Source organism: Tachypleus tridentatus, chromosome 6 (assembly GCF_004210375.1).
Source record: "Tachypleus tridentatus isolate NWPU-2018 chromosome 6, ASM421037v1, whole genome shotgun sequence".
Taxonomy (NCBI): Eukaryota; Metazoa; Arthropoda; class Merostomata; order Xiphosura; family Limulidae; genus Tachypleus; species Tachypleus tridentatus.
In genome coordinates this window covers 153832903-153975017 of record NC_134830.1, presented here as the reverse complement: position 1 = coordinate 153975017, position 142115 = coordinate 153832903, and the positions used below count along the sequence as shown (strand labels likewise).

The 142115-nt window shown below is 31.1% G+C and overlaps 3 protein-coding genes and 6 long non-coding RNA genes across 62 annotated transcripts; 5 read left to right on the top strand and 4 right to left on the bottom strand.

Annotated features, from left to right (window-relative positions):
- Nucleotides 1-21750: 21750 nt before the first annotated feature.
- On the bottom strand, nt 21751-71066 carry LOC143254158 (uncharacterized). Of its 4 annotated transcripts, none has more exons than XR_013030041.1 (5): nt 70818-71066; nt 55575-55732; nt 50015-50134; nt 40571-42459; nt 21751-21947 (listed from the first exon to the last, which is right to left on the bottom strand). It is a non-coding gene; the product is annotated as an uncharacterized LOC143254158 (long non-coding RNA). The 4 variants fall into 4 exon arrangements; XR_013030040.1 differs by lacking the exon at nt 70818-71066 and adding an exon at nt 69168-69306; XR_013030039.1 differs by lacking the exon at nt 70818-71066 and adding an exon at nt 66625-67074.
- On the top strand, nt 50676-51577 carry LOC143254155 (uncharacterized). Its single transcript, XR_013030027.1, has 2 exons — nt 50676-50785; nt 51278-51577. It is a non-coding gene; the product is annotated as an uncharacterized LOC143254155 (long non-coding RNA).
- On the top strand, nt 51882-53406 carry LOC143254173 (uncharacterized). Its single transcript, XR_013030059.1, has 2 exons — nt 51882-53018; nt 53212-53406. It is a non-coding gene; the product is annotated as an uncharacterized LOC143254173 (long non-coding RNA).
- On the top strand, nt 69478-80626 carry LOC143254150 (uncharacterized). Of its 50 annotated transcripts, none has more exons than XR_013029993.1 (4): nt 69499-69814; nt 74806-74896; nt 76144-76218; nt 76892-77305. XR_013029993.1 is itself a non-coding variant. In XM_076508952.1 (4 exons), the coding sequence occupies exons 1-4, from the start codon at nt 74102-74104 to the stop codon at nt 80533-80535; spliced, it is 279 nt and encodes a 92-aa protein (XP_076365067.1). In that variant the 5' UTR covers nt 71261-74101; the 3' UTR covers nt 80536-80626. The 50 variants fall into 50 exon arrangements, 2 of the variants coding, with proteins under 2 accessions (XP_076365067.1, XP_076365066.1); XR_013029991.1 differs by having other exon boundaries at nt 69516-69814; nt 74806-75212; XM_076508952.1 differs by lacking the exons at nt 69499-69814; nt 74806-74896; nt 76892-77305 and adding exons at nt 71261-74119; nt 77705-77846; nt 80488-80626 and having other exon boundaries at nt 76144-76214.
- Nucleotides 80627-81602: 976 nt separating this feature from the next.
- LOC143254162 (uncharacterized) lies at nt 81603-97528 on the bottom strand. The gene is made up of 3 exons (XR_013030044.1): nt 96855-97528; nt 85217-85350; nt 81603-83910 (listed from the first exon to the last, which is right to left on the bottom strand). It is a non-coding gene; the product is annotated as an uncharacterized LOC143254162 (long non-coding RNA).
- Nucleotides 86057-91545, bottom strand: LOC143254455 (uncharacterized). The gene is made up of 3 exons (XM_076509638.1): nt 91449-91545; nt 88028-89290; nt 86057-86085 (listed from the first exon to the last, which is right to left on the bottom strand). Exons 2-3 carry the CDS (start codon nt 88650-88652, stop codon nt 86057-86059), a joined length of 654 nt encoding a protein of 217 aa, XP_076365753.1. The 5' UTR covers nt 88653-89290; nt 91449-91545.
- LOC143254165 (uncharacterized) lies at nt 92077-93431 on the top strand. The gene is made up of 2 exons (XR_013030049.1): nt 92077-92230; nt 93292-93431. It is a non-coding gene; the product is annotated as an uncharacterized LOC143254165 (long non-coding RNA).
- A 30849-nt stretch (nt 97529-128377) lies between the features above and the next one.
- On the top strand, nt 128378-130701 carry LOC143254146 (uncharacterized). The gene is made up of 3 exons (XM_076508940.1): nt 128378-128533; nt 129220-129642; nt 130553-130701. Exons 1-2 carry the CDS (start codon nt 128516-128518, stop codon nt 129616-129618), a joined length of 417 nt encoding a protein of 138 aa, XP_076365055.1. The 5' UTR covers nt 128378-128515; the 3' UTR covers nt 129619-129642; nt 130553-130701.
- Nucleotides 130702-130986: 285 nt separating this feature from the next.
- Nucleotides 130987-132997, bottom strand: LOC143254167 (uncharacterized). Of its 2 annotated transcripts, XR_013030052.1 has the most exons (3): nt 132787-132997; nt 132193-132360; nt 130987-131455 (listed from the first exon to the last, which is right to left on the bottom strand). It is a non-coding gene; the product is annotated as an uncharacterized LOC143254167 (long non-coding RNA). The 2 variants fall into 2 exon arrangements; XR_013030051.1 differs by having other exon boundaries at nt 132193-132997.
- Nucleotides 132998-142115: the final 9118 nt, after the last annotated feature.

Genomic DNA, 142115 nt, shown 5'->3' with positions numbered 1-142115 from the left:
ACTCGGCTCATTAGTGAAGTAAAGTAAATATTCACATCGATTTTAGATTTTTTTACAGCTTTTATTGAAACACCAATGAAACTTATTTAATGAGAACATGAGTTGTTAATCACACATACTATACCAACTGTGAAACAATTGTTTTTATTATAGTGAAGTCACATCGGTCTCTCTGCTGATGTCTACGTGTATTCAGTTGTCTGCATTATGAAAATAGAACACAAAATCATTAAGAAATAATTATTGGACGCACCGTATAATTTAAATAAAATGTTAAATTTTTACCTAAATAGCCTTAAATAAACTTATTTAAAAAGTTTCAAATAACATAACGGTACTGTTCCTAACCTAAACTCGTTTGGAGTGTGACAAACAAATAAATAATAATAATGTATAACATTAAAAGAAACAAATTAAAGTTTTTAATAATTCAGATTGAAACGAATGGAAACAAATAACTGTATTTTACTTTTGGAAAAAAGTAATATAAACCCCATAAGGCTTATTCAACATGATACCGTACTTTGAAAGTACATCAGTGTCAGAAAGAAAACTGAAAACATTTCTATAAAGTTTGTCGCGTTGAGTTGTGACTTAAATTCGCTTGTCAATACATCTGGAGAAGAAGCCAATTATAAAGTATGACCTTTGTATAATTTGAAATCAGGAAATAGTAATCTGGGTTATAACAGTTTCGTAACTCAGAGCTGTGGCCTTCACAATGATTGTGTATTTACAATACGCTATAAAAGTTCGTAAATTTGAAGAACACTATTACATAACGAACTGACTTAGAGCCGATATCAAGGTCTTTTTGCTTATTGCACTGGAATAAAGATGAGGCTAGTGGTAAGTGTTTTACAGTTTATTCTGTAAGTTACTTATCGGTTAAACTCTAGCACAGCTCACCGGAGACAAATAGTTGTATTTGGTGCATTGTATTATTCCAGTATAAGAAGTGGCAAAATAATATGAGATAAATAGACCAAAATTAATTTCTGTTCATTAGAGACCTGATCTCATTACATTGTTAGTGAAATATAAATTGATAACATAATTCGTAGAAAGATATTCTATTTCAGTATAACAGAATTCCCAGTAAAATAATACTGTGACAAACGCTCTCATCATATAAAACAACAAACAAGAAAATTATGTTGAATTTACGATCAAGCTCCTCGCGCGGAATCTGTCACAACACCAGTAAAATAATCTTTATGTTGACTACATTCACTAAATTAATAAGTCATTTCTATTACAGTTATTAATACAAATTAGGCTAAACGATTTGGACTAAACATGAATAATGCCATTTATTTTATACATAGTCTGTTCTATGTTTGAACATTTCACAATAAAATATTAAAACTTTATGGGGAAAAGTTATAGGATAAGCTAATTTACATCGTACTAGTTTGTGTAACTGTTTCTCTCTGTGAAATAACTATGGGTCTACAGAATTTCCTCACAGAAGAAGCAAGTTGTTTGTTTTTTAATGGTCATAGTTTCACAAAAAATTACTTATTTTTTTACAGAATTTCATTCTACTTTTGGTGATTACGGTTTGCACTGTAGGAAGTTTCGCTGAAAACGGAAGTGACAAAATAACCCGAAACATCCACAATGGTTATAATTGTTACGGAGATATAGAGAGAAATAGTAGAGCTCTTGGCAGACGTGGGAATAAAAGTGGTTTTGATAAGAAAAAAGATTTCAGAATATATAATGGTAATGGAAGATACGAGAATAATATGTTTAGAAGAGACCCAGACGTAGGCTTGGTTTTTGACAGTGACACTAACTTAAGAGATAGGTTAAAAAGAGGAATACGAACAAGAAGACAAAGAGTAGGCCGAATAAGTTTGGATAGTGAGCTAAATTTGAATCACAGTCTACATTTGGACAGATAAAATCGTATTGGTGGAGGGAAATTGGTAACAACACACTTAATTTCATTGTTTGTGTTAGTATAAATAAGTAAGAATATCAACATTTAAATAAAGATATGTTTCAAAGTTTAACTTTTCAAATAATAAAGTTAATCCACTAGGCCATACCTCTCGACTCATATATCTGAAGATTGCTTATTGAAATCCTTATCGTATTAAACATACTTGTTCTCTCATGGGCAAAAGAGTAGTTTCAATATTCGTGACTTATTTTATGTCTTTTTTTATCAATGTGAACATTATCTTACATGATATAAGAATGTTTAGTCTGGTCTTTTAATAACAATCACACCACATCGTCACTGCTTTGTTAACTTTTGTAAGAAGCAGCATTGTTAACTTTACTGTTTTTAAAATTGTTGAATATTTAAAGAGTTTTCAATTTCTCAGAGTTAATATAAGTAATAAGTTTTTTAAGTAATGTGTAATGTCTGAGAGCTTAAATTTTATGCACATTAGAAAAACGTATTGGTATGAAATGAGAAATATTAGAGCACCAGTACACGTTGTTTATTTAATATAAAGCTACACAGTGGTGTATGTGAACTTTGTTTATCGCATAGAACCTACATCAGATATTAGCGATTTAAGTCACTAAAGTTATTGATAAGTCGTTGGGAGAAGAGAAAGGACGGTCATTGTTGTACATCATAAGTAATCTTTAGTTTTATTAAAGGGTAAGAATGGAACATTTTAACATGTACTTTACAATTAGCTGTAATAGGAAGTAGGAGGAGATTCATAAATAGCGTCTGTGATATATTATTTGTTACCCAAGATCCCACTGGTATATATATATACATTTATATCTTATAATAAAATAACTTACAACAACATCGACAGGTTTGTTCTTTTAATTCAAGTTATATTAAACTGGATATATGTTTTTCTTTTTACAGCTTCTTAGAATCTGAATTATCGCCGATAGAAATGATGTTGTGAAATCTTTCCTTTGTTCAATCAACAACCCGTAGGTTATATAATGAAAGACAAATATATTGAAATTACTGTAAACTGATTTTTGATATAAATAAATTTTGCATTGAAATTTAGTTTGATTTTTACGTAACAGAAAATAAAGAACAATAAAGTAAATAAAGTGTAATTTATAGTTAAAAGAAAACTTTTGTTAATCTGTTTGTCTGTGTGTTTCTTCTTTACCAGGAACACGTTTCGATACAGAATCAAATGCTTAGTTATACAGAATCAAATGCTAGTTTTAGTTTATTATTAGTATATTCTGACAAGATTATTTGAATAACGAAATTAATCAATGGGTTTATTAAAGAAAAACCTCACGTGTAGTTTTATAATATTTAGACTCGTTTATTGATTCCACAGCATTGTTAGTTTCAACTTATAAACTGAATAAAGTTTGATACATGTAAAGATAATCTTAAGTTTATGATGAACAGTGTTTACCAGAAATGTAATATTTTTGACATCTTTTATAGGAACTAACAGATATGTGGGAGAAAATGATATACACTTTTAAGTACCAGTGTGAAACTCATATTAAATATTTTTGTACCAATAGATGGCAGCATCATTTATAAATAAATGTTTTTATATTTTAGAATAACTTGTTCTTAATATTTATCAAAAACGTTTATAAACATTCTCCAAGAAATGTTACATCGATATTGACTTTACAGTGACAACCAAATTTCACCTTCGTCACTACAATTAATAAATCTCAGGATAAAACATTTGACCGTGTAACAAAAATATGTCTTCATGTCGACTTGAAGACGAAAGGCGAAAGACTTACGAAACGTCGTCCTCCGCACTTGTGTTTCCACAACAAGCAGTTGCCGTCCATTCTTCGAAGTTCATCATATTTTACAGCTTTCTTCCCATCCATATTTGTGTTAAATCAATATAATACAATTTCAAACACTGGGAGACATACACGGGTGATGAGAAAATATACATAAGAATTTTTTTTCGTGAAATACTAAGAAACGAAAGATCTTGTTTTTTTCAATCTTCTCATAATGTAATTCATTTAAAAATATGTGGATTAAATACTTCTTTAGAATAAACTTCCTAAAACAAAATAAATAATTTTTTTTAATGACCATGTTTATAATACAGAGGAGATATAGAGAAAATATAGACAACAAAACCCATTTAAGTTGTGTGATAACTATTCATACAACTAAACTAGTTATAGTTTCAGTTTACAGTTGAACAATAATAAGTTGGTAAACAACGATGTGTGAATATAATAATTTATCTATTTTGTAAACATGTAGTATGTCCAATCCCGGGGAAACAAAATCACTCCATTATATGTTTTCTGTAATCGTTCAAGTTCCTAAAACAAAGTTTTTCGTGATTCTTCGTATGTACAAAAAAATAAAATTAAGCGCACCTGGATCCTGAGACAAGACTATAAAAAGGTTCATGTTTCCAAGACAAGACGGTTGTAATAATTTGGGTTATTAAAAAAGAATCTAAACAATTAACCTTATTAACTAGGTTGTATTGAAATCTTACGAAGAGCGAGCGGTTCTTCATATTTACTGACGAAAGACACAAAAATTAAAACTTGCCACAACAGAAAAGTTGTTGCATGAAGTCGATAGTTCTCACTACACGTTGTTCCCGGCTGGTACAGCGGTATGTCTACGAACTAACCACGCTAAAATCGGGGATTCGATTCCACGCCAGAAGGGTATACATGGGATATGTCTTCCACTGGTATCGAAACGTTCATGATTCTGGAACATAGTTATATAAAATATAACTGGGGATTAGGGAGTGAGATGGGTGGTTCCTCTGAGAAAAGGCCTAACATGCTATACTTTGTATGTTTTCCTTTTGATAGGAAGTCGTTTTTAAATAATCATAAGAATATATGTCATAAAAATTTCAAACTCAACTTTTACAACGAAGTGTAAGAATTCTGAATATGATATATGTTTTGACGTCAAGTATCACAGATTTATTTATTTCGTACATTGCAGTAATTTTATTAGAATATGCAGATATTGTTACTAAACCAACTGGCAAGTCTAATAAATTGTGCCATTAATGTTTTGAAACGAACAATATGACAGTATCGTATAACATTCAGTGTTAGGCCTAACTAAGCCTGTTAAATTTGACTGAGCCTTCATATTTTACGAAATTAAAAGTAAAGGTTTTACACACATTGTTTTGAAGGAAATCAAAACTCAAGACAAGTTGTTTAGTTAGGTATCAGTTATCACACTAAGTCTTCTACTCAGCCCTTCGACCCTTAAATGCAAACGAGATGATGAAATATTCGTGTCTCAAGTTACATCAATAAAGAATGTTTTAAATGTATTTGAAATTGTTTTTCTCATGAATTCAAACAGAAATTGGATCCTATTAGCCTCGGAATGTCCTTTAGGCAATGTATCAAACTCATTTATACACGATTCTTTTGAATATGATATGCATCTTGAAGAGTATATGTTTTGGAACGAATGAAAAACTACTTCTTTTGCAACTGACGTTACAATTGACGTCGAAACACGAGATAAACAACATCCAATCATCTCATAGTTAAGTGGTTTTTATCAGCAAGTGTTCAATTTTTATACTGGTTTCTAACAACACTTAAACATAAATATCAATTAAATTGCTACATAATGATATAAACAACAAAGCTTAAAATTACTTAAAATCGTTGTCTGGTAATCGAAATCGCTAAAAGCACGTTTATCAAGATCGAACAAAATCCAATAGAATTACAACTAGTTTATAATTCCATTTGAGTATTTTAATATTTTTGTTTCTGAGAAACAAACTAAATGCACTAATAAAAAAGTGAAAAACAAGTAAAAAAATATGCCATAATTTACACATTGTTTACCACAAAACCCTAATGTCTTAAGTGTTCAGATTACGTTTTAATATGAAACATTTGTACGTACTGATTTGTGAGGAATATTTCTATGGTGGGAAAATTACATAAAGTTTTGTGAATGGAGAATTTAAGAAAGTTATTCAGAAGCAACAAGCGAGGGAGAAATGTAACTTATCTATAGATTTCCAATTTCTGAGACGTTTTTCAGATAAAAAGTTACTAAACCCGTAGTTCACTGATGTTTACCGAACCTCAACATTTTTCCACATAATATAACCAAAACTACTTGAAACATCTTATTAATGTAATTATAAATTTATTAAAATGTAATTTTCCTTTGCACGAACTGACGATATAACACAATAATGATTATTTGGCTTGATGTCGGTCTTTGAAAGTAAATCAGCCTCAAAAAGATAATTAACAAATATTTTCTAAAATGTTATAGGTTTGATTTATCTTCGTTTGATAGTCCATCTGGATAAAAGCCAAATATAAGTTACGTCTTTTGTTATTAATTAAAAGCCAATAAATATGAATTTGCGTCATAAATGTTTTGTTCATCACAGGTATGGCCTTAAAAATGATTGTGTCATATCATATCACTATAGAAATACGTACCCTGATATAATCAACTAACTAACAACCGATATCAACGTCTTTTACCTTATTGTTGTCTAATGAACATGAGGACAGTGGTAAGTGTTTTACAGTTTATACTATCAGTTCATTATTGACCAAACTGCAAAATAACTCACCGAAAACAAATAGTTGTATATGTTGCATGGTATCATTTCCTTATGAGAAGTGGCAGTCCTAAACGTAGAATAATGTGAGATAATTAAATTAAAATTAATTTCCTATGATAAGAGACATGATTTCATTATAGAATAACGTTAGTGAAATGTAAATTGATAACATAATTCTTAAAAAGGTATTCAAATTTAGTATAACAAAATTCCCAGTGAAACATAACTGTGACAAATGTTCTCATCTTATATGGTAATGAATAATTTTCTTTAATTTTAATTTAAACTAATCTATTTAAAAATAACTCTCAATCAAAGTTAAAAGCTTTAAGGGGAAAATGCTATGCGATAGATCAGTCAATATATTTGTGTGTTTGAGTATACGAATGTCTGTGTAAAAAAAACAACTTTGGACAAACAAACTTTCCACAATGAGAGAGTAGATTATTTAAATTTGTCATAATTCGTGAGAAAGTTAAATTTTGATATATATTTTATTACAGGTTTTCGTTTTGCTTTTGGTTACTCCTGTCTGCACTGTAGGAAGTTATGCTAAAAACGGAAATAACGATAGAAACCAGAACATCGAATATGGTTGCGGTTATCACGGAAACAAAATGGGAGATATGAGTAGTAATGACAGACATGGGTGTAACGGTGATCCAGGTTTTCATAAAGTAATTGAAATATGGGAAAGAATAAGAAAGGGTTAGGAAGAGACACAACTGGAGGTTGAGACTCTAACATTGGCGTGAGAGGTGGTAGACGTTACGACACTCGGTTGGAAAACGAAAGAGTATTGGATAGTGAAATAAGAAAGGTTGATGGTCAAAATGTCGGTGCAGGAAATCGTAATGTCAGAGAATAATTGATAACAGGTAATTTAGGTGACTATAAATTATTGAGCATTTTAAACTTTAAATACAAAAATTTTGTGAAGTTTCACTTTTCTCGAAAGAATGTTAAAAAATTTAACTTTCTGGTCGTGTTGATTGATTCGTAGCGTGAAGGTCGTGGCTTCAAATATCAGTCACACGAAACATGTCCTATTTTTTAGGTGTAGTGTAGTTATAATGGTAACGGTCAGTACTACTATTCGTTGGTAATATACTAGCCCAGAAGTTGTTTTTGATAAATTAGTAACGGAAAGCGCAGATAGCCATAATTTAACCCTATGTGAAATTAAAAAGAAGAAACAAACTAATTTAGGAATACAAAATTGAGAGGAGATAAAATGATTAAACAGTTTCTAATTTTTTATAGAAACTTACTGATTGACCTACATTTATCCCCAAGTGGCACAGCGGGAAGTCTGTGGACTCACACCACTGGAAATTGTGTTTTGATAATCGTTGTGGACAGGCAGAGACAGCCCTCTGAGTAGCTTTGTGACCAATTTCATATATTTAATGCCTGACATTTAGAATTAAACCTTCCTAAAGGATTATGGTTGCAAATGAGGCTGGAATATAACTTAATATATGTATCCAGGGAAGTAAAGTGTAAGTTCACAGATTTACAACAATATAATTTGGGATTTGACTCTTAGCAGCGGACAGACTGCAGTGTTTTCACATTTTCGTACATCAGTACGAAATATCTTACACGATGATACTTCATGTCACGTAATAACGTCTTTTTAAAATTCCTGACTCATAGAATATTTTATTGTTTGGTGTTTTTTTAATTTCGCACAAAGCTACTCGCGCGCTATCTGTGCAAGCCGTTCCTTATTTCCCAGTGTAAGACTGGAGGGAAGGCAGCTAGTTATCACCACCCACCGCCAAATCTTGGGCTACTCTTTCACCAACGAATAGAGGGATTAACCGTCAATTATAACGCCACCATGGCTGAACACCACAACATCTAATTATCTGAAACATAAGTAATTTTTATTCTTGGTTTCTAGCAACACTTAAACATAACCATCAAGTGAATTGCTACGTAACGAGAGAAACAACGAAGCTTAAAATTACTTAAAATCGTCGTCTGGTGATCGTAACCGTTAAAATCATGTTTATCAAAATCGAAAAAACCCAAGAGAATTTGAACTAGTTTAAAATTCCGTTTCACTATTTTAATAGTTTTATTTATAGGAAACAAACTGAATGTACTAATAAAAAAGTGAAAAACAAGAAAAAAATGCCATAATTTATACATTGTTTACCACATAACCCTGATGTTTTAAGTGTTCAGAATATGTTTTAACATAAAACATTTGTAATACTAATTCGTGAGTTACTTTAAAAAAAGTCAATATGAGGTCATGAGGGATGAAACTTTGGTGTCAAAGGTCAAGAATTCTGGTCACACTGAGGCAAAATAATGTAATATTTAAATGTTATATGAAAATTAAACATAGATTATTTTAAGTGTTTGGATATATATGTCTGTTTTATTCTTGTTACTTGTTCTAAAGATTATACTGAGGGATATTTTTGTCACTGGGAGATTATTCTGGGGTCAAAGAAATTATTCTTATTAATTTTATTATTGTAGAAGTTAAATATTGATTACCTTTTGCTAGCTAAAACAGAAGATTGTTTTTGTTTGTTTTTGAATTTCGCACAAAGCGACTAGAGGGCTATCTGTGCTAGCTGTCCCTAATTTAGCAGTGTAAGACCACCACCACCGGTAGTCATCACCACCCACCGCCAACTCTTGGGCTATTCTTTTACCAACGAATAGTGGGATTGACCGTCACATTATAACGCCCCCACGGCTGAAAGAGTAAGTATGTTTGGCGCGACGGGGATGTGAACCCGCGACTCTCAAATTACGAGTCGCACGTCTTAACACGCGTGGCCCGTATTTTATTTATTAATGTTAATATTATCTCACATGAATTAAGAATGTATAGTCTTGTCTTTCAACAACTATCACACCATATCGTCACTGATGAGTTAATTTTTGCAACAAACCGCTTTGTTCACTTTACTGTTTTTAAAATCGTTGAATATTTAAAGATTTCGCCGTTTTCTCATTGTTAATACAAGTAATTGGTTTTCTAGGTAATGCATAATGTGTGTGAGCTTAAAATTTATACACATTAATGAATGTGTTAAGTTTCAAATGAAAAACATAATGTCCTTAGGTCACGTTATTTTCTTAATACAAAGCTACACAGAGGGCTATCTTAACTTTCTTTATCGCATAGAACCTACACAATATATTAGCGATGAATGTCACTAAAGTCATCGATAACTATGTAGAGATTTATAAAGGAGACATTTTTGTACTTTTAATGAAAATTAATTTTTTTAAAGTAGAAAGGTTTTATATATATATATATGTACAGGGTTTTTTGAAACCAATTCCAAAATTAATTGTTTGATTTTGGAATTTCGCAAAAAGCTACTAGAGGGCTATTTGTGTTAACCGTCCTTAATTTAGGAGTGCAGGACTAAAATGAAGGCAACAAGTCATCACCACCCACCGCCAACTCTTGGGCTACTCTTTTACAAACGAATATTGGGATTGATCGTTACATTATAACGCCCCCACGGCTTAAAGGGTAACCATGTTTGGCGCGATGCGAACCCGCGACCCTCAGATTACGAAGCGCACGCTTTAACGCGATAGGCCATGCCAAGCCCCTACAAAATTAATAAAATACATGAATGAAATAGTTTATAGTTTTATTAAAAGATGAAATACCACAATCCCTTAATAATAATTAAAATTAATTAAATAATAACGTACTTACACCATCATGACACTTTATGTGATTTAATTCACTTTATATGAAACTTGATAAGTTTTTATAATTTTACACTTTCTTAGGATCCGGATTCTCGTCGGTAAAAATGATCTCCTGAAGTCTCACCCTCATTCAATTAAGAACCACAAAATTATGTAGTACGAGAACAAATTCTAATTGAAATTACTATACACTGAATTGGGAATTTAAAAAAAAAACAATTTGAATTATAACAAGTTTGATTTTTTAGAATAGAAAATGAAATGTAAATTATATTTAAAACAAATCTTTCATAAATTTGTTTGTCCATGTGTTTCTCCTGTACCAGTAACACGGTTCGATACAAAATCATATGGTTACATAGGGTAGTTTCTTTAGAATACATTTCCAGTCCTGACTCAGGAAAACTTGAGCGTTAATGTTATATTATAAAAATATTGAGATAAAAAAAAAGTGAAATGAATCACTAGTCCCATGAGCTGTAGCATAGTATAAACTATACAGATATGTTTCTGTAAATAATATAAACTATACAAGGGTGTTTCTGTAAATTATTTAAACTATACAAGGGGCTTTCTTTAATAAGTGCAAACTATACAAGGGTGTTTCAGTAAATAGTATAAACTATAGAACGGTGTTTCTGTAATTAATATAAACGATCCAAGTATCTTTCTTTAAATAGTGCAAACTATACAAATGTGTTTCTGCAAATAATATATACTATACAAATATGATCAGGATGAATTAAAGCAAGGGGGAATCTTCAATAGTTGCGGCACTTGAAATTATTTTAGGAAGGGTTAAAGTTAATTAATATATGAGACATTTCCTCTCATTTTTATTTACAAAAGTTTTGTGTGCTAGCATTACCATGTGTGGAACATGCTGACTGCCGATACCATTTGATTACCCATCACGACCTCTGCCAACCTACCCTCAATTCTTCCAGTCATGACAAAAGTAAATTAACCTGTAAGACTTGGGCGTGATCAAATAAAACATTTGAGGTGTTTGATTTCTTGAATTAGAAACTATAATTGAAACTCAAATTAGACAAGAGATGACGGAGTTGCGAGAAAACGTTTCGTATTTGAAAAGTTGGAGCAGTTTTATGAGCCGCTAAACCATAGCTAGAAAATATATGTTTATTGCATTGATTGAGTACAAACAGTTTATATGTTTCATTGACGTATAGCTAAATGTGTTCTGATAAATATTGTGAACAATACAATGCACAACCTAACATAAGGGATTCTCTACACACCCCTAGAAAATTATAACAACTAACAATAAGTACGTTAATATCTGTATATTACTAAATTGAAAGTTTACGGTCAGGTTTCCTCCAGACTTCTAGTAGTAAACAGTGTGATTTGATTCTCCGCTTTGGTCAAGTTTGAGATAGTCCAGGATGTAGCTTTGTATCAAAACAACAAAAACATCAATGAAACTGAATTTTGTAATTATATTTCACGTTCCATACTCTGGTATCTCATACATAATACAGTGAAGTTTCAAAAAGATAAATTTGTAAGCTGAATTTGTCTTCGTATCCATGACGTAACATTTTGTAAGTTACATCAAACAAGTTTGGTTTATTATTGTTAAATCTCTTGGTGTTGGTAAGTAGTTATATTAATATCAACAATGAATGAATTGATCAATTTATGATCTGATCATTTTTAAATTCTAAAAAATTATCTGACCATCATTTTTATTTAAGAAAGTCTTAGTTTCTCTCTTAAGAAGTTTAGTTTTTACAAACTTGCTTCGTTTCGTTATACTGATTGATATATTTGGAAAAAAAACTTCAATAACGAAATTCATTTATTAAAGAAAAACCACGTGTAGTTTTATGATATTTAGATTCATTTGTTGATGCCACGGTGAAATGGATTTCAGCTTCTAAACTGAACAAATTTTGGATAGATGTAAAGACAGTGTCTAGTTTATGATGAACAGTTTTACAAGAAACGTAATATGTTTGAAATCATTTATAAAAATTTATGGTATTATATGCTGAGAACATTTGTCACAGTGCTGTTTTACTGGGAATTATGTTACACTAAATTTGTATATTTTTCTGAACTCTTTGTTATCAATTTTAATTTCACTAAATATCTCCCATAATGATACTTGGTATCTTATTATCAGAAATTAATTTTAGTCTAATTATCTGGCATTACTCTACATGGAGGACTGCCACTTCTCTTACTGAAATGATACCATGCAACAAATATTTGTTTTAAGTGAGTTGTATTGCTGTTTAACCGATAATTAACTTGTAGAATAAACTGTAGAACCCTTACCACTGTCCTTATGTTCATTGGACTGCGATTTGGTAAAATACGTTGATATCAGCTGTTAGTTAGTTGGTTATGTTAAAAGTATTTTTCTACTATTCGTATTTAAATAATGTGGTGATATGACACAATCACACTTGAGGCCATAGCTGTGAGTTATATGAAACTTTCTACTCATTGGTTTTTAATCAAACAAACGTCGTACTCTATAATTAACTTTTTCTTCAGATGTATTGGCAAACGAATATAAATCAACGTCATAAATTTTAGAGAAATGTTTTTAATTTCTTTCTGATACTGATGTATTTTTAAAGTCCGACATCATGCCAAATAATCATAATGGTGTTTATACCGTCAGTTCATACTAAAATAAATTACAGAGTTTTTGTTTCTCTTCATCAATATCTGAATTATTTGTTTTCTATTATATCATTTTATTATTATTTATTGATCTGTCATACTGCAACGTTCCTTTTGAGTTTAAGTTAGGTACAGTTACGTTATGTTATGCGAAAGTTTCCTCCTTAGTTTAGGTTAAGCTACTTTAAGTGAAAAGTTTACAAATGAATATAACTAAATTTTCCGAACGCTTTATTGACAGGAACTTATTTTATAATATATTTTATTTAGTTGATATAGCATGTATAATTAACAACTAATGTTCTAATTAAATACGATTTTTATGCACGTTAAAGTTTCAATTAAGAACAGTTTTAAGATTATATAAACAGATCTGAAATCATTACAAATGTTTAATATAATTTACTCTCTTGTTTTCAATTCATTCATACGTGCTTCGTAAAGTATGCTCTGTTGTTCTTTTAAGGTTAGTTTCACTAATTTTACTGATTATAATGTCTTTAATATATTTATTTTATAATATAAATAATGTATGTTGTATCAAATGGCTTACGTAAATAGTATTCCACAAACTATGTTTATTGTATATAAACCGGTTTGAAAAGAAAAACGTAGTCAGCAATAGATATCACATATGTATTGTGTAGTGTTAATACTATTATCATAAATTATTCTGCTTATTGAAAATTTCTAAAGAACTAAATAAAAAATATAAAGGTGAAGAATGTAACAAATCTAACACAAATGTCTGTATGTGAAGTATAAATGTGTTATAATGTTCCTTAAATTTTAATTTTATTCACTTTTTATAAGTATTATCAGCCTTATATCTTAGTTTGAAATAACAAAGATCTTGTGTGATATTTTCAATATTACGGTTTGTAATAAGTATAAATTTTATTCTCAAATAGTTATATTAATTACTTTATTAATTATCAAATTCTGACCCCATTGGTAAAAAAATATCATATGTTGGAAATGGAATTTCCAAAAACGGAGAAATCTGTAAAGTTAAGTTATGTGTTTTAAAATTTTCTTAAACCATAATTTCATTTCGAAAAGGAAAGTTGTCCTCCAGGAATATATCGCCATCTATTGAAAATCACGGACTATAATAGAAGATAAAGAAATTTTTTTCGCTATGTACCTGTCCAGAAATGAGATTTTAATTTAAGATGATGATAAAATCCCATCTGATAATGATATCTGACTGTGGATGGCAGTAAAGCATTGATAATGACTTTTCATTCATCTTACGGCCAACGATTTGTTTGTTAAAATGAAAATAGGTGGGTAGATGTCTTAGTGGATAATAAAAAAAACTTTTTTATGAAATCGTGCTTTGACTGCAGCCAACCCTACTTTATAATCCATAAAGTAACTTTGAGGTTTTGATAATTAATTATTAAAATTGATCTGTTGATATCACGTGAGAATGTGGCCCAATAATATCACTGCACATGGAGTTTTGAATAATGTTTCAAAGAGTTTTTGCAATATTACATATGACATATATGACACTTAAATGAGATATAAGTTATCCTGGTTTTGAAAACAGATTTTCCATCATCAGTGATAACGAGAAAATTCACTTGTAGAGAAAAATATATTTTTTAAAACGGCTGGTTTGGGTAGAGACAACTTTTTATGTAGAGAAGCAAACAACATTTCGACCTTCTTTGGTCATCGTCAGATTCACAAAGAAAGAAAGAGGTAATTGACCGATAGCTGACCACATGTTTAAGGGGGGTTGTTTTACTGAGTGCAGAAATGTAGAAAGCGTGCTTAGATGTTTGAATACATATTTTTTGACAAACACCACACAAATATTATTTATAAAATACAATGTGACAACTCCACGACTTCTATATTGGAGAAAGAAGTAGAAAAATGAAAACCAGATTAAAAAAACACAAAAAGTCACCTTATCACGTTTTCGAACACTGAAAATCAAATAAACACAACATAACCGTAGAAAACACCTAAATACTAAATAATAAACAAACATAAACAAACGCAAAATCAAAGAATTCTTACTTATGCAACATCTCAAACACAAAATAAACCAATACAAAGGAACACATTTATACCTATATTCTTTGTGAACCTGACGATTACCGAAGAAGGTCGAAACGTTGTTTGCTCCCCTACATAAAAATTTTTCTCAACCCACCCTATCCGTTTTTAAGTAAAGATTTTCCATGATTCAGATACGCAGACTTCGAAATTAATTTTTATTTTTTCTATGACGTGGAAATTGTTTAAAAACAGGATGAAAACAAACTCTTACTTAGGTCCAATTATTATTTCGTTTATCACGATGAACACTTTTTATTATTATGTTTTTCAAGAGCAATGTAAAGAAACTGAAGAAACGAGAAGAAAATTGATGAGAAACGAATATGAATCATCATTCATCTTGATATCTTTATGTGAAATACTCGACTTTTATTCCTAAAACTACGTGTTGTGGTCTATCTTTTATTTATCAACCTAGTGTTAGGCTTAAATTGTGTGGTCATTGTTTCTTTATCCAATCTTTAATACGTACGTTGCTGCCCCATTCACAGATAAAGCATGAGAGCTGGTTAGGTTGGGCTACGTTTCATGCTTTGTTGTTTGACTATTTCAAAATATTTGAAATTCTGCATATTTCGAATGTCAACCTTGCAGGATACAAAAAACACTTTTAAATATCCATAAAGTAGCCAATGATGTTCTTTGTAATTGACCTTATTAAGAAGAAGTTGGAGATTTTCATATGAATAAAATGAGCAGTAGGAACAGATACATATATGTTACTATTGGGTAAACACCTTTCAGTTCTTTTGAGGAATCAGTGAACAATCACCATTCACTCTGTTCATATATTGAAGCTCCTAGTGTTGGTATTAATTGTGCAATATCAGTGTAATAAACCAGAGAACCACCATGCGAAAAAAGTATAAAATCTTTTCTATTATATCTGTACCAGTAATGTGATGTTCCTAGAGAAAGTAAGCTCTTAACCTAAAACCTATAACCGGTAGTCACTGGAGAATCTTTTAAAAGGTTCAAATCTATCACCAAATCAATAATTTCATCTTGTGTGAAAAGATATGGTTCACCAGATGTTTCAGGTTAAAAACACCCTATATTATCATTTCTAATGACATCAAATTCAGAATCAGATATTACTGTATCAACAGTGTCTTTTGAAATAAATACAGCTACATCAGGTCTTATAAGAAAATGAAGTTTAAATAAGAAATTTCCTTTTTATTCCGAGTATTGCAACCTTGCATGTTTTGAGAAATCTTGTAATTTTTTGTCATTGTTTCCTAACAACAAATTTACTACAAATGTATTACAATATATTTGGGTCATTTACACGACCTGTCGCTGCCATAACGACGAACAAATAAAACTGAAAATAAAAAAGTATCAAAGTGCAGCACAATCAGATACTATCCAGAAAGGACCCAGCATGGCCAGGTGGGTTAAGGTGCTCGACTCGTAACCTAAGGATCGCGGGTTTGAATCCCTGTCGCACCAAACATGCTCGCCATTTTAGGCGTGGGGCGTTAAATGTGACTGTCAATCTCACTATTCGTTGGTAAAGAAGAGCCCAAGAGTTGGCGGTAGGTAGTGATGACTAGCAGCCTTCTCTTTAGTCTTACACTGCTAAATTAGGGACGGTTAGCGCAGATATCTCTCGAGTAGCTTTGCACGAAATTTAAAATAAACAAACTCTTCAGAAATGACACATCAGGCGCCTGTTAACCGTTTATATACTAGCGGTGTGTTTCTCATGGGTACTATAATAATCGATGAGATTCTCGTTTGTAATTGGTCTAGAGAAATATACAGACTCTGGTTGTCAACATTTTATAAATAATAAAATGTGACTTGAATTCAAAGGAAATGTGTCACTTAGATGAAAGTACATATGACACTTTTCTAGAAATCTGCACTTGATGGAGAAAATGGTTATAATTTATTGGATTCAGTAGACAGGAATTACTGTATTACATAGGAACATTTTAATACAATAAAACCATTGCAGGTTTCTATTGTTCAGTAATACTTAAGTAATGAAACTTATTATACTGCTATAATAATAAGTTATGGGGAAAAATGCAGCATGAAAATATTTTGTTTCCTTGTAATTGAGCACAATACATGTTTACCCAATAAGTCAGTTCATTACATCATGTTGTTTATCAACTTCTTATTAGTCAGTAATAAACTGAAACTATAAACTAGTTTAGTTGAATTTGTAGTTATCACACAACTTTAATGTGTCGCTTTTACTTGTGTATTTATAACGAATCCTCAATATTATAAATATTGTTCTGATATGGTGGTAAAAACTTAAACATTTTATTTCAGAAAGTTTATTCTAAATGATTATTTAATTCACATATTTCCCAAATATGAATTACAATATGAAAACAACTCAATATAAAAAGTTGTTTATTCTTTTACTCTTATTTCATAAATAAAACCTTTTCATGTACATATTATCATCTCTCGTCCATGCTTGTGTTGACCAAACGTGTTAAGGCGTGCGACACGAAATCTGAGGGTCGCGGGTTCGCATCTCCGTCGTACCAATCATGCTCTCCCTTTCAGCCGTGGGGGCGATATAATGTGACGGTCAATCCCACTATTCATTGTAAAAGAGTAGCCCAAGAGTTGGCCTTGGGAGGTGATGACTAACTGCCTTCTCTCTACCACATTCTACTATTTCATGGAAAAACATACCCTGTCATCATTCGAAAGTTTTTCTTTAATGTAATAGGAATTTCTGTGTATTTTAATGTTATGGTCAAATATGCTTCACGATAAAACCAAAGAAATTGACAATTTGAAAAAGAAACGCTCTAGAAGAAATATTACTACATGGACAAATGTTTGACATGGAGATTTGTAATGACAATGGTAAAAAGTTGAGGGTGAATAAAGACGTAACATTTCTCGAAGAATATTTCTAAATGTTTTTTGATAAATTATGTAAACTAAAGATAACAACAAATATTTATATATTATACTGCCATCTGTTGAAACAAAATATTTTGTTTTAACAACAGTCCAAATATGATGCATATAAATCTCTTTACTATTTGTTGGTTTCACAGATTGTAAGTCCAAAGGTAATTTTCTTTCAAGTTCATCTAACACTTTTTCTAATTTACTTGTACGTATAAAGTACGAACTCAACATTCTGTCTGCAGTTACAAACAATTCTTGTACTAAATTTAGTTCCACTATTTCCAACTGTAAATGATAATTGTTGTTAGTTATTCTTATAGTTCTTAATCAATCCTTCCCGTAATATCCTTACTAAATATAAGATAGCTGCTCCCTGATTTGTCATATGAAATGACGTCATATTTTCTAAACCGTTGTCATCGAAACTAACACGACTACTTACGTCAAAAGATTTCTCGAACGATGTTAGTTCTTTTCGTAAAAACTATTAATCGAACATACTGTAAAAATGGTATATCTCCGAAAATTATCCATTTATCTCCTGATAATATAAAACTTCCTTCTTTAATAAAAGCCATACCCGTCTTATTTCTTTCTGGTATAATACTCATGTTCTGTGCCGCCATGTTTCCATTCATCCTATGGATAATTATCGTGGTAAACCATCAGATATGTGTACTACTGAAACATATAAAAACAAGTGTCTAATGATCACACACACATAAATATATAACACATACAAGAATGTTTATACATGTCCTATATTGTCAACTTACTTCTAATTACCACTACACATATGTAATTTTTCGGTCTCGGTACAGCTACTTGTGGATGGAATTTCACTCGTCTTTTTGTAGGAGTAACGATTAATTGTGGTTGAATTGGAAGAGGACCTCGTGATATAAGGTTATAATCAAGTGTAACAGTATCAGCTTACGTCGTTCTACACGTTCCTCGGGAAAAAGAGACGTTGACGTCACTAGACACGCTATACGTAGGTCATCTATGCCAACACTACGATCACCTAATATATGGTATTAAAGTCTTCATCATGATAAGATAAATCTTGTTTTTTGTACTCATCAGATTCGACTCCAATACTTCTTTTTAGTTTTCTGGTTTTCATCAGTCATATATTCGTACTGATATTGTTTCCTTTCCTTCAGTTTGTTTAATCTATTAACATCTACGAACAGTTTTCTTTTCTATGAAGATCTTGAATCTCAAAATTGATTAGACTTGTTTGTTTAAGGACATTAAAAGGGCCTTTCCATGGTTTTACTTGTTTATTTGTATCTCATTTCTTAACAATAGGCGTATATAATAATAGTTTATCTCGTAATTTCACAACATTGTTTTTTTATATGCTTGTTCCTCACTACGTTAAGCAGCTTTTGTTAAATGTTTGTCAGTCAACTCTGATATAAACTACATTCTTTCTTATCGTTTAGTGTTGTAATCATAATCTACTGCATGATTAAATATTTTAGGAGACATTATCTCTTGAATAGGCAGCAGTACATCTCTGCTATTTGAGAAAGGACTTTGCAGAGTAAACTCATTTTCAGCACTTAAGTAATAAATGAACCAGCGCATCCCAAGTTTTCTGATATTTCTCGTAGTATTGAGAGATCATATTCTACTGAATCCTTCTACTAATACGATAGCAAATGGATGAAAAGCAGTTGTTTCTGTTTTATGGGCAATTAACAACTGACAAATGTCTTTTATTAACTTGGAAACGAAGTTAATATCCCTATCCGTTACTAAGTACTGGGGTATATCGTGTCTAGCTACTATGTTATTTACAAATGTTAAGCAATCATTTCCGTTCTTTGATTAGACAAGCATACTGGCTCTGGACATCTACTTCACTTGTGTGCGGCTACTAACACATATTTATTTTCTGTGTATGAAGTAGGTAATGGACCTAAAATGTTCATTGCCACAATCTGAAATGGTACTGATAAACTTGGAACTTGTTGTAATGCAACGTTTGTAAAGTGTGGTCGTGTCTTTCGTTTTGATATTCCATGCCTGAATCACAATAATCTTTAATATCTTTGCGCATATTTAGTTAAAATAACCGTCTATTTATTCTCATGTATGTTTATGCAAAAGCTAAATGTGGTACAAAAGTTGTATAATGATATGTTTTCCTAACCTTCGTCTTTAGATTTTGTGGTACGACTATCTGTAAAACTTATCATTATCAGTTCTTTACATAAGATATATGAGTCTTACCCGTACTCTGTATCTTTTCCCTGTAAGTTGTTTATTTAATCATCTTTATTTTGTTCACTAATCACATTATATAAATCCCAAATTACTTACAATTTATTCTCACTTTTGGTTTAGTTTTCTACAGTTTTGTTAATAGAGTTTTCTGTTGTGTTTCTTCAGCAATCAAGACGTGTCCTCATTCGTCTTCATTTCACTATTAGTTCTCTCCTGGTCTTCTTTTTGAACTCATACAAGAAATTTCTTCAAGAAGAGGAACGTTGTAATCACTCGCGCACTTCACTGTTTTACACGCACTTCAATTTCTCATTTAACACTTCTCCCCTCACGTTTTATTCCACTTGAATAACATTATCGTAATGTGGGTTTTCTTTTATCTGTCATTGATTGTTTTTCGGGTAATATTTCAAAACTTTTTTTGTTATTGTCTCTGGCTAATTAATCTTGTTCTTCTATACCTGTTCTCCAACTTTTCATTCTTAGATTCTCAAACATATATATATATATATTAATTATTTCTATTAAAATGTTATCTGTATGTTTAACTTACGATTAGCTAACCTAACCAATTAATTACGAATTTAATAATAACGTGTAGCTATTAAAATCACTCTACATCAAAATCAGATGGGCTTTCGTCACATAATTCAACCACTTCAGTGCTCTTTGAGGAAGACAACCTTCTGTTGTTGCAAGGGCCTGATTTGGTGTTATTTTTGATTTAAACAGCTCATCTAACTTACAACATATCATTAAAGTCAGTCTTTCACGTTTTGTATATATCACACCTCTTACTAGTATTACTATGAAAAACATAATGTTTTCATTACTGAATCAGTCAACTTCCACTTTTCTCAGTTACTTCTTTCTGTTGTAGCTCTCACGACGTCTACATGTTGATGAAATTCCTTGATACTTTACCCACCTCTCGAAGAGGTGAAGTTTCAGATTTCATCTTGCATGTTTGACAGCTCAATGAAGTTTGACTCTACAATTATATTCTGAATTATCTGTAATTTGTTTGTAGACAATAGTTCTTGCCAGTCGGGTACTCTTATATTTATCGCACTTCCTGTATATTTAGTTTTACTTCTAAAACTATAGGATAATATAATTCATTGGCTGTGAGCAGAACAAGTTCTAGCCAATCCAAGATATCAACTATTCATCAATTTAATTACCTCAGTTCGGTAATCAAACCGATTTATATTTAATTTAATATCAATAAGTAGAGTTCATCTTTCACATATAAAATAACGAAGTTCCTGGTGTCTTAATTTTGTGAAAATAAAATTATTATATTTTTACACAATTCAGAGTCACATACTCTAATGAGACCTTCAATACATTTCAGCATATCTTCATCTATCATTTCCACAGTTATAGCCAGGAACAGTTTCAAAACATTTCCACCTGTCTATTAAAACACGTTTTTGTGGGTTCCGAAAGGAAATCAAAATTCTGTCTTTAATATCCCTAATTCTAATAAAAATCTTCTATCTTAACAAGATATCGTCTGAGGCCTCATAGTTCTTAGTTAATCCTTCCTGTAAGATCCTTACTAAACATTACATAGCTAATACCTGATTTGTCATATCAAATAACGTCATATTTTCCAAACCAGTCTCATCGAAATTAACACGACTACTTACCATAAAATATTTCCCAATGATATTAATTCTTCTCGTGATCAAACTATTAATCGAACATACTGTAAAAATCATACATCTTCGAAAAATATCCACTTATCTCCTTATAATAAAAATTTCCTTCTTCAATAAAAATCATACCCGTCATACTCTCGTTCTGTGCCGCTATGTTTCCAATCATCTATAGAAAAATGACAGAAGTGAAACTACAGATATGTTTACTACTAAAACATATAAAAACAAGTTTCTTATAACCAGACAAATATGTATGTATAACATATACAACAATGTATAGACACATCTTATATTGTATACTTATTTCTAATTTCAACTTCCATATGGCTTAACATATTGTTAAAAGGTCCTAGCACACCACGTGTTTCTTCACTAGAGCTAACATTAACTCTTTATCATTAGTTTTGCCTTTTTATTTGTTTGTTTCTCTCCATGTTCAGAAGGTTGTGTTAAATGTTTATTAGGTAACTGAAAGGCTATCTGCATTCTCTGTAATAGCTCTTGTAATCTTGATCTACCGCATGATAAAATACTTTTCGGGTTATTATTTCTTGTACTGAATAGGGATCAGTACATCTCTACCATGTAATGTAAAGAACGAACTTTCCAGAGTAGACTCATTTTCATCACTTATGTAATAAATGAACAAGCTCTTCCCCATTTTTGTGATCTTTCTCACAGTATTGAGAGATCATAACTAGCAAAGTTGTGTTGAATCTTTCTACTAATACAGTAGCAGCTGGATGAAAGCAGTTGTTTCAGTTTTCTGGACACCTAACAATTAATAAATGTCTTTTACTAACGTAGAAACGAAGTTACTATCTCTATCCGTCAGTAAGTACTGGGTTACACCGTATCCAGCTATTATGTTATTTACAAATCATTCAGCAATCGTTTCCGCTTTTTGATCAGACAAGCAAGTTATTTATTAACTCATCATTATTTTGTTCACTAACCTCATAATCTAAATCACAAATTATTGGGCCAAAACTCACATGACACTAACAGATCAATTTTAATATTTAATTGGCCAGTTCTCAGAGTGAGTTTGTAGCATATGGAAAAGGATTGGTGACAGTCGAAGCTTTCTTTGATAATACAGTTTATTATTAGATACCATAACATCTAGCCATCTATTTTTATTTTGAGAATTGAAAGCAGTGACGGTAAGACTAATTAAATTTACTCTTGGTGCTTTACTATCACTTACAGTCAGAAATCATTATTTCATGTAATTTTATGATAATCTTAAAATGATATCTCGGACACACACACAAAAAAAGTTTTATAAACTCTTTGAGTCACACTAGATGGCACTATATATCAGACAATGTTTGACAGGAAATATTCTTTTATCAAATGAAATAATGGTTTCAGAACATTTAAAAAAAAAAAAAAAACGTAAATTTATAGATTTCTCACTTTTAGAAATTCTAGTCCCAACATAAAATATTACTATTAACATATATTCGTCATTTCCTTTTCAATAATGAACTGAAACAGTGTGGTAGACCGAGCTCTTTGGCTTTTCTTTAAGTTCGCTCTTCAATATTTCCTTCATGGTTACAGTTTTACTGTGATATAGTAAAACAGTCTGACATGTTATAGTCCAGTTTAAAAAGATTCAATAAAACTGTTAACAGTCAAACTGTAATATTATATTCACCAATTTTTGATCTAATGAACCAATAGGGATCAGAATTTGATAAGAAATCTAGGGATTAAAATAGGTAATTGGGAAAAATATTTATACTTATTATAAGCTGTAATAAAGACAATATGTTAAAAGACCCATGTTATTTTTAAACAAGATATCAAGCTAATAATGTACAATAACCCTCATTAAAAAAGTTTATAAAATGAAAAACTGAAAAACATTATAAGACACATTTATACTTGACATTAGACAAAGGTGTTAAACCTATTACATTTTAACCTTTTCGTATTTTATATTGTTCCTTAGAGATTTTCAACAAATATAACAGAATCTAATAATAGTGTCACATACACATTATAAGCGTATAATATCTTTTGCTGACTACATTTTCTTTTAAAACTTGATTTTTTACGACAAACATAAATTGCGGAATACCATTTACAAAAGACTTTCGATACAACATACCTTGTAAACATTATAAATTAAATACATTACAGACATTATAATAAATGAAAAAGATAAAACTAACCTTATAAGAAAAATAGAACATACCATACGAAACACGTTTCAATGACTCAGAAACAAGTTAGTAAATTAAATATTTGATTAATTTTCAGATCTGTTTACAGATTCTTAAACAGTTGTTGATTGAAGAAAGAATGTGGATAGAGTAACATATCCAATGAGAACATGAGTTATTAATCATACATGCTATACCAACTGTGAAACAATTGTTACTAAATAAGTATCTGGCAATGAAAATTAGCGTTCGGAAAGTTTATTTATATACTGTTGTGTTTGTGTGTTTTATTATAGTAAAGCGACATCGGTCTCTCTGCTGAGTCTTCCATATATTCAGTTGTTTGTACTTTTAAACATAGAATAATAAGTCAATAAGAAGTAATTATTGGACACACCGTAGAACGTATAATTTAAATAAAATATTTAATTTTCACCTAAATAGCCTTAAATAAACTCAGTTATAAAGTTTGACATAACATAACGTAACTGTACTTGACCTAAACTCGTTTGGAATGTGACAAAGAAATAAATAATAATAATGTGTATATAACAAACATATTAAAGTTTTCACATACAATAATTCAGATTCTAGCAAAGGGAAACAAAGACAAACTAGCGATATAAACACCAAATGTTTATTCAACATGATATCGGACTTTGAATGAACATCAGTATCAAAAAGAAAACTAAAAACATTTGTATAAAGTTTACACCGTTGATTTGTGATTTAAATTATTTGATCAATACATCTGAAGAAGATAGCCAATCATAAAGTACGACTTTTGTATAATTTAAAATCAGTAAGTAGTAATCTGGGTTATAACAGTTTCGTAACTCAGAGCTATGGCATTCACTATGATTGCGTCATAACAAAATATTATATAAATTAGTCAATTTAAAGAACACTGTTAACATAACCAAATAACTTACAGCTGATATCAACGTCTTTTAGCTTATTGCATTGGAATGAAGATGATGTCAGTGGTAAGTGTTTTACAGCTTATTCTGTAAGTTACTTATTGGTTAAACTCTATTAGAGCTCACCGGAAACAAATAGTTGTATTTGATGCATGGTATTATTCCAGTGTGAAAAGTGGCAGAATAATGTGAGATAAATAAAGCAAAATTAATTTCTGAAGAGCGTGGTGAGAAATTGAACATAAAACTTCTTGTTTGTTGTTTCATTTGTCAAAGTGCTGGTTTACTGTTAATTCTTCTATACTATATAAGAGTTCCTTTATGAGAATTACTTCATCAATTTATATTTCACTAATAATAACCCGAAATGAGATCAGGTCTCTTATGAACAGTAATTAATTTTGGTTTAATTATCTCATATTATTCTGCGTAGAAAAGTGCCTCTTCTCACACTGAAATGATATCATTCAACAAATACAACTATTTGTCTCCGGTGAGTTGTGTTACAATTTCACCGAAAATTAACTTATATAATAAACTGTAGAAAATTTACCACTGTCCTCATCTTCATTAGACTGCGATAGGATAAAAGACGATGATAGAAGCTATAAGTTACAGATACGATAGAAAGTGTTCGTATTACTAAGTCGTGAATAGTTTTTCCTCATAACTTAAAAAAAGTGTCACGATTAGGATAATGAAAGTAAGGTATATTATAAATATTATATCATCACATATCTACATACATTTCTATGTAAATTGAACGATATATAAACTGTTTATAAACAAATAATGAAATGTAGGAGGTGCAGAAAGTGTTCGTGCGTCTACTTTAATGGTCAGTTGTGCAGCCCTTCAGGTGAATTACTTGGCACAATCTCTCCTCATAGCCCTCCATGATCGTTTGACAGTACTCGACTGGTATTTTCTTCCATTCTTCTTTACAGAAGGCCTCAAATTCATGCAAGGTTTTCGGATGACGTTGATTAACTCTTATCTTCAACTCATGCCAAACGTTTTCAATTGGGTGACTTCGTTGGCCACTCCAGAACGCTTATATGATTCCTCTGCAACCAGGATTGCACATATATCGATGTGTGATAAGCATCACTGTCGTGCTGGAAGATCCAACAATGTCCAAGCCGCAAGTTCCGAGCATAATTCTTGATATAAGTGCCTAATATATCAACGTACTCTTCTTTTTTCATGATTCCGTTGACGCGGTGAAGGCTGCCTACACCAGAAGAGCTGAAGAAGCCCCATAGCATGATCGAGCCACCTCCGTATTTCACAGTAGGGACGATGTTCCTTGGAAGATTTCGTTCCCCCTTCTTACGGAGATTATTGCAAACGATTTTGTCTTGTCTGACCAAAGAATGAGTATTCTTGCATACCTCAATCATACTTCTAAATGAACAGGCTTTAAATATGGATTTCTACGTGGACGGCATGTTTTGAACCCAGAAGAGAGTAACGTGTTCGTAACTGTAGAGGTGCTTACTTCAACCCCAGTTTCCCTTATCAGTTTCTGTATGTCAGTACGTGTTAAAAAGGGTTCTTACTAACTTTTCTGAGAACCTTCCTCTTGGTTCTTTCTGAAATTTTGGTGGGTCGTCCAGAACGAGGGAGGTTAGCAGTTGACTCTGAGAGCTTAAACTTGGCAATTATTGTTTGAACAATAGATTTCGGCACATTAAGTTGTGTAGTAACACCGGAAAGAGATACACGAGACTTGTATTTTACAATAATTCGGCTCTTTAAATCACTGGACAGTTTATTCCTGTTTGCCATAAAATAATTTATAGTTGTGTTAAAACATGCACTTCCTCAAATTAACCAAGAGAAAGTTTTCAACTCTTTGTCAACCTGAAGATGACCTGAGAAGGTGGAAATGTTGTTCTCAACTAATTCTCAGTAAATGTTTTAATACCAATACCAAACATCTTAAGATACATTTTTACTTGAAGTTGGTTTCTCGTCATCACGAATAAACTTCCCAAATCCTTTGAAAATAATTAAATTTAATTAAATAACTTACTTATTACAAGATCGAAAATTTCTGCTTTTTTTTTAATTTATATGAAACTTTATATACCTTTTTTTTTTAAAAGCTTGTGAGGATCCGGATTATCACCAATAGAAATGATGTTCTGAAACCTTGCCTTTATTGAATTAACAACCTCAAGGTTATAATAGTGCAATAAAAATATATTCTTGAATTCACTGTAAACATAATTTTGAAATAATAAAAATTTTTATAGAATAAACTGAATCAAGTGAGAAATAAAGTGTAATTTATAGCTAAAAGAAAACTTTCGTTTGTGTGTCTCTCTGTGTGTTTCTCCTGTTCAAGGACACGATTTTATACAGAATCAAATGCTGGCTTAGGTTAATTTCCGTAAAATATATTTCAAGTGTTTGCAATTCGAAAAAGTAATGTTCCAAAAGAAATATTACTACATGTTCAAATGTTTGATCCAGAGATTTTCCTTGTATCTGTTCTCAAATTCTTGTTATCGATATTTGATCAACAAGCCAGCTGTTTACAATTCAAGATGTTTTAAGTTTTCAGTAATCAATCCTTCGTAACTTTATTCCATCATGTAGTGATGTCAACCTGTCACTGTTTCTTTCTGGTTCCACTCATTAATACAGTGTCCATAGTTTCCATAACCCCTTGAGTCACCTTGATAACGTCAATTAATCACAGACTAAACGCAAAACGTGCAGCGGAAACTTTCTCAACATATTTTATAGAATAATTGTTCTTCTATAATTATCATTGTTTCATTCGCGTGTGTACTGAAACTTCTGTGTACCTGTAAGCTTTCAGGGGAGATATATTGTCTTTGTAAAAAAAAACAAAAAAAACTGAAGATATACAAGCTTTCCATGACGAGAATGTTGATTATTTAAATGGATATAATTTCATAAGAAAGTTGAAATTTAATATATATATTTTTTTATAGCAGGTTTTCGTTTTCCTTTTGGTTACTACGGTCTGCACTATAGGAAGTAAAGCTAAAAATGGAAATAACGATAGTGGGTAGATTCTTCAGAAAATATTTCCAGTCTGAGTCAGGGAAACTTTCGCGTTAATGTTATACCACAAAGACATTGAGAAAAAAAACAACAGTCAAACGAATCATCAATCCCATCGGCTGTAGAATAGTATAAATTGTACAAGAATGTTTCGGTGTTGGTAAATGCGTGTATTAACAGCAACAATGTTCGAATTGATCTACTAATCATCTGGTTACTTCCAGTTTCTCCAAAATTATCTGATGTTTTATAATTTTCAAAAGTCCAGATTTTAAAAACTTGCTTCATTTCCTTATACTGATTAAGATATTTTGTCTAAAGTATTTGGATAACGAAATAAATTCAATTGATTTATTAAAGAGAAACCCACGTGTAGTTTTATGATATTTAGGTTCATTTGTTGATACCACGGTGTACTAGATTTCAACTTCTTAACTGAACAAAAATGGATACGTTTAAACATGGTGATAAGTTAATAATGAACAGTTTTCACGAGTAACATAATGTTTGAAATAATTTATAAGAACTACCAGGAATGTTGGAAAAATGATATATTCGATTAGTTTAAATATGAATTACATAAAATTATTCATCCTTAGTATAAATTGTTCAGCTTAACTTGCATTGATAAATGTAATTACAAATCATTGATTAATTTAGTGAATATAGTCAATATAAACATTATTTGACTGGTGTTGTAACAAATATCATTGAAGGAGCTTGGCAGAAAATACAATGTAATTCTTCCTGTTTGTTGTTTTATACGACGAGAACATTTGTCACAGTGTTATTTTACTGGAAATTCTGTTATACTGAATTTGAATAAAAATTTATATTTCATTTATATTTATATTTCGATCCGAAATCAAAACGCTGTTTTAATATCCTGTAAACCTTATAACAAATCTTCTATCTCAACAAGATATCGTTCAGCCAGGGTCTTGTAGTTCTTAATTAATCCTTCATGTAAGATCTTTTCCGAATGTAAGATCGCTGTTCTCTGATTTGTAATATGAAATAACGCTACACTTCCCGAGCCATTTTCATCACACCAACAGGACTACTGACGTAAAAAGATTTCTCGAACAATATTAGTACTTCTCCAATTCAAACTATTCATCGAACATACTGTGGAAACGGTTTATTTTCAAGAATTATCCACTTATCTCCTGATAATACAAAAGCTTCGTGTTTAATACAAATCATATCATTTTTAATTTTTACCGGTTCAATTCTCACGTTCTCTGCCGCCATATTTCCTATCATCCATAGAATAATGATAGTATTAAAACTGCAGAATGTCTACTACTAAAACATATAAAGATAAGTGTCTTATAATCACACACACATATATATAACATATACAACAATGTTTATACACAGCCTATATTGTCTAGTTAATTCTAATTTCGACTTCGCTTTTAGCTTAACATATTGTGAAAAGCTTTTCTTCACTGGACCTAATATTAACTCTACAGAAATCATTTTTCGGTCCACGTACAACTACTTGTTGATGAAAATTTCACTCGTCTTTTTGTAGGGGTAAGGATTACTTCTGCTTATGGTGGTACAGGACCGCGAGATGTAATGTTATATTCATGTATAAAAGTATCAGCCAGCGTTGTTCAAGATGTTTTTACACGCTGTCCTTGTGTATAGGGAAATTGATGTCACTAGATACACTACACGAAGGGTCATCTATTTCAACACTTCCATCACCTAATATGGTATTAACGTCATTTAACTTTTACCTTTCTATCTCGGCTTCACTTATCTCTTCATCATCATAATATAAATCTAGATAGTCCAATCATAAGATTCGACTTTAATATTTTCTTTTTTGTTAGTCACATGGTTTTCATTAGTCATACATTCGTACTGATAGGGTTTCCTTTTCTTCAGATTCTTTAATCCATTAACACGTACCAACTGTTTTCTTCTCACATTATCATCATTTTCCTGATAAATGAATCAGCTCCTGCCAAGTTTTCTGAACTTCATCACATGTTTCAGAGATCATATCCAACAAATTACTGTTGAATATTTCTTCTAACAGAGTAACAGTTGGATGAAAAGCAGTTGTTTTAATATGTGTGATTAAATGTATCTCATTGGGAGTCATTGGAAAAATGACTGTTTCCAAGTCATTCATACCTGTTTCAATACCATTTTTCTTATTCACCTAAGAACTGAAAAAATGTAATTTTTTAACTTGTAAAAGAAGTTATTATTTCTATCTGTCAGTAAGTACTGAAGTACACCCTGTCTACCCAATTCTTTATTTACAAATGCCTTAGACATCGTTTCCGGTTTTTTGATGAGGCATTTTATCTGGATATCTAATAATAAAATATTTATTGTCTGAGTAGGAAGCAGATAATGGACCTAAAATATTCATAGCTACTATCTGTAATGGTGTAGTTTATAAAAATTTATATTTCACTAAAAATATCTCATAGTAATATTTGGTATCTTCTCATCAAAAATAAATTTTAGTTTAATTATCCGTCATTATTCTACGTGGAGAACTGCAACTTCCCATGAGAGAATGATACCATGCAACAAATACAACTATTTATCTTCGGTGAGTTATGTTGCAGTTTAACAGATAATTAAGTTATAGCATAAACTGTAGAACACTTCCCACTGTCCTCATGTTCATATGATTGCGATAAGTCGTTGATATCAGCTGTATGTTAGTTGGCTATGTTTAAAGTATTCTTGAAGTTTACGTATTTAGATAAAGGAGTGATATGACGCAATGATACTTAAGGCCATAGCTATGAGTAACGAAAATGGGATGTAACTTCCTATCATTGGTTTTAATAAAAGAAATGTTGTGCTCTATATTTAGCTTTTTTATCAGATGTATTTGCAAGTCCGACATCATAAATATAATGTTGATGGTGTTTATATCGTCAGTTCGTCCAAAAGTAAATTAAAGAGTCATATGTTTCTCTTCAATGCAATCTGAATTATTTTATGTGGAAAATTTAATTTGTTTTATTTTATCAATTTATTATTATTTATTTTTCTATCATAATAAAACTTTCCTTTCGTGTTTAGGTTAGATACAGTTACGTTATGTTATGTGAGTTTAGTTTAGGCTACTTTTCATTGACAGGAACTTATTTTATAACAACGTTTTTCCTGTTGGTATATCATGTGTGATTGACAACTCGAGTTCTCATAAAACAATAATTTTTATGCACGTTATAGTTTCAATTAACAGCTGTTTCAGGTAATATAAACATACCTGGAATCATTGCAAATGTTTAATACACCTTACAATCTTGTTTCCAAGTCATTCATACCTGTTTCATAAAGTTTGTTCTGTTGTTCTTTAAAGATTAGTTTCACTAACTTATTGATTATAATGTCTGTAATATATGTAATTTATAATATTTATAATGTATGTTGTATCAAATGGTTTACGATAATAGTATTCCGCAATCTGTGTTTATCGTATATGAACCGGTCTGAAAAGAAACCGTTGTCAACAATTGATATTTCTTGTTTACAGTGTGGTGTAAATGCTATTATTATAAACTCTTCTACCTATTGAAAATATCGAAGAAACTATATGAAAAAATATAAAGGTTAACAAAGTAACAAGTTTAACACTAATGTCTCATGTAATTAATGAATGTGTGTTATAATGTTTATCAATTTTTCATTTTGTACAAGAATTATTAGCTTGATATCTTGGTTTGGAAATTACAAAGATATTATGTGATATTTTTTGGGCCCGGCATGGCCAGGTGGTTAAGTAACTCGACTCGCAATCACACACGCTCGTGTATATAATGTACACGAGAACCTTTCATTTTACATTGTGCACAGGACCGGCATAACCAGGTGGGTTAAGGCTTTCGACTCGTAATCCGAGGGTCGCGGGTAAGAATCCCTGTCACACTATAACATGTTCGCCTTTACAGCCGTGGGGCGTCATAAAAGAGTGGCCCAAGAGTTGGATGTGGTTGTTGATAACTTGCTGCCTTCCACTATTCTTACATTGCGATATTAAATAGCCCTCGAGTTGTTTCCGCAAAATTCAAAACAAACAAACATATTTCCTCGTTTTTCTCTATGTTCAGCAGCTGTTGTTAAATGTGTAACAGTTAACTCAAAAGCCATGGGCATTCTTTGTTATATTTCAGTCTTGTAATCATAATCCACTGCATGATTAAATATTTTACACTATAATTAACATAGGCAGCATTACATCTCTACCATGTAGTTGAAAAAACGGACTTTCCAAAGTAGATTCATTTTGAGCACTTTGTAATAAATGAACCAGCTCTTCCCAAGTTTTATTATCTTTCTCACAGCATTGAAACTTCGTATCCAACAAAGTTCTTTTGAATATTTCTACTAATACGGTCGGAGCTGAACGAAAAGCAGTTGTTTTAGTTTTGTTTTTGTTTTTTTGGTATATAACAACTGTGAAATTTCTTTTATTATCTTTCTATATCTAACAGTACATTCTGGAGTACAACGTGTCTAGCTACAATGTTCTGTACATATGCTTTAGCAATCGTTTTGACGTTTTTATCAGGAACACAAGTTATTTATTAACTCATCTTTATTTTGTTTAGTAATCACATGTTTTAATCCAAAATTACTTCTAATTCATTCTCATTTTCAGTTTTATTTTCTATTACTTTTTAATAGATTATTCTTTTCAGTTTCAGTGTCTCTTACTTTTATGTTATATGGAGTACTCACATTTGAATATTTTCTACCTGTTATATGAATTATTTCAAAATCATAATCTTGGAGTAAGAATGACCAACATGGCTAACATAGAGGAAAAGTTCATTAATGTCATTTGTAATCTTAATGGTACATGACATGTGATGATAGGAAATTTCCTACCATACAGATAACAACAAAAAGTTTTCATTCAATACATTACGGCTAAACATACTTGTTCTGAGACCGTGTAATTTCCTTCAGCTTTTCATGACTGTCTACTGTAATAAGTTAAAGGATGTTCTTTTTTGTTTTCATTTAATTATGGCAACACTGCGTTTATAGAATAACCTGAAATATCTATGTTTAAGATAATTTATTTACTAATGTCTGAGTAACTTAAAATGATAGATTTTAATACAGCGTCTCCTAATTTCACGAAAGATTTTTGTCTTTTATCTGTCCAAATAACATCTGTTAAATTCTTAATTAGCTCAGTTAGAGGTTTGTCAACAACTAAAAATCTGGTATAAACTTACGATAAAATCCTAGAAATGCACGAATATCTAATTTTTTAGTGTTAGATTTTACACCGTCTGAAGTTACTAAATGATCTAGATATTCTATTTCTTGTATCAACAAGTGACATGTGATTGGTTTCATCGTTGAAGTTCCTTCTCGTAACCTATCAAATACACATTTTAATATTCGTATATGTTCTTCTGTTGTCGCAGCGAACGCTATAACATCATTTAAGTAACAGAAATTTCTGAATGTTGTAGATGTAGTAATACAACATACATTAATATCTTGAATGTTGAAGAAACATTACATGAACCAAAGTACATTTTGTTTAAGTGATATTTACCTCAAGGTAATACAAAAGCAGTTTTAGCTTTATCTTTTATTTATACTTGCCAGTATCCTCATTACATTCAACAGATGAAATGTATTTACTATTACAGAACCTATGTGAAGAATCCTGTATATTACGTAAGAGATAAATGTCTTCAACTGTAAAAACAATCTCCTTTTTTAAATTCTACTAAGAACTTTAATTTTCCGTCCTTTTTAGGACCTTATGCAACCAAGGATACATAATGACTGATACTGTCCTTTATTACTGCTTATTCAAACATATGTTTCACATTTGTTTATTTCTGGCATTTTATGAGGATTTTGTAATATAGGTTTATTTTCAGTTAACACTATTATCTGATTAATTTTATTTCTAACGAACCAGGTTCACTTTTTCTACAAATATATTCTAGTAATCTTATCACACTTTCTCTATGTTTTTTTTCATATTTCCCAAAAAATAAATCATAATTTTTTTCACTCTGTCGTGTTTGGTGTTTGCTATTCCTCACACGATGCTGTACTACTGCAGCTAATGTTTCTCTATTAGTGACCTTGTCTACTACTACGTGGTTAGGAAAAACTGTTTTTTTTTTCGTATAAACATTCACTGGTTTATTACAACAATATTACTATATTAATTAATACCAATGCTTTAGGCTACAATCTATGAACATGGTGAGTGGGAGTTGTACATTGGTTTTTCCATATGAAGTCTAAAAGGTGTTTTACATAAATTTAACATATTTTTCTGGTCCTACTGCGTATTCGATACTTTTGAAAATATCGTAGAGTTGTCATTCAAATTATAAAAAGTTTTCATGTTTTTGTGTGAAGAGGATGGCAAATCTCGTGATCAACACTGGATGAAGAAACAAGGGCTACAAACAGTTAGCCTGATTCCAAGTTCATACATGAAAGTCGAACTGCAAAATGTTTTTTGAAAATAAAAGTCGCGTTTTATTTCCAAAATGTCTAGATCAGTGATAATATATATTCATTAGTTATTAATTTTCGTCTCTTTCCTTCTGTTTCTTTATATTTTTTGAAGGAACATAATAATTAAAAATGTGAATTTGATGAGAGAAATAATAAATTATTCTAACTAAGAGTTTGTTTTCTTCCTAAGTTGTAAACAATTTCAACACGATAGAAAAAAAAATCATAATTGAAGTCTTCGTATATGAATTATAGAAAATTTCATTTTCAAACTAAAATAACTTGTATGTAACTAAAGTAATCAGATTTATGTCGTATTGCAAAATATCTTACGAACAAAAAGTATTCAAAATTGCATATGCAGTGATATTATTGGGCCGCCCACTCATGTGACATTAACAGATTAATTTTAATACTAAAATAGCCAATCCTCACAATACGTTTATGGGATATGATGTATGATTGGCGACTGAAGAAGCTTTCTTTCATAATACAATTTTTTACTATATACTGTGACATCTAACGACCTATTTTCATTTTAAGAAATGAAAGCAATGACCACGAGATTAATTAAGTTTTGCTATTAATCTTTACTACCATCTACAGTCAGAAATCATTATTAGATGTGATGTTATTATGATCTTAAATTAAAATCTTCTCAGTCAACAGGCACTTACACAAAACAATCTTTTTTCTTTCCTTTTATACTGTTTCAGTAAAACTAGCTAACGTTATATTCAAGAACATTTTTTTTTTAATAAGAAACTTCCATTTTTCAAATGAAATCATGGTTTCAGAACATTAAAAAAAGTAAACCTTAAATTTATAGATTTCTCCATGTTTGGAAATTTCAGTCCCAACATACCAGATTTTTTTACCTATTTTAATCGTTTCCTTTTTCATAAGTAACTAAAACATTGTGGAAGAAGCAGGACATTGGCTTTACTTTACGTTAACACTTCCATATTTCCTGCATGGTTACAGTTTTACTGTGATACAGGAAAACAGTATGACATTTTATTGTTTATTTTAATAACATTCATCGAAACTCTTAAAAGCACAAACGGTTTTACTATATTCACTAACTTCTGATCTAATGAACCAAAGGTGATCAAAATTAGATAATAAATCCAGAGATTAATAAAGCTAATTAAGAATAACATTTCTAGTTCTTAACAGCCATAATCTCGACAATATTTCATGAGATCTTGGTTATTTCTAAACAACATATCAAGCTAATAATGTTGTTTAATAAAAAAGTGAATAAAATAAAACCTGATAAACCTTATAACATACATTTACACTTAACATGAGACATCAGTGTTAGACCTATTACATTGTTAACCGTTGCATTTTCTGTTTAGTTTCGCAGAGATAATCAACAGGTTGAAGAATTTGTATCAAGATAGTATTGCAACCACACTATATATGTGTAATATCTATTGCTCAATGCGTGTTTCTTTACAGACCGGGTTGTAAACGGCAAACATAGTTTTCGGAATACTATTTAAGTTAGCCATTTGATACATTATAACTTATAGACATTATAAATTAAATATATTACAGACATTATGATTAAAAAAGTTAGTGAAATTAACCTAAAAAAAGTGGAACATACCATACGAAGCACATATCAATGACTCGGAAACATGATGGTAAAGTATATCAAACATTTGCATTGATTTCAAAACTATTTAGACATTCTTAAATAGCTTTCAATTGAAACTATAATATGGATAAAGAACTTATTTAACGAGAACATGATAGGTTACTCTTACATTATATACTAACTGGGAAGAATCTGTAATGATATCAGTACCTCTCAATAGAAAATATCGATCGGTAAATTTATTTATATTCAGTTGTATGTGTTCTTTTATTATAGCAAAGCCACATCAGGCTATCTGTTTGAGTCTTCCATATATTCAGTTGTCTCTACTGTGAAACATAGAACATTAAGTAAACAAGAAATAATTATTTGAACCACCGTAGAACGTACAATTTAAGTAAAATGAGAACTTTACACATAATGCAGTCATAAAAAAACTCAGTGTGAAAGTTTCACAAAACATAACGAATGTTTATCTATTCTAAACTTAACAGGAGTATGAAAAACACATAAATAATAATAAAATGTAAAATAGAAAAGAAATTAATTTTTTTTCATAAAATAATTCAGATATTAATAAAGACAAACAAATAATTCTGTAATTTACTTTTCGACAAAGTGAAGATGTAAACACCATAATATTTATGTAAGAACGGATCGTTTGGGTTAAGATATTTTTTACGTTGAGGAGTGAATAACATTTTGTGAACCTGACGATAACCGGAGAAGGTCAAAACGTTGTTCACTCCTCTGCGTAAAAAAAAATTTCTCAACCCAAACCATCCGTTTTTACATACATATTTCTCTACAAGTGGGTTTTCTCGACATCACTAAACACCATAATGCTTATTCAACATGATTTCGGACTTTGAAAGGATATCAGTACAAAAAAGAAATTAAAGCATTTTCATAACATTTACAGCGTTCATTTGTTATTTAACTTCGTTTCACAATATATCTGACGAAATAGCCGATTATGAAATATGACTTTCGCATAATTTGGCATATAACATATAAATGTAACTCACAGCTTCAGTATGATTTCGTCATATCACCACATTACGTAAATACGAATAAACTTCCTCTTTTCTTTAAAAATCATTAAAGTTAATAAAATAACTCACTTTTATAACAACATCGACAATTCTGTGGTTCTAATTCAATTGAAATGAAAGTTCATATACGTTTTCTTTTTTCACTGCTTTTTAGGATCCGGATTATCGCTGATAGAAATGATATTTTGAAGTCTTACCTTTGTTCAAATAACACCAGAAGGTTATATAGTGCAAGAAAAATATATTCTTGAACTTATTGTAAACTGAATATTGAAATAAAAAATTGCATTCAAATTTAGTTTGTTTATTTTTGGGTTTCAGAAAACAGAAAAGAATAAACTGAATCAAGTGAGAAATAAAGTGTAATTTATATTTAAAAGAAAACTTTCGTTAATCTGTCTTTCTGGGTTTTCTCCTGTTCCAGGAACAATTTTCGATACAGATTGAAATGCTTGCTTAGGTTAGTTTATATAGAATATATTTTGAGTGTTGACCATTCGAAGAAGAAACGTTCTTGAAGAAATATTACTGCATGGTGAAAAGTTTGCCCCTAAGGTTTATCTTTTATCTGTACTCACATTCTTGTTATCGATATTTACTTGATAAGCCAGCTGTTTACATTTCAGGAAATTTTAAAGTTGTTAGTAATCAATCCTTTGTACCTTTATCTCAAACTGCAGAGGTGTCAAGCTGTCACAGTTTCTTCTTGATTCATCTCATAATTTCCAAAACCACTTTACTGACTTTGATAGCATCAATTACTTACAGACTAAACTAAACGCTAAACGAGCAGCGGAAACTTTCTCAATGTTTTATAAAATCATTGTTGTTATATAATCATCATTGTTTTATACACGTGTGTACTGATACTTTACTGAAACATGTATCACACTTCTTATTATTAAGGAAAATATTACGAGGCTTCTAAAATATTTAAAAAAAAATTAATGTTTCTCTATTAGTGGCCTTGTCTACTACTAGGTTGTTAGGAAGTATTATTTTGTTTCACGTTTTCTTTCATATAAACATTCACTAGTTTGTTGCAATTATATTCCTAAATGAACTAATAGCACAGCTAGGAACAAAGTCTACGAACGATATGAATGCAATTATACATTAATTGTTCCAAAAGAAGTATGAAAGGTGTTCTACACAATTATAACATATGTATCTGGTACAACTGGTTATTCGGTTCCTTCGAAATTCTCGTAGAGTTGACAATCAAGTTACACAAAGTTTTCATGTTTTTGTTTGAACAGGCCGGCAAAGCACGTAATAAACACGGGATAAAGAAACAATGGCTTCATGGAGTCAACTGATAAAAAGCTGATACATTAACAAAAAAGAAAGACGACAACATGTAGTTTTGAAAATAAGAGACGAGTATTTCCAAAAAAATTCTAGATGAATAACGATATATATTCATTTGTTATCAATGATATTCTCTTTTCATCAGTTTAAATTTTCTTCAGAAACATAATACGAAAAACTATTCAGTGTGATAAAGGAAATAATAAATTGAACAAAGTAAGAGTTTGTTTTGTTACCGATTTGTAAACAATTTCTACGTGATCGAAAAAAATGAATATTAATTTCGAAGTCTGCTTCTGTTATGGAAAATCTATTTGTAAAAGCAAAATAACATGTACGGAATTTAAGTTATTAGGCCAATGTAATATTGCAAAAGATTTTTTATCAGATACTGTGTCATCTAACAACCTATTTTTATTTTAACAAATGAAGCAGCGGTCGTCAATCTGATAAAGTTCACAACTGATGCTTTTCGTCTACACTCAGAAACCATTATTAGATGTGATTTTATCACAATTTTAATTTAAAATCTCATTAACCGTCAGGCATATACTGTTTGAGTAAAACTAGATGACGCTATTTTCCAGAACATATTTGATAGGAAACTTGCATTTATCAAATGAAATCATGGTTTTAGATCATTTAAGAAAGACTACACTTAAGTTTACATATTTCTCCATTTTTGTCAATTCCAGTTGCAACATGAAATATTTTTATTAATCTATTTTCGTCTTTTCCATTTCAATAGTTATTTGAAACAGTATGGAGGAACAAACTCACTGACTTTACTTTACGTAATATTTCCAGGTTTTCTGCATTTCAACAGTTTTATTGTGATATAGGAAAACAATATGACACTTTATTGTCGAGTTGAATAATATTCATCAAAACTGTTAAAAGTAAAGCAGTTTGTTATATTCAGTAGCTTCTGATCTTATCAACAAATGGGGATCAGAATTTGATAATTAATTGAGTGATTAATATAGGTGATTGAGAATAAGATTTACACTTATTATCAGTCATAATGTTGACAATTTTCCATATAATTTAGGTTGTTTTTAAACAAGATATCAAACTAATAATGTTGAATAATCATAATAAAAAGTGAATAAAACGAAAAACTGATAAACATAATAACATAGATTTACACTTCACATGAGACATTAGTGTTAGATCTATTACATTGTAAACCGTTACATATTCTAAATAGTTCTTTAAAGATTTTGAACAAGTAGAAGAGTTCATCATAATAGTATTACAACCACATTCTATGCATGTTTCTATATAGACAGTCTTATATACGTCAAACATAGTTTACGGAATGCTATTAAATTTAACTATAAAATACAACATACATTATACATATAATAAATTAAATATATTACAGACATTATAATCATGACTTGTTAAGCATACATGGAGTGCCAACTGAGAAAACATTGTTATGATACAAGTACCTGTTTGTAGAAAATAGCGTTCGGAATGTTTATTTATATTCAGTTGTATGTGAGTTTTCACGATGGCAAAGCCACATCGAGCTATCTGTTGAGTCCACCGTTGGTTCAGTTGTCTTTATTGTGAAACATAGAATATTAAGTAAATAAGAAATAGTTATTGGACGCACCGTAGGGCTTGTTTTGTCTGCAAGACTAACTAACATGTGTTCAATTTACATTTCTTATATTATAGTACAGTATCTCTGAACTTTCTGTACTGGGATAAAATATATCTGAACATTCCGTACTGGTACAAAATTGAATCGTTTCTGTACCTTAGTGTACGGTATCTATGCGTACTATAACGGCATATAATATGACTGGACTTTAATTTCCATACTGGGATAAAATGTATCGGAAATTGTATTTAATGATACAGTCTCTCTAAACCTTTTTTAGTGCGAAAAGATTAATTTATCGTTCTAAACTGTAACACAAAACGCTATAATTCTAAGATAGTTCCTCTTCTTGAAGGGCAAGCAAAGAGCAACAATATTTAATTAAAACATTTATAACATAAAACCGTACTTGTAATAAACGTGACATAATTTTCTAAAACACTTGTGATGTAACAAAGCATTTGCAATTAACATATGGTAATTTACTAAAACACTTTTAAAATAAACATGTTTTGCTTTTATATCTGATGAAACAAATTAATGTTTGTCATTGTTATTAAATACTTGCCTTGATTTTGGAAAATTCTTCGCAATTATGATTTTCTGTCTTATTCCTACTACACTTCTTTCTTGACGTATCGTTTAAATTCCAGGCATTTTGCCAATACCGCATGTAAGCACTAATTATTTACTTAGGCTGTATTTTCATAACTTTTTCCTCAGTTCAGATTTTAAGTAAATTTGTTTGTTTTAGAATTTCGCGCAAAGCTACATGAGAGCTATCTGCACTAGTTGTCCCTAATTTTGCAGTGTAAGACTGGAGGGAAGGTAGCTAGTCATCACCACCCACCGCCAACTCTTGGGCGACTCTTTTACCAACGAATAATGGGGTTGACACTGCACACTATAGCGCCCCCACGGCAGAGAGGACAAGCATGTTTGTGCGACCAGAATTCGAACCCGCGAACCTCAGATTACGAGACGAACGATTCAATTCACCTGGCATTGCCGAGCCTCACAAGAACGTATTTTATCACAAGCCAGTGTGAAGAAATTTCTGCACAGTGCGTTTTAACAAGTGAAATAAGGTCAATACGTTTCCAGTCAATGATGTCACAACTAAACCAGAGAACCTGTTCTAAATGTAGATAAAATCTCGAATAGACCTCACTGCACGTGTATTCTATACAATTTATTGAAGACAGCTAGAGTTGGATGTGTTATTATTGATATGATTTGATATTCCAGTTGTTTACAGAAGTATTACGAATCTCCAGTTGAAATACACATATAACGTAGTTTATTTGTTCTAATACTATTCTTTAATGTGCATCTTTCACAAGACTACATGAAAAACAAAGTGACAAGTTTATTTTAAAATATGTATATCATATGTTTTTTTCAGCTGCAGCACAGCGGCTTATAAAACGGCTGAAAGTTATTATTATTTTATTAATATTTTAAGTACAAACTTCTAACTCATATCTTCATCACCTCTTGATCGATTTGAGAGCTAATATCGATCGATATTCTCGATCGTACCAAAAGTGTCACAGATTAATTCAGTATAATCCTGCCTAAAATAATTTTAATTGAAGGTAGGTTGGTAGGAATCCTGATGAATAATAAAATTGTATGAAATGTACCCACGCCCCAAACCTTGTATTAGTAATGTAAGAAAATATAGCCAGTAAAGAGGACAGAAAAAAAATGTCTCGTAGATTAATTTACTCAAATTCTGTTTAACATATTTTGAAGTGCCTTTGGTTATTTAGGTTTTCGTCTTGTTTTATCAAATAATGCTTTTGATAGTAAAAGATGTGTTTTTAGTTATGTCTTGCTGGAACTATCATCTCAACTGCTTGTTTTGTTTTTGTTTTTGAATTTCGCGCACAACTAATCGAGGGCAATCTGCACCTACCCGTCCCTAATTTAGCAGTGTAAGACAAGAGGGAAGGCAGCTAGTCATCACTACGCTCCGCCAACTCTTGGGTTACTCTTTTACCAACGGATAGTGGGATTGACTGTGGTATTGACCGTTACATAATAAAGCTCCCACGGCTGAAAGGGCGAGTATGTTTGGTGCGACCAGGATTCGAACCCGCGGCATTAAGTTTACGAGTCGAACGCCGGGGACTTTTGGCGAGTGTGAGCTGAGAGATAGGCGAGTTTTCTGCAAACTCTTGAGTTTATATGAATAGTGTAGGAAAACTTATAACACTTTCCCTGCGACAACCACCTTCACTTATCTGAACAAAGATAAATTACTATACTCACTTGGATAAAAATAATTACCCATATTGTAAGAAACAGCACCAGTTGAATGAGAAGGAAAAAGAGACAGATCCAACTAGGTCGAAGAAAGCGCGGGTCGCCAAGGAAAAAGCGATGCCGACCACTGCAGCGTGAAATACAACCATGAGTCCGGAAAACCAAGAAACATCCACAACGGGTGGCCTGAAAAACAAACAAAGAAGTCTACTTCTCTTGGTGGCCAAAAACAAGAATTAATTTAGAATTTAGAAAAACAACTCCCCGTTACTGGCACTTTGTAATGTTGCAAAAACAAAATTAACATCTCTGTAATGTGATAAAGAAACAATAAAAAGAATATAAGAGAAAAACGAAAACCAGAAAGAAAAATAGTTAAGTAATTCAAGTGAAAATTCTGAAAACGAAGATGAAGGTGAAGAAACTTCTCATACTGAGGTAGAGATAGTTCCTTCCTCCACCAAAAATAATACGAATGATGTTACTAACTTAAACAAAGCTTTGGATGTTGATAACGCAAAAACTAATGAAGAAGAAAAATCTAGAACAAAGCGATGAACAAACAAATGAAAACCAAGAGTTTACTCTAGTAGTGTCTCAAATAAAAAGTAGAAATTCATTACAAAATGAAACTACAAACCAAAAAACACACCACTTAAAACAAAACACCCAAATATTCTATTCTTATTGAGGCGTGCCTAGCATATATAATCAACCGCAACTAGCAGCGTAAATTAGCAGATGTAAACCACGTGTTGAAACAGCTAGCGTCAAGCGTTTACCTACGGGCGGTGTCCTTGTCCGAGGTCAAGGAGCTGCTGACGTAAATAAACTATTTAAAGAATGGCCCAAGGACGCCCTCGCACCTGGGAACATGAATATATATTTACCAGGAATTAAACCAGAGCCTAAGGCAATAGTAATCAGTAGGGTGCACCACTCCATAAAAAAATAGGATATTGAGCAAGCATTACATAAACTAAATATACCATACACTAAAGTGGAAAGAATTATTTCCAAGGTCACTAAGAAACCAACAAATTTAGTAAGAGTTGACATGGAACAACATTAAAACATCTTGTAACTGATAAACAATGGTATCATTTTGTGGTACCAAAAATTCCAAGTTGAACAGCTAAAAACACCAGCATTAGAAATTACACAGTGTTATAATTGCCAACGATATGAACACGTTTCGGCGGCATGTCTAGCAACACCGAGGTGTTGCGGATGTGGACGTGAACACCACATATCTGCACGTGAAAAAGATCAAGCTGAACCAAACTGCTGTAACTCTGGGGAAACACAAACATAAATTATAAAGGACCCGACAAATAAAAAGATAAATCAACGCATTTGTGATATAAAAACAATAAAACCAACACAAGATAACACACCTAACACAACAAACACACACAACTACAGCTCCATTTACATATGCACAAATGTTGAAAGAAAACATTACACAAACAAAACCACCAATAAAGAAACAACAAACTTCAACCAAAACAGTGAGCAATTTACAATAACTTAACAAAATCACAGATACAACAACCAATAAGAAAATAACAAACAATGAAACAAATCTAACAGTAAACCCAATTAAAAACATTGTTACAGAGTTTATTAGAGAATTTACAAAACCGACCCAATCGAAATATAGAATAGACCTATTCATAGACACAGCTAAAAAACACAAAAAATCACATATACCTCAACTAATCACAACAATCATAGGATACATGCTAAAATTTTAATTACACAGTTCTAATTATCAACATCCAAGGTGCACTTGCTTCCAAGAAACACGAGATCGAAGACTTAATAAAAGATATTATTCCTGATATTCTTATAATAAGTGTAACACTAATTTATCCTAAGAATAGATTCAAAATATGTAACTATACATCAATAAGAAGAGATAGAAGAAATAATCAAGACACCAACAGAATAATTATGTTATCATATAAAGAACACCTTTCCATTACTGAAATCCAAATGAACAGCTGAAAGGAAAATATAATGGTTGATATCCTCTTAGAAAACCACTCGATAATAACAGTAGCAGGAATATATTGTTCTCTAACAAAGTGTATAGACATAAATCTTATCTACAACATCTTTTATCATAACTAAAATACACTTGTAATAGGTGAAGTGGGTTTCTCGTCATCCCGCATAAACTGCCCCAATCCTTTAAAAAATATTTATGTTAATTAAATAACTTATTAATAGCAACATATACAATTTTGTGCTTTTAACTCCACTTATATGAAACTTTATATATGTTTATAATTTTACAGCTTGTTAGAATCCGGATTATCTCCAGTAAAAGTGATATTTTGAAATCTCACCTTTATTCAAAAAACAACCCGAAGGTTATACAGTGCAAGAAAAATGTACACTTGACATTACTGTAAACTTAATTAGGAAATAAAAATTCTGCTTAAAACTTAGTTTGATTTTTTTTCGCCATAGAAAACATAAAACAATAAACTGAATAAATTAAGAAATAAAGTACAATTTATTGTTAAAGAAAACTTTCGTTAATCTGTCTGTCTGTGTGTGTCTCCTGTTCAAGGAACACGATTTGATACAGAATCAAATGATTGCTTATGGTTAATTTCTGTAGAATATATATCGAGTGTTGACAGTTCGGAAAAAAACGCTGTAAAAGAAATATTACTACATGGTCAAATGTTTGACCCGGATATTTATTTTGTATCTATACTGACATTCTTGTTATCGATATTTAATCAATAAGACAGCTGTTTACCTTTCAGGAAGTTTTAAGCTTGTTGGTATTCAATCTTTTGTAACTTGTTCTCACACTGTAGTGATGTCATTCTATCATAGTTTCTTCTTGGTTGAACTCATTAGTTGATAGTTTCAACTAATTACAGACAAAACGCTAAACGAGCAGCAGACACTTTTTCAACATGTTTTATTCAAGCATTGTTGTTCTTGGATCATCATTGTTTTATAAACGTGTGTACTGATACTTCACTGTATTCTGTATCACAATTCTCATTATTAACCAATATAATACGAGACTTTAAAAATATTTAGCGAGGCCTCACTCTTACTTGCTTAATAAAAATCTCTGATAAATATTTACTCGTAAAAGCTTACTTTTTCGATCCTTACATCGTACATCCATCACCATTTACAATTTAATATTAATAATGTAAATAAATGTATGTATATAAACATATATACCATACATTCATTATAAACTTGTTCATAGATATAATGATATGTAGTAAACACACTCAATGATTGTACATAATCAGATAATATTCATTAGCTATATAACATTTAACAATATAATATTTATCGTAAAAGAAACTACAAATTAAGAACAAAGTGATTAATGTGGTATACATTCTCTTATGTCTTCTCATAAGAGAACGTTGTTACAACTCTCTTACTTAATTGTTTTACACGCACTTCGATGTATCACTTAACACTTCTTCGCTCAAGTTGTCTTCTTCTGGAATAACACTATCGTAATGTGGGTTTTATTTTATATATCATTGATTAACTGTGTTGCGGTAATATTTTATAGCTTCTTTTGTTATGGGAAAATAATCTTGTTATTGTACGCCTGTTTTCGAACATTTCATTTTTGGTTTCTCAAACATATATATATATATTAATTGATTCTATTAATTTTCATCTGTATATTAAACTTTTGATTAGGTAACTTCTCGCCAATTATTTACAAATTCAATATTAATGTATAGCTATCATAAATCACTCGACATCAAAATCAGATGGGATATCACTTCAGTGGCCTGTGAGTAAGAAAATCTTTTGTAATTCTCTAGGCCTGATTTGGTTATATTTTTGAATTTACAGCTCATCTAACTTACAATATGTCATTAAAGCCAATTTTTCACGTACTGTGTACAACACCATACTTACCAGTATTACTACCAAATATACTGTTATCATTACTGAATAAGTCAACTTCCACTTATCTAATCTACTTCCTTCCGTTGTAACTCTCCTGTGACGTACATGTTGTTAAAATTCCTTGATACTTTACCCAGCTCTCCAACAGGGCAAGTTTCGGATGTCATCCTATAAGATTGATAGTCGTTTAAAATTTAAATCTAGTTTTATTTTATGAATTAACTGTAACATTTTATAGGCAATAGCTTTTGCTAGTAGGGTACTCTTATATTCAACGGAGTTTATGTATATTTAGCTTTACTTCTAAGACAAGAGGACAACGTAATTCCTTGGGTAGGAGCTGAACTTGTTCTGACCAATCTGAGATATCAACTATTCTTTAATTTAATTACATCAGTTCCATAAAGAAACCGATTTATATTTCATTTAGGGCATAGAATCGAATAGGTAATTTCATCTTTTACACATAAAATAACCAAGTTACTGGTGTTTTAATTTTCTAACAATAGAATAATGTAATTATAATTATTCTATTTTTAAAATGTTCAGGGTTACCTACTCTAAGGGGTCATATATCCCATTTTGGGATGTCTTTCTCTTTTATATCCACACTTAGAGCTAACAAACAGTTAAAGGTTGAAGTCAAGTATACAGTCTTATACAATTTGAACATTCTATTCGTTGCTTTCAAACGCATCTCTATAACACCCTAAGTGTATCCTTTGCTGCAGCTGTCTTTACATAAGTTGATTTGTAATACATATAAATCTATTCACTATTTGTAGGTTTCATATATTGTATGTACGAAAGTAACTTCCTACCAATTTCATCTACTATTTGTTTTCATGTATATTTGGACGTACAAAGTATGAACTAACTTTCTGTCTTCAGCTACATATATAATACTTGTTCTAACTTAGATAACTCAGTCTTACAATTTCCAACTGTAAATAATAATTTTAATAGTTATTTTGAATTCTGGAATTAAAAACTAACATTTCAGTTCCTACTTAATGAAGTTCAGACTGTCTGATTCTGGTATGTATCAAAATTTTGAAATGTTTTCTAAGACTTAGGACACTTTCCTAAATTTGTGGTCAATTAATTGAAGAGTCTGGGTTAATTAGTTCATTATAGTGATATGTTAAGTTAACCATTTCCATCTATACCTGTCTTTGCTGTTCGATTTTTTTGTTTAATTGACGTAAATCGTTCGTTTTTGCTTATGCGAAGAAAAATTTAAAAACATTTCCACCTGCGTCTATTAAACCACATTTTTGTGGAATCCGATCGGAAATCGAGACGCTATCTTTAATATAATTTAAGTCTAATAACAAAACTTCTATCTTGATAAGATATCGTCTAACTAAGGTGTTATAGTTTTTAGTTCCTTCCTGTATGATCTTTACTGAACATTAGACTGCTATTACTTGAATTGTTATATGTAATGACGTCATATTTTCCGAACCACCGTCATAAAAACCAACACGACTACTTACGACAAAAGATTTTGCTAACAATATTACATCTTCTCGTAATCAAATTATTAATCGTAAATACTGTAAAAATGGTTTATCTTCGAAAATAATTCACTTATCTCATGATAATATAAAATTTTCTTCTTCAATAAAAAGCATACGCGTCTTATTTCTTACTGCTAAAATACGTTATTTGCCGCCATGTTTCCACTCACCAAAAGGAAAATGATCGTAGTAAAGATATTTCTACAACTGTAACATATAAAGAGAAATGTCCGATAACCCCACAGGCACAAAGATATATATATATAACATATTCAATAATGTTTATACACATCCTATATTGTCAACTTAAGTCTAATTACAGCTACGACTACGGCTTAACATATTGTTAAAAGCTACTAGCATACCAAGTGTTTCTTCTACTTAGCTAACAATAACTCTATTAGTGTCGTTTGTGGGGCTATGTAGAACTACTTGGGGATAAACTTTCACTCGTCTTTTAGTAGGGGTAAGGATTACTTCTTGTTGAGTTGGTAAACGACCACATGATCTAAGTTTATAATCATGGGTAAAAGTATCATCTTAAGTGGGTATAGATGTTCTTGATACACGGTCCAATGGTACAGGGGTATACTAGAGAGGGTATACGTAGGGTTATCTATGTCAACACTTCTATCACCTAATGTAGTATCAACGTCCTATAAATTTTAAGTTTTTTTATCCTGGCTTCACAATTTCTTCATTATCATAAGATAAATCTAGCTTATTCAAATCATGAGATTCCCCTTTTACATTTTCTTTTTTGTCAGTTGTCTGGTTTTCATATATTCGTAATAATAGGGTTTTTTTTTCTTCAGTGTCTCTAATTATTAACATGCACCAACTGTTTTCTTTTTCCACACATTTGTTTATTCTCAAAATTAATTAAACTTGTTTCTTTAAGGACACTGAAAGTGTCTTTCCACAGTTTTACTTGTTTCTTGTTGTTTTCCCTCTTGAAAATCATAACCTTCTGCATGATAAAATATTTTTATGGTCAAATCTCTTGCCTCGGCAGCAGTACATCTCTACCGTGTAATAGGAAAAAAACGAACTTTTCAAAGTAGACTCAATTTCAGCACTTTTGTAATAAATGAACCAGATCGTCCCAGGTTTTATTATCTTTCTTACAGTATTGAGAGATCATATCTAGGAAAGTTCTGTTTCGCTTTTTGATCAGGTAAGCAAGTTATTTATTAACTCATGATTATTTTGTTCAGTAATCACATAATCTAAATCACAAATTATGGGGCCACACACTCACGTAAAATTAATAGATCAATTTTAATATTTAATTAGCTAATCTTCAAAGTGAGTTTACGGGATATGAATTGGATTGGTGACAGTCGAAGCTTTCTTTGATAATACAGTTTTTTAGAAGATACCATGACATCTGGCTATCTATTTTTATTTTAAGAAATGAAAGAAATAGCGGTAAGACTAATTATATTCACTCTTGGTGCTTTACTATCAACTACAGTCAGAAATCTTTATTAGATGCGATTTTATCATAATCTTAAATCAAAATCTCCTTAGTTCACGGGTACATGAACAAAAATAAACTTTTTTTTTTCCTTTTATACTATTTGAGTCACACTAGACAGCACTGTATTCCAGGAAATCTGTGAAAAGAAATATTTATTTATCAAATGAAATCATGGTTTCAGAATATTTAAAAAAAAAACAACTTAAGTTTATATATTTCTCCATTTTTGTCAATTCCAGTCCAAACATAAAACTCTTCTATTAACATATTTTCATCGTTTCTTTTTCAATAATCAACTGAAACAGTGTTTTAGAACAGTGTCTTTGGCTTTACTCGACGGTAACACTTCCATATTTTCTGCATGGTTGCAGTTTTTATGCGATTTAGGAAAACAGTGTGACATGTTGTTGTCCAATTTAATGAGATCCATCAAAACTGTTAAATGTCAAACAGTATTATTAAATTCGCCAGCTTCGGATCTAATGAACCAATAAGGATCAGAATTTGATAAGAAATCTAGCGATATATTCGAGACGACATAACTTGTAGACATTATAAATTAATTATATATCAGATATTACAATCAATAAAGATGGTGTAACTATCCTTAAAAGAAGAATAGAACATTCCATACGAAGCACGTACCAATTACTCGGTAACAAGATAGTAAAGTAAAGTAAATATTCTCATCGATTTCAGATCTGTTTACAGCTTTTGATTGAAACAATAATAAAGACAGAGAAACTTATTTAATGAGAACATGAATTGTTAATCATACATACTATACCAACGAAAAAAATTGTTATTAAATAAGTACCTGAGAGTAAAAATTAGCGTTTGGAAGGTTTATTTATATTAGGTTGTGTTTGTGTGTTTTTATTATAGCAAAGCCACATCGGTCTTTCTGCTGAGTCTTCGGTATATTCAGTTGTCTCTACTGTAAAACATAGAACAATAAATCATTAAGAAGTAATTATTGAACGTACCGTGTAACGTATAATTTAAGTAAAATTGTAAATTTTATCTAAATAGCCTTAATTTACTTATTCAGAAAGTTTGACATAACGTAACGGTACAAAACCAAACTCGTTTGGAATGTGACACACAAATAAATAATAATAATGTGCAAAATAAAAACATACAAATTAGAGTTTTTGCATAAAATAATTGAGATTGTAACATAGGGAAATAAATAACTCTGTATTTTACTTTTGGACGAAGTTATATAAACCACATAAAGCCTATTCAACACGATATCGTCCTTTGAAAGTACATTAGTATCAGAAAGAAAACTAAAACACTTCTATAAAGTTTGTTGCGTTGATTTGTGATTTAAATTTGTTTGTCAATATATCTGGAAAAGAATCTAATTATAAAGTACGACCTTTGTATAATTTAAAATCAGTAAATAGTAATCTAGGTCATAAAAGTTTTGTAACTCAGAGCTATGGCCTTCACTGTGATGGCGTCATCACGACACATTATATAAATTCGTAACTTTGAAGAATACTATTAACATAACCAACTAACTTGCAACTGATATCAACGTCTTTTACCTTATTGCAGTATAATGAAGATAAAGTCAGTGGTAAGGTATTCTATTTCAGTATAACAAAATTCCCAGTAAAATAATACTGTGATAAACGCTCTCATTATATAAAACAACAAACAAGAAAATTATGTTGAATTTACGAGCAAGCTCCTCGCGCGGAATCTGTCACAACACCAGTAAAATAATCTTTATGTTGACTAGATTCACTAAATTAATCAGTCATTTCTATTACCGTTATTAATATAAATTTTGGTTTAACGGTTTGAACTAAACATGAATAATGCCATTTATTTTTACTTAATCTTTAATCTATTCTATGAATGCACATTTTGAAATGAAATATAAAAGGTTTATGGGAAAAAAGTTATAGGATAAGCTAATTTACATCGTACTAGTTTGTGTAATTGTATGTTTTTGTGAAATAACTTTGGATCTACAGAATTTCCTCTCGGAAGAAGCAAATAGCTAGGTTTTTTAATGGTCCTAGTTTGATAAAAAAAATAAAATTTGATATTTATATTTTTACAGAATTTCATTCTACTTTTGGTGATTACGGTCTACTATGCAGAAAGTTATGCAGAAAACGGAGTTAACAGAATAACCCGAAACATCCACAATGGTTATAGAGGTCACGGATATATAGGGGGGGAAGTAGTAGAGCTCTTAACAGACTCAAGAATAAAAGTGGTTTTGATAAGAAACAAGATTTCGGTATATGTAACAGAAATGGAAGATACAAGAAATATATGTTTAGAAGAATCACAGACGTGTGCTTGGTTTTTGACAGTGACCCTAACTTAATAGATGGGTTAAGAAGAGAAACACGAACAGTAAGACATTTACATTCCGGTGGTGGAAGAAGAAGTGAAACAAGATTAGATAGTGAGCTAAGAATGAATGACAGTCTACATTTGGGAGCATAAAATCGTATTGGCGGAGGGTAATTTGTAACAACACACTTAATTTCGATGTTCAAGTTAGTATAAATAAGTAAGAATATCAACATTTAAAAACGGAAGAGTTTCAAAGTTTCAATTTTGAAATAATAAAGTTAATCAATTTAACCACCAGGCCATACCTCTCGACTCGTGAATCTGAGATTGCTGGTTGAAATCTTGATGATTGGTCAAAGTTTACCCCAACATTTTCAAAATTCGTGACTTATGTTATGTCTTTTTTTATTAATATGAACATTATCTCACAGGATAAAAAAATGCATACTCTGTTCTTTTAATAACTATAACCCCATATTGTCATTGGTATTTTCAGTTTTTGGAAGAACCTGGTTTGATAACTTTATTGTTTTTAAAATTTTTGAATATTTAAAAAACTTGCCGAATTCTAATGGTAAATATAAATCGTTGTTTTTTTAGATAATGTCTAAGAGTTTAAAATTTATACACATTAAAAAACCGTATTGGTTTGAAATGAGAAACATAAGGAAATCAGTACATGTTGTTTATTTAATATAAAGCTACACAGTGGTGTATGTGAACTTTGTTTATCGCATAGAACCTACATCAGATATTAGCGATTTAAGTCACTAAAGTTATGGATAAGTCGTTGGGAGAAGAGAAAGGACTGTTATTGTTGTACATCATAAGTAATCTTCATTTTTATTAAAGGGTAAGAATGGAACATTTTAACATCTGCTTTACAATTAGCTGTAAGGAAAGAGGAGGAGATTCATAAATGGATTAGAGTCTGTGTTATATTATTTGTTACACAAGATTCCAGTGGTATATATATATATATATATATATATTTGTTATAAAAAACATTTAAAGAAAATTATGGTTATATTAATAAAAATATTATCTGTGTATATGTATAGATAAAAGTATAGTGCATATTGAAACGAACTAAAACAGTAATCAAATAATTTATAGTGTCCTTAAAACATAAACTTCTTTAGATTAGCAAAGAGAAAGTTTCCAACTCTTTGTTAAACTGAAGATAACCTGAGAAGGTGGAAACTTTGAGCCCAACTTTATCTTAATAAACGTTTTAATACCATATCAGCCATCTAGGGATATATTTTTATTTCAAATAAGTTTCTCTTTATCACAAATAAACTTATCCATGCCTTTAAAAGTCATTATAGTTAATTAAATAACTTACTTATAACAACACCGACAATTTTGTGCTCTTAACTCAACTTATATGAAAGTTCATATATGCTTTTATTTTTAAAGTTTCTTAGGAACCGGATTACCGCCGAAAGAAATGATATTCCGAAATTTTACCTCAATTTAAATAACACCCAAAGGTAATATAGTGCAAGAAAAATATATTATAGAAAATACTGTAAAAAGAATATTGAAATTAAAATTTTGCATTGAAACTCGGTTTTAGTATCTTTGGTAATAGAAAACAGAGAAAAATAAAGTAAGAAATAAAGTGTAATTTATATTTAAAAGAAAACCGTTAATTTGTCTGTCTGTGTGTTTCTCTTGTTCCAGGAACACGTTTCGTTACAGAATCAAATACTTGCCTACGTTAGTTTCCATAGAATATATTTCGTGTATTGACAATTCGAAAAAGAAATGTTCTAGAAGAAATGTTACAACATGATCGAATGTTTGACCCTGAGTTTTATCTTCACCCACATTCTTGTTATCGATATTTGATCAATAAAACAGCTGTTTACATTTCAGGATACTTGTTAGTAATCAATCCTTCATAACTTTATATTCAGGATACTTGTTAGTAATCAATCCTTCATAACTTTATATTCAGGATACTTGTTAGTAATCAATCCTTCATAACTTTATATTCAGGATACTTGTTAGTAATCAATCCTTCATAACTTTATATTCAGGATACTTGTTAGTAATCAATCCTTCATAACTTTATATTCAGGATACTTGTTAGTAATCAATCCTTCATAACTTTATATTCAGGATACTTGTTAGTAATCAATCCTTCATAACTTTATATTCAGGATACTTGTTAGTAATCAATCCTTCATAACTTTATATTCAGGATACTTGTTAGTAATCAATCCTTCATAACTTTATATTCAGGATACTTGTTAGTAATCAATCCTTCATAACTTTATATTCAGGATACTTGTTAGTAATCAATCCTTCATAACTTTATATTCAGGATACTTGTTAGTAATCAATCCTTCATAACTTTATATTCAGGATACTTGTTAGTAATCAATCCTTCATAACTTTATACTGTAGTGATGTCCAGCTGTCACAGTTTATTTTTTAGATCCATTTCTAATAAAGTGTCGATAGTTTCCACAACCCCTTTATAAACCTTGATAGCGTCAACTAATTACAGACTAAACGGTAAAGGAGGAGTGGAAACTTTCTCAACATGTTTTATAGAATCATTTTTGTTCGATAATAATAAATCTTTTATATACGTTTGTACTGATACTTCACTGTATCCAGTATCACTTTTCTCATTATTAAACGAAATATTACGAGACTTCTAAAATATTTAGCGATGCCTCACTCCTCATTGTTTGAAAAGAAAAATTATATCTGATAAATATTTACTCGTGAAACCTCAATTTTTCCATCCTTACATCTTATATCCATCAACATTTACAATCTTCTGTTTAAAACGTATGTATATATATAAAAATATATACCATGTATTTATTATAAAGTTCTTCATAGATATAGTAACAGTTAATAAACGCTTTCAATGACACTTAATTATGCACATAATATTTATTAGTTTTGTTACACTAACCTATATAATACTTCATAATAAAAAGACAGTGATTAATGTCGGTATACTCTATATTGTATTAAATTAATTAATACATCAAATTGTAGGCCATCTGTAACAATCGAGAGACGTCTTCATTCTTCTTACTTCCACTGTCAGTTCTTTCCTGGTCTTCTCTAACAATCAAGAGACGCCTTCATTCTTCTTACTTCCACTGGTTCTTGGTCTTCTGTAACAATCAAGAGACGTCTTCATTCTTCTTACTTCCACTGTCAGTTCTCTGGTCTTGGTCTTCATTCTTCTTACTTCCACTGTCAGTTCTCTCCTGGTCTTCTGTAACAATCAAGAGACGTCTTCATTCTTCTTACTTCCACTGTCAGTTCTCTCTTGGTCTTCTGTAACAATCAAGAGACGTCTTCATTCTTCTTACTTCCACTGTCAGTTCTCTTACTTCCATTCTTCTTACTTCCACTGTCAGTTCTCTCCTGGTCTTCTGTAACAATCAAGAGACGTCATCATTCTTCTTACTTCCACTGTCAGTTCTCCCCTGGTCTTCTCTTTGAACTCATACTGGAAAGGTCTTCAAGGAGTGGAATGTTGTAATAACTTGCACACTGCACTGTTTTACACGCATTTCAATTTATCAATTAACACTTTTCCTCTCACGTTTCCTTCTACTTGAATAACATTATCGTAATGTGGGTTTTATTTTATCTGTCATTCATTAACTGTTTTGCAGTAATATTTCACAAATTATTTTGTTATCGTTTGTGGAAAATTAATCTTGTCCTTTTACATCGGTTTTCGAACATTTCGTTTTTGGATTCTAAAACACATGTATATATTAGTTCATTCTATTAATTTTGATCTGTATGTTTAACTTATGATTAACTAACCTCGCCAATTAGTTACGAAATTAATATTAACATAAAGCTATTATAAATCACTCTACAACAAAATCAGATGGGCTATCGTCACATAATTCAACCACTTCAGTGGCCTGAGTGTAAGACAACCTTCTGTTGTTGACTGAGCCTGATTTCGTTTTATTCTTGAATTTACACAGCTTATCTAACTTACAATATGTCATAAAAGCCAACCTTTCACGTACTGTGTATAACATCATACTTACTAGTTTTACTACCAAACATAATGATATTATTACTGAATCAATCATCTTCTACTTATATCAGCTTCTTCCTTCTGCTGTAGCTCTCTCGTGATGTACATTTGTTGAAATTCCTTGACACTTTATCCAGCTGTCGAACAGTGGAAGTTTCGGATTTCATCCTGTAAGTTTGAGAGTCCTTTAAGATTTAAATCTACATTTATATTCTGAATTATCTCTAACTCTTTTATAGTCAATAGCTCTTGCCAGTAGGGTTCTCTTATATTCAACGGACTTCCTATATATTTAGTTTTCCTTATAAAATTGAGAATATTATAATCTTTTGGCTGTGAGAAGATTATTTTCTTTTTCTTTTGAATTAAACACAAAACTACACAATGGACTATCTATGCTCTGCCCACCACGGGTTTCGAAATTTGGGTTTTTGCGTAGTATGTCCGGGGACTTACCGCTGAATCACTTAAGAGCCCGTGAAAAAAATAATTTTTGGTTAACCTAAGATATCAACTATTCTTTAATTTAATTACCTCAGTTCGATTTTTACCTGAATTTTATATGAACGAAAATTTTAAAAATTAAACAAATCTTGTTATTTAGCTACAGCGGGCGTTTTGTGCAGACTGTTAATATTCGATTAAAACTAGTTGTGGGACAGTCAGTGAACCTAATTCTTGAAAGAGTGATTGTCCGACGTTGAACTCTGATTGGAAGGATTTAAAGTCGTTTCTTCATCTCAAAGTTCATCACGACAACGTCAGTCAAGTAAACAACTTACAATAATTGAAAGAAGTGCTCTCTGTCGACATATCTAATACACTACATTTAATACATACAGAACCCGAACTGTATAAATTTGATAAAGAACACAGAGGTCACAATGAATTATTGGTCGGTTATTTCGTTTTTCACAATAACAGAACTGTACTAAGTTTTTTTCCTTTCGCTTCGCTGTCGGACATTAAGAGCCGTTGATCTCTGAAAGTATGTAAAACATTTTGGTGTTTTTGTTCAGCTACAAAGCTACTCGCGAGTTCTCTACACTAGCTATCCCGAATTTTGAAATGATAGAATAGGCCTAGAGTAAAGGCAGCTAGACAACATCCACAGTCAATTCTTGAACTACCCTTGTCAGATCAAATTTTGGAATTTGACTGCCACTCTCATAACGCACCTAAACTTCAAAGTTCCTTTTAAATAAAAACAATACTCTATCAAATGTTGGTTACTTCGTCCTTCAAGATGTAAAAAATTAGTAACGTGGTAACAGGCCTAACTAAGTGCGACAACTAATGACTCTATTAAAATTACGCAAATAAAACTAACACGACGACTTAAAGTTAATGAAGACGCACTATAACGTAATCAAATAACTGATTCTTGACCCACAATAAAAAATATACAACGTTTACAATTATTTACATTTCTTTTATTGCATCACAATAAAATATAAATATATATTATTCGGATTTTGATGAATGCGTTTGCAACTTAAAACAATAGAAACACAGCATAATAAAATGTAAGGCATTAGGTTAAAATCATTCCAAGGGAAAGAGTTACACAAGATCCACGTTTTGAGAAACTTTGGTTGAAAGACGAAGACGGTTTTACGTAATGTTAGCCATATATCATTCATCCTTTTAACATTTACCTTAAAGTAGTGGCTCGAGTAATGACATATGACATCGAAACTTTCATTACATAATGAATGCTATCAGAAACGAACACACACTATACCAACGTTATATCCAGTATTAAGATTTAATACGTAAGTAGTAACATTCATACACTAGAGAGAAAGATGCAACACACATTTCGTACTAATAACACGTATGAGCCACACTTGCGTCTTGAAATGACTAATGGACCGTCTTAATACTTTCTGTTCTTGAAATTCGCGCAAAGCTACTCTAGGGCTATCTCCACTTGCCGTCCCTAGTTTAGCATTGTAAGACTATAGAGAAGGTAGTTGGTCATCACCGCCAACTCCTGGGCTACTCTTTTACCAACGAATAATGGGATTGACAGTCACATTATAACGCCCCATAGCTGAAAGGGCGAGCATGTTTTCTGTAACGAGGATTCGAACCTGCGACCCTCAGATTGCGAGTCGAGCGCCTTAACAACCTGGACATTCTGGTCCATCTTAATACTTGGAAGGATTAAGAAAGGCTTCATTTTTTCCTTAGTGATTTCATGTAAAAAACAGGAAGAGAAAACAGTTTTATAACGTACTTCGGTGAGGAAAACAAACTGTAATACTGGAAGGAACGAAACTCGATTATAATTATTAAGCAATAGCAGTTTTTATCACTAAATAAGTTACGTTGCAAAATTGCTTTCTCTGTATTCAGGAACTTGTGATTTAATCAGAACCACATAAAATCATTACATCAGTTTACCTTAGTCCTAACAAGCGAATTTTTAAAGCTAGTTTCGTTATTCAACATGGCTGCGATACATAATTCACCATACAACTTGTCTCTTCGTTATCCAACGCAGCAGTAATGCATAATTCACTGTATGACTTATAACTTGACTTATAGAAAAAACTCAGCTTACTTCTGCTTTCCTTGTAGCTCATGATAAATAAAGTAGATAACCTTTTACAAACTCTTAAAAACCACGGGTTACAACAACAGATATTCATTTTTAAGATGAAGGAATGCTCCGCACGAAAAACCGGGTTCTCAAAAGTCTAGGTGGCCGATACTGCAATTTAACTCGTAACGAAAGAAACACGAGAGTTCATTTAAGGAATTAGATGCTGTCTCAGAATATTTCAAATCATTATAAAACATTTAAAGATTTCAAGAATAACAACACCAGTGGTCAACCTCCAAACAATTATGAGATAATATTCTAAGTATAAGACAATTATTGGAATGAGTTCGTGTATCGGCTACCTTTCTCAAATCAACTGGAATGGAGAATACAAGAGTTCCTATGGTTATGACACAATATAATCAAATATACGGAAACAAGATGTCCTGCACAAAGATACCGGCTCCGTAGTGTTGCGAAATAGATATAAAAGACCGGAGTTAAACAAGGAAGAAGAAAGGAAAACAACACAAATGTAAAAGTCAATCAAACAAAGAGACGCAGGGAAGGGAATAATACGTTGCCAGTAAAAAATTAAAAGCTTATTTCTAAACCCACGTGTTATTGATTACCTACAGTAATTTGTTATGTTTACAGTAGTGCGAGTCGAATGTCTTATAATATGTAAAACAAGAATTATGCTGATGTCAAATAGAATGTATAACGAAGAGTTTAATAAAAGTAATTCTACCGAAGACCAACGTAAAAATATTCAGAACGCAAAATTTTATTCGGTCATATTGACGTCGTTGATAAAGTTTGTTTAGATTAAACAATTTTTCTCGTAGGCTCAGCGATAAATTTTAGTCTTTAAAATTACCCGATTCTTTCTTTAAATATTACTTGCCACAAAAGAAAGAAATGATAAAAAAACTAATAGTGTATCGAACTTGACATCTTGTAAGATCTCCAGTTATTATTCGTTGGAAGAGAAGTTGCATTTTTAACATTTTCAAAGTATTTTTTTCGGGTTAAGAACATCGTCAACTCTGACTGCTCCCCCCACAGGTGCCAAAGTAAGTCGATTGTCATTTGCTTTCATCAGTGAAACGCTTTCAAACGCATCTCTATAAACACCGTAAGTCTGTCATTTACTATGGCTATCTTTATTTCAGTCCATGTATAATGCATATAAATCTCTCACCATTTGTAGGTTTCCCAGATTGCAAGTACGACGGTAATTTCCTTTCAGTTTCATCTGACACTTTTCTAATATACTTGGAAGTATAAATTATGAACTCTACGTTCTGTCTGCAGGTATATACAATGCTTGTACTAACTTGGACAACTCAGTCCCACTATTTCCAACTGTAAATGATAATTGTTGTTAGTTATTCTGAATTTTAAATTTTAAAACTAGCATTTCAGTTCTTGCTTTTTGAAGCTCAGACGGTCTTATTTTGGTATGTATCAAAGTGTTAGTAATGGTTACTAGTGTTTAAGGACATTTTTTCATTTCCTGTTCATGTAATTCAAATGTCTGGTTTAATTAATTTATTTTAGTCACCTGTAAAATTAACCATTTTTGTCAATACTTGTCTTCGTTGTTCTACTTTTTTGTTTAATTTACATAAATCGTCTCTGTTTACTTTTTTGAATAAAAATTTCAAAAGATTTCCACCTTCGTCTATTAGACCACTTTTTTGTGGAGTCGAATCGAATATCGAAAAGCTATCTTTAATATCCTTTAATTTTATCTTAACAAGATATCATCTCACTTCGGTGTTATAGTTTTTAATTAATCCTCCCTGTAAGATACTTGCTAAACATAAGATAGCTGTTTCCTCATTTGTCACATGAATTACGTCTTATTTTCGGAACCACTGTCATCAAAACTAGCTTGACTACTTCAACCAAAAGATTTCTCGAACGATATTAGTTCTTTTCGCGATCAAACTTTTAATCATACAATGTAAACGGAATATATTCAAAAATTATCCACCTGATAATTTTTTTTTTCTGAAGAAATCATACCTGTTTTAATTTTTACTTGTATAATACTTATGTTCTGTGCCGCCATGTTTACAATCATCGAAAGAATAATGATCGTATAAACCTGCAGAAGACGTACAAAGAGAATTGTCTAATAATGAAACACACATATACATAAGATATAGAACAATGATTATACAAATCCTATATTGTCAATTTAATTCTATTTACAACAACGCATATGGCTAAACATATTGTTAAAGCTTTTAGCATACAAAGTGTTTCTTTACTAGAGCTTACATTTAATTTACTGTAATAATGTTATTTTTGGTTCTATGTACAACTACTTGTGAATGGAATTTCACTCGTCTCCTTTTAGGGGTAAGGATTACTTCTTGTTTAGTTGGTGCATGACCTCATAATCTAAGGTTATAATCATGGGTAACAGTAGTTTACATTTATTAGATTTTATTTGCTTTTTCTCTATGGTCAGCAATTTTGTTAAATGTTTATCAGTTAACTCAGCAGATGCTCATTGCATTCTCTGTAATAGCTCGGTCTTGTAACCATAATTTACTGCATGATTAAATATTTTAGGGGTCATTATCTCTTGCATTGGCAGGATTACATCTCTACCATGTAGTTGAAAAAACAGACTTTTGAGAGTAGACTCATTTTCAACACTTTGTAATAAATGAACAAGCTCTTCCCAAGATTTCTGATCATTCTCACAGTATTGAGAGATCGTATCTAGCAAAGTTCTGTTGAATATTTCTACTAATACTGTAGCAGCTCGATGACAAACAGTTGTTTTATTTTTCTGAACAATTAACAACAGACAAATGTCTTTTATTAACTTGGAAACGAAGATAGTGTATCTCTCCGTCAGTAAGAACGTATAATTTAAGTAAAATGTAAATTTTTCATCTGAATAACCTTAGATCAACTCAGTTAGAAAACTCACATAACATAACGTAAAAGTACCTAACCTAAACTCAGTAGAAGTGTGAGAAAAAAAAACAATTAATAATAAAATGATAAAATAAAAAAACAGATTAAAGTTTTCACACAAAGAAACCCGGATTGTAACGAAAAGAAACAAATAACTCTGTAATTTACTTTTGGACGAACTAGCAATATTATCACCATCATGATTATTTGTCATGGTGTCGGACTTTGAAAATATATCAGTATCAATAAAGAAAACTATAAACGTTTCTATAGAATTTAAAGCGTTGATTTGAGATTTATATTCGTCTGTCGATACATCTGCCTCGATTCACTAAACTAATCAATTGTTTTTAATATCTACTACAATTATTAATGCAAGTTGGTCTAAACGATTAACACTAAAGATGAATAATGCCATTTATTTTATGCTTAATATGATCTATGTATGAACATTTCACGATAAAGTGTTAAATCTTTAAAACGATAGACTACTTTCCATCGTACTGTGTTTTTGTATCCGGGTGTCTCTGTAAAATAACTTTGGATCTACATAATTTCTTCCCAGTCGAATCAAGTAGCTTATTTTTTGTTTAATAGTCATAGTTTTATAAAAAATTGAATTTTCATATTTGTTTTTATCACAGGTTTTCATCCTGCTTTTCATTACTCTGGTCTACACTATAGCAAGTTACTCTAAAAACAGAAATAACGAAATAACTCGAAACATCAATAATGGTTATGGTGGTCATGGAGATATAGGAAGCGACAGTAGCACTGTTGATAGACATAGGAATAAAAGTGGTTTTTCCAACCAACCAGGCTTTGGAATAGGTAACGAAAATGGAAAGTACAAGAAGAATATGTTTAGAAGAGACACAAGCTTAGGCTTCAGTTTTCACATTAACCTTAACTTAAGTGGTGGTTTGGGGAGACGAACACGAACAGTAAGAGCAACAAAATGAGAAGAGGAAGAGGAACACGATAGAAGAGTTAGCTACGAATGATTATCAATCAACATTTGGACGCAGAACATTGTACTGTAGGAGGATAACAGTAACAGCTCACTTAATTTCAAATTGAAGTTACTCTCAATAAGTGAAGAAATCAAAATGTAAATACGAAAACGTTTCAAAGTTTTACTTTTCTAATAATAAAGTTAATGAATTTAACCACCAGGTCATACCTATCGGCTCGTGTCACTGACGCCATCGATAAGTCGTTGGGGAAAGAGAGAGAACAGTTGTGTTTGTGCAGCATAAGTAATTCTCAATTTTATTAAAGAGTAAGAAAGGAACATTTTAACTTCTACTTCACAATTAGCTGAAAGGAAATAAGAGGAGATTTATAAATAGAATAGCGTCTGTGATATATTATTTGTTGCACAACATCCCCCTGGTGTATGTATATATATATATATATATATATCTGTTATAAAAACACTTAATAGAAATTGAACTGATATAAATAGAAAAATTATCTATATATATGTATAGATAAAAGTATAGTGCATATTGAAATCCAATTGCAACAGTAATCAAATAATTTATAGTTGTCTTCAAACATCAACTTCCTCAGGATAACAAAAAAAAAGTTTGCAGCCCTTTGTTATCCTGAATGTGACCTACATTGCTGGAAACGATGTTGACAATTGATTTTAATAAAAGTTTTAATACCCATGCCAAACGTCTTGAGATAATTTTTGCTTCAAGTTTGTTTCTCGTTATCATGAATAAACTTCCCAAATACTTTGAAAATTATGAAAGATAATTAAATAACTTACTTATAACAACATCGAAAATTTTGTCCTTTTAATTCAAGTTATATTAAACTGGATATATGTTTTTTTTTCCCACAGCTTCTTAGAATCTGGATTATTGCCGATAGAAATAATGTTGTGAAATCTTTCCTTTGTTCGAACAACAACCCGTAGGTTATATAATGAAAGAAAAATATATTAAAATTACTGTAAACTGAATTTTGATATTAATAAATTTTACTTTGAAATTTAATTTGATTTTTAGGTAACATGAAACAAAGAACAATAAACTAAATAAAGTAAGAAATAAAGTCTAATTTACAGTGAAAAGAAACCTTTCGTTAATCTGTCTGTCTCTGTTTCTCCTTTACCAGGAACATGTTTCGATACAGAATCAAATGCTTAGTTAGGCTAGTTTATTACTAGAATATTTTGACAAAATTATTTGAATAACGAAATGAATCGATTTTTTACTGAAGAAAAACGTCACGTGTGGTTTTATAATATTTAAACTCATTTATTAATTCCACAGCGGAGTTAGTTTCAACTTGTAAACTGAATAAAGTTTGACACACGTAAACATAGTGTTTAGTTTATGATGAACAGTGTTTACCAGAAATGTAATATTTTTGACATCCGTTATCGGATCTAATAGAAATTTCGGGAGAAAATGAAATACACTTTTTAAGTACCAAAGTGAAACGCATCTTTAATATTTTTCTATCAATAGATGGCAGCATCATACATAAATATTTGTTTTTACATTTAGATACAGGGGTGTGCAACAGGCGGCCCGCGGGCCACAACACGGCCCCCCAAGCCATTTAGTGTGGCCCTAGTTGTTGTAATCTAACCACGTGGCCTGATCTGTAATCCAACGCAAATGGGATATTTTTAAAAGCATCGATCCTACGGGATTCCCAGGCTTCGACTCGACAAACTTCTAAAATTATCTTTGCTAGAGAGGAGCAGGCTGAATTCGATTGGTCGGCCTCCTTAGGGCATGAATAGGTGACGTGCACTAGCACTATTGTCTACGGAACAAAGTCTATGAACGATATGAGTGCAATTATACATTAATTGTTCCAAAAGAATTATGAAAGGTGTTCTACACATTTATAACATATGTATCTGGTACAACTGGTTATTCGATTCCTTCGAAATTTTCGTAGAGTTGACAATCAAGTCATACAAAGTTTTCATGTTTTTGTTTGAACAGGTCGGCAAAGCACGTAATAAACACTGGATAAAAAAACAATGGCTTCATAGAGTCAACAGATATCAAGATGATACATTTAGAAAAGGAAAGACGACAACATGTAGATTTGAAAATAAGAGACGAGTATTTCCAAAAAAATTCTAGATGAATAAAGATATATATTCATTTGTTATCAATGTTATTCTCTTTCATCAGTTTATAATTTTTCTTCAAAAACATAATAATGAAAAATTATTCATTGTGATAAAGGAAATAATAAATTGAACTGAGTAAGAGTTTGTTTTGTTACCGATTTGTAAACAATTTTTACGTGACAGAAAAAAAAATGAATATTAATTTGGAAGCCTCCGTATCTTATGGAAAATCTATTTGTAAAAGCAAAATAACTTATATGTAATTTAAGTTATTAGGTCAAGGTAATATTGCAAAAATCTTTGGAACAGAATTCAAAACTCCTTAAGCAATGATATTATGGGGTCACACTATCATGTGACACTAACATATGAATTTTGATAAGTAATTAACCAATTCTACAAGTACTTTTATGGGATATGAAGTAAGATTAGCTACAGTAAAAGCTTTCTTTCATAATACAGTTTTTTTATTAGATGCTATGTTATCTAACAACCTAGATTTATTTTAACAAATGAAAGCAGCGGTTGTCAGTCTAATAAAGTTCACAATGGATGCTTTACCACATATACAGTCAGAAACCATTATTAGATGCGATTTTATCATAATTTTAATTTAAAATCTCATTAATCGATAGGCATATACTGTTTTAGTAAAACTAGATGACGCTATATTCCAGTAAATGTTTGATAGGAAACTTGCATTTAACAAATGAAATCATGAATTCAGATCATTTAAGAAAGACTACACTTAAGTTTACATATTTCTCCATTTTTGTCAATTCCAGTTGCAACATGAAATATTTTTTATTGATCTATTTTCGTCTTTTCCATTTTAATAGTTATTTGAAACAGTATGGAGGAACAAATTCACTGACTTCACTTTACGTAATATTTCCAGGTTTTCTGCATTTTTACAGTTTTATTGTGATATAGGAAAACAATATGACACTTTATTGTCGAGTTGAATAAAATTCATCAAAACTCTTAAAAGTAAAGCAGTTTGTTATATTCAGTAGCTTCTGATCTTATCAACCAATGGGGATCAGAATTTGATAATTAATTGAGTGATTAATATAGGTAATTGAGAATAAGATTTACACTTATTATCAGTCATAATGTTGACAATTTCCCATATAATTTAGGTTGTTTCTGAAGAAGATATCAAACTAATAGTGTTGAATAATCATAATGAAAAAATGAATAAAACGAAAAACTGATAAACATAATAACATAGATTTACACTTCACATGAGACATTAGTGTTAGATCTATTACATTGTAAACGGTTACATATTCTAAATAGTTCTTTAAAGATTTTGAACAAGTTGAAGTGTTCATCATAATAGTATTACAACCACACTCTATGCATGTTTCTATATAGACAGTCTAAAAAACGACAAACATAGTTTACGGAATGCTGTTTAACTAGCCATTGAATACAACATACATTATACATATTATAAATTAGATATATTACAGACATTATAATCAATAAGGTTACTGAAGGTAACCTTAAAAAAAATTGAAACATATATTAGAAGCACGCGCCTATGCTCAGTAACATGATGGTAAAGTATATCAAACACTTGAATTGATTTGAGATCTATTTATACATTCTTCAAGAGCTGTTAATTGAAAAGAATAAAGTTGGTAAAGGAACTTATTTAATGAGAACATGAGTTGTTAAGCATACATGAAGTGCCAACTGAGAAAACATTGTTACGATACAAGTACCTGTCTGTAGAAAATAGCGTTCGGAATGTTTATTTATATTCAGTTGTAAGTGAGTTTTCACGATGGCAAAGCCACATCGAACTATCTGTTGAGTCCACCGTTGGTTCAGTTGTCTTTATTGTGAAACATAGAACATTAAGTAAATAAGAAATAATTATTGTCGCACCGTAGAGCTTGTTTTGTCTGCAAGACTAACTAACGTGTGTCTTAATTTACGTTTCTTATATAGTCGTACAATATCTCTGAACTTTCTGTACTGGGATAAAATGTATTTGAATATTTTTACTGGTGCAAAATTCTACCGTTTCTGTACTGCGTTGTACGGTATCTATGCGGACTATAACGGTATATAATATGACTGGACTTTAATTTCCATACTGGGATAAAATGTATCGGAAATTGTATTTAATGATACAGTCTCTCTGAACGTTTTTTAGTGCAAAAAATTAATTTATCGTTCTAAACTGTAACACAAAACGCTATAATTCTAAGATAGATTTACTTCTTAAAGGGCAAGCAAAGAGCAACAATATTTAACTGAAACATTTATGACATAAAACCGTACTTGTAACAAACGTGAGATAATTTTCTAAAACACTTGTGATGTAACATAACATTTGCAATTAACATATGGTAATTTACTAAGACTCTTTTGAAATAAACATTATTTGCTTTTATATCTGATGAAACAAATTAATGTTTGTCATTGTTATTAAATACTTGCCTTGATTTTGGAAAATTCTTCGTAATTATGATTTTCTGTCTAATTTCTGCTACACTTCCTGGCCCGCCATGACCAAGCACGTTAAGGTGTGTGACTCGCAATCTGATGGTCGCAGGTTCGCATCCGCGTCGCGCCAAACATGCTCGCCCTTCCGAGCCTTCTTAGTACGTTTATTATCACAAGCCAGCGTGTACAGATTTCTGCACCACGTGTTTTAACAAGTGAATGTGAATAGATTAACAACAACAGTTTACATTATGTCACCATTAATTGAAAACAAAAGGTCAATACGTTTCCAATAAAAATGTCACACCTAAACCAAAAAACCTGCTCTAAAAGTAGATAAAATCTCGAATAGACCCCACTGCACGTGTATTCTACACAAATTGTTGAAGACAGCTGGAGTTGGATGTGTTATTATCGACGTGATTTAATATTCCAGTTGTTTAGAGAAGTATTACGAATTTACAATTGAAATGCACATATAACGTAGTTTATTTGTTCTAATACTATTCTTTACTGTGCATCTTTTACAAAACTACATAAAAAGAAAGTGGGATATTTATTTTATAATATGTATATGATATGTTTTTTCAGCTGCAGCACAGAGGCTTAAATGTCACTATATTCCACAACTTTAAAAAGAATAAAACTTAAATTTATAGATTTCTCCATATTTTACAATTCAAGTCGCAATATAAATTAAATTTATTTATTTTTTTTGGTCGTTTCTTTTACAACAATTAACAAAAACAGAGTAGAAGAAGGAGCACATTGGCTTTAGTTTACGTTAACACTTTCATAATTCCTGCATGGTTACAGTTTTACTGTGATATGGAAATACTTTGACAATTTATTGGGAATTTGATAAGATTGATCATGACGGTTAAAACTGAAACGGTTTTACTGTATTCACGAAGTTCTGATTTAATGAACCAATGGTGATCAGAGTATGATTATATATCTAGTGAATAATATTTATACATATTGTTAGCCGTAATATAGGGAATATGTCATAAGATTAATTTTATAAGATTAAGATGGGTTAGTGATAACCATTCTATTTTTACATCGTTTGGGGTCACGTACTCTAAGTGGACATTCTACACATTTCAACATATCTTCCTCTGACAATTCCACAGTTAGAGATAACGAATTGTTTAAGGTTAACGGTAAGGACATAATCCTGTATTTTTTATTAATGTCAATATTATCTCACATGATATAAGAATGCATAGTGTGGTATTTTAATAACTATCACGTCATATCGTCACTGGTTTGTTATTTTTTGGAAGGAGCTGCTGTGTTATCTTTAATTTTCTAAAAGATAATTTTCTAAATATTTAAAGAATTTGCGGCTTCTGATGGTTAATTCAATTTCTAAGTAATGTGTAATATTTAAAAGCTAAAATTTATAACCATTAAAAACGTATTGGGATAAAAATGAAAGCATAAGGGCCTTATGTCACCTTGTTTATTTAATGGAAAGCAACAGGGCTATCTGAATTTAATTTATTGGAAATAACCTACCCTTGATATTAGCGATTTAAGTCACAAAAGTCATCGAGAAGTCGCTAGGAGGAAAGAGAGGATAACTGTGTTTGTGCAGTACAAGTAATCTTCAGTTTTATTAAAGGGTAAGAATAAAACATTTTAACTTCTACTTTACAAGTAGCTGTAAGAAGAGGAGATTCATAAGTGTAATGGAGTGTGCGATATATTACTTGTTACATTAGATTACAGTGATATATATATATACGTGGTTTATACGAATATGTAACGACGAATTATATAAATAAACAAATTAAACATATAGATTAATTTGTAGTGCATATTGAAACCAATTACAACAGTAATCAAATAATTAATAGATGTCTTAAAACATAAACGTCCTCAGATTAACAAAGAGAAAGTTTCTTACTCTTTATAAACATGAAGATGACCTAATAAGGTGGAAACGTTGTTCTCTTTTTTATCTTAATAAAAGTTTCAATATCCAAACCAAACGTCTTTAGATACATTTCCACTTCCCCAATCCTTTAAAAGTCATTAACGTTGATAAAATAACTTACTTTTAACAACATCCACAATATGAGGTTTTATCTCAACTTAAATAACACTTTATATATGTTTTTATTTTCACAACGTCTTAGGATCTGAATTATCGCCGATAGAAATGGTGTTCTGAAATGTGAACTTTATTCAATTAACAAACTTTAGGTTTTATAGTGAATGAACAATACATACTTGAAATTACTATAAACTTAATGTTAAATAAAAAACTTTGTTTTGAAATTTAGTTTGATTTTTTCGGTAATAGAAAACAGAGAACAATAAACTGAATAAAGTAGTAAATATCTCTCTATCTGTTTTTTATTGGTGTTCCATGAACCCGTTTCGATACAGAACTAAATGCTTGTTGAGGTTAGTTTCTATAGAATATATTTCGAATATTAACAATTCAAAAAAAAAAATATTCTAGAAGAAATATTAATACATGGCCAAATATTTGACCCTAAGATTTTTCTTGTATCTGTACTCACATTCTTGTTATCGATATTTAATCAATAAGCCAGCTGTTTATATTTGAGGTTGTTTTAAGTTTCTCAGTAACCAATCCTCCGTAACTTTATTCCATACTGTATTGGTGTCAAGATGTTACAGTTTCTTCCTAGTTCCACTCATTAATACAGTGTCCATAGTTTCCATAATCCCTTCACAAACCTCGATAACGTCAACTAATTACAGACTAAACGCTAAACGAGCAGCGGAAACTTTCTCAACATGTTTCATAGCATTATTGTTGTTCTGTAATCATCATTGGTTTAGCTTTCACGTGGTCTACATGTTGTTGAAATTAGTTGAAGCTTTACCCAGCTATCGAACGGGGCAAGTTTCGGATTTCATCTTATATGTTTCACAGGCCTTTAAGATGTGAATCAATATTTATATTGTGAATTAGCGGTAACTCTTTCATAGTCAATAGTTCCTTTCCGTAGGGGAATTCTTATATTTAACAGATTTCCTGTATATTTAGTTTTATTTGTTAAACTATAGAATAATGTAATTCATTAGATTTTAGTAGAACAAGTTCTAGACAATCTGAGATATCCACTATTCTTTAATTTAATTACGTCAGTTCGATAACCGAAACCGATTTATATTTCATTTAGGGCATACTATTGAAAAGGTAAGTTCATTTTTTACAGATAAAATAATCAAGTTCCTGGTGTCTTAATTTTGCAAATATAAAATTATTCTATTTTTGCATAGTTCAGGATCACATACACTATGCAACCTTGTGTATATTTCAGCATAACTTTCTCTGTCATTTCCACAGTTAGAGCTAACGAATGGTTTAAGTATACAATCCTTAATAATTTGAATATTCTATCTGTTGCTTTCAAAGGTATCTTTATGAACACTCATTGTGAATCCTTTACTGCGGCTGTCTTTAGTTCACTTTATGTACAATAATTTCATCTGACAGTTTATGTAATCCACTTGTACGAATAAACCATGAACTCACCTTTCTGTCTCCAGGTACCTACAATACTTGTGCTAACGTAGATAACTCAGTCACACTATTTTCAACTTTAAATGATAATTGTTGATAATTATTCTGAATTCCGGCCCGGCATGGCCGAGCGTTTAAGACGTGCGACTCGTAATTCGAGGGTCGCGGGTTCGCATCCCAGTTGCGCTAAACATGCTCGCCCTTTCAGCCGTGGGGGGCATTATAATGTTGCGAGTAATCGCACTATTCGTTGTTAAAAAAGTAGCTCAAGAGTTGACAGTGGTGGTGATAACTATCTGTCTTCTTACATTGCTAAATTATGGACGGCTAGCGTATATCGCCCTCGTTTAGCTTTTCGCGAAATTCAAAAACAAACTAACTTATAACTATTCGTTATTTAATCAACTTCATTAATTAATTCATAGCATACATTGTTTTACTTTTATTAATGGATTGTACTCATGTGTGGATTGAGATAAAGCTTGCTTTGAACCTCTACGTTGTTATTTTTTAGAATATTTTCGTTAGTTTTTTATTAACGACAAAACCGTAGGTAAAACAAAAATATCTTCATAAAGTTGTTCTTTCGTCTCATTATTGTATGTTATCTTTCAAGTTCCTGAAACAAAGATTTTCGTGATTCTTCGTATGTACACAAAAATATGATTAGGCTCACCTGGATCCTGAGATAAGAGTATAAGAAGCTTCCTGTTTGTAAGACGAGACGATTATAATAATTTGGGTTGTTCAAAGAAAATTCGTTACCATTAACTTGGTTCTATAGCACTCGTCTGAAGAACGAGCGGTTCTTCCTCATATTTACTGACGCTATACTCGCTTTACTTTGACCTTCGCTGGTAAAGCGGTAAGTCTACGGAGTTACAACGCTAAAATCGGAGGTTCGATTCCCCTTGGTGGACTCAGCAAATAGCCCGATGTGTCTTTGCTATAAAAAAGCACAAACACACACACTACCCGTTATAAACCTAGTGACGTCATTAAACAGGGACAGTAAACGAAACATAAATAAGTAAGTCAACATATATTCATTCACAGAAATGTTTTGTTCCTGTTGACATGAATCCTAACTGGATAGTGTTGCTCTACTGTTCAGGACAGTTCAGTTGGTTGTTTCAAGTTATGTACACAAATTCAGAAGGGTCTACTTGGGATATTTGTTCAACAGGTTTCGAAATGTTCAGTATCATGGAACATTATATAAATTTTAATTGGTAATTAGGGGTGGGATGTGTGATTCCTCTGAGAAAAGGCTTAATATTCTATACTTTGTATGTTCTCCGTTTGATAGGATGTCGTTTTTGTATTATCATAAGAAGATATCTCTCAAAAAAATCAAACTCAACTTTTACAACGAAGTGTAAGAAACCTAAGTGTGATATATGTTCTGACGTCAAGTTTTAAGTATGACAGATTTAGTTTTTTCGGACATTGCAATAATTTCATTAGAATATGCAGATACTATTACTAAACCAACAGGCCATTCTAATAACATGTGGCAGGGATGTTTTGAAATGAGCCATATGAGAGTATCGTATAATGAACGATATTACTTTAAAGTCACACCTACAACTTTGCGTGTTAGGCTTAACTAATTCTGTTAAATATGACTGAGTCTTCACATTTCACGAAATTAAAAGTAAAGGTTTCACTCAGTGTCAACATGTTATTTTGAACGAAATCGAAATTCAAAACAAGTTGTTTAGTTAGATATCAGTTATCACACTGAGACTTCTACTCAGAACTTCCTAGTACACTGCGCCCTTGACATTTTTCTAAACGTCTGAAAGTATTTGACCCTTAAACGCAAACAAGATGCTGAAAACTTCATGTCTAACGTAACATCAATAAAGATTGTTTTTAAATGTTTCTAGCAACACTTAAACATAAGCATCAAGTGAATTGCTACATAATGAGAGAAAAACCGAAATGTAAAATTACTAAAATTGTTGTCTGGTAATTGAAATCGTTAAAATCATGTTTAAAAATATCGAACAAACCAAAGAAAATTTGAACTTGTTTATAATTCCATTTGAGTATTTCAATATTTTTATTTCCGGGAAACAAAGTGAATGCAGTAATAAAATAGTGAAAATGTTTGTTTGTTTGTTTTCGGAACTTCTGTGCTAGCTGTTCCTAATTTAGCAGTGTAAGACTAGAGGGAAGGCAGCTGGTCAACACCACCCATAATCAACTCTAGGGCTATTCTTTTACCAAACAATAGCGCAATTGACCATAATGTTATAACGCTCACACGTGCTGAAAAGGTGAACATGTTCGATAGCCGTGTTTGGGATCCGAGACAAGCACATTATATAATAGTCGAACGCTACCTTTCTATCAGGTCACGCCATGTCTACGTGTTTAAGAAAATATTTACTGTTTGTACTTCATGTTTTTTTTTTTAATAATTTAAATAAAAGTAGATCAGCCTGGCATGGCCCCGTGGTTAGGTCGCTCAACTTGTAATCTGAGAGTCTAGGGTTTGAATCCCCGTCACACCAAACATACTCTCTCTTTCGAACCTAGGGTCGTTATAACTTGATGGTCAATCCCACTATGCGTTGGTATAAGAGTAGCCCAAGTGGTGATGACTAGCTGCCTTCCCTCTTGTCTTATACTGCTAAATTAGAAACGGCTAGCGCAGATAGCCCTTGTGTAGCTGTGCGCGAAATTCAAAACAAACCAAACTTTACACATTACTAACATAGATATGTTGATATAAATACTGCTATATAATTCCTCACAAGTTTTATTATATACATGTTTTATGAACTTGACAACCTTAACTTTAATTAAACCACGTTAAGCGTCTTTCATATCAACCACAGGTCGCATTAAGTATATTATATATATATGAAGTAAGGTAATTTTTTTACATTCTTTTAGCAATAGTTTTTAACTGAAACATATCTTCATACCATACTTCAGACGAAGAAAATTGTCTAAGCAATACAAGTTGAAGAGAGTTTTATTATAAAGGTCAAGAAACTTGTGAATGTTAGGCATACAAAACTATCTAGTACCGTGAATGTCAAATAACAAGGATTGGTTTGATTTGGTTTGAATTTTCGCGCAAAGCAAGTCGAGAGTTATCTGAGGTAGAAAGTTCTCAATTTCGTAGTGTAAAATAGGCAGAAAACAGCTAGTCATCACCACTCACCGCCAACTCTTGGGCTACTCTTTTAACAACGAATAGTGGGATTGACCGTCAAATTGTAACGGCTCCACGGCTGAGAGGACGAGCATTTTGGTTTCACGGGGACACCAACCCGCGATCCTCAGGTTACAAGTCGAGATATAACAAGGGAATATTAATTGTTAGAGACGTTTTTTTACCTATATCCTGTTACATTTTCTTTCATGTATAACATGAATTTTGTCACATATGTTGAGACTGAGAGCCTTTTGTCACTCTGATAATTTTGTTATTGAGCTTCTCTTGGACTATTGTTTTTTCTGTTTTGTTGATATTTCATCAATTAACTATTTTTTTAAATTTTATAATAGTCATAATCGTGGATAATTTCCTAATTTATCCTAATTTCCTTATTTTGTTGCCTGTTTGTTAGAAGTAAGTTTCAACTTAAAATGGTAAAATTCGGAGCTCAGTTCAGTTTCCAGATACCATACTTTGAAAGTACATCAGTGTCAGAAAGAAAACTGAAAACATTTCTATAAAGTTTGTCGCGTTGATTTGTGATTTAAATTCACTTGTCAATACATCTGGAGAAGAAGCCAATTATGAAGTATGACCTTTGTATAATTTGAAATCAGGAAATAGTAATCTGGGTCATAACAGTTTCGTAACTCAGAGCTGTGGCCTTCACTATGATTGCGTTATAACAATACGCTATAAAAGTTCGTAAATTTGAAGAACACTATTAACATAACGAACTTACTTAGAGCCGATATCAAGGTCTTTTTGTTTATTACACTGGAATGAAGATGAGGCTAGTGGTAAGTGTTTTACAGCTTATTCTGTAAGTTACTTATCGGTTAAAGTCTATTACAGCTCACCGGAGACAAATAGTTGTATTTGGTGCATGGTATCATTCCAGTATGAGAAGTGGCAGAATAATTTGAGATTAATAGACCAAAATTAATTTCTGTTCATTAGAGACCTGATCTCATTACATTGTTAGTGAAATATAAATTGATAATATAATTCTTAGAAAGATATTCAATTTCATTATAACAGAATTCCCAGTAAAATAATACTGTGACAAACGCTCTCATCATATAAAACAATAAACAAGAAAATTATGTTGAATTTCTCAGCAGCTCCTCAAGCGGAAAATTTCACAACACCAGTAAAATAATCTTTATGTTGACTACATTCACTAAATTAATAAGTCATTTCCATTACAGTTATTAATACAAATTAAGCTAAACGATTTGGACTAAACATGAATAATGCCATTTATTTTATACTTAGTCTGTTCTGTGTTTGAACATTTCGCAATAAAATATTAAAACTTTATGGAGAAAAAGTTATAGGATAAGCTAATTTACATCGTACTAGTTTGTGTAACTGTATGTTTCTGTGAAATAACTTTGGGTCTACAGAATTTCCTCACAGAAGAAGTAAGTAGTTTGTTTTTTATTGGTCATAGTTTCACAAAAAAATATTTATTTTTTTACAGAATTTCATTCTACTTTTGGTGATTACGGTCAACACTGTAGGAAATTACGCTGAAAACGGAAGTAACAAAATAACCCGAAACATCCACAATGGTAATAGTGGATACGAATATATAGGGGAAAATAGCAGAGCTCTTAACAGATGTAGAAATAAAAGTAGTTTTGATAAGAAAGCAAATTTCGGAATATGTAACGAAAATAGAAGATACAAGAAGAATATGTTTAGAAGAGACCCAGACGTAGGCTTGGTTTTTGACAGTGACCCTAACTTAAGAGATGGATTAACAAGAGGAAAACGAACAGCAAGACAAAGAATTTACGGTGGAATAAGAAGTGATATAAGATTGGATAGTGAGCAAAGAATAAATGACAGTCTACATTTGGACGCATAAAATCGTATTGGTGGAGGGTAATTAGTGACAACTCACTTAATTTCTATGTTCATGTTAGTATAAATAAGTAATAATATCAACATGTAAATGCGGAAGTGTTTCATAGTTTCACTTTTCTAATAATAATGTTAATCAATTTAACCACCAGGCCATACCTCTCGGCTCGTGTATCTGAGGATTGCTGATTGAAATCCTTGTCCTATGAAACATACTTGTTCTCTCATTAGCAAGAGAGTGGTCCAAAATTTTCATAATTCGTGACTTAGTTTATGTCTTTTTTATTAATGTGAACATTATCTCACATGACATAAGAATACATTCTCTGGTCTTTTAATAACAATAACACCATATCATCACTGCTTTGTTAACTTTTGTAAGAAGCTGCATTGTTAACTTTACTGTTTTTAAAATTGTTGAATATTTAAAGAGTTTTCAATTTCTCAGTGTTAATATAAGTAATAAGTTTTCTAAGTAATGTGTAATGTCTAAGAGCTTAAATTTTATACACATTAGAAAAACGTATTGGTATGAAATGAGAAATATTAGAGCATCAACTCACGTTGTTTATATAATACAAACTACACAGTGGTGTATGTGAGCTTTGTTTATCGCATAGAACCTACATCAGATATTAGCGATTTAAGCCACAAAAGTTATTGCTAAGTCGTTGGGAGAAGAGAAAGGACTGTTATTCTTGTACATGATAAATAATCTACAGTTTTATTAAAGGGTAAGAATGGAACATTTCAAGATTTACTTTACAATTAGCTGTAATAGGAAATAAGAGGAGATTCATAAATAGCGTCTGTGATATATTATTTGTTGCACAAGATCCCACTGGTATTTTTATATATATATGTTATAATAAAATAACTTACAACAACATCGACAGCTTTGTCCTTTTAATTCAACTTATATTAAACTGGATATATGTTTTTCTTTTTACAGCTTCTTAGAATCTGGATTACCGCCGATAGAAATGATGTTTTGAAATCTTTCCTTTGTTCAACCAACAACCCGTAGGTAATATAATGAAAGACAAATATATTGAAATTACTGTAAACTGATTTTTAATATAAATAAATTTTGCATTGAAATTCAGTTTGATTTTAACGTAAGAGAAAATAAAGAAGAATATAGTAAATAAAGTAAGAAATAAAGTGAAATTTATAGTTAAAAGAAAACTTTTTTTAATCTGTCTGTCTGTGTGTTTCTTCTTTACCAGGTACACGTTTCGATACAGAATCAAATGCTTAGTTAGGCTAGTTTATTATTAGTATATTTTGAGAAGATTTTTGAATAACGAAATTAATCAATGGGATTATTAAAGAAAAACCTCACGTGTAGTTTTATAATATTTAGACTCATTTATTGATTCCACAGCGTTGTTAGTTTCAACTTATAAACTGAATAAAGTTTGATACATGTAAACATAATGTTAAGTTTATGATGAACAGTGTTTACCAGAAATGTAATATTTTTGACATCCTTTATGGGAACTAACAGATATGTGGGAGAAAATGATATACACTTTTAAGTACCAGTGTGAAACACATATTAAATATTTTTGTACCAATAGATGGCACTATCATTTATAAACAAATGTTTTTATATTTTAGAATAACTTATTCCTAAGGTATTAAAAAACTTTTATAAACATTCTTCAAGAAATGTTACATCGATATTGACTTTACAGTGACAACCAAATTTCACCTTCGTCACTACAATTAATAAATCTCAGGATGAAACATTTGACCGTGTAGCAAAATAAATATTTTTTCATGTCGAATAGAAGACGAAAGGTGGAAGACTTTTGAAACGTCGTCCTCCGCACTTGTGTTTCCACAACAGGCAGTTGCCGTCCATTCTGCGAAGTTCATCACATTTTATAGTTTTCTTCCCGTCCATAGTTGTGTTAAATTAATCTAATACCAGTACAAACACTGGGAGAAATACACGGGTGATGAGAATATGTAGACAAGAAATTTTATTTTCGTGAAATACTAAGAAACGTATAATCTTGTTTTTTGTAATCTTGTCATAATGTAATTCATTTAAAAATATGTGGATGAAATACTTATTTAGAATAAACTTTCTGAAATGAAATAAATAAGTTTTATAATGGCCATGTTTATAATACAGAGAAGTTATAGAAGAAATATAGAAAACAAAACACATTTATGTTGTGTGGTAACTATTCATATAGCTAAACTAGTTATAGTTTCAGTTTACAGTTGAACAATAATAAGTTGGTAAACAACGATGTGTGAATATAAGGAATTCATCTATTGGGTAAACATGTATTATGTCCCATCCCGGGGAAACAAAATCACTTCATTATATGTTTTCTGTAATCGTTCAAGTTCTTAAAACAAAGTTTTTCGTGATTCTTCGCATGTACGGAAAAATAGATTTAGACAAGACTATAAGAAGGTTCATGTTTCTAAGACGAGACGATTGTAACAATTTAATTCAAAGAAAATTTGTAACTATTAACCCTATTAACTAGGTTGTATCGCAATCACACGAAGAGTGAGCGGTTCTTCATATTTACTGAGAAGAGACACAAAAAATTAAAACTTGCCACAACAGAAAACTTGTTGCACGAAGTCGATTGCTCTCACTATACGTTGTGCCCCGCTGGAACAGAGGTACGTCTACGAACTAACCACGCTAAAATCGGGGGTTCGATTCCACCCCAGAAGGGTATACATGGGATATGTCTTCCACTGGTATCGAAACGTTTAGCATTCTGGAACATTATATAAAATATAACTGGGGATTAGGGGGTGGGATGGGTGGTTCCTCTGAGAAAAGACCTAATATGCTATACTTCGTATGTTTTACTTTTGATAGGAAGTTGTTTTTTGTATCATCGTAAGAAGATATGTCACAAAAATTTCAAACTCAACTTTTACAACAAAGTGTAAGATTTCTAAGTGTGATTTATCTTTTGACGTCAAGTTTTAAGTATGACAGATTTCGCTTTTTTGGACATTGCAGTAATTTTATTAGAATATGCAGATATTGTTACTAAATCAACAGGCAAGTCTAATAAATTGTGGCATTAATGCTTTGAAATGAACAATGTGACAGTATCGTATAACATTCCGTGTTAGGCATCAGTAAGCCTCTTAAATTTGACTGAGCCTTCACACTTCACGAAATTAAAAGTAAAGGTTCTACAAAGTACCAACATGTTGTTTTAAACGAAATCGAAACTCAAGACATGTTGTTTAGTTAAATATCAATTATCACACTAAGTCTTCTACTCAGCTCTTCGATTCCCTTAAATGCAAACGAGATGATGAAAACTTCGTGTCTCGAGTTACATCAATAAAGAATGTTTTAAATGTATTTGAAATTGTTTCTCTCATGAATTCAAACAGGAATTGGATCCCATCAACCTCGGAAAGGCCTTTAGACAATGTTTCAGACTCATTTATACACGATTCTTTTGAATATGATATGCATCTTGAAGAGTATATGTTTTGGAACGAATGAAAAAGTACTTCTTTTGCAACTGACGTTACAATTGACGTCAAAACATGAGAAAAAAACAACATTCAATCATCTCAAAGAAAAGTAATTTTTATTAACAAATTTGGTAATCAAAATCGTTAAAATCACTTTTATCAAGATCGAACAAAATCCAAGAGAATTACAACTAGTTTATAATTCCATTTGAGTATTTTAATATTTTTGTTTCTGGGAAACAAACTGAATGCACTAATAGAAAAGTGAAAAACAATTAACAAAATATGCCATAATTTATACATTGTTTACCACAAAACCATAATGTCTTAAGTGTTCATATTACGTTTTAATATGAAACATTTGTACGTACTTATTTGTGAGGAATATTTCTATGGTGGAAAAATACATAAAGTTTTGTAAATGGAAAATTTAAGAAAGTTATTAAGAGAAAACAAGCGAGAGAGAAATGTAACTTATCTTTAGATTTCCAGTTTTTTGATTCAAAACAACCATTACTTTTCTAGACGTTGTTTCAGATAAAAAAGTTGCTAAACCGGTAGTTAACTGATGTTTACCGAACCTCAACATTTTTCCACTTAATATAAGCAACACTACCCGAAATATGTTATTAATGCATTTATAAACTTAATAAATATAATTTACATTTGCACGAACTGACGATATAACACCACAATGATTATTTGGCATGATGTCGGTTTTTGAAAGTACATCAGCCTCAGAAAGAAAATTAACATTCTGATAGAACATACCAAATGTTTCGACAGAACATTAGTCTGACTTGTTCAGACACATTAATATCCCGTTGAACGTTATTTACGACAGTTCCTGCAGTAACGATCTGAGAATTAATATATACAAAATATTTTTCTATTCTTGACGTTTAGGAAAATTTATGACATTTGTATAATTTAAAGCAATAAGTAACAATTTGTGTTAAAACTGTCTCGTAATTCAGAGCTATGGCTTTCAGTATGATTGCGTCACAATTACACATGATATAAATTTGTAAATTTGAAGAATATTGTTAACATGATCAACTAACATTCAGCTGATGTCAACGTATTATCCCTTATTGCAGTCTAATGAATATGAGGACAGTGGGAAGTGTTCTATAGTTTATTCTATAAGTTAACTATCGGTTAAACTGTAAAACCACAGAAAAACAGTTGTATTTGTTGCATGGTATCATTCAAATATGAGAAGTGGCACTTTTCTGGGCAGAATAATATGAGATAATTAGACCAATATTAATTTCTAACGATAAGAGACCTGATGTTATTATGGGACATTGTTAGTGAAATATAAATATTTAACATAATTCTTAGAAAGGTGAAATTTTAGTATCAAACAATTCCCAGTAAAACAGCGGTGTAAGAAATGTTCGCATCACATAAACAACAAATAGGAAGAATTATGTTGAATTTCCCACCAAGATCCTCGAGAGGTATCTGTCACAACATCAGTAAAATGACGTTTATGTTGACTAGATTCACTAAATTAATTAATCATTTGTTATTTCCATTACAATTTTAATGAAAATTAGGCTAAACGATTTAGACTAACATGAATAATGTCATTATTTTATACTTAATCTGTTCTATGTAAGAAAATTTCAAAATAAATTATTAAAGCTTTATGGAGAAAATGTTGTCATCGTACTAGTTTGTGTGTATTTGTATATTATACAACTTTGGATCTATATAGTTTCTTCATGGACCAAAAGAGTAGCTTGTTTGTGTTTTAATGGTCATTGTTTCATAAAAAAACTGAATTTTGATATTTATTTTATTACAGGTTTTCATTCTGCGTTTGGTTATTACGGTCTACACTGCAGGAACTTAGGTAAAACAAAATACCCCGAAACATCCACAATGGTTATGGTCGTCATGTAGATATAGGGAAAGATTGAAATAAAAGTGGTTTTGACAACAAAGCAGGCCTGTCCTCTAGTTGCTGAAAGAGTATTCCCAGAGTTTCATAATCCGTGATTTATGTAATATTTGTTTCAACAACGAGAATATTATCTCACATGACATAAGAATATATAATCTGGTCTTCTAGTAACTATTACACCGTATCTTCACTAGTTTGTCAATTTTTTGGAAGAAGCTGCTTTGTTAAGTGTAATGTTTTTAAAATTTTTGAACATTTTAAGAAGTTGCTGCTTTCTGATAGTTAATACAAATAACACTATGTAACACAATGTTTTTCCTGGATAGTATGTGTTATTTCTTAATTGCTTATGTTGTGAAAGTACAGAAAATGGCAATTATTCCCTTCAAACTTGGATTTTGAGACCTGGATAACGAAATTTGGAAATTAACCTATTTTTGACGTGAAAACGGGCAAATTTGCACATTTTCATGTACATGAGGTCTGAATAAAACAAAACATGAATCAAAATGTACACGTGTTTATATTAAAGTTATAGACAAATGAACAAAAATGTTTAGAAGTAAGTAGCTTTTCGAAAATTGCGATTGTAATGTAAATGACTTTCACCTATCAACCTCCATCATGTTTTCGTTATAAACTCCTTGGTAGCAGCGTTCAAAGTCTAGTATATCTTGGTGGAATCACTCGCTTTGCTCCTCTGAGTATGCTCCCATGTTCTCCTTAAATTTGTCAAGATGATAGTCAAGGATATGTATTTTCAGGAACATCCAGCGGCCCGTTTTGCCGTAGTTCTTCACCAGATCCTCAAACAGTTCCACATCATTTTAGGCCATGTGAGTACCGAAGAAGCCTAAAACCACTGCGAGAAAGCTGCCCAAACTTTTTTCCCTTTCCAACGTTTGGTAGGATCCACCATACAAAAGTAGCAATTGCTTAAGTAGTCAGCTGGTTCACGCCAAATTCTTGGAATAGCGAACTTTATGACTCCCTTTTCCCCTCTCAAACATCTCGCAAAAGAGGAAAATAAAGTTATTATGAAAAATAAATTTATTTCATCTATAACTAATGTGTAAGAGGTTCATGCAAAATATTTTATATGTGATATTTTTCTATACAATCGTAAATTAAAAAAATATAAGTCAGAAACATTTAAATTTTAAAAGGTCTAAAATTTGTATAATATAAAATCTTACTATTCAACCAAACAAAAAGTGTCCGCCTTACTTTCTAGAGTATTTTTACAGTGTTCGCAGGTAAAATGATTTCCCTAGGATTTGTCTTGATCCCCGACAGGAATGACGAACTATACATAGTAGGCCTTAAACATTTTAGCAGATGCTGTCACAGAATCCTTTTTCACTCTTGTTTTGATAAATTGGCCACATACATAACAGAATGCGTCTGAAGAATGCTTGCAGCTTCTTGATGCCATCTCTGACAAAATCAGATTGGTCTGTGGGTTCACTTAGGTAGCTAGAACTAAATTGAAGTGTGAGTGGTGAACTCCTGTGTATATATTACTATAGAAAGCTCTTGAAAATTCTAAAAGGCTCTTCAAGATTCTAGTAAATTCTACAACTTTCGAGAAAATGCTTGTTAGTTCTACAACATTCTAAAATGTTCTTGAAAATTCTTGTAAATTCGAGAAAATTTTCTATCAGCTACTCAGCATTGAATATACCTGGAATGTTCTGGAAAAATTGGTAGATTTAAAAATTTCGTACCCAAATCACAAGAGCAAAGTTTAAAGAAAAATCTAAACCTCTTCCATTTACTTTAGGCATAAGCAATTGGGAAAGAACAGTACTGCCCAGAGGCAAGAAAAAGTAAACATTTTCTTACATAGTATAATTGTTTTTCTAAATAATGTGTAATATCTAAGAGCATAAAATTTATACGCATTATTATACATATTAGGTATGTAATGAGAAACATAAGGGCCATCGCTCATACTGTTTTCTTAATGCAAAGCTACACAATGGGGTATCTGAAGTTTAATTATCACAGAGTACCTAAACCAGATATTAGCGATTAAAGTCACTAAGGTCATCGATATCTCATTGAGAAAAGAGAGTGGATTGTTGTATTTGTGCAGAATAAGTAGTCTTCAGTTTTATTAAAGAGTAAGAATAGAACATTTTCACTGCTACTTTTCAATCACGTTTAAGGAAATAGGAGGAGATTCATAAGTGGAATAGTTGTTCAAAAAATATACATATTTTGTGCATATTGAAACCAATTACAACAGTAATCACATAATTTGTAGTTGTCTTCAATCAAAAACTTCCGCAATCTAACAAAGAGAAAGTTTCGAACTCTTTGTTAACCTCAAGATGTCCTAAGAAAGTTGAAACGTTGTTCTCTACTTTTATCTTAATAACAGTTTTAATACTCATACCAAACCTCCTGAGATACAATTTTACTTGAAGTGGATTTCTCGTCATCACGAATAAACATCCCCAATCCGATAAAAATCGTAAAGTTAGTCAAATAACATATTTATAACAACATCGACAACTTTGTACTTTTAACTCAACTTATATGAAACTTTTTATATGTTTTTATTTTTACAGCTTATTAGGATCCGGATTCTCGGCGATAGAAATGAGGTTCTGAAATCTTACCTCCATTCAATTAACAAACCGTAGGTTATATTGTGCAAGAAAAATATATACTTGAAATTACTGCAAACTAAATTTTAAATAAAAAAACCTTGCTTTAATTTTAGTGTGATTTTTTTTCGTAATAGAAAGCAGAAAACAATAAACTGAATAATGTAAGAAACAAAGTGTAATTTATAGTTAAAACAAAACTTTCGATAATCCGTTCTAGAATAAATAGTTTTCGTAGGATTTATATCGAGTGTTGATAATTCGAAAAAGAAATGTTCTAGAAAAAATATTAGTACTGGTCAAATATTTGACCCTGAGATTGATCTTGTATCAGTACTCACATTCTTATTATCGATATATGATCAATAAGCCAGCTGTTTACATTTGAGGAAGTTTTAAAGTTGTAAGTAAACAATCTTTGTAACTTTATCTTACACTGTAGTTGTGTCAAACTGTCAGTTTCTTCTTTGTTCCACTCATTAATGGAGGATCCATTGTTTCCATAACCCTTTACTGACCTTGCAAAGAGTCGAGTAATTACAGACTAAACGCTAAAGGAGCAGCGGAAACTTTCTCAGCATGTTTTATAAAATCATTGTTGTCCTCCAATCATCATTGTTCTATGCACGTGTGTACTCACACTTCACTGTATCCTGTATCACACATCTTATTATTAACCAACATAATACGAGGCTTCTAAAATTTCGACCTGTTTAAAAAAAAAAAATTATATTTCTGATAAAGATCTCATCGTGAAAGCTCTTTCTTTCTTTCCTTACATCTTGCATTCATCACAATTAACAATCTTCTGTTAATAATGAATATTTATATACATATACCATGTATTCATTATAAAGTTGTTCACATATATAGTAATGGTTAGTAAACACATTGAATGATACTAAATTTTACACATAATATTCTTTACCAATGTAATACTTCATAATAAAAGGAACTCCAAATGAAGTTTGTTTGTTTGTGTTGAATTTCGCGCAAAGCTATTCAAGGACTATCTGCGCTAACCGTCCATGATTTACCAGTGAAAGATTAGAGGGAAGGCAGTTAGTCTTGACCACCCATCGCCAACTCTTGTTATACTCTTTTACCAACGAATAATGGGATTGAACGTAACATTATAACGTCCACACGGTTGAAAGTGCAAGCATATTTGATGCCACTGGGATTCGAACCTACGACCCACAGATTACGAGACTAACGTCTTAACCCACCGCGCCATGCAGGGCCCCAAATTAAGAAGAAAGAGTTTAATATACGTGTACTTTATGTTGTATTACGTTTGATTAATATATCAAATTGTACACATTCTGTAACAATCAAGATACGTCTTCTCCTAGTTATTCTCTGGTCTTCTCTTAGAACTCATACCGGAAATGTCTTCTCGGACTAGAACGTTGTAACTACTCGCGCTCTTCACTGTATTACACGCACTTCGATATATGAGTTAAAACTTCTTTGCTCACAGTTTTTTCTGCTTGAAAACATTATCGTAATGTAGGTATTCTTTTATCTGTCACTGATTAACTGTATTGTGGAAATAATTGATAACTTCTTTTGTTATCGTCTGTGGCAAATTAATATTGTCCTTATATACCGGTTATCGAAATTTTCATTTTTGTATGATAAAACATATATATATATATATATATATTAATGTTATTAATTTTGATCTATATATTTATTTTATGATTAACTAACCTCGCCAGTTAGTTACTAATTTAATATTTACCTGAATTACTCCCATAAATCACTCTACATCAAAATCAGATGGGCTATCGTCAAATAATTCAATTACTTCGGTAACCTGTGAGTAAGACAACCTTCTGTTGTTAACTGGCCCTATTCTGGTATTATTTTTGTATTTACACAGCCCATCTAACTTTCAAAATATCAGTAAAGCAAATCTTTCACGTACTGTGTACAGCACCGTACTTAATAGTATTACTACAAAAAAAAACATAATGTTATCATTACTGAATCAGTCAACTTTCACTTACCTAAGTTTCTTCCTTCTGCTGTAATCTCACGTGGTGTACATGCTGTTGAAATTCGTTGATACTTTACCCAGCTCTCGAACAGGACGAGTTTCAGATTTCATCTTATTTGTTTGACAGTCCTTTCAGATTTGAATCTACATTTATATTTTGAATTAACTGTAACTCTTTTACAGTAAATAGTTCTTGCCTGTCGGGTACTCTTATATTTAACAGATTTCTTGTATATTTAGGTTTACTTCTAAAACTATAGGATAATGTAATTCATAGGATATGAGTAGAAAAAGTTCTAACCAATCTGAGATATCCACTATTCTTTAATGTGATTACTTCTGTTCGATAATGAAACCGATTTATATTTTATTTAGGGCATAGTATCGACAAGGCAAGCTCTTATTTTACGTTTAATATAACCAAGTTCATGGTGTCTTAATATTGTAAAAAAAAAATTGTTTAGTGATAATTATTCTATTTTTACATAGCTCAGGGTCACATACTGTAAGTGGACCTTCAACATATTTCAGCATATATTCCTCTGTCATTTCCACAGTTAGAGCTAACGAATGGTTTAAGGTAAAGTGTAAGGGTAAGGACATAATCCTATATAATTTGAAACTTCTATCTGTTGCTATAAAGGTATCTCTATGAACACTCGCAGTGTATCCTTTACTGCGGCTGTCTTTACTTCAGTTTATAAATAATGCACATAAATCTCTTCTCTATTTATAGGCTTCACAGATTCTAAGTATTTTCAAATTCATACAATATTTCTTTCTATGTATTTGGACGTATAAAGTATAAACTCAACTTTCTGTCTACACCTACATACAATGCTTGTACTAACTAAGATAACTCAGTCCCACTACTTCCAACTGTAAATGATAGTTGTTTTCAGTTATTCTAAATACTATAGTTGAAACTAACATTTCAGATCCTGCTTTTTGAAGCTCAGACGGACTTATTTTGGTTTGTATCAAAGTGATAGTAATGTTTACCGGGGCTTGGGACACTTTTTTAATTTCGTGGTCATGTAATTCAAGTGCCTGATTTAATGAGTTCATTTTTGTGGCCCTTTAAATTAACCATTTCTATAGATACTTGTGTTTGATGTTCTATTTTCTGTTTAATTCACATAGATCGTCCATGGTTACTTTTCGAAACAAAAATTTCAAAACATTTCCCCCAGCGTCTAGTAAACAACGTTTTTCTGGAATGCGATCAGAAGTCGGAAAGTTATCGTTAATATCCTTTAAATCTAATAAAAAATCTTCTCTCTTAATGAGATATCGTCGACCTTAGGTCTAACAGATCTTAAATAATCCTTCCTGTAAGATCTTTTCTAAATATACAATCGCTGTTCCGTAATTTGTCACACAACATTACGCCGTATTTTCCGAACCGCCACCCGGTAGCACAGCGGTATGTCTATGGATTTACAACACTAAAATCAGGGGTTCGATTCCCCTCCGTGAGCTCAGCAGATAGCCCGGCGTGGTTTTGCTATAAGAATCAAACTATTAATCGAAAGTACTGTGGAAACGGTATATTTTCAACAATTATCCACTTATCTCTTGATAATATAAAAACCTTCTCAAATAAAAATCATGCCCGTCTTACTTTTTAGTGATACAATACTCACATTCTGTGCCGCTCTCTTAATACTTATCCATAGAATAATCACCGAATTAAACCTACTCATATGTCAACTACTAAAACATACAAAGACAAGTGTCTTATAACCACACACACATATTTATATAAATATATAGCAGTGTTCATACACATCCTTTATTGTCTACGTAGTTCTAATTACAGCTACGCATATGGCATAACATATTGTTAAAAGCTTGTAGCAAAGCAAAAGTTTCGTAACTAGAGCTAGCTTTAATTCTATTAATGTCATTTTTTATTCAAGGTACAGCGACTTGTCAATAGCACTTCACTCGTCTTCTTGTAGGGGTAAGGATTACTTCTGGTTGAGTTGATCAGGACCATGTGGTCTTACGCTATAATCATCAGTAACAGTATCAGCTTACACCGTTATAGATGTTCTCGACATACCGTCCTTGGGTACAGGGACCATGACGTCACTAGACACGCTGTGCCAACACTTCCATCATCTAATATGGTATTAACGTATTCTAAATTTTAATTTTCTGTCTCGGTTTCACTTGTCCCTTCGTCATCATAAGATAAATCTACTTTATTTGAGTAATCAGATTCGACCTCAATATTTTCCTTTTGTTTAATATTTAATATATAAAGTTCCTTCTCGTAATCTATCAAATACAAGTTTAATATTTCTAAGTGTTCTTCCATAACCGCAGCGAACACTATAACGTCATCTAAGTAACAGAAACATCCTGAATGTTTCAGATCCGATAATACAACATTCATTAATCTATTGAATGTTGAAGCAGCATTACATAAAAGAGTTCATTCTGTTGAACTAATATTTTTCTGAAAGTAACACAAAAGCAGTTCTACCCATCTCTTTCTCTTTTATGTATACCATTATCCACTTTGAAATGAATAGACGAAAAGTGTTCTCTATTATTCAAGCTTTCTAAAGTTTCCTGTGCATTACGTAACAGATAAATGTCTTCAATTGTTACAACAATCACTTTTTCAAATTCTACCCAAAACCTTAATTTTCAGTCCTTCTGAGGAACAAATACAACCCAGGATGCAGACTCATACCATCCTCTATTACTTCTTGTTCAAGTAACAAATACAACCCAGAATGCAGACTCATACCATCCTCTGTTACTTCTTGTTCAAGTAACAAATACAACCCAGGATGCAGACTCATACCATCCTCTATTACTTCTTGTTCAAGTAACAAATACAACCCAGGATGCAGACTCATACCATCCTCTATTACTTCTTGTTCAAGTAACAAATACAACCCAGGATGCAGACTCATACCATCCTCTGTTACTTCTTGTTCAAGTAACAAATACAACCCAGGATGCAGACTCATACCATCCTCTGTTACTTCTTGTTCAAGTAACAAATACAACCCAGGATGCAGATTGATACCATCCTCTGTTACTTCTTGTTCAAGTAACAAATACAACCCAGGATGCAGACTCATACCATCCTCTGTTACTTCTTGTTCAAGTAACAAATACAACCCAGGATGCAGATTGATACCATCCTCTGTTACTTCTTGTTCAAGTAACAAATACAACCCAGGATGCAGACTCATACCATCCTCTGTTACTTCTTGTTCAAGTAACAAATACAACCCAGGTTGCAGACTCATACCATCCTCTGTTACTCCTTGTACAAGTAACAAATACAACCCAGGATGCAGACTCATACCATCCTCTGTTACTCCTTGTTCAAGTAACAAATACAACCCAGGATGCAGACTCATACCATCCTCTGTTACTCCTTGTTCAAGTAACAAATACAACCCAGGATGTAGACTCATACCATCCTCTGTTACTTCTTGTTCAAGCACATCTTTTACACACTGTTTTTACTCAAACTTGTGTTTCTCTAAAACTCTATGAGGTCTGTGTGCTTTAGGTTTATTGTCATTTAACCCTATTATGTATTTAACGTTTTTTGTACGACCAAGTTCATTTCTCCTGCAAATATATCTCTATATTTTTCTGGAATGTTATGACGATTTCATAATTTTTTCTTTCATATTTCCTAAGAAATGTATCCAAAATTTATTTTACTATTTTGTGTCTGGTGTTTATTATTCATTATATTATGCTGTACCACAGCAGCTAATGTTTCTCTATTAGTAGCCTTGCCTACTTCTAGGATGTTAGGAAATATAATTTTTTTCTTTTTACATTTTATTTTATATAAACGTTCACTAGTTTATTCCAATAATATTACTAAATGAATTAACACCAGTGCAAGAAACACAGTCTGTGAACACAATGAGTGAATTGTACATTGGTTCCAAAAGAAATCCAAAAGGTGTTTTTTCCAATTACAACATATGTCCCACAGCTTATTCGGTACTTTTCCAAATTCCGTAGAGTTGACTATCATGTTATACAAAGTTTTCATGTTTTTGTGTGAACGAGCTGGCAAAGCACGTAATCAACACTTGATAAAGAAAAATAGCTTTAGAGAGTCAGACTGATACATAAGTTGATATATAAAAGACAAACTGCAATATATGTTTTAAATAGAAAAGACGAATATTTCAACAAAACATCTGGATGAATCATAATATATATTCACTTGTTACCAATGTTATTCTATTTTCTTCAGTTTATTTATATTTTTTTTCTTCAGGAAGATAATAATAAAAAATGTCATTATGATGAGGGAAATAATAAATATATCTAACTAAGAGTTTGTTTTCTCCCTAATTTGTAAACAATTTCTACAATTAAAAAAGAATATCATTATTGAAGTCTTCGTATATGAATTATAGAAAATTTCTTTTTGAAACTAAAATAACTTGTATGTAATTTAAACGACGATATTAATGTAGTATTGCAAAATATTTTATGAACAGTATTCAAAACTGCTTATGCAGTGATATCATTGGGCCGCCCACTCGTGTGACATTAACAGATTGATTTTAATACTTAAATAGCCAATCCTCAAAATACGTTTATGGGATATGATGTATGACTGGCGACTGAAGAAGCTTTCTTTCATAATACAATTTTTTTACGAAATACTGTGACATCTAACGACCTATTTTCATTTTAACAAATGAAAGCAATGACCGCCTGATTCATTAAAGTTTGCTATTAATCTTTACTACCATCTACAGACAGGAATCATTATTAGATGTGAGTTTATTATGATCTCAAATTAAAATATTTTTTCTCAACAGGCACATACACAAATCAATCTTTTTCTTTCCTTTCATACTGTTTGAGTAAAACTAGATGGCGCTATATTCAATAACTTTTTTTTAAAGGAAACTTCCATTTATCAAATCAAAAAATGGTTTCAGAAGATTTAAAAGAAATAAAACAAAAATTTATATATTTCTCCATGTATGGCAGTTCTAGTCACTACATATAATATTTTTCTAGACCTATTTAAATCGTTTCCTTTTCAATACGTAACTAAAACAGTGTGGAAGAAGGAGGACATTGACCTTACTTTACGTTAACACTTCCATATTTCCTGCATGGTTACAGTTTTACTGTGATACAGGAAAACAGTATGACATTTTATTGTTCATTTTAATAACATTCATCAAAACTCTTAAAAGCACAAACGGTTTTATTATATTCACTAACTTCTGATCTAATGAACCAAGGTGATCAGAATTAGATAATAAATCTAGGGATTAATACAACTAATACAGAATAAGATTTCTAGTTTTTAACAGCCCAAATATAAACAATTTCCCATAAGATCTAGGTTACGCCGAAACAAGATATCAAGCTAATAATGTAGAATAATCATAAAAAAGAGAATAAAATGAAAACTAATAAACATTATAACATACATTTACACTTAACATGAGACGTTAGTGTTAGACCTATTACATTGTTAACCGCTTCTGTTTAGTTTCCCAGAGATTTTCAAGATGTTGAAGAGTTTATCATAATATTATTACAACCAGACTATATATGTGTAATATCTATTGCCGAATGCGTGTTCCTTTGCCGACCGTCTTGTATGAGGCAAACATAGTTTGCGGAATACTATTTGAATAATCCATTTTATACAATATAAATTATAGACATTATAAATTAAATATATTACAGACATTATAATTAAAAACGTCAGTAAAACTAACCTTAAAAAAGAATGGAACATACCACACAAAGCAAATATCAATGATTCGGAAATCTGAGAGTAAAGTACACCAAACATTTGCATTGATTTCAAAACTATTTAGACATTCTTAAATAGCTTTTAATTGAAAATATAATATGTATAAAGGAACTTATTTAACGAGAACATGATAGGTTACTCTTACATTCTATACCAACTGGGAAGAATCTGTAATGATATAAGTTCCTGTCAATAGAAAATAGCGATCGGTAGATTTATTTATATTCAGTTGTTTGTGTGCTTTTATTATAGCAAAGCCACATCAAGCTATCTGTTTGAGTCTTCCATATATTCAGTTCTCTCTCTACTGTGAAACATAGAATATTAAGTAAATAAGAAATAATAATTGGAACCACCGTGGAACGTATAACTTAAGTAATATGAGAACTTTATACATAATATAGTCATAAATAAACTCAGAGTAAAAGTTTCACAAAACATAACATAAACATACCAATCCTAATCTCAACAGAAGTATGAAAATCAGTGATGTCGAGAAACCCACTTGTTGAGAAATTTATATGCAAAAACGGCTCGTTTGGGTTGAGAAAATATTTTACATAAAAGGTCGAAACGTTGTTCGCTCTTCTATGTAAAATATTTTCTCAACCCAAACGAGCCGTTTTTGCATATAAAGAAGTATGAAAAACAAATGAATAATAATAAAATGTAAAATAGAAAACAAATTAAATATTTTACATCAAATAATTTAGATTGTAAGAAAGAAAAAGAAATAATTATGTAATTTACTTTTCGACGAAGTAAAGATGTAAACACCATAATGTTTATTAGTCATGATTTCGGACATTGAAAGGATATTAATATAAAAAAAAGAAATTAAAAACATTTCCATAAAATGTATAGCGTTCATTTGTTATTCAAATTCGTTTCGCAATATACCTGACGAAATAGCGAAATTATGAAACATGACCTTCGCATAATTTAGCATATAACATACCAGAGTTTCGTAACTCACAGCTATGGCCTTCAGTATGATTGCTTCATATCCCCACATTATGTAAATACGAAAATGTATAATATCACACTGCTGGATGGTAATTGGTAAGAGCTCCATTAATTTCGATGTTGAAGTTAATATAAATAAGTGAGTATATCAAAATTTAAATACGAAAGCGTTTAAAATCAATTTAACTACTTACCATTAAACTCGACTTGTGACTCTGTAGATCGCGTGTTCAAATTCCTATCGCATCAAACGTGCTTGCCCTCTCATTGGTAAGAGTGTAGCCCAAAAGTATCAAAATTCTTCACTTATGCAACATTTCTTTTATTAATGTGAATATTGTTTCACATGATATAAGAATGCATAGTATGCTCTTTTAATAACTATCATACAATGTCGTCAGTGGTTAATTTTTGGAAGAACCTGCTTTATTAACTTTATTGTTTTTAAAAGTTCTGAATATTTAAAAAAAAGCTTATCTCTGAAGGTTAAGAAAAGTGATTTGTTTTCTAAGTAATGTGTAATGTCTAATAGCTTAATATGTTTACACATTAAAAATTATTATTCTGAAATGAGAAAAATAAGGGCCTTAGGTCAAGTTGTTTTCTTAAAGTAAAGCTACACAGTGGGCTATGAGAAATTTGTAATTGCACAGATCCGACTCCAGATATTAGTGATTAAATTCACTCAAGTCATTGCTAACTCGTTGGGAAATGAGAGAGAATTGTTGTATTTGTACAGAATGGAAATTTTCAGGTTTATTAAAGGTTAATTTGGAACATTTTAACTTCTACTTTACATGTAACTGTGAAGAAAGAGTTGGAGATTCATAAGTGGAATATCCTGTGTGATACGTTATATCTCACACAAGATCACAGATATTTATATATAAGTCTGTTATATTAACATTTTATGTAAATTAAACATACATAAATTGAAAAATTACGTATATATATAAAGAAATATATTTGTATAGTTCATATGAAACCAAATACAACTGTAACAAAATAATTTGTGGTATTTTTAAAACACAAACATCCTGAGATTAACAAAGACAGTTTGCAGCTCTTTGTTAACCTGAAGTTGACCTAAGAAGGTGAAAAACATTGTTCCCAACTTTATCTGAATAAAGGTATTAATACCCATACCAAACGTTTCAGATTAATTTTTACTTTAATTAGGTTTCTCGTCATTTCGAATAAATTTCCCCCTATCCTTTAAAAATCATTAAAGTTAATAAAATAACTTACTTATAATAACATTGACAATTCTGTGATTTTAATTCAATTGATTTGAAAGTTCATATACGTTTTCTTTTATCACTGTTTTTTAGGATCCGGATTATCGCTTATAGAAATGATATTCTGAAATCTTACCTTTATTGAAATAACACCAGAAGGTTGTATAGTACAAGAAAAATATATTCTTGAACTTATGGTAAACTGAATATTGAAATAAAAAATTGCATTGAAATTTAGTTTGATTATTTTGTGGTTATAGAAACACAAAAGAATAAACTGAATCAAGTAAGAAATAAACTGTAATTTATATTTAAAAGAAAACTTTCATTAATCTGTCTCTCTGTGTGTTTCTCCTGTTTCAGAACATTTTTCGATACATATATTGAAATGCTTGCTTAGGTTAATTTATGTAGAACATATTTCGAGTGTTGACAATTCGAAGAAGAAATGTTCTAGAAGAAATATTACCACGTGGTGAAATGTTTGATCCTGAAATTTATCTTTTATCTGTACTCATATTCTTGTTATCGATATTTGATCCATAAGCCAGCTGACAGCATCAACTAATTACAGACTAAACTAAACGCTAAACGATCAGTGAAAACTTTCTCAACAAGTTTTCTAAAATTATTGTTGTTCTATAATCATCATTGTTTTATGCAAGTGTGTACTGATACTTCACTGTAACCTGTATCACACTTCTTATTATTAAGCAAAATATTACAAGGCTTCTGAAACATTTGTTTAAAATATTAATGTTTCTCAATTAGAAGCCTTGTCTACTACTAGGTTGTCAGGAAGTATTATTTTTGTTTCACGTTTTCTTTCATATAAACATTCACTAGTTTGTTGCAATAATATTGCTAAATGAACTAATAGCACAGCTAGGAACAAAGTCTATGAACGATATGAGTGCAATTATACATTAATTGTTCCAAAAGAAGTATGAAAGGTGTTCTACACAATTATAACATATGTATCTGGTACAACTGGTTATTCGGTACCTTCGAAATTATCGTAGAGTTGACAATCAAATTATACAAAGTTTTCATGTTTTTGTTTGAACAGGCCGGCAAAGCACGTAACAAACACTGGATAAAGAAACAATGGCTTCATAGAGTCAACAGATATCAAGATGATACATTTAAAAAAACGTAAGACGATATATAGTTTTGAAAATAAGAGACGAGTATTTCCAAAAAAAATTCTAGATGAATAAAGATATATATTCATTTGTTATCAATGTTATTCTCTTGCATCAGTTTATATTTTTCTTCAAAAACATAATAATGAAAAATTATTCATTGTGATAAAGGAAATAATAAATTGAACTGAGTAAGTGTTTGTTTTGTTACCGATTTGAAACAATTTTTTACGTGATAGAAAAAAAAAGAATATTAATTTAGAAGTCTCCGTATCTTATGGAAAATCTATTTGTAAAAGCAAAATAACTTGTATGTAATTTAAGTTACTAGGTCAAGGTAATATTGCAAAAGATCTTTGGAACAGAATTCAAAACTCCTTATGCAATAATATTATTGGGTCACACTATCATGTGACACTAACAGATCAATTTTGATAAGTAATTCACCAATTCTCCAAGTACGTTTGTGGGATATGAAGTAAGATTAGCTACAGTAAAAGCTCTCTTTCATAATACAGTTTTTTTATTAGATGCTATGTTATCTAACAACCTAGTTTTATTTTAACAAATGAAAGCAGCGGTTGTCAGTCTAATAAAGATCACAATGGATGCTTTACCACATATACAGTCAGAAACCATTATTAGATGTGATTTTATCATAATTTCAAATTAAAATCTCATTAATCGATAGGCATATACTGTTTGAGTAAAACTAGATGACGCTAATTTCCACAAAATTTTTGATAGGAAACTTGTATTTATCAAATGAAATCATGGTTTCAGATCATTTAAGAAATTCTACACTAAAGTGTACATGTTTCTCCATTTTTGTCAATTCTAGTTGCAACATGAAATATTTTTATTGATCTATTTTCGTCTTTTCCATTTCAATAGTTATTTGAAACAGTATGGAGGAACGAACTCACTGGCTTTACTTTGCGTAATATTTCCAGGTTTTCTGCATTTTTACAGTTTTATTGTAATATAGGAAAACAATTTGACACTTATCGAGATGAATAAGATTCATCAAAACTGTTAAAAGTAAAGCAGTTTGTTATATTCAGTAGCTTCTGATCTTATCAACCAATGGGGATCAGAATTTGATAATTAATTGGTGATTAATATAGGTGATTCAGAATAAGATTTAGACTTATTATCAGTCATAATGTTGACAATTTCCCATATAATTTAGGTTGTTTTTAAACAAGATATCAAACTAATAATGTTGAATAATCATAATGAAAAAATGAATAAAACGAAAAACTGATAAACATAATAACATAGATTTACACATCACATGAGACATTAGTGTTAGATCTATTACATTGTAAACGGTTACATATTCTAAATAGTTCTTTAAAGATTTTGAACAAGTAGAAGTGTTCATCATAATATTATTACAACCACACTCTATGCATGTTTCTATATAGACAGTCTAATATACGGCAAACATAGTTTTCGGAATGCTATTTAAGTTAGCCATTTAATACAATATACATTATACATATTATAAATTAAATATATTACAGACATTATAATCAATAACGTTACTGAAAGTAACCTTAAAAAAAATTGAAACATATATTAGTAGCACGCACCTATGTTCAGAAACATGATAGTAAAGTATATCAAACACTTGAATTGATTTGAGATCTATTTATACATTCTTCAACAGCTGTTAATTGAAAAAATAAAGTTGGTAAAGGAACTTATTTAATGAGAACATGAGTTGTTAAGCATACATGGAGTGCCAACTGAGAAAACATTGTTACGATACAAGTACCTGTCTACAGAAAATAGCGTTCGGAATGTTTATTTATATTCAGTTGTATGTGAGTTTTCACGATGGCAAAGCCACATCGAGCTATCTGTTGAGTCCACCGTTGGTTCAGTTGTCTTTATTGTGAAACATAGAACATTAAGTAAATAAGAAATAATTATTGGACGCACCGTAGAGCTTGTTTTGTTTGCAAGACTAACTAACGTGTGTCTTAATTTACGTTTCTTTTTATAGTCGTACAATATCTCTGAACTTTCTGTACTGGGATAAAATGTATCTGAATATTCTTTACTGGTGCAAAATTCAACAGTTTCTGTACTGCGTTGTACGGTATCTATGCGGACTATAACGGCTTATAATATGACTGAACTTTAATTTCCATACTGGGATAAAATGTATCGGAAATTACATTTAATGATACAGTCTCTCTGAACCTTTTTTAGTGCAAAAAGATTAATTTATCGTTCTAAACTGTAACACAAAACGCTGTAATTCTAAGATAGTTTTATTTCTTAAAGGGCAAGCAAAGAGCATCAATATTTAACTCAAACATTTATGACATAAAACTGTACTTGTGACAAACGTGAGATAATTTTCTAAAACACTTGTGATGTAACAAAACATTTGCAATTAACATATGGTAATTTACTAAAACACTTTTGAAATAAACATTATCTACTTTTATATCTGATGAAACAAATTAATGTTTGTCATTGTTATTAAATACTTGCCTTGATTTTGGAAAATTCTTCGTAATTATGATTTTCTGTCTTATTTCTGCTACACTTCCTGGCCCGCCATGGCCAAGCGCGTTAAGGTGTGTGACTCGTTATCTGATGGTCGCGGGTTCGCATCCGCGTCGCGCCAAACATGCTCGCCCTCCCAGCCGTGTGGGCGTTATAATGTGACGGTCAATCCCACTATTCGTTGGTAAAGAGTAGCCCAAGAGTTGGCGATGAGTGGTGATGACTAGCTGCCTTCCCTCTTTTAGCTGCCACTGCTAAATTAGGGACGGCTAGCACAGGTAGCCCTCGAGTAGCTTTGTGCGAAATTCCAAAACAAACAAGCTACACTTCCTTCTTGGCTTATCGTTTGAATTCCAGGCATTCTGCCAATACCGCATGTAAGCACTGGTTGTTTACTTCGACTTTAATTTCATAACATTTTCCTCGGTTCAAGTTCAAAGCATATTTGTTTGTTTTCGAATTTCGCTAAAAGCTAGATGAGATCTATCTGCGCTAGCTGTCCCTAAATTTGCAGCGTAAGACTGGAGGGAAGGCCTCTAGTCATCATTACCCACTGCCTACTCTGTGACGACTATTTTACCAACGAATAATGGGGTTGATCCATTATAACGCCACCAATGCCGAAAGTGCGAGCATGTTTGGTGCGACCATAATTCAACCTGCGACCTTGAGATTACAAGTCGAACGCTTCAACCTACCTATTCATGCCAAGCCTTCTTAATACGTATATTATCACAAGCCAGCGTGTAGAGATTTCTGCATCACGTGTTTTAACAGGTGAATGTGAACAGATTAACAACAACAGGTTACACAATTTGTCGCCATTACTTAAAACAAAAAGTCAATTCGCGTCCAAGCAAAAATGTCACAACTAAACCAGAAAACCTGTTCTAAATGTAGATAAAATCTCGAATAGACCCCACTACACGTGTATTCTATACAAATTGTTCAAGACAGCTAGAGTTGGATGTGTTATTATCGACGTGATTTGATATTCCAGTTGTTTAGAGAAGTTTTACGAATTTACAATTGAAATATACATATAACGTAGTTCATTTGTTCTAATACTATTCTTTAATGTGTACTTTAAACAAAACCACATGAAAAACAAAGTGGCAAGTTAATTTTATAATATGCATATCATATTTTTTTCAGCTGCAACACAGAGGGTTATAAAACGGCTCAAAGTTATTATTATTTTATTAATATTTTAAGTACAAACTACTAACTCTTCATCACCTCTTGATCGATTTGAGAGCTAATTACGATTGGTATACTTGATCGTACCAAAAGTATCATAGATTAATTCATTGTAATCCTGTCTAGAATAATTTTAATTGAAGGTAGGTTGATAGGAATCCTGAATAATAATAAAATTCTATCAAAGATATACTCACTTCCTACCGCTGGTATAAGTAGTGTAAGAAAATATAGGTAGTAAAAAGACACAAAAATTGTCTCGTAAATTAATTTACTCAAATTCTGTTTAACATATTTTGAAGTGCCCTTGGTTATTTAGGTTTTCGTCTTGTTTTATCAAATAATGCTTTTGATAGTAAAAGATGTGTTTTTAGTTATGTCTTACTGGAACTATCAGAGTTAACATCTCAACTGCTTGTTTTGTTTTTGTTTTTGAATTTCGCGCATAGCTAATCGAGGGCTATCTGAGCCTACCCGTCCCTAATATAGCAGTGTAAGACAAGAGGGAAGGCAGCTAGTCATCACTACGCTCCGCCAACTCTTGGGTTACTCTTTTACCAACGAATAGTGGGATTGACCTTTACATTATAACGCTCCCACGGATAAAAGAGCGAGTATGTTTGGTGCGACCACGATTCGAACCCGCAGCACTAACTTTACGAGTCGAACGCCGAGAACTTTTGGCGAGTGTGAGCTGAGAGATAGGAGAGTTTTCTGCCAACTTTTGAGTTTATATGAATAGTGTAGGAAAAATTTATAAACCTTTTCTGCGACAACCACCATCACTTATCTGGGCAAAGATAAATTACTATACTCACTTGGACAAAAATAATTACCCATACTGTAAGAAACAGCACCAGTTGAATGAGAAGAAAAAAAGAGAGAGATCCAACTAGGTCGAAGAAAGTGCGGGTCGCCAAGGAAAAAGCGATGCCGACCACTGGAGCGTGAAATGCAACCATGACTCTGGAAAACCAAGAAACATCCACAACGAGTGATCTGAAAAACAAACAAAGAAGTCTACTTCGCTTGGTGGCCAAAAACTAGAATTAATTTAGAATTTACAAAAAAACTCCCCGTTACTGGCACTTTGTAATGTTACAAAAGCAAAATTAACATCTCTGTAATGTGATAAAGAAAACAATAAAAAGAATATAAGAGAAAAACGAAAACCAGAAAGAAAAATAGTTAAGTAATTCAAGTGAAAATTCTGAAAACGAAAATGAAGGAGAAGAAACTTCTCATACTGAGGTAGAGATAGTTCCTTCCTGAAGGAGAAGAAACTTCTCATACTGAGGTAGAGATAGTTCCTTCCTGAAGGAGAAGAAACTTCTCATACTGAGGTAGAGATAGTTCCTTCCTGAAGGAGAAGAAACTTCTCATACTGAGGTAGAGATAGTTCCTTCCTGAAGGAGAAGAAACTTCTCATACTGAGGTAGAGATAGTTCCTTCCTGAAGGAGAAGAAACTTCTCATACTGAGGTAGAGATAGTTCCTTCCTACACTAAAAATAATACGAATGATGTTACGAACTTAAACAAAGCTTTGGATGTTGATAACGGAGAAACTAATGAAGAAGAAAAATCTAGAACAAAGCGATGAACAAACAAATGAAAACCAAGAGTTTACTCTAGTAGTGTCGAAAATAAAAAGTAGAAATTCATTACAAAGTGAAACTACAAACCAAAAAAACACACCACTTAAAACAAAACACCCAACCTTTTAACTATCATTGAAGACGTGCCTGGCACATATAATCAACTGCAACTAGCAGCGGAAATTAGCAGATGTAAACCACGTGTTGAAACAGCTAACGTAAAGCCTTTATCTTGGGGCGGTGTCCTTGTCCGAGGTCAAGGAGCTACTGACGTAAATCATATAATTAAATCAACTCAAGAACGCCTTTGCACTTGGGAACATGAATATATATCGACCAGGAACTAATCCACAGCCTAAGGCAATAGTAATCCGTAGGGTGCACCACTCCATAACAAAACAGGATATTGAGCAATATTACATAAACTAAATATACCATACACTAAAGCAGAAAGAATTATCTCCAAGGTCACTAAAAAACCAACAAATTTAGAAAGAGTTTACATGGAACAACATTAAAACATCTTGTAACTGATAAACAATGGTATCATTTTGTGGTACCAAATATTCCAAGTTGAACAGCTAAAAACACCAGCATAAGAAATTACACAGTGTTATAATTGCCAACGATATGAACACGTTTCGGAGGCATGTCTAGCAACACCGAGGTGTTGCGGATGTAACCGTGAACACCATATATCTCCATGTAAAAAAGATCAAGCGAACCAAACTGCTATAACTCTGGGGAAACACAAACAGTAAATTATAAAGGATGTGACAAATAAAAAGATAAAACAACGCATTTATGATATAAAAACAATAAAACCAACACAAGATAACACACCTAAAACCACAAACACACACAAGTACAGGTCCATTTACATATGCAAAAATGTTGAAAGAAAACACTACACAAACAAAACCACCAATAAAGAAACAACAAACTTCAACCAAAACAGTGAGCAATTTACAAGAATTTAACAAAATCACAGATACAACAAGCAATAAGAAAATTACAATCTTACAGTGAAGAAAACACAAACGATGAAACAAATCTAATGGTAAACATAATTAAAAACATTGTTACAGAGATCATTACAAAATTTACAAAACCGACCTAATCAAAATATAGCATAGACCTATTCATAGACATCGTTAAAAAATACATAACATCACATATACCGAGTGAAAGACTTAATAACAGATATTAACCCTGATATTCTTATAATAAGTGTAACACAAACTTATCCTCAGAATAGATTCAAAATATGTAACTATACATCAATAAGAAGAGATAGAAGGAACAATCAAGACACCAACAGAAGAATTATGTTATAATATAAAAAACATCTTAACGATATTACACTTATCCTTTCTACCATAATATAATAAAATTATATATAATTAATTTTTTTAACCAGTAATTACGAAACTATGTTGATCTAAATATAAGTTACATATGTCAAGTTAATTCAATAAAAGCGCTTAAACTTGACGAAAATGTTTTACATACCTACGTAAAACGTCACGTTAGATATCGGTCTTACATATTTAATATACAGCTTCACCTACGAATAGAAGTGGACCGTTATTAGCTTTTCTTTCTTAGGATTAATGACAGCTGATTTAGAACAAGAAACCCATATGATACAAAAATATCTGTTAGGCCAAGCGAACAAGATTAGCTGTTTCTAGATCAAGTTTTCAAAATAATGACAGGAGTGGACGGGGTTGTTAATGATTATTCATAATGAACTGAAACAGTGTTGTAGAACAGTGTTTTTGGCTTTAATTTACGGTAACACTTCCATATTTCCTGCATGGTTACAGTTTTAATGCGATTTAGGAAAACAGTGTGACATGTTGTTGTTCAATTTAATGAGATTCATCAAAACTGTTAAAAGTCAAACAGTATTATTAAATTCGCTAGCTTTTGATCTAATGAACCAAGAAGGATCATAATTTGATAAGAAATCTAGCGATATATTCGAGACAACATAACTTGTAGACATTATAAATTAATTATATTACAGATATTATAATCAATAAATATAGTGTAACTATCCTTAAAAGAAGAATAGAACATTCCGTACGATGCACATACCAATTACTCGGAGACAAACTGATAAAGGAAAGTCAATATTCACATCGATTTCAGATCTGTTTACAGCTTTTGATTGAAACAATAATAAAGACAGAGAAACTTATTTAATGAGAACATGAATTGTTAATCATACATACTATACCAATGAAAAAAAAATGTTATTTAATAAGTACCTGACAATAAAAATTCTCGTTAAGAAAGTATATTTATATTCAGTTGTGTTTGTGTGTTTACATAATAGCAAAGCCACATCGGTCTTTCTGCTGAGTCTTCCGTATATTCAGTTGTCTCTACTGTAAAACATAAAACAATAAATCATTAAGAAGTAATTATTGAACGTACCGTGTAACGTATAATTTTAGTAAAATTATAAATTTTTATCTAAATAGACTTAAGATAACTCATTTAAAAAGTTTGACATTACTTAACGTCACGATAACAAACCTAAACTCGTTTGGAGTGTAACAAACAAATAAATAATAATAATGTGTAAAATAAAAACAAACAAGTTAACGTTTTTGCATAAAATAATTGAGATTATAACACAGGGAAACAAATAACTGTATATTTTATTTTTGGACGAAATTACATAAACCCCATAAGGCTTATTCAACACGATATCCAAGTTTGAAACTACATCAGTGTCAGAAAGAAAACTAAAAACATTTCTATAAAGTTTGTAGCGTTGATTTACGATTTAAATTTGTTTATCAATATATCTCAAAAAGAATCTGGTTACAAAGTACGACTATCGTATGATGTAAAATCAGTAAATAGTAATCTGGATCATAAAAGTTTCGTAACTCAGAGCTGTGGCCTTCACTGTGATGGCGTCATTACATCACATTACGTAAATTCGTAAATTTGAAGAATATTTTTAACATAACCAACTCACTTGCAGGTGATATCAACGTATTTCAACTTATTGCATTATAATGAAGATGAAGTCAGTGGTAAGTGTTTAACAGTTTATTCTGTAAGTGATTTATTGGTTGAACTTTTGCACAGCTCACCGGAAGCGAATAGTTTTATTTATAGCATGGTATCATTCCAGTATGATAAGTGGCAAAATAATATTAGATAAATAGACCAAAATTAATAAATAATCTTTACGTTGAGTAGATTCACTAAATTAATCAGTCATTTCTATTGCAGTTATTAATAAAAATTAGGCTATACAATTTAGACAAAACATGAATAATGCCATTTATTTTATACTTAATTTGATGTATGTATGAACATTTCGCAATAAAATATTAAAACTTTATGGAGAAAAAGTTATAGAATAAGCTAATTTACATCGTACTAGTTTGTGCAGCTGTATGTTTCTGTGAAATAACTTTGGAATTCCTCGCGGAAGAAGCAAATTGTTTGGTTGTTTAATGGTCCTAGCTTCATAAAAAATGAAATTTATTATTTATTTTTTTACAGAATTTTTTTCTACTTTTGGTGAATACGGTCTACACTGTAGGAAGTTACGCTGAAAACGGAAGTAACAAAATAACCCGAAACTTCCACAATAGTAATTGTGGTTACGGATATATAGGGGGAAATAGCTCTTAACAGACGTTGTAAGAAAAATGGTTTTAATAAGAAACCAGATTTCGGAATATGTAACGGAAATGAAAGATACAAGAAGAATATGTTTAGAAGAGACCCAGACGTAGGCTTGGTTTTGACAGTGACCTAACTTAATAGATGGGTTAACAAGAGAAACACGAAAAGCAAGACAAATACATTTCGGTGGAGGAAGAAGAAGTGATATAAGATTGGATAGTGAGCTAAGAATGAATGACAGTCTACATTTGGGAGCATAAAATCGTATTGGTGGAGGATAATTGGTAACAACTCACTTAATTTCGATGTTCAAGTTAGTATAAATAAGAAAGAATATCAACATTTAAAAACGGAAGAGTTTCAAAGTTTCCCTTTTTAAATAATAAAGTTAATCAATTTAACCACCAGGCCATACCTCTCGGCTCGTGAATCATAGGTCAAAATTTACTCCAACATTTTCAAAATTCGTGACTTATGTAATGCATTTTTTATTAATAAGAACATTATCTCACAGGATAAAAGAATGTCATTGGTATGTTAAGTTTTTGGAAGAACCTGGTTTCATAACTTTATTGTTTTTAGAATATTTGAATATTTAAAAAAAATTGCCACCTTCTAATGGTAAATATAAGTCGTTGGTTTTCCAGGTAATGTGTAATGCCTAAGAGTTTAAAATTTATACACATTAAAAAACGTATCAGGTATGAAATGAAAAACATAAGGGCCTTATGTCACTTTGTTTATTTAATGCAAAGCAACAAAGTGGGCAATGTGATATTTGTTTGTCGCATAGAACCAATACCAGATATTAGCGATTTAAGTTACTAAAGTCATTGATAAGTCGTTGGGAGAAGAAAGAGAACAGTTGTGTTTGTGCAGCATAAGTAATGTTCGATTTTATTAAAGGGTAGGAATGGAACATTTTAACTTCTACTTCACAATTAGCTGAAAGGAAATAAGAGGAGATTCATAAATAGAATAGCGTCTGTGAGTTATTATTTGTTGCAAAAAATCTAACTGGTGTATATATATATTTATATGTCGGTTATAATAACGTTTAATGGAAATTGAACTTATATGAACAGAAAATTATCTATATATATGTATGAATAAAAGTATAGTGCATATTGAAACCAATTACAACTGAAATAAAATAATTTATAGTTGTCTTCAAACATCAACTTCCTCAGGATAACAAAGAGAAAGTTTGCAGCTTTTTGTTATCCTGAATATCACGTACATAGGTAGAAACGTTGTTGTCTACTTCGTTTTAATAAAAGTTTTAATACCCATACCAAACGTCTTGAGATAATTTTTGCTTCAAGTGGGTTTCTCGTTATCATGATTAAACTTCCCAAATCCTTTGAAAATTATTAAAGTTAATTAAATAACTTACTTAAAACAACATCGACAATTTTATGCTTTTAATTCAACTGATATTAAACTTTATAGATGTTTTTTCTTCCTTTTTACAGCTTCTTAGAATCTGGATTATTGCCGGTAGAAGTGATGTTGTGAAATCTTTCCTTTGTTCAATCAACAACCCGTAGGTAATATAGTGAAAGAAAAATATATTGAAATTACTGTAAACTGAATTTTGATATAAATAAATTTTGCATTGGAATTTAGTTTAATTTTTGTGTAACAGAAAACAAAGAACATTTTGTTTGTTTGTTTTTGAATTTCGCACAAAGCTACTCGAGGGTTATCTGTGCTAGCAGTCCCTAATTTAGCAGTGTAAGACCAGAGGGAAGGCAACTAGTATACCTCTTGGTATACTCTTTTACCAACGAATAGTGAGATTGACCGTCACATTATAACACCTTTAAGGCTGCAAGAACGTAATTAAATAGAGGTAGCAAACTAAACATAAATATGTGAGTCATCATATATTCATTCACAAAAATGTTTTGTTCCCGTTTACATGAACCGTAACTGAGTAGTGGTGCTGGACTGTACAAGACAGTTTAGTTGTTTATTTACATTTATGTACAAAACTGCAGAAGGGCCTTCTTGGGATATGTCTTACACGGGTATCGAAACGTTCAGCATCCTGGAACATTATATAAAATATAAGTGGTGATTAGGGGTGGGATAACTGGTTCCTCGGCGAAAAGTCCTAATATGCTATACTTTGTATGTTCTTATTTTGATAGGAAGTCGTTTTTTGTGTCATCATAAGAAGATATGTTACAAAAATGTTAAACACAAATTTTACAACGAAGTGTAAGAATTCTAATCAGTGATGTCGAGAAAACCCGCTTTTAGAGAAATATATATGCAAGAATTCTAAGTGTTGATTCTGTTATTGAAAATATATGTCGTTTGTAATGAAGTAACATTTTGACTTGTTGTCATTCAATGATTTTAGGACCACATTATTTGAATTACATATTAATAATGTGAAATATGTTTCACTCAAGATTGAGTAAACATCACGAAAGAATTTTCCCCGTGTTTGTTGACTAATATTTGCCAATTATCGAATCATTGGTAATCTTAGCCAAGTAAATACAATGTTAAGTTCTCTTTTGGTTTGTTTCGAATTTTGCGGTCAGCAACACGAGAACAATCTGAGCTAGCCATCCCTAATTTTGCGCTAAGACTAGAGGAAAGACAATTAGCAATCACTACCCAACGCCTACACTTGGGCTACACTTTTACTTAAAAATAGTGGGATTGGCCGTCACATTGTAACGTTCCCAAGTTGAAAAGGCGAACATGTTTGGTGTGACGGGAATGTTCAGTTACTGACGTATGGCAATATAAAAAACAAAGTAAACGAATTACATAATATATATAAAAACATGGTTAAGTTTTGTTTGTGTCGATTGTTTTTTATAACAAGAAAGATCAAACTTTATATTAAAAATTGTTATGCATTTCCATAATAAAAATATTCGTTAATTGATTCATAACCCGAGGGTCACGAGTTCGGATCTCCATCACACCAAACCTGCTTGCCCTTTCAACTGTAGGGGTGTTATAATGTGCGGCCAGTTCCACTATTCGTTGGTAAAAGAGTAGCCTAAAAATCGCGGTGGGTTGTGATGACTAATTTCATTCCCTTCAGTCTTACACGGCAAAATTAGGGACGAGTAGTGCAGATGGTCCTCGTGTAACTTTGGGCGAAATTCAAAACAAACAAACAATCATTAATTCATACTTACTTACTTCTAACGGACAGTGTTATCAGTATGTTTCTACCTGACCATCGCAATAGTTGATGTTTCTGAAAATCTAAGATATCAGTGAGAGTTTCAGCGAAACGAAAGAAAAATTTATTTTGTTAATCGGTGTCTTAAATTAAAACAGTCGTGTTTTTAGAATAATATCGTTTTGTGTTACAATTTGGAAAGATAAATTAAATTTATCGTGCTAAAGAAGATTCAGAGAGATTGTATCATAGAATACAATCTCTGATACGTTTATCTATCCCAGTATAGAAATTAAAATCCAGTCATATTGTATGCCGTTGAAGTACGCCTAGATACAGAAAACCGCTGTATATAAACAGTTGAATTCTTTACCAGTAAATAATGTTAATAATTTGATATAAATACAAGCCACATATGCCAAGTTATTTTGCTCAAAGCGCTTTAACGTGACAAAAATGTCTGCATATGCCTGCGTGAAACGTCAAGTGAGTTATCGGACTTTCATTTTTAATATTCAGCTCACCTACGATTAAAAGTGGACCGTTTTTGGTTTATCGTCATTAGGATGAATGACGGCTGATTTGAAGCAACAAACCCATATGATAAAAGGACGTACAGATACAAAAGTATTTGTTACGTCAAGCAAACTAGATTAGCTGTTTCTATCTCAAGTTTTCAAAGGCATTACAGCAGTGGACGGTTGTTAATAATTATTCTCGGTCAACTTTTCTGTACAATTATACTATATTTTAAAAAATTATGCTAATCAAGGAACGATTAGCATCAGGAGATGTTATATTATGCATTTAGCTAAAATGATGATGCTTGATAAAGTTATGTCGTTTCATAGAAATAATGACAAGAGTCTGTTTGTCTACATTCCATGGCGTTAATATAAATAAGCTATTAACACTGTTTAGAGAAGAAAACGTATCTGTAAAGCTCTGTTTCGAATAATATATTGTGATGTAAAAAATTCTTTATTTCATGTGATTTGTTAAAGTGTATTCATAAAAAGTTTAATCAGAGAAAGGTTAGATGTGTAAGTGACGTGTCTATTGTCACATAATTCAACCACTTCAGTGGCCTATGAGTAAGACAAACTTCTGTTGTTGACTGGCCATGTTCAGGTATTATTTTTGAACTTACACATTCCATGTAACTTCTAAAATGTGATTGAAACAAATCTTTCACGTGTTGTGTGTAACACACTACTTACTAATATTACCACAAGAAACATGATATTATCATTACTCAATCAGTCGACTTCCACGTATCTACGCTACTTCTTTCTGTGTGGTTCTCACGTGGTTTACATGTTAAAATTCCTTGATACTTTACCCAGCTTTCAAACAGGACAAGTTTCAGATTTCATCTTTTATGTTCAAGAGTTTTTTTTTTCAGACTTGAATCTACATTTATATTCTCAATTAACTGCAACTTTTTTATGGTCAATAGTTCTTGCCCGGGTATTCTGATATCTTGCCAATTTGAGATATCAACTATTTTTTAATTTAATTACCTCAGTTCGATAATAAAACCGATTTATATTTAATTTAGGGCATAGTATAAATAAGGTAAGTTCATCTTTTACATATAAGATACTGATGTTCCTGGTGTATTAATTTTGTAAAAATAAAATTATTCTATAAATTCAGTTAGCGTAATATGTATTCTTTAAACGTTAAATGGTGAAAAATATGGCAATATAAAATCATTTCCTTACAACACATGACTGGTAAAAATGAACAGTAAAACGGCTGAATCATAATTTTATACATCCATACAATCATTCCTTAAAACCGACTTTAGAATTTATTTCTCCATGATCTTCCTTCCCTAAAATACGGTGGAATTAATGCAAATTGTATAGTTTCAACTATCTTACAATGTTATCGGTAAGATAAATTAGTTGAATACCACATTCTACTATTTCACGGAAAAACATATTTTGTCATCATCAGAAAAATTTCGTTTAATGTAATAGATATTTCTTTGTATTCTGATATTATGGTCAAATCTACTTCATGATAAGACCGAAGAAGTTACAACTGGAAAAAGAAACGGTCCAGAAGAAATATTACCACATGGTGAAATGTTTGACACTGAAATTTATTACTCGTAATGACAAAGGTGAAAATTTTGAAAGGCAATGATAAGTCAATAAAGATGTCACATTTTTTGAAGAATGTTAATAAAAGTTTTTACACAAACATTAAGAATAAATTATCTAAATATAAAAAGGAATATTTATACATCATACTGCCATCTGTTGGAACAAAAACTGTTTTGTCTTTACATCAGTCCATGCATAATATAGGTTTCACAGATTGTAAGTATGGAGGTAATTTTATTTCATATTTTGTCCATCTGTTGCTTTCAAAGATATCTCTATAAACACTCTTTACATCAGTTTATGTATAATAATTTCATGTGACACTTGTACTTGGAGGTAGAAAGCATGAACTCAATTTTCCACCTGCAGCTACATACAATACTTGTACTAACTTAGATAACTCAGTCCCACTATTTCTAACTGTAAATGATAATAGTAGTTACTGATTCTGAATTCTAGAATTGTAATGTAACCTTTCAGTTCCTGTATTTTGAAGCGTAGAAGATCTTATTTTGGTACGTATCAAAGAATTAGTAATGTTTTCCAGTGCTTAGGACACTTCTAATTTCCTGGTCATGTAATTCAAGTTTCTGGTTTAATTAATATTTTATAGTTAGATAATCGTTTCTATAAATACTTGTGTTTGATGTTCAATTTTCTTGCTTAATTCACGTAAATCGTCTGTGGTAGCGGATTCAAATAAAAATTTCAGAATATTTCCAACTGCGTTTATTAAAACAAATTTTGGGGAATCCGATCCGAAATAGAAAGGCTGTCTTAATATCCTTTAATTCTCATAACATATCTTCTATCTTCATAAGATATCGTCAAATTTACGTCGAAAAGTTCTAAATTAATCCTTCCTGTGAGATCCTTATTAAATATAAGATAGCTGTTCCAGGATTTGTCACATGAAATGACGACATATTTTCCGAACCACTTTCATCGAAACTAACACGACTACATTACCACAAAATATTTCTCGATTAGTCATTCTCGTAATGCAACTATTAATCAAACATACTGTGAATATGGTATATCTCCGAAAATTATCCACTTATCTCCTGATAAGTTTTATTTTTACTGGTAAAATACTATTTTCTGTGCCACCAGGATTCCATTCACTCATAGGATAATGATCGAAGCAAAACTGAAGATATGTCATCAAGTAAAACATATGAAGACAAACGTCTTAAAACCAACACACACACATATGTATAACATATTTAATAATCTTTATATACATCCTATATTGTCTACTTAATCTTACTTAGAACTACACATATGTCTTAACATTGTTAAAACATTCTTGTACACCACGTGTTTCTTTACTGGAGCGAACAATAACTCTATTAACGTCGTTTTTAGGTGCATGTGGAACTACTTAGGGAAGGAATTTCACTCGTCTCCTTGTAAGGGTTAGGATTACTTCTGGTTGAGTTGGTACAGGACCACGTGACCTAAGGTTATAATCAGAGGTAACAGTATTAGTTTACGTCGTTATAGATGGTCTTTATTTACTCTCCTTGTGTAAAGAGACGTTGACGTTACTTGACATTCTATGCGTAGGATCATCTATCTCAACATTTCCATAGTCTAATATATGGTATTAACGTCCTCTAAGTTTTAGTTTCTATCTCGGTTTCACTTATCTCTTCATCATCATAATATAAATCTAGTTTATTCGAATAATTTGATTAGACACAAACATTTTTCTTTTTTGATAACTTCTTTACCAACATCTGGGTAACTTAAGAAGGGTGATTTAATACAACGTATCGTAATTTCTCGAATGTTCCTTGTCTTTTATCTGCTCCCATAACTTCTGCTTCCTTCATAGTTAGCTTAGTTTCAGGTTTTGCTAATAACTTAAAATGTAGAATAAATCTTCTATAAAGTCCTATCAATGCACGGATTCCTTACATTTTAATGTCAGGTTTCACAACGTCTAGATATTCCATTTCTTTTATCAAGAACTGACATTTGATTGATTTAACCTTTGACGTTTCTTCTCGTAACCTATCAAATACACGTTTCAGTCTTTCTAAGTGCTCATCTATGGTCGTGGCGAACACTATAACGTAATAGAAGTGACATAAACTTTCTCAGTATTGTAGATGTTATAATACGATATTCATTAACCTCTGGAATGTTGAAGGAGTATCACATAAACAAAAGGACATTCTGTTGAACTGATATGTACTTGAAGGTAAGACAAAAGTAGTTTTAGCTTTATCTTTTATTACTACCAACCAGTACCCACTTTGAAATCAATAGACGAAAAGTATTTAAAATTACCCAACCTTTCTAAAATTTCCTGTAAATCACGTAACAGATAAATATATTTAACTGTAACTACATTCACCAATTTAAAACCTAAACTTTGTGTCCTTCGTAGGAACTTATACAACCGGGAGGCATGCGGACTGATACTATCATCTGTTATTCCTTCTAGAAGCATGTCTTTTACTCACTGTTTTCATTCAAACATGTGTATCGCTGGCACTCTATGAGGTCTCTGTGCTATAGGTGTATTGTCATTTAACCCTGTTATGTGTTTAATCTTCTTTGTACTATCAGTGTCACTTGTCATACAAATAAACTCTATACAATTTTAGTAATGTTATTACACTTTCTTTATATTTTCTTACATATTTCCTGATAAATATTTCCTTATTTATTTTATTTTGTGGTGTCTGGTGTTTCATATTCCTCACATTATGCTGTACTACTGCAGTTAATTTTTCTCTGTTAATGGCCTTGACTACTACTACGTGGTTAGGAAGAATTTCTTTTCTTTCACATTTTAGTTCATGTGAACATTCACTAGTTAATTGCAACAATATTGCTATATTAAGTAATACAAATAGTATGAACTGCAGACTATGAATAATGTGAGTGGCAGTTGTACATTGATTGTTCTTAAAGAAATCTAAAAGGTGTTATATCCAGTCATAACATATGTATCTGGTCCTGTTGCTTATTCGGTTCCTTCGAAAATCTCGTTAGAGTTGGCAGTCAAGTTATAAAATGTTTTCACGTTTTTCTCTCAACGGGCCGATAACGCACGTAATAAACACTGGAAAAATAAACAATGGCTACACAGAGTCAACCGGATACCAATTTGATACATAAAAGAGAGACCACAAGATGTAATTTTCAAAATATAAGACGAAGATTTCCAGAAAATTTCTAGATGAATGAAGATATATATATTTATTTGTTACAATTGTTCTTCTCTTTCCTTCAGCTTGTTTACATTTATCTTTGAAAACATAATAATAAAAATATTCTTTGTGATAAAAGGAAATAATAAATTGATCCAAGTAATAGCTACTTTTCTCCGATTTGTAAACAATTTCTACAAGATAGAAGAAAATAAATATTAATTTTGTGGTCTGCGTGTCTGTATTATGGAAAATATGTTTCTAATACAAAAATAATTTGTATGTACTTTAAATTATGAGGCCTATTAATATGGCAAAACATGTGACGAACAGAAATGAAAACTCCAATAACAAATCTGTTTTAACCTTTAATTAACCAATCCTCTAAGTGAGTTTATGGAATATGCAGTAGGAGTGGTGACAGGTGAAGCTTTCTTTAATAATACAGTATTTTAATAGATACCAAGTGATCTACCTACCTATTTTTATTTTAACAAATGAAAGCAGTGGTAGAAAATCTGAGTCCAGCATGGCCCAGCGCGTTAAGGCGTGTGCTTCGTAATCTGAGAGTCGCGGGTTTTCGCCCGAGTCGCGCCAAACATGCTCGCCCTCCCAGCCGTTGGGGCGTTATAAAGTGACGATCAATCACACTATTCGTTGGTAAAAGAGTAGCCCAAGAGTTGGCTTCGGGTGGTGATGATTAACTACCTTCCCTCTAGCCTTACACTGCTAAATTAGGGTCGGTTAGCACAGATAGCCCTCGAGTAGCTATGTGCGAAATTCCGAAACAAACTGAAAACCTAATTAAATTCACTATTGATGTTTTACTGCCATCTACATTCAGAAATCATTATTAGAAGATATTTTATTACAGTCTTCGAATAAAATCTACTTAGTGGACAAGCACAAAGACAAAAACAGTCTTTTCTGTTATCCTTTTATACTCTTTGAATCACATTAAATGTCACTATAGTCCAGAACATTAAAAAGTATAAAACTTAAATTTATAGATTTCTCCATATTTGGCAATTCCAGTCCCAATGTAAATTAATTCTATTTATTTTTTTTTTGGTCGTTTCTTTTACAACAATTAACAAAAACAGAGTAGAAGAAGGAGCACATTGGCTTTAGTTTACGTTAACACTTTCATAATTCCTGCATGGTTACAGTTTTACTGTGATATGGGAATACTGTGACAATTTATTGGGCAGTTTGATAAGATTCATCAAAACTGTTAAAACTCCAACGGTTTTGTTATATTCACTAAGTTCTGATTTAATCAACCAATGGTGATCAGAGTATGATAATATATCTAGTGATTAGTAAAGCTAATTGAGAATAATATTTATACATATTTTCAGCCGTAATATAGAGAATATGTAATAAGATTAATTTTATAAGATTAAGATGGGTTAGTCATAACCATTCTATTTTTACATCGTTTGGGGTCAAATACTCTAAGTGGACATTCTACACATTTCAACATATCTTCCTCTGTCCTTTCCACAGTTAGAGGGAACGAATTGTTTAAGGTTAAGGGTAAGGACATCCTGTATTTTTTATTAATGTCAATATTATCTCAAATGATATAAGAATGCATAGTGTGGTATTTTAATAATTATCACGTCATATCGTTACTGGTTTGTTATTTTTTGGAAAAGGCTGCTGTGTTATCTTTACTTTTCTAAAAGTGTTGAATATTTAAAGAAGTTGCTGCTTTCTGATGGTGAATTGAATTTCTAAGAAATGTGTAATATTTAAAAGCTAAAATTTATACCCTTTTAAAACGTATTGGGATTAAAATGAGAAGCATCAGGGCCTTAGGTCACCTTGTTTATTTAATGGAAAGCAACAGGGCTATCTGAATTTTATTTATTTGAAATAACCTACCCTTGATATCAGCGATGTAAGTCACAAAAGTCATCGATAAGTCGCTAGGAGAATAGAGAGGATAACTGTGTTTGTGCAGTACAAGTAATCTTCAGTTTTATTAAAGGGTAAGAATAAAACATTTTAACTACTACTTTACAAATAGCTGTAAGAAGAGGAGATTCATAAGTGTAATAGAGTGTGTGATATATTATTTGTTACATTACATTACAGTGATATATATATATACGTGGTTTATATGAATATTTGACGAGAATTATATAAATAAACAAATTAAACATATAGATTAATTTGCAGTGCATAATGAAACCAATTACAACAGTAATCAAATAATTAATAGATGTCTTAAAACATAAACGTCCTCAGATTAACAAAGAGAAAGTTTCTTACTCTCTATAAACATGAAGATGACCTAATAAGATGGAAACGTTGTTCTCTTCTTTATCTTAATAAAAGTTTCAATGTCCAAACCAAACGTCTTGAGATACATTTCCACTTCAATTAAGTTTCTCGTCATCACGAATAAACTCCCCAATCCTTTAAAAGTCATTAACGTTAATTAAATAACTTACTTTTAACAACATCCACAATATGAGGTGTTATGTCAACTTAAATAACACTTTATATATGTTTTTATTTTCACAACGTCTTAGGATCTGAATTATCGCCGATAGAAATGGTGTTCTGAAATGTGAACTTTATTCAATTAACAAACTTTAGGTTTTTTAGTGAAGGAACAATATATACTTGAAATTACTATAAACTTAATGTTAAATAAAAAACGTTGTTTTGAAATTTAGTTTGATTTTTTTCGGTAATAGAAAACAGAGAACAATAAACTCAATAAAGTAGTAAATATCTGTCTGTCTGTTTTTTCTGGTGTTTCATGAACCCGTTTCGATACAGAACTAAATGCTTGTTGAGGTTAGTTTCTATAGAATATATTTCGAATGTTAACAATTCGAAAAAAAAAATATTCTAGAAGAAATATTAATACATGGCCAAATATTCGACCCTGAGGTTTTTCTTCTATCCGTATTCACATTCTTGTTATCGATATTTAATCAATAAGCCAGCTGTTTATATTGGAGGTTGTTTTAAGTTTCTCACTAATCAATCCTCCGTAACTTTATTCCATACTGTAGTGGTGTCAAGATGTTACAGCTTGTTCCTAGTTCCACTCATTAATACAGTGTCCATAGTTTCCACAATCCCTTTACAAACCTCGATAACGTCAACTAATTACAGACTAAACGCTAAACGAGCAGCGGAAACTTTCTCAACATGTTTTATAGAATTATTGTTGTTCTATAATCATCATTGGTTTAGCTTTCACGTGGTCTACATGTTTTTGAAATTAGTTTTACCCGGCTCTCGAACAGGTCAAGTTTCGGATTTCATCTTATATGTTTGACAGGCCTTTGAGATGTGAATCAATATTTATATTGTGAATTAGCGGTAACTCTTTTATAGTCAATAGTTCTTTTCCGTAGGGGAATTCTTATATTTAACAGATTTCCTGTATATTTAGTTTTACTTGTTAAACTATAGAATAATGTAATTCATTAGATTTTAGTAGAACAAGTTCTAGACAATCTAAGATATCCACTATTCTTTAATTTAATTACGTCAGTTCGATAACCGAAACCGATTTATATTTCATTTAGGGCATACTATTGAAAAGGTAAGTTCATCTTTTACTCATAAAATAATCAAGTTCCTGGTGTCTTAATTTTGCAAATATAAAATTATTCTATTTTTGCATAGTTCAGGATCACATACACTATGGAACCTTGTATATATTTCAGCATAACTTTCTCTGTCATTTCCACAGTTAGAGGTAACGAATGGTTTAAGTATACAATCCTAAATAATTTAAATCTTCTATCTGTTGCTTTCAAAGGTATCTTTATGAACACTCATTGTAAATCCTTTATTGCGGCTGTCTTTACTTCACTTGATGTACAATAATTTCATCTGACAGTTTATGTAATTCACTTGTACGAATAAACCATGAACTCACTTTTCTGTCTCCAGCTATTTACAATACTTGTACTAACGTAGATAACTCAGTCACACTATTTTCAACTTTAAATGATAATTGTTGATAATTATTCTGAATTCTGGCCCGGCAGGGCCGAGCGTGTTAAGACGTGCGACTCGTAATTCGAGGGTCGCGGGTTCGCATCCCAGTTGCGCTAAACATGCTCGCCCTTTCAGCCGTGGGGGCGTTATAAAGTACGGCCTATCCCACTATACGTTGGTAACAGAATAGTCCAAGAGTTAGCAGTGGGTGGTGATGACTGGCTGCCTTCCCTCTAGTCTTACACTGCAAAATTATGGACGGATAAGGTTTCTTCTACTGGTTGGGGGTTGTGCAGTGGGCTAACAATCTACTCACTTAAAAAACCAGCCTGTTTTTTAACAGCGATTGCGGCCCTATGTTCCTTCAAGGAATCGAGAGGCATAACAATAATAATAATAAATAAATTCTGAATTCTAGAATTGAAAACTAACATTTTAGTTTTTGCTTTTTGAGACTCAGATAGTCTTATTTTGGTAGGTATCAAAGTGGTAGTAATGTTTACTAGGGCTTAATGATACATTTTTAATTTCCTTCTCATATAATTCAAGTGTCTGGTTTAATTAATTCATTATAATCACATGTTAAATTAAACATTTCTATAGATACTTGTTTTTGATGTTCTGTTTGCTTCTTTAATTCTCGTAAATTATATGTGGTTGCAAAAATTTCAAAATATTTCCACCAGCGTCTATTAAACCACGTTTTGGAGTTCGATCGGAAATCGGAAAGCTATCTTTAATATTCTTTAAATCTAATAACAAATATTCTATCTTAACAGGATATTGTTCATCTTAGGTATTATAATTTTTAATTAATATATCCTCTAATATCATAACTGAACATAAGATAGCTGTTCCGGAATTTGTAACATGAAATTGACACTGTCATCGAAACTAACATAACCACTCACGTAAAACGATTTCTCGAACAATATTAGTTCTTCTCGTAATCAAACTATTAATCGAATGTACTGTGGAACGGTATATTTTCAGCAATTTTCCATTTATCTCATGATAATATAAAATTTCCTTCTTCAACAAAAATAATGACCGTCTTACTCTCTAGTGGTACAATACTCACATTCTTTACCGCCATGTTTACACTCTTCTATATAATAATTATCTTTGTAAACCTGCAGTTTTGTCAACTGCTAAAACATGTAAATCTTATAATCACAGACACATATTTACATAACTCATACAGTAATGTCTATATACATCCTGTATTGTCTACGCAATTTTAATTACAGCTATGCATTTAACTTTATATATTGTTAAAAGCTCGTAGTGCACCACTAGTTTCGTCACAAAAGCTGACATTATCTCTATTAATGTCGTTTTTTTATCCTAGGTACAGCTACTTCTCGGTTGAAATTCACTCGTCTTTTTTGTAGGGGAAAGGATCACTTCTGGTTGAGTTGGTACATGACCACGTCATCTATTGTTATAAACATGGGTTACAGTATCAGATTACGTCGTTATAGATGTTCTTCAGGTGCTGTTCTTGGGTACATGGAATTTGACGTTACTAGACAAGCTAATCGTGGAGTAGTCTATGTCAACAATTTCATCACCTAATATACGGCATTAATGTTCTCTAACTTTTAATTTTCAATCTCGGCTTTACTTATCTCTTCATCGTCATAAGATAAATCTAGTTTATACGAGGAATCAGATTCAACCTCAATATTTTTTTGTCCATCATCTAGTTTTCATCAGTCATATATTCGTTCTGATAGGGTTTCCTTTCCTTCAGTTTCTTTAATCTTTTAACACGTACCAGTTTGCTTATACCTTTCTTCAGAAACATAATAATAAAAAATGTTCATCCTGGTAAACGAAATAATAAATTGAACTAAGTAAGAGTTTGTTCTCTTCCTGATTTGTTAACAATTTTTATGTGATAGAAAAAAATGAATATTAATTTTGAGCTCTGCTTATTTAAATTATAGAAAATCTATTTATAAAACCAAAATAACTTGTATGGAATATAAGTTATTAGGCCTAGATAATATTGCAAAAGATCTTAGGAACAGTATTAAAAACTCCTTATGCAATGATATTATTGGGTCACACTATCACGTGACATTGACAGATCAGTTTGAAAACGTAATCAGCCAATTCTCAAAGTAAGTTTATGGGATATGAAGTAAGATTGGTTACAATAAAATCTTACTTTCATAATATAGCTTATTTATTAGATACCATGACATCTAACGACCTATTTTTATTTTACCAAATGAAAGCAGTAGCTGTCAACCTAATAAAGTTCACAATTGATGCTTTATTACATTTACGGTCAGAAACCATTATTAGATTTGATTTTATCATAATTTTAAATTAACATCTCATTTCTCGAGTGGCATATACTGTTTGAGTAAAACAAGGTGGCGCTATATTACAGAAACATTTTGACAGGAAACTTGCATCAATCAAATTCAGTTTTTGTAAATTCCAGTCACAACTGAAATATTTTTATTGATCTATTTTCGTCGTTTCCATTTTAATAGTTATTTGAAACAGTATGGATGAACGAACTCATTGGCTTTACTTTACGTTAACATTTCCATATTTCCTGCATTTTTACAGTTTTATTCTGATAAAACAGTATGACAGTTTATTATCGCGTTTAATAAGATTCATCAAAACTGTTAAAAGTCAAACACTTTATTATATTCAGTAGCTTCTGATCTTAATTAGTCAAGTGATTAATATAGCTAATTGAGAATAAGATTTCTATTTATTAATATCGATAATATCCCATAAGATCTAAGTTATTTCTAAAGAAGATATCAAGTTGATAATGTAGAATAATTACAATAAAAAAGTGAATAAAAAGAAAACTGATAAACATTATAACATAAATATTTACTTCACATGAAACATTAATGTTAGTTCTATTAATTTCTTAAACTTTGCATTTTCTGTAGAGTTCCTCAGAGATTTTTAACAAGTAGAAGAGTTTATCAAAAGAGTACTACAACCACACTATACGTACATAATATGTATTGCTGAAGGCGTGTTTCTTTTTAGACCGGCTTATATACGGCAAATATAGCTCAAGGAATACTATTTAAGTTAGCCTTTTGATACATAATAACTAATGGACATTATAAATTTAGTATATTACAGACATTATAACAAAAAAGTTAGCAAAACTAACCTTAAAAAAGAATGGAACATGCCATACGAAGAACATACCAATGTTTCGGAAACATGATAATAAAGTATGTCAAACATTTGAATTGATTTCAAATCAGTTTATTCATCTTTTAACAACTGTGAAGTTAAACAATTATGTAGATAAAGGAACTTGTTTAACTAGAACGTGAGTTATTAATCATATATGCTATACCAACTGGGAAAAAACACTTATGATATCAATACCTGTCAATAGAAAATAGCCTTCGAAAAGTTTATTTATATTCATGTGTGTGTATACTTTCATTATAGCAAAGTCACTTCGGGCTATCTGTTGAGTCTTACGTATATTCAGTTGTCTCTACTGTGAAACATAGAACATTAAGTAATAAGAAATAGCCATTGGACGAATCGTTGAACGTATAATTTAAGTAAAATGAGAACTTTACACATAATGACAGAGTTAATTGTTTCTTTTCATTACAATCTTAATTATTTAATGTGAAAACGTTTATTTGTTTTCTATCTTATCAATTTATTATTATTTATTTATCTATCTATCATACTGAAACGTTCCTTTTATATTTAGATTAGATACATTTACGTTATGTTATGTAAAACTTTTCTTCTGAGTTTAGGTTAGGCTGCTTTTCATTGACAGGAAGTTATTTTATAACAACGTTTTCCAGTTGGTATATCATGTGGGATTAACAACTCGAGTTCTCATTAAATACGATTTTATGTACGTGATAGTTTCAATTAACAGCTGTTTAAGATTAAATAAATAGACATGAAATCAATGCAAGTGTTTAATATACATAATTATGTTCTTTCCAAGTCATTCATACATGCTTTGTAAAGTATGTTATGTTGTTCTTTTAAGGTTAGTTTCACTTACTTTATTGATTATAATGTCTGTAATATATATAATTTGTAATATCTATACTGTACCAACTATCAAATGGTTTCGATAAATATTATTTCGCAAACGATGTTTATCGTGTATAAATCTGTCTCAAAATACGTTTATGAGATATGATGTACGATTCGCGACAGAAGAAGCTTCATTCATAATACAATTTTTTACAAAATACTAAGACATTTAACGACCTATATTCATTTTAACAAATGAAAGCAGTGGCTGTCATTCTAGTAAAGTTCACAGTTAATGCTTTACCATCAGACTAATTAAACTTCGCTTTTGATACTACCATCTACAGTCAGAAATCATTATTCGATGTGACTTTACCATAATCTTAAATTGAAATATTTTAGTCAACAGACACATACGTAAAATAAATCATTTTTATTTCCTTTTATATTGTCTGAGTCACACTAGATGGCACTATATTCCTGAAAAATTTTATTGGAAACTTCCATTTTTTAATTGAAATCCTAATTTCAAAACATTAAAAAAAATTAAACAAATTTATAGATTTCTACATTTTTTTTGCAATTCCATTCCCAAGATATAATATTTTATTTTCCTATTTTCATCGTTTCCTTTTCAATAAATTACTGAAACAGCTTTACTTTACTTTAACATTCCCATATTTTCTGCATGGTTACAGTTTTACTGTGATGCAGGAAAACAGTTTCATATTTTATTGTTGTATTTAATAAGATTCTTTAAAACTGTTAAAAGTTTTAGGAGTCCCCCGCTGGCACAGCAGTACGTCTGCGGATATACAACGTTAAAATTATAGGTTGGATTTCCTTCGGTGGACTCAGCAAATATCCTGATGTGGCTTTGCTGTAAGAAAGGACACGCACCCTCAGATGGAGGGACAAAAGTTTGGTTCTCAGACGCTAGTTCAGTTAATTATGAAGCAAAACTTAAACAAATACGAATAATTTATGTAAATGAAAGATATTTCTGAAAAAAAAAAGACCCATTCGAAAAGTACCTTTTATTCTGTTTCGTTCAACATCCTGGGACAATATACAAAATTTCATTTGGGACGAGTTGAAGTGGTGGATGTTTCTCCGAGAAACGATTTAGCAGCTGTGGAGGCCGATGAAGATACGATATGGCTCTTAGATTTTTTTATAGATTACTAGAGCATCATAATCTAATCTCGACGAACATACAAATTCAAATTCAAAACTTCATATTTCATCTTTATTTTAGTGTTACTCTTTAGCTGCAACTTAGGTAGAGAGCTCGGCTCCTAATCTGAAGGACGCAAGTTCGAATCCCCGTCACAAGAAATATTGTCGCTCTTTCAGCTATGAGGACGTTATAATGTAACGTGCAATCTCATTATTCGTTGTTAAAAGAGTAGCCCAGGACTAAGGGTGGATGGTGACGACAAGCTGCCTTCCTTCTAGTCTTATACTGCTTAATTAGGACAGCTAACGCAGATAACCCTCGTGTAGCTTTTAACGAAATTCACAAACAAACGAAACTAAACCAAGTTTTAACTCGATTTCTAAAGGATTCACCATCCCAACAACTTTATAGAATGTTAACTATTAGTATCAACAAACTTTACGTCAAAACAAAATTTGAATGATTATTTCACTGTTGTTAAACTGCATTTCTTTTCTTAGCTTTATTTATGTACGTTTATGAGGCTCTTGTACATTCAGTTCTACGTAACAATGTTAGTTATTTTGATAACAAAGGTGTATGTTACATCGTACGTCGTATTCAATGTAACCGCGGAAATAACTTGTCCTTATGAAAGATTCGATACTTATAAATTCATTACAAACGACATTTACTTATGTTCATTGTGGTGGATATATCTCACGATTGTTTGAGGTTAAACACCAAGCTACGCAAATGGCTATCTGTGCTTTGCTCACCACGTGTATCGAAAGCCGGTTTCTAGTTTCGTAAGTCCGCAGATATGTCTCTGTGACACTAGAGGGCGATATATTTCAGGAAACAAAAAAAAAACTCACTAAAAAGGCCAATTTAATCATCGTGGTAAAGAAAAAAAACGTACCAGGCAGTAGATTGGGGTCTACAAACTATTAAACCCAGGTACCTATGCCATTGTTATTAAATTTAAGAATGTTGAAAAGGTGAGACGAAACATATCCAGTTAAACAAAATATATATTTTTTCGTATTTTTATGACTAAACACCAGTCGCACCAAACATGCTCGCCCTTTCAGCCCTGGAGGCGTTATAATGTGACGGTCAATCCCCCCTATTCGTTGGTAAAAGAGTAGCCTAAGAGTTGGCGATGGGTGGTGAAAACTATCTGCCTTCTCACATTGCTAAATTATGGACGGCTAGCGCATATAGCTCTCGTGTAGCATTGCGCGAAATTCAAAAACAAACTAACTTATAACTATTCGTTATTTAATTAACTTCTTTAATTAGTTCATGTCATACATTGTTTTACCTTTTATTAATGGATTGTACTCATGTGTGGATTGGGATAAAGCTTGCTTTGAATCTCTACGTTGTTATTTTTTGAAATATTTTCGTTAGTTTCTATTGTTTTACCCAAACCGTAGGTAAAACAAAAATATCTTCATAATCTTGTTCTTTCGTCTCATTATTGTATGTTTTCTTTCAAGTTTCTGAAACAAAGATTTTCGTGATTCTTCGTATGTACGGAAAAATATGATTAGGCTCACTTGGATCCTAAGATAAGAGTATAAGAAGCTTCCTGTTTGTAAGACGAGACGATTATAATAATTTGGGTTGTTTAAAGAAAATTCGTTACCATTAACTTGGTTCTATAGGACTCGTCTGAAGAACGAGCGGTTCTTCCTCATATTTACTGACGCTATACTCGCTTTACTTTGACCTTCGCTGATAAAGCGGTAAGTCTACGGAGTTACAACGCTAAAATCGGAGGTTCGATTCCCCTTGGTGGACTCAGCAAATAAAAAACACACACACACACTACCCGTTATAAACCTATTGACGTCATTAAACAGGGCCAGCAAACGAAACATAAATATAAGTCAACATATATTCATTCACAAAAGTGTTTTGTTCCTGTTGACATGAACCCTAACTGGATAGTGCTGCTGTACTGTTCAGGACAGTTCACTTGGTTATTTCAAGTTATGTACACAAATACAGAAGGGTCTACTTGTGATATTTGTTCAACAGGTTTCGAAATGTTCAGTATCATGGAACATTATATAAATTTTAATTGGTAATTAGGGGTGGGATGTGTGATTCCTCTGAGAAAAGGCCTAATATTCTATACTTTGTATGTTCTCCTTTTGATAGGAAGTCGTTTTTGTATTAGCATTAGAAGATATCTCTCAAAAAAATCAAACTCAACTTTAATAAGGAAGTGTAAGAAACATAAGTGTGATATATGTTCTGACGTCAAATTTTAAGTATGACAGATTTTGTTTTTTCGGACATTGCAATAATTTTATTAGAATATGCAGATATTATTACTAAACCAACAGGCCAGTCTAATAACTTGTGACAGGGATGTTCTGAAATGAACCATATGAGAGTATCGTATAATGAACGATATAACTTTAAAGTCACACCTACAACTTTGCGTGTTAGGCTTACCTAAGTCTGTTAAATATGACTGAGTCTTCACATTTCACGAAATTAAAAGTAGGGGTTTTACTCAGTGCCAACATGTTATTTTGAACTAAATCGAAATTCAAAACAAGTTGTTTTCTTAGATAGATATCAGTTATCACACTGGAACTTCTACTCATAACTTCCTGGTACACTACGCCTTTCACATTTTTCTAAACGTCTAAATGTATTTGACTTTTAAACGCAAACGAGATGCTGAAAACTTCGTGTCTAACGTAACATCAATAAAGATTATTTTTAAATATTTCTAGCAACACTTAAACATAAGCATCAAGTGAATTGCTACATAATGAGAGAAAAAACGAAACGTAAAATTACTTAAAAATTGTTGTCTGGTAATCGAAATCGTTAAAATCATGTTTAAAAATATCGAACAAACCGAAGAAAATTTGAACTTGTTTATAATTCCATTTGAGTATTTCAATATTTTTATTTCTGGGAAACAAACTGAATGCAGTAATAAAAAAGTAAAAATGTTTGTTTGTTTGTTTTTGGAATTTCGCACAAAACTACTCGAGGGCTATCTGTGCTAGCCGTCCCTAATTTAGCAGTGTAAGACAAGAGGGAAGGCGGCTGGTCAACACCACCCATCACCAACTCTTGGGCTATTCTTTTACGAAACAATAGCGGAATTGACCATAATGTTATAACGCTCACACGTGCTGAAAAGGTGAACATGTTCGATAGCCGTGTTTGGGATCCGAGACAAGCACATTATGTAATAGTCGAACGCTACCTTTCTATCAGGTCACGCCATGTCTACGTGTTTAATAAAATATTTATTGTTTGTACTTCATGTTGTCTTGTTTTTGAATAATTTAAATAAAAGTAGATCAGCCTAACATGGCCACGTGGTTAGGGCGCTCGACTCATAATCTGAAAGTCGAGGGTTTGAATCCCCGTCACACCAAACATACTCTCTCTTTCGAACCTGGGGTCGTTATAACGTGATAGTCAATCCCACTATGCGTTGGTATAAGAGTAGCCCAAGTGGTGATGACTAGCTGCCTTCCCTCTTGTCTTATACTGCTAAAGTAGAGACGGGTAGCGGAGATAGCCCTTGTGTAGCTTTGCGCGAAATTCAAAACAAACCAAACTTTACACATTACTAACATAGATACGTTGATATAAATACAGCTATATAATTCCTCATAAAATTTATTATATACATGTCTTATGAACTTGACAACTTTAATTAAGCCACTTTAAGCGTCTTTCATATCAATCACAGGTCACATTAAGTAAATTATATGAATATAAAATAAGGTAATTTTTGACATTCTTTTAGCAATAGATTTTAACTGAAACATATCTTCATACCATACTTCAGAAAAACAAAAGTTTCTAATGTTTACTAAGACTTAGGAGAATTTCTGGTCATCTAATTGAAGAGACTGGTTTAATCAGTTCATTACAGTGACATGTTAAGTTAACCATTTATATTTATACCTGTCTTTGTTGTTCGATTTTCTTGTTTAATTGACGTAAATCGTTTGTATTTACTTATGCGAACAAAAATTTGAAAGCATTTTCACCTGTGTCTATTTAACTACGTTTTCATGGAATCCGATCGGAAATCGTGATGCTCTCTTTAATATCCTTTAATTCTAATAACAAATATTCAAATGTTAACAAGATATCGTTTACATAAGGTGTCATAGTTCTTAGTTCCTCCTTGTATCATCCTTACTGGACATCAGATTGCTATTACCTGATTTGTCATATGAAATGACGTAATATTTTCCGAACCACCGTCATCGAAATTATCACGACAACTTACGTCAAAAGATTTGTCGAACAATATTACTTCTTCTTGTAATCAAACTATAAATCGAACATACTGTAAAAATTCGAAAATTATTCACATATCTCATGATAATATAAGATTTTCTTCTTCAATAAAAATTATACGCGTCTTATTTCTCATTGGTAAAATACGTTCTTTGACCACATGTTTCCACTCATCAAAAGGATAATGAAGGATAGTAAAGCGGCAGATATTTCTACAACTAAAGCATATAAAGAGAAATGTCCGATAACCTCTCAGACACACGTATATATATATACAAAATATTCAATATTGTTTATCCACGTCCTACATTGTTAACTTAAGTCTAATTACAGCTACGACTTCTGTTTAATATATCGTTAAAAGCTTCTAGCACACCAAGTGTTTCATCAATAGAGCTAACATTAACTCTATTAGTGTCGTTTATGGGGCTATGTAGAACTACTTGGGGATAAACTTTCACTCGTCTTTTAGTAGGGGTAAGGATTACTTCTTGTTGAGTTGGTAAACGACCACGTGATCTAAGGTAATAATCATGGGTAACAGTATCATCTTACGTCGTCATAGATGTTCTTGATACACAGACTCTGTTACTTGTCCTCGATACTAATGTGGTATTAGCGTCTTCTAACTCTTAATTTTCTATCTAGGCTTTACTTATCTCTTCATTGTTATAAGATAAATCTAATTTATTCGAATAATAAGATTGGATTTTAATATTTTCTTTTTTGTCAGTTGCCTGGTTTTCATCAATCATATATTCTTAAAGATAGGGATTACTTTCTTCAGTTTCTTTAATCTATTAACATGTAACAACTGTTTTCTTTTTTTTACATTTTTGTATTCTCAAAATAGATTGAACTTGTTTGTTTAAGTGCTCTGAAAGTGTCTTTCCACAGTTCTACTTATTTCTTGGTGTTTCCTCTCTTAACGATAAGGGTATATAACAATAATTTATATATTAATTTTATTTCATTAGTTTCGCCTTTTTATTTGTTTTTTCTCTGTATCTTGAGCATGTTGTATTAAATTTTTTTAATTATCTCAAAGGCTAACTGCAGTCTCTGTAAAAGCTCAGTCTTGTAATCATAACCTTCTGCGTGATAAAATATTTTTATGGTCATTATCTATTGCTTTGTCAGCAGTACATCTCTACCATGTAATAGAAAAAACGGACTTTCCAGAGTAGACTCATTTTCAGCACTTTTGTAATAAATGAACCAGCTCTTCCCAAGTTTTATTATCTTTCTCACAGTATTGAGAGATTATATCTAGGAAAGTTCTGTTGAATATTTCTAGTAATACCGTAGAAGCTGGATGGAAAGCAGTTGTTTCAGTTTTCTGGACACTTAACAATTGATCAATGTTATTTTCTAACGTAGAAACGAAGTTACCATCTCCATCCATAGAAAGAACTCGGTAACAAGGTGTCTCGCTATTATGTTATTTGCAAATGCTTCAACAATCGTTTCCGCTTTTTGATCAGGCAGCAAGTTATTTATTAACTCATTTTTATTTTGTTCACTAATCTCCTAATCTAAATCACAAATTACTGGGCTACACACTCACGTTAAATCAACAGATCAATTTTAATATTTAATTGGAATTAAGCAGGATTGGTGACAGTCGAAGCTTTTTTTGATAATACAGTTATTTTATAAGATACCACGGTATCTTGCCATTATTTTTATTTTAAGAAATTAAAGAAGTGGCGGTAAGACTAATTAAATTCACTGTTGGTGCTTCACCATCATCTACAGTCAGAAATCTTTATTAGATGGGATTTTATCATAATTTTGAATCAAAATCTCATTTGTCGACAGGCACATACACAAAAAAGTTGTTTTTTTTTAAACTGTTTGAGTCACACCAGATATCACTATATTCGAATTAATATTTGATAGGTCATATTTATTTATCAAACGAAATCATGGTTTCAAAACAATTAAAAAAATAAAACTTAAGTTTATAGATTTCTCCATTTTTGTCAATTCCAGTCCCAACATACAATATTTCTATTGACATATTTTCGTCGTTTCCTTTTCAATAATGAACTGAAACAGTGTTGTAGAACAGTGTCTTTGGCTTTACTTTACGTTAACACTTCCATATTTCCTGCATGGTTACAGTTACCTGCGATAAAGGAAAACAGTGTACCATATTATTGTACAATTTAATATGATTCATCAAAACTGTTAAAGGTCAAACAGTATTTCTATATTCACTAGCTTTTGATCTAATGACACAGAAAGGATCAAAATTTAATAAGAAATATATCGATTCATTCGATATAACATAACCTATATTACAGGTATTATAATCAATAAAGATAGTGTAACTATCCTTAAAAGAAGAATAGAACATTCCATACGAAGCACGTACCAATTACTCGGAAACAAGCTGATAAAGTAAAGTAAATATTCACATCGATTTTAGATCTGTTTACAGCTTTTTATTGAAACACCAATGAAACTTATTTAATGAGAACATGAGTTGTTAATCACACATACTATACCAACTGTGAAACAATTGTTATTAAATAAGTATCTGACAATAAAAAATTAGCGTTCGGAAAGTTTATTTATATTCAGTTGTGTTTGTGTGTTTTTGTTATTGCAAAGCTACATTGGTCTCTCTGCTGATGTCTCCGTATATTCAGTTGTCTGCACTATGAAAATAGAACACTAAATCATTAAGAAATAATTATTGGACGCACCGTATAAGGTATAATTTAAGTAAAATTTAAATTTTCACCTAAATAGCCTTAAATAAACTTATTTAAAAAAGTTTCACATAACATAACGTAACTGTACCTAACCTAAACTCGTTTGGATTGTGACAAACAAATAAATAATAATAATATATAACATTAAAAGAAACAAATTAAAGTTTTTAATAATTCAGATTGAAACGAAGGGAAACAAATAACTCTGTATTTTACTTTTAGAAAAAAGTAATATAAACCCCATAAGGCTTATTCAACATGATACCATACTTTGAAATTACATCAGTGTCAGAAAGAAAACTGAAAACATTTCTATAAAGTTTGTTGCGTTGATTTGTGATTTAAATTTGTTTATCAATATATCTGGAAAAGAATCTAATTATAAAGTACGACCTTTGTATAATTTAAAATCAGTAAATAGTAATCTAAGTCATATAAGTTTCGTAACTCAGAGCTATGGCCTTCACTGTGATGTCGTCATCACGACATATTATATAAATTCGTAAATTTGAAGAACACTCTTAACATAAGGAACTTACTTGGAGCCGATATCAAGGTCTTTTTGCTTATTGCACTGGAATGAAGATGAGGCTAGTGGTAAGTGTTTTACAGCTTATTCTGTAAGTTACTTATCGGTTAAACTCTAGAACAGCTCACCGGAGACAAATAGTTGTATTTGGTGCATGGTATTATTCCAGTATAAGAAGTGGCAAAATCATATGAGATAAATAGACCAAAATTAATTTCTCTTCATAAGAGACCTGATCTCATTACATTGTTAGTGAAATATCAATTGATAACATAATTCTTAGAAAGATATTCTATTTCAGTATAACAAAATTCCCAGTAAAACAATACTGTGACAAACGCTCTCATCATATAAAACAAAACAAAGACAATTATGTTGAATTTCCCACCAAGCTCCTCGCGCGGAATTTGTCACAACACCAGTAAAATAATATTTATGTTGACTAGATTCACTAAATTAATAAGTCATTTCTATTACAGTTATTAATACAAATTAGGCTAAACGATTTGGACTAAACATGAATAATGCCATTTATTTTATACATAGTCTGTTCTATGTTTGAACATTTCACAATAAAATATTAAAACTTTATGGGGAAAAGTTACAGGATAAGCTAATTTACATCGTACTAGTTTGTGTAACTGTTTCTCTCTGTGAAATAACTATGGGTCTACAGAATTTCCTCACAGAAAAAGCAATTAGTTTGTTTTTTAATGGTCATAGTTTCACAAAAAAATTACTTATTTTTTTACAGAATTTCATTCTACTTTTGGTGATTACGGTCTACACTGTGAGAAGTTACGCTGAAAACGGAAGTGACAAAATAACCCGAAACATCCACAATGGTTATGGTTGTTACGGAGATATAGGGAGAAACAGTAGAGCTCTTGGAAGACGTGGGAATAAAAGTGGTTTTGATAAGAAAAAAGATTTCAGAATATATAATGGTAATGGAAGATACGAGAAGAATATGTTTAGAAGAGACCCAGACGTAGGCTTGGTTTTTGACAGTGACCCTAACTTAAGAGATAGGTTAAGAAGAGAAACACAAACAACAAGACAAGAAGCTTCCAAAGGAAGAAAAGTACGCCAAATGGGAAGAAGATTGGATAATGAGCAAAGAATGAATGACAGTCTACATTTGGACGCATAAAATCGTATTGGAGGAGGGAAATTGGTAACAACACACTTAATTTCTATGTTCATGTTAGTATAAATAAGTAAGAATATCAACATTTAAAAACGGAAATGTTTCAAAGTTTCACTTTTCAAATAATAAAGTTAATCAATTTATCCACTTGGCCATACCTCTTGAAGCATATATCTGAAGATTTCTTATTGAAATCTTTATCGTATTAAACATACTTGTTCTCTTAAGGGCAAAAGAGTAGTTTCAATATTCGTGACTTATTTTATGTCTTAATGTGAACATTATCTTACATGATATAAGAATGTTTAGTCTGGTCTTTTAATAACAATCACACCACATCGTCACTGCTTTGATAACTTTTGTAAGAAGCTGAATTGTTAACTTTACTGTTTTTAAAATTGTTGAATATTTAAAGAGTTTTCAATTTCTCAGTGTTAATATAAGTAATACGTTTTCTAAGTAATGTGTAATGTCTAAAAGCTTAAATTTTATACACATTAGAAAAACGTATTGGTATGAAATGAGAAATATTAGAGCACCAGTACACGTTGTTTATTTAATATAAAGCTACACAGTGGTGTATGTGAACTTTGTTTATCGCATAGAACCTACATCAGATATTAGCGATTTAAGTCACTAAAGTTATTGATAAGTCGTTGGGAGAAGAGAAAGGACTGTTATTCTTGTACATCATAAGTAATCTTCAGTTTTATTAAAGGGTAAGAATGGAACATTTTAACATGTACTTTACAATTAGCTGTAATAGGAAATAAGAGGAGATTCATAAATAGCGTCTTTGATATATTTTATGTTACACAAGATCTCACTGGTATATATATATTTATATGTTATAATAAAATAACTTACAACAACATCGACAACTTTGTCCTTTTAATTCAACTTATATTAAACTGGATATATGTTCTTTTTTTTACAGCTTCTTAGAGTCTGGATTATCGCCGATAGAAATGATGTTGTGAAATCTTTCTCTTTTTTTTTCAACAACCCGTAGGTTATAAAATGAAAGACAAATATATTGAAATTACTGTAAACTGATTTTTGATATAAATAAATTTTGCATTGAAATTTAGTTTGATTTTTTACGTAACAGAAAATGAAGAACAATATAGTAAATAAAGTGTAATTTATAGTTAAAAGAAAACTTTAGTTAATCTGTTTGTTTGTATGTTTCTTCTTTACCAGGAACACGTTTCGATACAGAATCAAATGCTTAGTTAGGCTAGATTATTATTAGTATATTTTGACAAGATTATTTGAATAACGAAATTAATCAATGGGTTTATTAAAGAAAAACCTCACGTGTAGTTTTATAATATTTAGACTCGTTTATTGATTCCACAGCATTGTTAATTTCAACTTATAAACTGAATAAAGTTTGATACATGTAAACATAATGTTAAGTTTATGATAAACAGTGTTTACCAGAAATGTAATATTTTTGACATCCTTTATGGGAACTAACAGATATGTGGGAGAAAATGATATACACTTTTAAGTTCCAGTGTGAAACTCATATTAAATATTTTTGTACCAATAAATGGCACTATCATTTTGAAATAAATGTTTTTATATTTCAGAATAACTTATTCTTAATATTTATCAAACACTTTTATAAACATTCTTCAAGAAATGTTTCATCGATATTGACTTTATAGTGACAACCAAATTTCACCTTCGTCACTACAATTAATAAATCTCAGGATGAAACATTTGACCGTGTAGCAAAAATATTCAAGTCGACTTGAAGACGAAAGGCGGAAGACTTTCGAAACGTCGTCCTCCGCACTTGTGTTTCCACAACAAGCAGTTGCCGTCCATTCTACAAAGTTCATCATATTTTATAGTTTTCTTCCCATCCATATTTGTGTTAAATCAATCTAATACAAGTTCAAACACTGGGAAATATACACGGGTGATGAGAAAATATACACAAGAATTTTTTTTGTGTGTGAATTACTAAGAAACGAAAGATCTTGTTTTTTTCAATCTTGTCATAATGTATTTCATTTAAAAATATGTGGATTAAATACTTCTTTAGAATAAACTTTCTGAAACAAAATAAATAAATTTTATAAAGACCATGTTCATAAAACAGAGGAGTTATAGAAAAATAGGGGAAACAAAACACATTTAAGTTGTGTGATAACTATTCATACAACTAAATTAGTTATAGTTTCAATTTACAGTTGAACAATAATAAGTTGGTAAACAACGATGTGTGAATATAAGGAATTTATCTATTTTGTAAACACGTATTATGTCCCATCCCGGGGAAACAAAATCACTTCATTATATGTTTTATGTTATCGTTCAAGTTCCTAAAACAAAGTTTTTCGTGATTCTTCGTATGTACGAAAAAATAAAATTAGGCGCACCTGGATCCTGAGACAAGATTATAAGAAGGTTCATGTTTCTAAGACAAGACGATTGTAATAATTTGGGTTATTCAAAAAAATCTTAACAATTAACCTTATTAACTAGGTTGTATGAAAATCATACGAAGAGCGAGCGGTTCTTCATATTTACTGACGAAAAGACACAAAAATTAAAACTTGCCATAACAGAAAAGGTGTTGCACGAAGTCGATAGTTCTCACTACACGTTGTTCCCGGCTGGTACAGCGGTACGTCTACGAACTAACCACGCTAAAATCGGGGATTCGATTCCACGCCAGAAGAGTATACTTGGGATATGTCTTCCACTGGTATCGAAACGTTCAGCATTCTGGAACATTATATAAAATATAACTGGGGATTAGTGAGTGAGATGGGTGGTTCCTCTGAGAAAAGGCCTAATATGCTATACTTTGTATGTTTTCCTTTTGATAAGAAGTCGTTTTTGTATTATCATAAGAATATATGTCACAAAAATTTCAAACTCAACTTTTACAACGAAGTGTAAGAATTCTGAATATGATTTATGTTTTGACGTCAAGTATCACAGATTTATTTATTTCGGACATTGCAGTAATTTTATTAGAATATGCAGATATTGTTAATAAACCAACAGGCAAGTCTAATAAATTGTGCCATTAATGTTTTGAAATGAACAATATGACAGTATCGTATAACATTCCGTGTTAGGCTTAACTAAGCCTGTTAAATTTGACTGAGCTTTCACATTTCACGAAAGTAAAAGTAAAGGTTTTACACATATTGTTTTGAAGGAAATCGAAACTCAAGACAAGTTGTTTAGTTAGATATCAGTTATCACACTAAGTCTTCTACTCAGCCCTTCGACCCTTAAATGCAAACGAAATGATGAAAACTTCGTGTCTAAAGTTACATCAATAAAGCATGTTTTAAATATATTTGAAATTGTTTTTCTCATGAATTCAAACAGAAATTAAATCCTATTAGCCTTGGAATGGCCTTTAGGTAATATTTCAGACTCATTTATACAAGATTCTTTTGAATATGATATGCATCTTGAAGAGATTATGTTTTGGAACGAATGAAATAGTACTTCTTTTGCAACTGGCGTTACAATTGACGTCAAAACACGAGATAAACAACATCCAATCATCTCATAGTTAAGTGGCTTTTATTAGCAAGTGTTCCGTTTTTTTTCCTGGTTTCTAACAACACTTGAACATAAATATCAATTGCATTGCTGCATAATGATATAAACAACAAAGCTTAAAATTACTTAAAATCGTTGTCTGGTAATCGAAATCGCTAAAATCACGTTTATCAAGATCGAACAAAATCCAAAAGAATTACAAGTAATTTATAATTCCATTTGAGTATTTTAATATTTTTGTTTCTGAGAAACAAACTGAATGCACTAATAAAAAAGTGAAAAACAAGTAACAAAAATATGCCATAATTTACACATTGTTTACCACAAAACCCTAATGTCTTTAGTGTTCAAATTACGTTTTAAAATGAAACATTTGTACGTACTGATTTGTGAGGAATATTTCTATGCTGGGAAAATTACATAAAGTTTTGTGAATGGACAATTTGAGAAAATTATTAAGAAGAAAGAACCGAGGGAGAAATGTAACTTATCTATAGATTTCCAATTTCTGAGACGTTGTTTCAGATAAAAAGTTGCTAACCGGTGGTTCACTGATGTTTACCGAACCTCAACATTTTTCCACATAATATAACCAAAACAATCTGAAACATGTTATTAATGTAATTATAAATTTATTAAAATGTAATTTTCCTTTGCACGAACTGACGATATAACACAATAATGATTATTTGGCTTGATGTCGGTTTTTGAAAGTACATCAGCCTCAAAAAGTAAATTAACAAATATTTTCTAAAATGTTATAGGTTTGATTTATCTTCGTTTGATAGTCCATCTGGGTAAAACCCAAATATAAGTTACGTTTTTTTGTTAATAATTTAAAGCCAATAAATATGAATTTGCGTCATAGATGTTTTGTTCATCACAGGTATGGCCTTAAATATGATTATGTCATATCACACCACTATAGAAATACGTACCTTGATATAATCAACTAACTAACAACCGATATCAACGTCTTTTACCTTATTGTTGTCTAATGAACATGAGGACAGTGGTAAGTGTTTTACAGTTTATTCTATCAGTTCATTATTGACCAAACTGCAAAATAACTCACCGAAGACAAATAGTTGTATATGTTGGATGGTATCATTTCAGTATGAGAAGTAGCAGTCCTAAATGTAGAATAATGTGAGATAATTAAATTAAAATTAATTTCCTATGATAAAAGACCTGATCTCATTATAGAATAGTGTTAGTGAAATGTAAATTGATAACGTAATTCTTAAAAGGGTATTCAAATTTAGTATAACAGAATTCCCAGTGAAACATCACTGTGACAAATGTTCTCATCTTATATGGAAATGAATAATTTTGTTTAATATTAATTTAAACTAATCTATTTAAAAATAACTCTCAATAAAAGTTAAAAGCTTTAAGGGGAAAATGCTATGCGATAAATCAGTCAATATATTTGTGTGTTTGAGTATACGCCTGTCTGTGTAAAAAAAAACAACTTTGGATACACAAACTTTGGCCACAATGAGAGAGTAGATTATTTAAATTTGTCATAACTCGTGAGAAAGTTAAATTTTGATATATATTTTTATTACAGGTTTTCGTTTTGCTTCTGGTTACTCCTGTGTGCACTGTAGGAAGTTACGCTATAAACGGAAATAACGATAGAAACCGGAACATCCAAGATGGTTGCGGTTATAACGGATACAAAATGGGAGATATGAGCAGTAATGACAGACATAGGTGTAACGGTGATCCAGGTTTTCATAAAGTAATGGAAATATGGGAAAGAATAAGAAAGGGTTAGGAAGAGACACAACTGGAGGTTCAGACTCTAACATTGGCGTGAGAGGTGGTGGAAGTTACGACACTCGGTTGGGAAACGAAAGAGTATTGGATAGTGAACTAAGAAAGGTTGATGGTCAAAATGTGGGTGCAGGAAATCCTAATGGCAGAGGATAATTGGTAACAGGTAATTTAGGTGACTATAAATTATTGAGCATTTTAAACTTTAAATACAAAAATTTTGTGAAGTTTCACTTTTCTCGAAAGAATGTTAAAAAATTTAACTTTCTGGTCGTGTTGATTGATTCGTAGCGTAAAGGTCGTGGCTTCAAATATCCGTCACACGAAACATGTCCTATTTTTTAGGTGTAGTGTAGTTATAATGGTAACGGTCAGTACTACTATTCGTTGGTAATATACTAGCCCAGAAGTTGTTTTTCACTGATAAATTAGAAACGGAAAGTGCAGATAGCCATAATTCAACCCTATGTGAAATTAAAAAGAAGAAAAAACTAATTCAGGAATACAAAATTGAGAGGAGATAAAATGATAAAACAGTTTTTAATTTTTATAGAAACTTACTGATTGACCAACATTTATCCCCAAGTGGCACAGCGGGAAGTCTGTGGACTCACATCACTGGAAATAGTGTTTTGATAATCGTTGTGGACAGGCAGAGACAGCCCTCTGAGTAGCTTTGTGACCAATTTCATATATTTAATGCCTGAAACGTAAGTAATTTTTATTCTTGGTTTCTAGCAACACTTAAACATAACCGTCAAGTGAATTGCTACGTAACAAGAGAAACAACGAAGCTTAAAATTACTTAAAATCGTCGTCTGGGGATCGTAATCGTTAAAATCATGTTTATCAAAATCGAACAAACCCAAGAGAATTTGAACTAGTTTAAAATTCCGTTTCAGTATTTTAATAGTTTTATTTCTGGGAAACAAACTGAATGTACTAATAAAAAAAGTGAAAAACAAGAAAAATGCCATAATTTATACATTGTTTACCACATAACCCTGCTGTTTTAAGTGTTCAGAATATATTTTAACACAAAACTTTGTAAAACTAATTCGTGAGTTACTTTAAAAAAAGTCAATATGAGGTCATCAGGGATGAAACTTTGGTGTCAAAGGTCAAGAATTCTGGTCACACTGAGGCAAAATAATGTAATATTTAAATGTGATATGAAAATTAAACATATCCGTCCCTAATTTAGCAGTGTAAGACCACCACCACCGGTAGTCATCACCACCCACCGCCAACTCTTGGGCTATTCTTTTACCAACGAATAGTGGGATTGACCATCCCATTATAACGCCCCCACAGCTGAAAGGGTAAGCATGTTTGGCGCGACGGGAATGCGAACCCGCGACCCTCAGATTTCCATGCGCACGCTTTAACGCGTTGGCCATGCCAAACCCCTACAAAATTAATAAAATACATGAATGAAATAGTTTATAGTTTTCTTAAAAGATGAAATACCACAATCCCTTAATAATAATTAAAATTAATTAAATAATAACTTCCTCACACCATCATGACACTTTATGTGATTTAATTCAATTTATATGAAACTTGATAAGTTTTTATAATTTTACACTTTCTTAGGATCCGGATTCTCGTCGGTGAAAATGATGTCCTGAAATCTTACCTTCATTCAATTAAGAACCAGAAAATTATGTAGTACGAGAACAAATTCTAATTGAAATTACTGTAAACTGAATTGTTAATTTAAAAAAACAATTTGAATTGTAACAAGTTTGATTTTTAGAATAGAAAATGAAATGTAAATTATATTTAAAAGAAATCCTTCATGAATTTATTAGTCCGTGTTTTTCTCCTGAACCAGTAACAAGGTTCGATACAAAATCTTATGCTTACATGGGGTATTTTCTTTAGAATACATTTCCACTCCTGACTCAGGAAAACTTGAGCGTTAATGTTATATTATAAAAATATTGAGATAAAAAAAAAAGTGAATTGAATCACTAGTCCCATGAGCTGTAGCATTGTATAAACTATACAAATATGTTTCTGTAAATAATATAAAGTATACAAGGGTGTTTCTGTAAATAATATATACTATACAATGGTATTTCTGTAAATTATTTAAACTATACAAGGGTGTTTCTTTAATTAGTGCAAACTATACAAGGGTGTTTCAGTAAATAGTATAAACTATAGAAGGGTGTTTCTGTAATTAATATAAACGATCCAAGTATCTTTCTTTAAATAGTGCAAACTATACAAATGTGTTTCTGTAAATAATATATACTATACAAATATGATTTTGTAAATAGTATAAACTATACAAGTATGTATGATCAAGATCAATTAAAGCAAGGGAGAATCTTCAATAGTTGCGGCACTTGAAATTATTTTAGGAAGAGTTAAATTTAATTAATACATGAGACCTTTCCTCTCGTTTTTATTTACTATATTTTTGTGTGCTAGTAATACCATGCGTGGAACATGCTGACTGCCGATTACACTTGATTACCCATCGCGACCTCTGCTAACCTACCCTCAATTTGAAATTCTTCCAGTCATGACAAGAGTAAATTAACCTATAAGACTTGGGCGTGATCAAATAGAACATTTGAGGTGTTTGACTTCTTGAATTGAAAACTATAATTGAAACTCAAATTAGTCAAGAGATGACGGAGTTGCGAGGAAAACGTTTCGTATTTGAAAAGTCGGAGCAGTTTTATGAGCCGCTAAGCCACAGCTGGAAAATATATGTTCATTGCATTGATTGAGTACAAACAGTTTATATGTTTCATTGACGTATAGCTAAATATGTTCTGATAAATATTGAGAACAATACAATGCACAACCTACCATAAGAGATTCTCCACTCACCCTTAGAAAATTATAACAATTAACAATAAGTACGTTAATATCTGTATATTACTAAATTGAATGTTTACGGTCATGTTTTCCAGACTTCTAGTAGTAAACAGTGTGATTTGATTCTCCGCTTTGGTCATGGTTGAGATAGTCCAGGATGTAGCTTTGTATCAAAACAACAAAAACATCAATGAAACTGAATTTTGTAATTATATTTCACGTTCCATACTCTAGCATCTCATATATAATACAGTGAAGTTTCAACAAGGCAAATTTGTAAGCTGAATTTGTCTTCGTATCCATGACGTAAGCTTTTGTAACAAGTTACATCAAACAAGTATGGTTTATTATTGTTACATCTCTTGGTGTTGGTAAGTAGGTATATTAATATCAACAATGTATGAATTGATCTATTTATGATCTGATCATTTTTAAATTCTCAAAAATTATCTAACCGTCATTTTTATTTAGGAAAGTCTTAGTTTCTCTGTTAAGAAGTTCAGTTTTTACAAACTTCCTTCGTTTCCTTATACTGATTGATATATTTTGAAAAAAAAACAAACTTGAATTACGAAATTAATTCAATTCGTTTATTAAAGAAAACCACGTGTAGTTTTATGATATTTAGATTCATTTGATGATGCCACGGTGTAATGGATTTCAGCTTCTAAACTGAACAAATTTTCGATAGACAAAAGTCAGTGTCTAGTTTATGATGAACAGTTTTTACAAGAAACGTAATGTGTTTGAAATCATTTATAAAAAATTGTGGTATTATATGCTGAGAACATTTGTCACAGTGCTGTTTTACTGGGAATTATGCTACACTAAATTTGTATATTTTTCTGAACACTTTGTTATCAATTTTAATTTCACTTAATTTCTCCCATAATTATATTGGTATCTTATCATCAGAAATTAATTTTAGTCTAATTATCTGGCATTACTCTTCATGGAGGACTGCCACTTCTCTTACTGAAATGATATCATGCAACAAATATTTGTTTTAAGTGAGTTGTATTGCTATTTAACCGATAATTAGCTTGTAGAATAAACTGTAGAACCCTTACCACTGTCCTTATGTTCATTGGACTGCGATTTGGTAAAATACGTTGATATCAGCTGTTAGTTAGTTGGTTATGTTAAAAGTATTTTTCTACTATTCGTATTTACATAATGTGGTGATATGACACAATCACACTTAAGGCCATAGCTGTGAGTTACGAAACTGCTATGATGTAACTTTCTACTCATTGTTTTTAATCAAATAAACGTCGTACTCTATAATTAACTTTTTCTTCAGATGTATTGACAAACGAATATAAATCAACGTCATAAATTTTATAGCAATGTTTTTAATTTCTTTCTGATACTGATGTATTTTCAAAGTCCGACATTATGCCAAATAATCATAATGGTGTTTATATCGTCACTTCATAATAAAATAAATTTCAGAGTTTTTGTTTCTCTTCATCAATATCTGAAATATTTGTTTTCTATTATATCACTTTATTATTATTTATTTATCTGTCATACTGAAACGTTCCTTTAGAGTTTAAGTTAGGTACAGTTACGTTATGTTATGCGAAAGTTTCCTCCTTAGTTTAGGTTAAGCTACTTTAAGTGAAAAGTTTAGAAATGAATATAAATAAATTTTCCGAACGCTTTATTTGCAGGAACTTATTTTATAACATATTTTGTTTAGTTGGTATAGCATGTATAATTTACAACTAATGTTCTAATTAAATACGATTTTTATGCACGTTAAAGTTTCAATTAAGAACTGTTTTAAGATTATATGAACAGATCTGAAATCATTACAAATGTTTAATATACTTTACTCTCTTGTTTTCAATTTATTCATACGTGCTTCGTAAAGTACGCTCTGTTGTTCTTTTAAGGTTAGTTTCACTAATTTTACTGATTATAATGTCTTTAATATATTTAATTTATAATATGTATAATGCATGTTGTATCAAATGGCTTACGTAAATAGTATTCCACAAACTATGTTTATTGTATATAAACCGGTCTGAAAAGAAACACGTATTCAGCAATAGATATCACATATGTATTGTGTAGTGTTAATAATATTATTATAAATTATTCTGCTTACTAAAAATTTCTAAAGAACTAAATAAAAAATATAAGGTAAGCATTGTAACAAGTCTAACACAAATGTCTCATGTGAAGTATAAATGTGTTATAATGTTCATTAAATTTTAATTTTATTCACTTTTTTCTAAGTATTATTAGCCTTATATGTTGGTTTGAAATAACAAAGATCTTGTGTGATATTTTCAATATTACGGCTTGTAATAACTATAAATTTTATTCTCAATTAGTTATATTAATCACTTTATTAATTATCAAATTCTGATCCCCATTGGTTAGAAAATATCATATGTTGGAAATGGAATTTCCAAAAACGGAAAAATCTGTAAACTTAAGTTATGTGTTTTAAAATTTTCTTAAACCATAATTTCATTTCGTAAAGGAAAGTTGTCCTCCAAGAATACAGCGCCATCTATTGAAAGTCATGCACTATAAAAGAAGATAAAGAAATTTTTTTCGCTATGTATCTGTCCAGAAATGAGATTTTAATTTTAGATGATGATAAAATCCCATCTGATAATGATATCTGACTGCGGATGGCAGTAAAGCCATCGGTCATCGTCAGATTCACAAAGAAAGAAAGAGGTAATTGACCGATAGATGACCACATGTTTAAGGGGGGTTGTTTTACTGAGTGCAGAAATGTAGAAAGCGTGCTTAGATGTTTGAATACATATTTTTTGACAAACACCACACAAATATTATATATAAAATACAATATGACAACTACACGACTTCTATATTGGAGAAACAAGTAGAAAAATGAAAACCAGATTCAAAAAACACAAAAAAGTCACCTGATCACGTTTTCGAACACTGAAAATCAAATAAACACAACATAACCGTAGAAAACACCTAAATACTAAATAATAAACAAACATAAACACGCGCAAAATTAAAGAATTGTTACTTATGCAACATCTCAAACCTAAAATAAACCAATACAAAGGAACACCTTTATACCTATATTCTTTGTGAACCTGACGATGACCGAAGATGGTCGAAACGTTGTTTCCTCCCCTACATAAAAATTTTTCTCAACCCACCCCATCCGTTTTTAAGTAAAGATTTTCCATGATTCAGATACGCAGACTTCGAAATTAATTTTTATTTTTTCTATGACGTGGAAATTGTTTAAAAACAGGATGAAAACAAACTCTTACTTAGGTCCAATTATTATTTCGTTTATCACGATGAACACTTTTTTTTATTATGTGTTTCAAGAGCAATGTAAAGAAACTGAAGAAAAGAGAAGAAAATTGATGAGAAACGAATATGAATCATCATTCATCTTGATATCTTTATGTGAAATACTCGACTTTTATTCCTGAAACTACGTGTTGTGGTCTATCTTTTATTTATCAACCTAGTGTTAGGCTTAAATTGTGTGGTCATTGTTTCTTTATTCAATCTTTAATACGTACGTTGCTGCCCCATTCACAGATAAAGCATGAGAGTTGGATAGGTTGGGCTACGTTTCATGCTTTGTTGTTTGACCATTTCAAAATATATGAAATTCTGCATATTTCGATTGTGAACCTTACAGCATACAAAAATCTTTTAAATATCCATAAAGTAGCCAATGATGTTCTTTGTAATTGACCTTATTAAGAAGAAGTTCGAGATTTTCGTATGAACAAAATGAGCAGTAGGAACAGATACATATATGTTACTATTGTGTAGAACACCTTTCAGACTTCTTTTGGAGGAATCAGTGAACAATCACCATTCACTCTGCTGATTTATTGCAGCTCCTGGTGTTGGTATTAATTGTGCAATATTAGTGCAAAAAACCAGAGAACCACCATGCGAAAAAAGTATAAAATCTTTTTCATCATATCTGTACCAGTTATGTGATGTTCCTAGAGGAAGTAAGCTCTTAACCTAAAACCTATAACCGGTAGTCACTGGAGAATCTTTTAAAAGGTTCAAATCTATCACCAAATCAATAATTTCATCTTGTGTGAAAATATATGGTTTACCAGATGTTTCAGGTTGAAAACACACTTTATTATGATTTGTAATGACATCAAATTCAGAATCAGATATTACTGTATCAACAGTCTCTTGAAGTAAATGCAGCTACATCAGGTCTTATAACAAAATGAAGTTTAAATAAGAAATTTCCTTTTTATTCCGTGTATTGCAACCTTGCATGTTTTTGAGAAAACTTGTAATGTTTTGTCATTGTTTCCTTACAACAAATTTACTACAAATGTTAT

What these genes read in the sequence shown, in the direction of transcription:
- LOC143254150 (XM_076508951.1), top strand. An exon ending in CTTTGTTCAACCAACAACCC is followed by an intron (nt 76,215 to 77,704) that starts GTAGGTAATATA and finishes CCTATTAACTAG; the next exon opens with GTTGTATCGCAATCACACGA.
- LOC143254455 (XM_076509638.1), bottom strand. Translation starts at nt 88,652, where the DNA reads ATGAGTCTACATCCTGGGTTGTATTTGTTACTTGAACAAGGAGTAACA. An exon ending in ACAAGAAGTAATAGAGGATG is followed by an intron (nt 86,086 to 88,027) that starts GTATGAGTCTGC and finishes TATCATTTACAG; the next exon opens with TTGGAAGTAGTGGGACTGAG.